The following is a 123,234-nucleotide window of genomic DNA, read 5'->3' on the forward strand; positions in this document are numbered from 1 at the left end:
TCAATTCTTTATCCACTTGTTTTCATGGCTAAATGAAATTTCTTTATTTATTGTTAGTCCCATATTTACATTTAGCAAAAACTGCTTTTGTTCTCTAAAACATAACATCTGTTTTAGCAATGGAGTTATTCGTGATAATCGCCAGAAGTAAATTTCTAAAACTCCCCCAGTTCTACATTTCTAACCCTTCACATGTACCAGTTTGGTCACCACCCAAAAGTAAACTTTTCCAGGAAGCAAAATAAACATATTTCTACTGTGAAAGAGTGGAGGGGGGTGTTGAGAATATCAGCCACATGATGAAATAAGGAGACAGACAGTTTTGCACAGCTTTCATCTAAGCAAATGCCGAAACAAAACAAGAACAAGCACAACCACTAGGCCAGCTCACCTGTCCAGGGAAGCGCAGCCTCGGGGAACACTTTCACAAGCAGCTTCGCTGATTTTGATCCATGGCACTGCCTCACGGGCGGACCTGCCTCTCCCCTTTAAATACACCAGCATCGGTACAGTCACACTGTCAGCTCCGTCCCGTCACCTTCTGTTTGGTGCTAACTGCTGGTCGCTTGGGTGGATGAATCTGGCTGAGCACACAACACTTACACCTGCACAATGAAAATGGACAATCAGAGGGATCGGAAAGAGGCACATGGGGCCACCCTTTTCAGCAGTAACATCATCTTAAAACCACTCTCCTAAAATTCCACGCTTACTTATACATATGGTTACCATGAAAACATAAGCTTTCACACCCCAAGTGCCTGCCTAGAGCAATCTCACCAGGAATCAAATCCATCTCAGAGTGACTGCAGAAAGTATTTCTCCTTATTTTTTCACTCTGCTTTGAGAATAAGTTAAGACCCATCTATCTCCGAACTGGTAAAACTAGAGCATAAAAGAAAAACTGTAAAGGAAGCCACAGCAAGGTCTCAGTAGTCTCCAAAAGCAAAACTCCCACAAAGCTCAAAAGAGAAAAGGGGCTGACAGGTTCCTATCCATTTTCTTGATGGGTTTTATTTTCGTTGTCCTACACTTGTGGGTGTTATACCCATCTCCATCGAAATTAATACACTCTCCTTTATTTTACTGAGTAGGGCACAAAACCACAGACGCCTGCACTGATTTTTTCAGTCTGTTAACACACCCCGGTGGGTTTTGCTCGGACAGGACCACGACAGACACCACAGTCATCATCTGCGGATTCTGTCTGGAGATTTACTTAAACGCCTCCCGGCAAGAGGGGATAAATACCCTGAGACTGTTCATCTGCCTCAAAATAGGCATTACCAACACCTGGCTCCGCCACAGCGCTGAGAAACAGCCAGATAGAACGCGAACTTGGTTTTTTTATAAGAGTGCAAAGCTCCTTTTTTAAAGAAGGAAAGCTCCGCGCCTCAAAACAGGAGCAAGCAAACCCTGGCAAAGGAGAAGAGACCCCGGGGAGCGGCGGGACGCGCTCGGCGACGCGGCGGCTCGGAGCCCCGGGCGCTCAAAGCACCGGCGGCCGCCTCGAGGGACAGGCGCCCGACAGCCGCTCACCCCGCCGACCCTCCCGCTGAGATACAAGGGGGAGCCCCGACCCCGCGTTACCTGGGCACCGCGTCCGCCCGCCAGCAGCACCGCCCCGCTCGGCTCCGGCCGCGCCTCTGCCCCGTCACGTCCGGGCCGCGCTCCGCCCGCCATGCGCAGGCGCGCTGGGCAGCGCTGAGGGGAAAGGCGGGAGGTGGCCGGTTGCGAGGCGAGCGAACCACGAGACGCTTTTCTTGTCGTCTGAGGTGTCTCCTGTTCTCGAAGACTCGGTCACATCGGCCCAAATAGTCGCGTCATTTTTCAGCCAGTCCTCTCAGGAGATTAGGATGCGGCCTGCGGCGCCAAAGTGGAGATTGACGTGCCAAACTTTGACAGATGGATTTAACATCGTTGTGGACAGAGAGGAGTTCCATGAGCGCTACATCAACGAATCAGCCAACAATCTGGAATGGAGAGGAGAAACATGGACTGGTTACATATATATATTTTTTATAATTGTTGACAATTTTACTGTCTCCGTCAAAAAATCCCAGAATGTCAGTGGCTGGAAGGGCCCTGGAAAGCTCATCCAGTGCAATCCCCCCATGGAGCAGGAACACCCAGATGAGGTTACACAGGAAGGTGTCCAGGCGGGCTGGAATGTCTGCAGAGGAGGAGACTCCACAACCTCCCTGGGCAGCCTGGGCCAGGCTCTGACACCCTCACCCCCAACAAGTTGCTTCTCCTCTTTCAGTGGAACCTCCTGTGTTCCAGTTTGCACCCATTGCCCCTTGTCCTCTCACTGGTTGTCACCCAGAAGAGCCTGGCTCCATCCTCCTGACACTCCCCCTTTCCATATTGATCCCCAGTCACCCCTCAGTCTCCTCTTGTCCAGAGCCCCAGCTCCCTCAGCCTTTCCTCACACAGGAGATGCTCTCTACAGTGGCTTTTGTTGCTTTTATTCATTATATGAATATTCACACCATATCTCAATCTCCGTATAAATTGCCTGGTGTTCTTCATGTTTGATTCCTCCAGCTATTCCAGCATTTTAGACTCTTGTGGTGGCATTAAAACAGCACAATAGCACCTTTAACCACGTGTCAATTCTGCAAATAAGGGGCCTGTAACCTTGTTCTTTAGTGTTTTTCTGTGATGCTCCCATGTCTTCTGTAGTATTTTTATTTGCTCATAAGGACAACTACATTCCTTCAGCACTAAGGGAGTAAGATACTTCAACATTATAAAGCTTTTGGAAACTTATGAATTTCCATTCACACCTCTATTTTCTGCCAGGCAGTTTTACACTGGAATACAGAACAGAGTAAAATACAAAGGAAAATAGGAAGATTAATGTCTGTATTACCATTTATGGGGATGATAGCAAGCATCCTCTGTTTGCTGGCTTCACAGGTTTTTTTCCTTTCTGTGGCCCTGTAGAGTCACTGAGCTTTTTTATTGCCTGAGAACTGTTTTCTTCTGTGTTTATTCATGCTCAGAAGGGTACTGTCTTGTCACAACTATAGCCATTACCTTATTAAAGGACAGGTAAAATAGACCTGTAAATTATAAACAGAAAGTTCAACTCACAGTGATCTTTGGTTTCATTCTGATTAATAAAAATACAACTGACCAGTTAGCCCTCCAAGGCATAGTTTACAGCATTTTTATAAACTCCCAAATCACAGTGTTTTACAAGCAAACTGCAGAGTATTAGCCCTGGGTTCGTTTTGTCTTTTTTTACATTACTTAAAAAATGACAGAAGAATTGTAGTGATCCACCACAATAACAATAACAATCAAGGCAGCAGTTGCTATGAGTGAAGACTATGTATTCATACAGATCTTTCCATACACATAAAGTTCTAAAATTATCTGTACCTGTTCGCGCCAACAGTGTAAAGCCATCAACATCCAGGCATTTCCCTTCTGAACAACCTTTTCTCTCCCTTAAATTATATTTTAGTACAAAGGATACATTTTGTAGCATTAGAAATTAGTTGTTTGGTTTTTTTTTTTACAAACTGAAATGTTTCCGATATGGATTTTACAACGTGGCAAAGCTTCCTGCATTCTCAGTTCATTAGCTTCCACCTATGGACTAAAAAATCGTAAGGGCCTTTAGCCTCTTGCGGACTTTTAAGCAGGCGGTTTGCCTTTGAACACCAAGAGCACCTTGTGCACTGCCAAGCCATGGCGGTGTTCACCATCTTTTCCACACGGGGGCCACCGTTCCCTGCACTGAGCTGAGGGGCTGCGTGTAAAATAACGCACAACTTGGCGGGACGCGCCTGTTGACTCCCGGACAGAGGCCCCTATAGGCCGGGACAGCTCAGGCCGCGGGGCCGGGCACAGCACCCGCCCCCTGCGCGTCCCGCCCCGGCGGGGGCCGGCCCGGGGACAGCGGGGACAACGGGGACAGCAAAGGCAGCGAGGGGAGCTCGGCATGGCGCAGTACACGAGTGCCTCCACGGCTCTGGCCGTTATCCGGCTCCGCAACCCGCCGGTCAACGCGCTGAGGTAACGGCGGGCGCGGGCGCTTGCCTCCGCGCGTGCCCTCCCTTGGGGAGCGGGGTGGCGGGTTCTCCCAGTTCTTTCCTTTTTACCTCATTTCCCCGCCCTCGTCGCCCGTGTGAGGCTCCTCCCTGTCCCGGGGCTGCTGCCCGCTAAGGGCGTCTGCCCAGGGACTTGTCTCAACACCAGCCTTTGCAAAAAAACTGGCCGTTTTTTCCCCATAACTTCTGCTTCTAGTGGGTATTTTTCACAGGAGAGGTGTTAGGCTCATCAATCTGTCATCTCTCCTAGAAGCTGTTTACAAACTTGGCATATTTCTCATCACCTTCCAGCAGGAGAGCGCTTAGCAGTTCAGCGGTTTCACCTTGCAGTTCTGTCGGAGCAGAAAAATGAGCTTTTCTGCCCAGGTTTGCTGCTGGTGCAGCTGCCCGCTCCCCAGTTTGTGTGCGGCAAGTCCCTGCGCTATCCGTATTGAGGGCAAAGGGCTTTGGCGACCAGCCATGGTTCAGCAAGAGAAGTTGGCACTGCAGCTCGGCCATTTGGAGCAAAGGCCATTCATTTGCCTTTTAAAAATTGTAAGAAATCCACCTCTAAATGCTGATCTTGGTCAAGAAAGACCCCAGGCGATCTCAGACACAAGCTAGTGAAAGACAAAGCCAAATGTCAGTCTGTAGGAGCCCATGAATTTTTAGGTTTACGTGTGTTTTGAAAAGGACGTATGTGCTTTTTGGCTTTACCTTATTTGTTATAAGGTGTGTATTTTAGTTATTTTAGTTCTGAGTACCACATAGGCCCTTTTTAAGCAGCTGGAGTTAAAGACCTGTAAGAGTGACCATAGTGTCTATTCAGTGTATATTCACAAGCCAAAAAAATCCACTGCAATTATGTTCACATTCTAGAGCAGAAAATTTGTTAAAAAGAAGCTGAAAGGGACAAGTAAGAGCATGAACAGGAAATAGAACCTGCTGCTGTTCTGTGGCAAGGCACAGCAGGAGCTGGCAATGCTCACTTTTGTTGCAACACGTTTAAAAGTGGAACAAGATCATTTTGACATGCCCAGATAATTATAATGATAAACTTGGAGTGAGTGGATGAGTTTAGATGAAGTAGACATGTAGGACTCCCAGAACTGCAGGGTGCAAGACACCCCTTGGACCTCCTGTGCCCAAGACCAGCCTACAAAAACTTCCAGGCTGTGCCCATAGTAAACTTTTCATCCTTACCATGAATAGTACAAAATACAGAGCTAAAGATAAGTGCTTAAGGAACCTTAACTGTGTCTCTCTTGAGAAGGCCTTGAGAAAACCCGAAGTTCCCTTTGAACAGCCATCTGGTTTGGGTTGGTGTTCCAGCCAGCCTGGCACTGTGCAATTGCACCAGGAGCACTGTTGGCACAAGGGACGGGGTATGAGCGTGTGGGGAAGGATGGGGGCCTGCACAGCACAGGTTTAAATCAGTTAAGCTGCCATGAAACTTCAGCTTGAGACATGCCTGTGATCTTTGATTGCATGTCAGGGTAATACCTGTTTTAGTAGGGATCAGCGATCATCTCATACTTGCCATGGGGTAGTTTTTAGCTCACATCTGGCTATAGGTAGGAAAGGTAGAACGCACTCTGATCCCTGTGTGTTCCTTCTGCATGTTTTATGTATCGGACCATAGGGGAGCAGGTTTGTGATTGCTGTTGGAAATGTTTGACTACGTTGGTGACAGCAGGCAGTCAGAGTTACAGGCAGGAGCCATCTCCTGCGATCCTGAAAATTTCATTTCACAGCAGGCACAGATGCTTTTTAAAAGGCTGGTAGGTTTTTTCCTGCTCTGCTCCAGCCCCTCCCCATTCTATGTGGCAGCTCCCAGGCCATCGCCCTGGCCATTAGCACTTTAGAAGCTACTGGTGGGTAGGAATTCGCTTTTTTGTGTCTGACACCAGGCACTGCTGTGCAAGTGCCTCCCAGGCAGCGGTTTCCTGAGGAATACACGCCAACTTGTGAGCCTGGTAGCAAATTTGGCTCCCCCACACAGACTCCCCTTCAAGCTCATCTTTCTCTCTACCAGCAGAGGTGGCCTGTGCCCAATTTGATTTTTTTTTTCCTGGTTTGCAGAAGTTTAGTATTCAGAGATCTACATTTGTGAGGCCATAGCATAGAGAGAAGGGATTGAGATATGCAAAAAACTGGGAAGTTTTGGGAAACAGACAGACAAGACCTACTATAGAAAGAACCAGCCATACCTTATTAGCAGAGTGGCAGGGTGCTGGCACTGAAAATTAAAAAGAATGTGGAAGAGTATTTCAGCATTTGAGTTGACAAACACTGAAAAGCTCCAGGGATGCCAGGGTAGGGGAGTGTAGGTATGGGATTATATAAAGTATAACAGTGTAACAGTCATGGTTAGAAAAGGCTCTCCCTGGCTGCTAGGATTGGCCCTCTGACTCCCAGTCAGCGTAATGATCAGAAAATGTTGAAGGAGATTAGAGAGGCTGCAATTTTGGATAGGAAGTGATGGGACAGCAATTACTGCAGAGCTGGGTCTGACACTGAGGCAAGAGAGAGCAGACCATGGAAATCGAGCACACTAGTACGCAATTTCAACAAAGGAGTCAGGTAAATACCCAGCAGTTAGTTCAAACAGAAGCGCTGTCTAGAAGGCAAGCAGCGTGTAGGCTGGATTTGTGTTGTTTGGGGTTTTTTTAAGTTTGTTCTAAACCCAGGTGAGCTGTTCAGCCAGCAAGTGATCCAGTAAAAGCCCTGCATGGCTTGATGAAAAAGCTAAGATGACTGAGTTCGATTTTCTTAAGAACTGGAAATCTTACTGAAATGAGGAGAAGAAAGACATTTCAGGAGAGATGTAAACTGGAGATTAAGACCAAGTACATCAAGGCATGCAAAAACTCTTTACATAAAAAAATATAACCCAGGACAAGCTTACAAGATGCTGAGCTCAAAACTGGCATTTACAGCTGAGGGAAGGGATCCTTACCTTTGATTGTTCCCTGAAATCATCAGCTTGGTATGCTGGGGCAGCCCAGAAAACATTGGGTACCATCAAGATGTATGTTGAAAAAGGAGCAGAGGGCATCTTTTTTCTGCAATGTAAAACATCTTAATTGTTGTGTGTGTTTCTGGATTTTGCATTTGTGGAAGGATATAGGGATGATCCAGAAGGGGGCAACCAAAATAACCAAAGGGACGGCACACTGCCTTAAGAAAGCAGAACGAAAAAGCTGAGTGTCATCACTTTGGAGAGGAAGAGGCTGTGGGAGATTAAGATCAAGGTTTACAAAATCATAAAGAAAGTAAATAAATTGAAGGCATAACCCTTTACCAAATCCTGCAGCTGAACTGGGGGCATTTGATTAAACCAGTCAGAGATTGTTTTAAAACAGATAATACAGAGCTTGCTGCTACAGGAGCCTGTGGAGTCAGATGGATCAGCGGAATCAGAAAGGGATTAATAGGCAGCAGATGTGTAAGTGATGCTAAAAAGAACGTGTGTAGATGTACATAGCAACATCCCCAATGCGGTGATTGTGGATGCGAGGGGAAGTGCAAGGGGAAAGGACCAGACCTGCATGTTTTCCTTAAACAGCATTTTCCACTGCTGGATTCAAGTCTCACTTCCTTAAAGGTGACCAAATTAATTTTCAGGGTTCCCTTAATTTTCTTTTTTTTTTTTTTTTAATGAAGGAAATTCGCATTCAAAAACCCTAACTAAAATCTGAGATTATTAAGGTAAATAAAATCTTGTTCCAAATCCAGCACATCATCACTGCAATGAGTTTTATGCAAACCAGAAGTAACCCTGTGTGGTCACCCACAAGAATATTCTCTTGCCCTGGTGTGCACGTGTTCTTTAACAGCACCTGTTCTGTGCTTCAAACCTGTAACACTGAATCATCATTTTCTTGCAGTCAAAATAGTACTCGTGGTGGAGCTGACTACATAGCCTGGGATTAAATGTTGATTGGAGTGCATAAAGTGAATTTTTGCATTGTTACTGTTAAATGAATGACACTGTCACAATAATCAAATACTTATGCAGATTATGGTGACTCTTTGTTTCTTTAATGCTCTAGCTGTTTGAAGTTGTGATACTCTTGAGTATTTGTATAGTTTTACTGTCACACATTTTATTATGATCCCCTCATTGAAAATTACATCTCTTAGTACCAGTTATAATATGTGAGTTACAAAGCAAGGCAGCCTCTGTGTTGGACTGTAACATATCCTGAGGCAAATATACTATTCTGTCTTAGGAGAAAAAGAACCTGCAAGAAGTCTGATGTTTCTTCTGTTCCCCCCCCTCCACCAAAAAAATTCCCACTGGGAAAAAAAAAAACATATGGAGGAAGAAGAAATATTTATGCAAGTACAAGGTCAAGTTATTCTCTGGCAAAAACAGTTCTGTTGAGTTAGTACAGGTCAGGTAGGTATTGAACTGTTATTTCATGGCAGCATCGATGACTAATTTTTCTTCCAGTAGGAATATGTTGTTGTAAGTGCTAAGGGCTTCTAACTAATTTCCTACATAAAATCCTGAACCTTTGCCTTTGATGCAGACAAACATTTTATGCAAGTGTTTTGCATCTGCTGATCATGTGCCAGCAGCACAGAAATGCTTCGATTGCTTCTTGTCTGTTCCCAAGAAAACTGTGCCATTTTTCTACACAATATTTTCAAATAAGTAACTCAACATTTGTTTGGAGTCCTGGTATGTATTTTTCCCCTCTCTTTGCACCTTGGTTTGTAAAGTGTAATGACATTTCATAATGGTTTTCCCTTTAATCTTCCAGCCACTAGGTAAATTCAGTATTTCTGTGGCCTGGCTCTCCACTGATGCAAAAACAGCCCCTGGAGAGCAGCAAACATGAGGTGCAGCTGTAGGTCCTACTCAAATAGCAGTAGCCACAGCACTTGATATTCCAAAGGGAGGGAGATAAAACCCAAATTTTTAATATGCATTTTTTCCTACATAATATGAAACCACTTACTAAAATTGGAAAGGCTTTCATATTCTGCTACATGGGACTAGATGCACTGGAAGGACCTTTACTGAGTCACCTAATAGTTTTTCTTTGTCATGGCCAAATTATTCTCTTTTTAAGTTTCAGCTTTCAGAACCATTACTAATGTCAAACTTGAGAGTTGTCTTTGATGTCTGGATGAGGCAATTGGTACATAACCGGCTGTTATTTCTCAAAAAAATAACGCTTCTCAGTCCCTGGTTGTCAGGTCTCTGGGCTCACACTGATTCTTCTGTTTAACACCACCTTATCCAGGCAGCACCTGATCCTGGAGGCCCCAGAACAGCCCTAATTAATAGACTTTGCTAATAGCTCCTCTTAATTTTTGCCTTTGAAGGAGGAATATGCAGAGGTTGGCTGGCAGGGCTTCACACCGCTGGCTTACAGCAAATTTTTTGGGCTTCCCAGGTTTTCCTTTCCAGCCTATGCATTTCCACTTCAACACTGCCAGCTGCTGCCTTATATAAATGTCATCACCCACCCTGGACACACCTAGAAGCACTACACACTTATATACTTGCAAGTGGGTGTATATGAATGTATTTTAGTATCTAAATTATTTATACACACAGTTTGTGTTAATATTTCTATTAATAAAGTGTTAACGCTTCTATTTATACCTACCATCTTCCTTATTGTCACCATCTTCTAAAACAGACTATACGCTCCATGTCCATCGATACACATACATACGTATATAAATCAGCTTCTAAGCTTCAAATGTGAAGTGGGCATGCAGTCAGGTCAGATTTTTGAAATATCTGATGTGTAAAAATACCATTTATATTTTAACTGTTGCATTTTTAAATTCTTCATTACTTCATTGCTGACCACATTTACTTCTTGTCCCACACATATTTAAATCTGGACCTATATACAGGTGAAAGCATTTCTAGTTGTCAGCACAACGCCAACCCTATGTCAGGTGTTTGAAAGATAGTTTTTTATCCCTGGAGCTCTTTTTCCCTTTTAAAAAGTTCTTAGCTTGTCAGCGGTTTAGCATTAATTACTTTTAAATTATGCTAAACTGTTTTCCTGAAAATCTAAATGTTTAATTCATAAAGACATTTTCAAAAGAACATTTCTCTGTGCTGCTTGCTTTGGAAACAGCAATGTCATAGCCGCAAGAAAACTCACCAGCAAGGGAATGACAGGTCAGTAGCTATAACCTTGTTGGATTTTGGCGCTTGCCCTTGAAGTGAGAGGGAGACTAAGGAAAGGATTAAACCAGAGAGGCTGTGGCAGAAGGCACATAGAGGAGAGACCTGCTTGGATTCATTGCTCATTTTCACTGGGATGCTTGATGTTTATAACACAGACCTCACAAAGGGTGACATAGTCAATTGTTACTCACTCAATCTCTAATTTATTTCAGTTTGCCAGTTCTCCAGGCATTAGAAAATGAACTGAAGAGAGCAGATGCTGATCCATCAGTGAAAGCCGTTATGATTTGTGGTGAAAATGGGAAATTCAGTGCAGGTAAGACATCTTTCATCAAACAGCCCAAGAAAAAGGGGAAACTCTCCACCCACTATGGCTGAAGATTCTCTGCCTCATAACACTGGTGATAAGTGTCCTGATTTGGCTGGAAATGCCCACAAGCTTTTTCTATTTTGCTGTGCCACAATTGACATGGGACACGTGACAACTTAGATTGTCCAGGCCAGAAATAATGTGGTATATTCATGCTGATAGGAGAAGCAGCTGCTCATCTCCCTAACATACTGGTGGCTCCTTACTCTCCATAGCTTTGTTTATATAAAATCTCTGGACTGTCAACTGGTCCAGTGTATGGAAGGTACCTGGAATGGAGCAGCGGTGAATAACGGATCTTCTCCCATTGTAGAAACCTGGGAAGCTGGGAATGTCTTTGGAGCTCTGCATTGGTTGTTAGTAGTAACTTGCACTTAACTATTCCAGACTCAACTTTTTTTTAATTAAAACACAGATGTCTGCAAATTTCTGTAGTAAATGCACAGTCATTACAGCTACTATATATTTTTGTACTTAGCCTTCCTGTGAGCTCTCTGAAAAGGCTCAAGGAGCCAGGGTTTCTTGAAGGTGGTCCCAAAAGGGGCTGATTCCTGTTAACCACTCTCCTGCCAGCAGCACACTCTGCAAGGACTCCATCATCTGTGAGCAGCTACGTTTAATGGCACAGAGGGAAGAATCTTTCCAGTCACTGCCTTGCCCACTAATTCCTCTTAATCCATTTGTGCTGACTCAGGAGCTGACATTCGAGGATTTTCGTCTCTGAAGACACGTGGAATTTCCTTGGGCCCCTTCGTCTCTCTCATAGAAAGGTGTGAGAAGCCGGTGGTGGCTGCTATTGAAGGCATCGCCTTGGGAGGAGGCCTAGAGCTGGCACTTGGCTGTCACTATAGGGTTGCACATGTGAAGGTAAGGCACGCTGTGAGCTGGAGAGGCTGCTGAAGGCATCAGGAGCCACGTACATATGGCCATGGACAGGGTGGGAGGCGTTCCTGGAGAGCAGCAGGACTGCACACCTTTCCTGGGATCATCTCCCCAGAGGAGCAGAGCTTTATAGCTACAGGATACAAATCTGTGTGCTCAGACATTCTTCATCTACTACATAACCCCTGACATGCTTTCATAAGTCTTACTAAATAACTAATTTCCATCATTTCTAAATATAAAATTGATTTGTGACTAGTAGAATCAGGTGGCTGCATAGAAACTTCAGTAACCAAGTGTTAATTTGCCCTAGGTCTCAGTAGTCAATACCTGTATTCCGGTATAGGTGGCTGTATCTTACTGGCTCATGCGGCGTGACTTTTTCTTATTTTTTTTTCCCTCAGCCCTATGAATTTTGCATTTCTTTCTGCTGGTGGCCTAGTTTCAATAGGCAGTTGAAACTCAGCTAGCATCAAGCATTTACAGTTTGATTCTCCAAGAGCCCTGGTTCCTCAGGGAGCACTCTGACCAAAAGACAGCTTTACAGGTCTTTGAAGGAGTGATCTGGTTTTTACCTGAAGCCTCTTCTTCAAGATTTGGAAATGCTGAACTGTCTTTTAGCAGTACCTGGTCTTCTTATAGAGACTCGTGACTGACAGGGCCATCCCCTCGCTGTGTAAATCACTGTTTTTCCATGATCCAGTGTGGGTTTCTGTAACAGCATAAATCTACAGCATAATCTACATCACCCTATGTGCCACCTCAGGGGGGTGCCTTAAGTAGTGATCTTAAAGGGACTCCAGATCTCTTAAGAGCTCAATGGAAAATGCATAAACTGTATTTTTTTTAAATAAGGCAACAAAATCTGGATAGATTAAGACGGGACACATCCCACCCCCTTCCTGCTGTGCCTGGCTTCTCTGGCATAACCCTACTAAATGTCAAGTGTACCAAGAGCCATTTGAAAGAAGATTATGGAAGAACTAGTATGCAAGTGGTACTAGTTTTCCTTCGCTAAATTTCCAAGAATTGGAGTAGGGAGGTAACAGTTAGGTCACAGCACACCCTCCAGCATTTGGTAACAACTGCTTGAAGGCATCAGTTACACATGTCCAGGGGACGTGTGCTAGCACACATACATCCACCAAAAGATGATGTTGTTCCTTTTTGTTTGTCCACACATTCTTAAAATCGTTAAAACGATTCTTAAAATCGTTGAGTGAGCTTTTGTCTTAAATCCCTTATGCAGCAAAAAAACAAGGATGAAGTTTCTATGTAGAAATTTTGAGGCTTCCTAGAGGAGCAATGTGTGAATCAGGTCTGCTTGTCTTTCCTCTCTTCTGCTCAGCTTGTAATTATCACTCTTTCTAATCAGAGATGTTTTACTTCATTTTAGGCACGGCTGGGTTTGCCAGAGGTCGCTATTGGGCTACTTCCAGGTGGTGAAGGCACTCAGCGCCTGCCCAGACTGATTGGGGTACCAGCTGCTCTGGATATTATCACTACAGGTAAAGCACTGTGCCTTGGCCTTGCTCTATGTATAAAAATATGACATGGAGTCACACAACCAGCTTGGCCTAAGAAATATTAATTTATTTTACCAATGTAGCTGTTTGGGTTGAAATTCAGCTTGCTTCCACTAATAATGGGCTAAGAAAGGGATATGCATTCTTCTGAGGCAGGTAGTTAGTAACGCGTTTGATTTACCTGATGATGAGCGTGTCTCAGATTTGAAGCCAGCTACACACAAGTATCTGGTCAGGTAGAAAATAATGAAATTGCCCATCATGCCTCACTGTAGTCACCTTATTTTTCTTTTAATCACAGGAAGACACATTCCAGCCACTGAAGCACTGAAGCTGGGCTTGGTTGATGAAGTTGTGAAAGAAGACACGATTGAGGCAGCAATTCGCTTGGCAAACAAAGTGATTGGTGAGGAAAGAATTATAGCAATGCCAAGAAATAATTGGTGATGTTTCAGGGCTGGAGAGAGTCAGAACAAAGCCCACCAGTTTGTTCCCATTTATATGCTCCATTCATTAGGCTTTGGCATCCATATAAGATAGAATTAATTGCAGAATTTGTTTTCTGTTGTCTGAAAAACTCAGATGCTGGAGAGCTGCAGAAATTCAAGCGAGGATTTGGAGAACAAATACATATCAAGTCCTTCTGCTTCTTAATTATATATCCAAACTCACACGTTCCTCTGGTCTGCTGTATTCCACTGATTCGGGGGAGTGTGTGCTCCTTCCATATATACTTTTGGATCACAGCTGGTATTGCATGTGTTCTGGTTGAACCATCAAAAATGGCTCATCAAAAATAACTTTTTCTCTCTAATGAAGGGGCTGGCACATCCTCAGCCCAGCTTAATGATCCATGAGCCTGTGAGTGACTCTGTCCCTCATCCTTCAGCTGCTATGTAAGAAAATGGCCTGTGGGGATGGGGAGAGGTTTTTTCCTGACCTTAGAAATAATAAAATCAAATTCACTGGAGTTAGGAAGAGGAACGTTCCTTGCGCAGCACGACAAGCATCACCTTGAGAGAAAACAGGATATTTTCCCACTGTGAACCTCCTTGTACCTTTGGAAACAGACCACTAACTTCCATCAGGAGCTCTGTGATGACAACATGCATGCAAGGAAGGAAAAATCCCTTTCTGCTTTGATCCCATGGCCTTCCTAGGCAGTGCTTTTCCAAGCTGGGGTGCTGCTTTTACTCCTGCAGTTCTCTTCACTACAAACAAGGCACCTTCTCCTCTGTAAGAGCGTTTCTTCTGTGCAAGAAGTTGAAGCAGCCTAAGCTTTGTCCTAGATGACCATGCACAATGTTTTTAAGATAGTTCAATGAAAGGGCTATTCTTAAAACATCAGTGTCTTGCATACTTCCCTATAGCTTGAAATTTACCAGATAGGTGCAAAAGGGTATTTTTGGCAAGGTTTTCTGTAAGAGATGCTTTTCCTTCTCACTGAATTCATCCTACAGTATTTTGGGGCTTCATTTGTTAATGCAGAATTGATGACATAAACAGTCCTCTTTTCTCCTATATGTGATCAGACTATTTAAATATAATTCATTAGAAAGATGGGTGATTTACTTCACTATTGCTTCTGAAAAAAAAACCCAAAGATACTTTGGTTCACTGATTTTGTCTGTTTTGTATGAGGATTCTGTTTCTCCATCTGTTGAGAGAGCAGTGAAATATTATAACTCTTCTGGGCAAATTAACCCAAACAGCAGTGATGTACCCTCTGGGCCTCTGAATGATGCCCTGCAGAAGATCTGTACCAATATCGATGGCAGCAGCAGTGTATCATAAAATGATTAATAGCTACATTGCTAGAACTGGCAAGCCAGCAAGCATTCTGGATTTCAACAAATGTTATGTGAAGTTGTGTGAAATTTAGATATTTATATGCTGGTTTCTTCTGTGGCAGACATTTTACAGTGATTGACAGCTCTGAAAGTCAGCTTGACCTTGGAGGAGAACTTCGTAAATGAATCATTGAGCACACTATTCCTCAGTGGAACTTGCTTTCTGCAACTTATGCCTGCTGCCACTACTGGCAAATTCCTCTTCCATAGCTTCATTTTCTTTGGAAATTGTCACTACCAAGAAAAAAGTATCTTGAGAACTGTATAAGCATACAGAGATCCTTGATGGATATTCAGCAGGTAACCTGTCCCAGACTTATTCATTATTAGTGGTAGATATTCTGTCTGTTCATTGCTGGGTTGAGTTACCCCAGTAAACGTGAGTAATGTCTTTGATGGTGTTTCACATTGCACTATATGCCAACTCCAACAGGACTTCAAAAATGCTTTCAGGCTCATTCCAACAGCTTTACTGGCATTTACAGGTTGTGCTTTGACAGTGAAAATACTGGCAAGTCAGCTAATCTTTATTTCACTCCTGCCTGGAAAATTTCTCATTAGACTCCGCAGAAGACCATGAAAAGTTTTGATGCACCATTTAGCCTCAGGCTACCTGGTAATTTTAAATAATGGTTTACCCAGAGACCATGTGTTCCTTTTGCGCCATTCCTGGCTTTGGCCTCTGCCTAAAGTTATTGTAATTCTCCTGCCGTACAAAGGCAAACCAGCACTTTTATTTCTGTACATCAAGCACTAACTCAGAGATGCAGAAGAAATGACAGTCCTGCATAGCAGGTCTGGATTTTGTTCCCATTGAGTTCTGTTTTCAGCCAACGTTTTTCAGATAATCTTAACAAAACTGGAGGCAGAATTGCACCAAAAAATGCTGTCACAGAAGTCCACTATCTTTGTATGGCATCACAGAATCACAGAATGTTAGGGATTGGAAGGGACCTCAAAAGATCATCTAGTCCAATCCCCTTGCCGGAGCAGGAACATCTGGTTTCTGATAAGATTTTAAAAAACAAACCTGAGGCTAACAATTGCCAGCTTCTTACAGAGGAGTTTGGCTAAATAACTAGTTTGGTCACTGCTGGACTTTCTATTCTTGGGAAGGCTGTATTGTAAGATAAGTCTCAAAGAATCAATCCAGAAATTGTTTTCTTCTGGAGCTTTCTCAGCACTGGAGCTGCAGTATCTCATGGCAAGAGGTCAGTCTCAAATGACTTGCCTTACTTAAGCAATGGTCCTTAATTATTGTTTGAATATGCAGTTGCCAGGGCTACCTTTATGGTGGGTATATTGGGAAAGCATCTTCATCCATACATTTTTATGGAATATTCCTGACAAAGATCACCTTCACATGGAGTTATGAAACAATCCTGAATAAGTGGTTGTAGGAATATGCAGACAATTACTGATTCCAAGTTAAGTTTTTCATTGAAAAACAGTGGTTATATGTTGCAGATCACAAGTGAGCATATGTTTTGGCCTTCTTCAGACAAACTGGCAAAAGAAAATTTCACTTTTGAAGGCGTTTTTTAGAAGAAATAAGGAGCTAAATCCTTGGAGACAAGGAGGATGTTCTTTGATCAAGAATGCTGATAATCATTGCACTAATTCAAAGCTGCATTACATCATTTGTCCACCTGATGGCATCACAAAATTGAAAAATGGGTGTAACTGCTTGTGGCAGGCTGTAGCCTGCAGTGTTTATTGCCCTCCTCTTGCTGGCCTGCCATACTCTTCCTCAGCTCAAGGAGAAAACAGCTGGGAAGATGTACAGTACAAAGACATTTTAATCTCTCTCCAAGGCTCATGATTCTGGCCAGCATCTTATTTAGGCAGAAGGTCCAGCACAGAGCCCCTGTGACACAACCAGGGTTTGTGAAAGCTCTGACATAAGCTGCACTTTGTCTCTCACAGGCCTGAGACCACCACAAGCCTGAGGAGCAGGGGTCTGGTTTCAGCCTTGTTTTTCAGAAATTCAGCAGCAGTTCAGTGCACCAGGAAGAACATGGGGCTAGCTCTGCTTCTTGCATGTGGAGTCTTCTAACATCCTAAGCCTTTACAACTCTGGGGTGATTATTTTTCTTTAAATAGCACAATATTTGATATTGCATGCTTGCATGTTGCTTTTGCTGATACAAGTTTTATAGCCTTGATCTGTCCTTTGTGCCACCTGGACTACAAACTGTAGTAAAACAAAGCAGATATCTGTGCTCACTCCTGTGCATGGACGACACTTTTCCCTGCAGCACTGACATGTGATGCTGTTTGTCATGTTCCTGCAGCTTTGATTTCAGAAATCAAGCTGCAGGTGTCCCACACCAGTCTCTTCTCAGGTTTGGATTCAAATAATGTTTTCCTGTTCATAAATATGCCCCTGGTTCTTATTAGCATTGCAGAAGCAAAGATACTGCATGAAGATGCTGTAGAAATACATAGCAAAATATAATTTAGCTTACAACTAAATGAGAGTTTTATTACAGGACACTGAGGAGAGTTACTTTTCTTTTTCTCTCTGAGGAACTGTCTCACACCCCCATCAGTATTTGCACTTACGAGTACTATTTCCTATCTGAAGACCACACTTAAAGGCTCACATCATCATTCCTTTTCTCCAGTCCTTTCCACAGAGATGTCATATGAAGCCCCTTGATCTGCCTGATCTTAACTGGCCTTCCAGCCATCAGATCTGTTTTCTGGGACAAGCCTGAGGTTTCTTTTCTAGTGATGAAATGAAGCCCACTGTTTAAGTCCTAAATAAAAGACTGTAGATAAAGAACATTTCTGGGTTAAACACATACATTTAGGGGAAAAACAAAAGATTCCAAAATATAGGAACATTTTTTCTGACTAAATCCTGCAATACAGATACAAACTATATTCACTGTCAGTGTGAAAACATTTTTATGAACTCTGGTTACAAGGGAAGCTACTTACACAGTGAGTGTTCATCTTTTTGTGCTCTCTAAAAAGCCTTAATTAAAAAGCCTGAGCTCTGAAGACCATGTTGGAATATTAAGGGAATACATCCCAAATTTCTAGTCTTGTTCCTCCATGGTCTTTCCTGAGGCAAAGCTGCCATTAAGAGCACAGAAACAGCCTGAGTATGGGCAGATCAGAGGTCTCCCAGCAGGCACCCAGGTCTGTACTTCTGAAGAGGATGGAGAGGATTTTGGCATCTGAAATGTAACTAACTTCTCTCAATTAAAATCCTTTCTAGGTATCACCATGGCAACCTCTGTCTGTAATGAGCCTCATGTATTTGTGTGGCTGCTTGATTCACCCCTTCCTGACACAGAAGCATGAACTCTCCCTTGTTATTCATTTGCTCCCCAACTCCTGCTGTGTGAGCTGTCCTCTTGGTTAGTCCCAAAGTGAATAGAAGGACTCCTGCTGTCAGGGAAGAACTGAAGTCAGGGTTTATTTCCCAGTCTCTCTTATAAATGCCTGGGTCAGGACCCTGGCTGGGATGTATCTGGCTGGCAAAGTCAGTTGGGCACTGAGTACTAAACAATACTGGAGGAAAACGTTAGTACTGGAGCTTATAGAAAGAGCCATATGAATGTGGCAGCTGGGTCTGTGGTGTAAGAGAGCTGGAGAAGGCAAGGCAGTCTGTGTAGCTGAGAAAAGGAAGGAAATAATTACTTCTCTGAAACAGCAATCTTGCTTTTTTGAAGTCTGAGAAGGGTCTTGAAAAATCGTAATTGTCAGAAGAAGCAGAGAGCTGAAGAGTAACATCAGACGGTTCTAGACCCAGATCGCTGTGCTGTGCGAGCCTTCATGCAGTGAGCTTAGGAGGAAAAGAGGCAGACTGCATTCCCAGTCTATGGAGAAAGGGGTGAAAATCTGTACTCTCGCAGATGTGGATGCTTTGTTCTGTAACTCTATTTTTCTACCCCCAGGCCAGCCACTGGAACCTCGCAGGCTCAGCCTGAGGCCAGTTCCAAAACTGCCCAACATGGAAGCATTTCTCAGTGAGGCTCTTGTAAAGCTGAAGAAACAGGCCCGCGGGTACCTGGCTCCAGAGCTGTGCTTCCAAGCAGTCAGAGCTGCCACAGAGCTGCCCTTTGCAGATGGAGTTCGGAAGGAGCGAGAGCTGTTTAACGTCCTGCTGACATCAGGCCAGGCCCAAGCGCTGCAGTATGCTTTCTTCGCAGAGAGAGCTGTGCATAAGTGGACAACACCCCATGGAGCTTCATGGCAAAACGCTTCCCCTCAGCCCATCCACAAAGCGGCCGTGATAGGTAAGGGAATGAAAAAAACCTGTTCTGTTTGCTGACTGCGCGGTGATCAGCAGAGCTGCAGGGGTGTGAGATGAGCGTCATCAGGCTTTGTTCATGGCAGAAGGCGGAAGTGGGATTCCCTGGCAGTCATTTGCCACAGTCACCGGTACCCATCACAGGCACAAACACATCACACCCACAGGTGACAGGCAAGAAGTTGTCATTGCATCACTAAGCTCAAACCAAGTCAGATGGCAACCCACATCCCACTAGATTGTTACCTGATGCCACCTCTTTCTTGAAAAGAATAGCTTTTACTTCAGTAACAGCTTCATCTGTGGACCATATCAGTCTGTTGCCTTTTAAATACTGCTGAGTCCTGGCTTTGTTCAATGTTATACACAGTTTTGCATGAAATTCTCCTCCTCCTGGTTTAGTTCTGTACTGCAAGTGCATGTGCACAGAGTCACTCAGGGATATATTAATACAAAAATGTTTTGACAGCTGTATTTTAAGAAGATTTTATCTCACTGGGATCCACTCCTGCCATTTTGTAGCCCAGCAAGATAATGCCTTCATTAATTTTTTATAAGAGCAATTTAAATAAAACCTTTGATGCACTGCTGAGATTTAAAAAAAAACCCCACAACTATCTCTCAGCTCTGCCTGTTGATAGTAGCTCTGAAAAATGGTTAGGCAATTAATGGAGCACTTGGAAAACATCCATTCTGTTTCAGAGAAAGCTCACCAAATCAACACTGCTTTTGCCTGGGTACTTCTCAGGCCTCATTTCAGGCCATGGAAACAGTTTTTGTGGAAGTTCTCTTCTCTTCATTAGATGCCATGCCATACTTCTAATGAAAACACTTTTTAAACATTGATCCACAGACCTCATGGGGAGGATCCATGGCTGTTATAGTGTTCAAGTAAAGGGGCATGAATTATTGCCAAGGTTAACCTGTGATGGAAGAGCACAGTACTTTGGACACCTGCAATCCCAGATGGATCAGTCCTGCAACGTGTGCTTTGGCAGGATGGATTTGTGTTGACATTTTGTAGGAATGATCAGGTGACTAGAACGGACATTCTTTGCTCCATACTAATAAATCATGCTGGAATGATACATTTGCAAGGTCCCAGTTGCAATGACAGTTTAGCCAGAAGGGCTGTTTCAATCTGAGCTGCTTGTTGTGATGCTGTAACTGAGCTAGAGGGAATTCTAAGCACAAATGCAATCTATTTGAAAGATTCTAGTAGAAGCATAATCTGTATCTTATTTCCAAACTGAACGGGCTGGGCTACATAGCCCATCCGCTGGGTTAAGTATTTGTATCCCATCTCCAGACAGGTTTCCAAATTCTGGTCTCAGATTGTCCCAACCTCTACCCCTAAGTTTCAGTGGTTATCGTAGCTGGTTACAGACAATGCTGAAGTTAACCCATACTTTTTGCAGAATAAATGAACTCAGTGCTTAGATATTTTTGCTACAAAACATGATCTGTCACACTGCTGTCATGATTCTAAACTTCCCCTAATTTTTCAATACTTCTTAAAGCATACATAGCCAAAGTGGGAACAGTATTCTAGGAGAAATTACACTAAAACCAGGTCCTTGCTCCTACTTAGTGTGTTCCAGGTAATGACCAACTTTCATATTAGCCATGTTCAACACATCCTGTAAATTATCTACTAGCAGAAAACAACTGCACCTCATGGATGGGGAGCCAGTGGAAATAACACCTCCAGCAGGGACAGAACCACCAAATTTTTGAGGCTGCAAAGGACCTCTAAATGTCACCTTCTCCAAGCCCCCTGCTCAGACATGCCAACCTATAGGCAGGTCTCCAAGACCATGTCCAGACAGCTTTTGAGTATCTCCAATGATGGAGACACTGCAACCTCTCTGAACAACCTGTGCAGTGCTCAGTTACCTCCACAATAAAAAAGTAGTGTTGCTTTATGTTCAAACGCCGCCTCCCATATTTCAGTTTGTACCTGTTGCCTCTGGTCCTGTCACCAGGAGCCAGTGAGATGAGTTGGGCTCCATCTTCTTTATAGCATCCCCTCAGGTATTTATGTACATTGACGAGACCCCCCAAACCTTCTCTAGGCTAGAATCACAGCTCTCTCAGCCTTTCCTCATATGAGACACACTCCAGTCCCTTCATTATCTTAGTGACCCCTTTGCACTTACCCTTGCTGAACTTCGGGAAGTTCCTACCGACCCATTTCTCTCTCTGGATGGCAGCACAACCCATTGCTGTATGAATTATTCACAGTAGCTGAGCAAGGTGAGCAGGACGGACTCGGAGATCATGGCCAGGATCTGCTTCAAGTGCAGATGATCAAGCCAAGTCCACATGATGATGGAAGGTCCCAGATAAAGTTGGGAAGCCAGTCCGCAGGCTGAGGTCTGGATCAAGGGGTCCATAGCTTGGCATAGTCACAGTGAGACACCAAAACTCCTCCAGCAGAGCTTAGGAAAAGGCTGAAAGCCCAGGCCTGAGCTTAAATAGGGCTCTGAGGCCTGTGGGCAGAGTGTGTGGGTAGAGGGCCCAGGTGGAGCTGGTCAGGGTCGTTAAAGCTAATCAGGGCCTTGACACTTGCCAAGATTCCTAATGCCTTTTCTGAATTGCTGTTTCTCTCCATACAGCCTCCACAGCCCACAAATACAGCCTGTTTTGTTTGTGCTAGTTGTTCAGGTTATACTTCATTTGATAAGTGACATCTCCTATTTTGGAGGTTATTAATCACCTCCTTTTAACTCTGAATCCCACACCACATTAAGTGTCACTGCTTTCAATCACTTCTTTCTGCCACCCCACTGTGCTTTTTCTCCTTCCTCTGGAAGGTTTCTCTTCTATTTTTCCTTTTGATATCAGTGAAATTGCAAATCCCTTAGAGACAGGCATAGAACGTGCCAACACAGTTGTATTTTTCCTTTCAGGCTGCTGTAACAAAAAAGTCATTCTCCAGCCAGTACCATGCTGTACAGTGTCTCATAATTTCACATTCTTGATTTTAAGTACATTCTTGCAGCGCCAGAAATCAAAATCTTAGGGATGGTCTTTGAGGGACTGACGCCTTTTAAAACAGCGCTGCTCATCCATGTAAGTGTTGAGTCTGCCTGGGTGATCCAGGGTCTCTCTGTTTTCACTGCAGAGAGGAGGGCAGTCAGAGCAAGACGTTGCATCCATTCTTGGTGGTCAGAAATCATGCTGACTCCATTTTCCAACACACACTAAAACCACATTGCATTATGCTGTAACACTTTTTCCATAGGCACAGAGGACCTTTAGGGTATGGGAGCAGTGCCACGAATGCTGGGGAGCCTTGCTTTGTGGCTCCCCTGTCTGCCCAGTATTAGCAGGAGCTTGTTGGAGGGAGCTGGCACATCGCTTGCTGACCATGTCTTAATGTAGATTCAGCATCAAGGATGATCTATCGTTTTTGTGGGCATGTTTGATAGATTTCCAATGACCTGGCCACTGTTCCTGTGCAGTGCTGCCTTCCCCTCTACCGCCTTTGTCTACAGTTTGCTCGCTGGAAGACTGAGAAGCAGGTTCTGAACTCTCAGCTCCCATCTCTTTCCACTTTCTCTGGCTCTGTATCACCCAGAATTGTTTCTTCTCTGTTCCTTCTGCAGTCTTCCCATAGCTTGCCTTGATTATCACATTATTTCTGCTTCAAATTAATACCCTGAAACAGAGAAAGCAGCAGCTCCAGTCTGCAGCAGTCCGCCACCACCAATTGCTCATTGTTGTTTTTAAAAGGAAAACTGGAACGGTCTTTGCATATTTTTACCAATCTGTAAAGTATTCTTTCTTTTGCCCAGCATTTTAAAGTCTAAATATTCATTATAGTCCAGAATATTTTAGACTGATCTGTATTTCTCTAGTGTATGTGACTGTACATGAGTTGCTTTGTACGTATTTCAAGTTCATTTGTTTTGAAATTTGTTTTTAAAGTCCTTCAATTAATTTTGCATGATTTTTCATATTCTAAGTACCTCATGTGACAGATCAATAATTAACAGTCATTATTCACTCAGCTTGCCCAGCAAATGGATTTGTCATATCCATATTTGGCCTGAAATTACATGGGTTCAAGTGTAGTTTTATTTATATGTCAAAGCTACATTTCACAACAGAAGAGCAGAAGCAAAATGGCTAGAAACTGTTCTTTTTCCTAAAGCAGATTTCAGCTGTCTTTTGAAAGATGTGCCTTGGGCATGAAAGATGGTGACACAGCTCTGAAAACTGTCCCCTGCGTGGAAGATAAGAATATAGGGTTTTTTTTTTCATGGTTTGGTGGAATTGAGAGCACTATTGAAGAAGAAACAACCATATGTAGAAATTCTGGAGTAGTTCTTGGGTGTGTTTTGGTCCCTGTGATCTGAGCTGGGCATGAAACATTTCCCTTGCTCTCTCTTCTACAGCTTTACACATAAGGCCCAATGATTCCCTACCATTTTCTTCTGCCTTAATATATTCTTTGCCAAGATCACTCGGCTTTATACAGTTGAGAAGGGGAGTCCTCAGAAATGCTTCTCTCCTTGCTAGATAGCCAAAGCTCTCCTTAGTTTTGTAGCCCAGTTTTAGAATATATTTCCAGGGGAGTCATGCTGTGCAAGCTCTAATGTAACAAAACCCTTGGGGCTTTCATTACTCTCTCTGCCAGCTTCATTAAGCATCATTTCATACAGGCCACTGAAGAGTTCTATAGGAAGTTGAGAGACAGCTTTTCTAGGTCAGAAACAAGCTTGGGAAGCTCATCTCTTATCTATAAGCTTATTCCCATGGCCTAGAAAGTGGAGTACTACAAGCACATATGCCTGTCTATCATGGAGTGGCTGAAACATGGATGGGAGTACTCATACTACATGTGGACAGAAGCAAACTGAAGAATCAGCTGGCACCACTGCAGAACTTCCCGGGAAAAGAAGGCTGGAGAACCTCTGCTCATGGAAGAGATTTTGATTTAGGAAGAAGCAGCATGTTAATATTGCAAGAGAACTGCTAAGGTTTCAGTTGTGAGACTGAACAGGAGTTAATGAGGCCCAGGATTTGTGCCTGCATCCAAGCCCAGGAGTACTAAGCACAGTGTTTGCATTTGGGGTTTTTTCAGTCGGCAAACCGTGGACACTGAAATACTAAGACGTGATTCATGTCATTCTAGTTTTCTTTTCAAATTAGTTTTTAGCAGTACTTGATTATGAAGTAGCAAATCTAATTTCCTAGAAAGGAACTCCAGCCTTTGCTTGGGAGTGTAATGGTTTATAAGCTGGCTGCCAGATAGCGATGTCTGTAAAGTCTATCTTCTTGGGGCTAAGCAGGGAATGTTTTAAGTGTCTTGTGTGTACACATGCTGAGGGTGGACAGACCTGAACCATGGGTGTGGAGCTTGCAGGAAAACATGCTACCTTGTTTGACCTTGATTGTTTAAGTTGTTTAACTGATGACATAATTTCAGCTCTTCTTCACAAAGCTGCTTTAGACAAATTTTTTAATCCCCATGTTTCTCTTCATTTGCTTAGCTGACTTTCATTTGTAAACCTGGGATTAAAAAAATCATTTTTACAGAATTGTAACAAACATGTATTTTGTCTAGCTGTTGCTTTATTTAGGATATTAATAATCCTCCCATTCAGATGCTTCGCACTTTTAAAGCTGGTTAAATTGTGCTAGCCTTCTCTTACTAGTTTGTATTAAATTAGTCTGAAAAGCCTCCATCATGGGCGAGCAGGATAAGTAGTGTGGGCCATGTATCACAGGGAAATGTAAGCATGCAGCTTCCTTTAACGTAAGAGAGGGCAGGGCTGGTGGAAGGGCTCAGAAGAAGAGAAGGGATCAAGCTGTAATCTCTACACTGGCATTCCCGGGAGTATGAACTGGTAGTAGCACATACAGACCTTGGAGAAAACAAAAATGCAGCTGGAATAGATGCTCAGTTACAGGAATTCTAGGAAAGCGCTTTAACTGTGTGGTTGGACGAGGATGGCTGTGTATTCCAGAATTTGGGGAAGTTAGGAATAGCCTTTTTTGGAGGGCTTGAGAGAGTTCCCAGTGGGCAGGGATGCAAACAGCAAGCAAAAGGCTACTGATGTTCCAGAGTGATTAAAAAGGAGATAGAAGACGTTTAAATCTGGATTAAGAATGCTGTGTTGGTTCCATCCTGTTTGACCTGGAGATGAGACATACAAGGTATTAGAGACAAAGTTAGGGATCACTGTCAAAGATGGTTTTGTTTGCATTTTGATTCTGTCAAAGATTATGCAGTGAAATTGCGAGGGAGAAGAGGAAGGGGACATAGAGGAAGCTTGGAAGGAGGGAGAAACTAATTGAGCTTTGCTGGTTTTAAAATCTCTGGTTGCAGTTTGTTTGCTTACACTAATATTCTTTTGTGCCTGCCCATAAAGGACCATCTTACAGGCACTGCGAGGCACTGGCATCCTCAGGGTGAAGCTTGCTTGTGAAACTGCCTGCTAGAAGCTGGGAACAGGGCTGGAGATGAAACTCCAATCTCCTGACTTTGATCCCAGGTTCTGACTCTTTGATGCTGGTTTCCACAGGTATAAAACTTTGCAGGGAGAAAACATTAATCACGTGGTCTGCACACACTGCAGTCATTCCCACTGCTATTTTGTAAGCCTGAGAGGATGTTAACTTGCCTTTATGCTCATTTAGGCTCACTGAAAGAGAGAGTTCACCTTTTTTTCCCCAGTCTTCAATTATTTTTTTCTGTCTGTGCACCACTCATTTTGCATAGGCTTCCACTTTTTATCCTGGAGATACAAAGGAAATGCTACCGTCAGGCGATTAACTGTAACGTTTTTCTATTCATAGTCTCTGATTCTGTCTCTCTTTTACTCCTAGGGCTGGGAACAATGGGCCGCGGCATTGTGACTTCTCTGGTTAAGGCCAACATACCTGTGGTAGCCCTGGAGCAGAATTTGGAGTATCTGAACATGGGAAGAAAAGCTGTGATGCTCCTTTTGGAACGCGAGGCTAAGAAAATGGAGCAGGGTGCCCAAACCCTGGATTTCCATAACCCTGCATGTCTCCAGTTCACTGTGGACTTTGATGCGTTGCGGGATGTAGATCTGGTGATTGAGGCTGTGTTTGAGAACATGCCGCTAAAGAAGGAAATATTCCAGAAGCTTTCAAGAACCTGCAAGCCAGCAGCTTTTCTGTGTACAAACACATCAGCCCTGAACATCGATGAAATAGCTTCTGCCACAAGCCGCCCACAGCAGGTCATTGGCATGCACTTCTTCTCCCCTGCTCACATGATGAGGTTGTTAGAAATAATCTATGGCTATCACACATCCCCCACCACCATTGCCACTGCTGTGCAGCTAGCCAAAGTGCTGAAAAAAGTTGGAGTAGTGGTCGGGAATTGTTTTGGGTTTGCTGGGAATCGAATGATGTTGCCGTATGTCGAACAGGCAGTTTTCCTTTTAGAGGAAGGCAGCAGACCAGAAGCAGTAGATCAGGTTCTCGAAGATTTTGGGTTTAAGCTAGGACCTTTCCGAATGTCCGATCTTGCTGGGCTGGATGTGGGCTGGAGGTCTCGGAAGGGCCGGGGCCTCACTGGGGACTCTGTACCTCCAGGAACACCTGCCCGCCAACGGCATGGCCATCGCTACAGCCCTCTGCCTGATCTGCTGTGTGAGAACGGCAGGTTTGGCCAGAAAACTGGAAAAGGCTGGTACCAGTACGAGAAGGCTGGGGGCAGGACAGCCAAGCCAGATCCTTGGCTGCACAATCTTCTGACCCAGTACAGAGACACCCATCATATCAAGACCCGCTTTATAGACCAGGAGGAAATCCTGGAGCGGTGTTTGTTTTCCCTCATCAATGAAGGGTTTGACATCCTAGCGGAGGGAATAGCATCAGACCCAGAACACCTGGATGTGATTTATATCAATGGCTATGGGTGGCCACAGCACAGGGGTGGCCCCATGTTCTACGCTTCCACCGTTGGGCTCCCTCGCGTTCTGGCTAAACTGCAGAAATACTCTGAGGCTCACCCTGATGTTCCCGCGCTACGACCCAGCACCTTTCTGAAAAAGCTGGTGGCTGTGGGGAACCCACCCCTCAAAGAGTGGATGTCCTACCTCAGCCATCCAAGCAACAAACTGTGATTTCATTATGCCTGCAATATACATTCAGTGGAGGCTGATCTCCTGAAACAGGTGCCATAATTGCACTGTCTTTTCCAATCAAAACCAGAGTGCTACAGGCTTGTAAACAATGTCACTGACCTTCATGGGCCTTTGCAGACAATAACTTTGGCTGCTGATTGATCTCAGTTCACCTCTTGCTGCAGGTAACCTCTGCTATCACCCACCCTTCCTTCTCACTGCCAGCCTCACGCGCCTGCCTTGCATATTGCTGTGTGAAGGTCCACAAAGTAAATCAGTGTAGAAGACAAGAGAGAGACAGCCACAATTCACTCGAGACCAGCTGGATCTACCAGATCCTGCCCTAAATCTGTTCCCAGTTTGTTCAGGTCTTCGCTGTGTACCCTTCCTCCACTAGATTCCGTTGCTCTCCCAAGACACCCAGCTGGAGCCTGATCCCGCTGCTGGGGGAGAGGTGGCACCAGGGGCACCTTTCAGACGTGAAGTCAAATTAATTGGAGAGAGCAGGTTTGGGCAGAGAGCAAGGGGCAGGGCTGGTCCTGTCCCCACTCCCTGCTGCAGAGGAGATTCAAATAAATGATAGAAAAGCCACACATACATTGGCCTGACTAACCTGCCCTGTGGCATTGGCTCACAACTGGCCTTTTGCAGCCAGACTCTGTCCTCTGTTCCAGTTATCCCCACCCAGCTTTGTCCAGGCAGAAACATCTTCCGGCATCTCTTAAGCATGGATTTGTGTTGCCATCACTGCCCTGTTTCTTGCCTGCCAACAGCTGCCGGGTCTTGGGGCTCAGCATGCTCTAATTGAGCAGACTGAAACCTGGCCTGGCACTTTCTGGGTTTTCACTTGGGCAGAGGGCACACTGAGAAGTGCACAGCGGAGGTGAGAAGGTCGCTGCAGGCAGGCAGAGGAGCAGCAGGTCTCTGGCAGAGAGCAGAGCAGGGGGAGACTGAGCCAAACTTGCCCCAGACATGATGCTTTGGGACAAAGGCTCCCATTTCTCGTATCTAGTGAATGTATCTTCCAGTCCAGTGTGGGGAACAGGTTGGTCTGGGTTTCCTTCTCGGGATGATTGTCACTGGATGTCTAACTTTTGCTGTTTATTTTAATAAAACTGCTTGGATTATCTAATGAGAGATTACATGGTATCAATGGAAAAAAAGAAGAAGGAAAACATGCTTGTTCTTTTTTTATACATACCTCCATTGCTTTGCTACATGGTAGAATTAGATAATTCCCCTGTTTGTGGAGGGGTTTGTGTTTGAAAAGGCTGCATGCGACTTTTTTTCTAAATATATCTCGTTTTGCTCTTTATCTACCCTGCCCTTCAGCAGGCCAGGGTGTAAAACTGAAGGCAAGAAACCCTTCAGAAGTCACAAGCCAACCCAAGTGCCTGGTTCCAGGGAGGATTTTTCTCCAGGACCAAAGAGCTCACTCTAGGCCCAGCAAACTGCTGCTGCTTCCCCCGAATCCTTGTGTGCCACAGCTGGGAGCCATCCAGGGTTTGCTCGAAGGTGAAGAGCTGCTTCCACGCGAGCAGACTCCACGTGACGTGTTACACAACAGCTGGTGCTGGCGGCTGTCATGTCATCCGCGGGACAGCTCTGGACACGACGCACTGCCCGGGATAACATCCCCTCTCCTGTGCCGCATGCTGTGGTGTTCACCCAACTGGAGATGAGTTGCAGCAGGAGCAGGCTGCCGAGGAGAGGCCATGCCCTTCCTCTGCCGGAGAGATGCTGGTCTCAGGATACTGAGACCCACCAGCTTCTACCCTGTAGCCAAAATGCCTCTTCTCACCTGCAGCACTTCTGTGCTGACGCATTCGATGCACCCCTTCCCTCACGGAAATTACTGAGCACGGAGGCTGTTCACACTAGGAATGTCTCTCCCGACAGACGTTCATTTGTAAATTCCTATCGACCAAAGCAGCACAGCATTGATCTGCCTGTTTCACGTCCCAGACGGCCATTGGTGACGTTGCTGCCACTGTGATGTTGCGTTGGCAGCTCCAGGAGGGCAGGCGCGATGCTCCCCACGGCCAGCTGAGTGTGTGGGAGTCCCTTAGTCCCTTCCCCTCGGCTGCTCCGCTCCCGGCAGGAGAGAGCTCATCAAAGGGCAACTGCGGCTCCCCGGTCCTCAGCCCCGCGGGGCAGCCCGTGCTCGGCAGCCTGATTCGAAGCCCGCGGTGTCTGCTGACGCGCAGTCTAATCAGAAACCACCAGCCCATTCTGTGAGCCACTTTGCTCGGTTGTTGAAGTAACAGTCTTGCAAAGTCCCTGATCAACTCAAATACGCAGTGATATCAGAAATATGCTCCTGAGTGAAATGTTGCTTCATTTACCAGGGAGAGAACATGTCCCTATGCAGAGGAGACCTTGATAACCACTTAGTACAGGATTAGTTTTCCCACCTGTCTTTTTAAAGCAGCTAACTATTTTCACTCAGTGAGAAAACACCTGTTAAAAGTGTTTTCCGAGTAAAACCATCCCAACTGGTCAGGAGTGTCCCCAGCTCTACTCACTTGTTGCCAGCCTGACCATTCTAAGCGGTGTGAGCATGAGCTGAGGTTGTGCAGTTCTCCAGCACAGTGACACACGTTGCAAGCTGGCTCTAGTCCATCCTTAATCCTTGGGCCCTGCTTCTACTTTCATGTGAGTGCCTGGCTGCAGATCTACACTTTCTGCACAGCAGGCACGCTTGCTTTCAGTGCTGAGGATATTCAGTTTCAGCCCTCTGAGTACCCATGGTCGCTCACATGCAGCTGCAGAATTGTTAGATGTCTTTAATTAAATCGGTGAACTCTGCCAGTGCAGCAGATGCCTCCATTAACTGCTCAGCCACAGGCATTTTGCAAAACAGTAAAGAATGGGAGTGCACCAAAGGAGAGCATTGCTTTAGCTTTGATCAGCATCCCCTGCAGCACTGGGCCTTCAGAGGGAGGCAAAAAGCTCCCTGCCCTATGACATGCCAAGAAGCGCTGTCCTGAAGTGCTTGTCCGAATTGGACACGGCACTTGAGTCTTGTCAGAAGCACCTACATAAATTTCTGTAAGCCATAGTTCACTTTATTTCTTTATAACAGAAAGTGCCTTTGCAGCCCAGGCTGGGTGTGAGAGCAGCTCTGGAGGTGAAGCAGCGGTGGAGAGGAAAGGCTTCGTGCCAGCAGGTAGAAGAGGCAGTTCTTGGGCCGTGGTCTCATGGGAGCTGAGCTGTGTCCCCTAGTGCTGCTGGTGGGCTCCAGGGAATAAGAGGACAACGGGACAGTGTCAAACAAACACCTGATTTTGCAGTCAGTTTCTCCTCTGCTTGCAAATAGCTGAGCAAGATCCTGAATGTTTGTAGATTTCTGTGGCTTTTCAGCAAAACAAAGGCAGGTAAACCTTGAGGAGTGATTCAGAAAACTCACTTTCCATTGAGGCATTTAAAATCTAGAGGCCTGTGAAGCTCCCTCAGTCCTTATGAACAGTGCTGTGGAAGGCTCAAAGGCCCCTGCTCGCTGCAGCTGGGCACACATCTCCTGCCCAGTTAAGCTGAGTTTAACAGGTCCCATCCCCAAGGTGCAGCCAGGCTCAGGCTTCAGTCCAGAAGGGACCAGCAGGACCATTTTGTGTGGCCTCCACCGGAACATGGGCCAGAGGCTTCTCCCAACAAGCCCCGTGCTGTCCGGCAGGTTAAATCCTACAGCACTTCTGACAAAGAGCTATGGGGTTTGTACAAAGGTAAGTGACTATGAAAATGACCTGTTTGATCTCTGTTCTAACAGAAAGCTGACTTCTTAGTACTCTCTTGGTACTGAGCAGAGGGGCAATAAAAACAAAACTGACTTTCAAGCATGGCAGGGAAACAAACCCATCGCTACACTTAGGAAAACAAATAATGTAGCCAGATAAATCCAAACTTTAATTTTGGCCTAAAGATGCGACTGTTGGAAAATAACAATATACATTCATGTCATTATTAACCAAAGTGATATCTACTGATTATTTTACATAATGGAAGACCAAGTTTATCAGTGTTTTTTAAACCACTGCATGCTTAGAAATAAATGGTTTTCCTGATTAGATGACCTAAGCAGCATGAAGTATGCAATGCGTATAAACTGGAACACAGGAGGTTTCATTTAAATTTGAGAAGAAACTTGTTCCTGGTGAGGGTGGCAGAGCCTGGCCCAGGCTGCCCAGGGAGGTTGTGGAGTCTCCTTCTGTGCAGACATTGCAACCCGCCTGGACACCTTCCTGTGTAACCTCATCTGGGTGTTCCTGCTCCATGGGGGGATTGCACTGGATGAGCTTTCCAGGTCCCTTCCAGCCCCTGACATTCTGGGATTCTGTGATGAAGAATAAACCGCAAAACAAGAACTGTGTGTACCACAGGTCATGTGTGCAAACAGCTCAGTCTCCTGCTCCATTGACTCTGGGTGTCCACCTGTCTTACAGAACAGCCGAGAGCCGCACACCCGGAGCATCCAACGTCATTTGTATCTGATGATGGAATGGAGCCTGCGTGCCTCTTCTCACACTCCTTGGAGGCTGCCGATCCAGGGTGCCTGGATCCCGTTTCACAAGCGCGGTGTGGTCCAAAGTTGTGCACACCCACTCGCGGCCGGGGCGAGAGGAGGATGCTCGGGGAGCTGGCTAGCCCGGGGTGCTGGCACCATCCCTGCTGGGCGCCAGCCTGGCTTTGCTGCCGCTGCCGCTACAAGATGCCTTTGCAAATCAGTTGAAGCTCATCCCGGGTCAACATTGGGGGCAGGCGTTCAGGTGCCACACAGCCCAGCAGTGACCCGAGCCCCGTCCCGGGCGGGCGGTGCCGAAGGGGCGGGGAGGAGCCGGCGGGGCGGGCGGCCGGGCCCTGCCCGCGGCGCTGCCCCCCGCGGCGCTGGGCGGGCGGGCGGTCCCCGCTGCGGCTCGGCGCCTTCTCCTCCTCCTTCTCCTCCTCCTCCTCCACATCCTCCTCCTCCTCCTCCTGGCCGCTGCGGCGCGGGGGCTGCGGGCGGAGCGGCGGCGCCATGAGCGGGGCGGCGGCGGCGAAGAGCGAGAAGCTGGACGAGGCTCAGGCGCTGGCCCGCAGCTGCGCGGGCAGACCCGACTTCCAGCCCTGCGACGGGCTCTCGCTCTGCGCCACCCACAGCCACGGCCGCTGCTTCCGCCTGCACTGGTGCTGCCACCTGGGATGGTGCCACTGTGAGTGAGCGAGCGAGCGAGCGAGCGCGCGGCCCCAACGGTCCCAACGGTTCTAACGGTCCCCGCGCGCCGCCTCAGCGGCCCGTCCCGCCGCGCAGCCCGCCCGAGCCGGGACCCCGAAGTTGGGTGCGTGTCCCCGGCGGGGCGGGGCGGGGACAGTCGCCTCCAGGCAGCGCCCGGAGCCGGGCGGCGAGCGGAGGGTAAGCGGGCTGTGGCGCCGGCTGCTGCCGCAGGCGCCTGTGCCTCCCCGGGGAGCGTGCACCGGCTACTTCGGGCTCGGCTCTCATTATCTTCTGTAATTTTTACAGTCTCTTGAGTAGCAAGTAACTGCTTTTATATATATATGTATAGCAGATAGTTACCATTTCAAATCCAGCGTTGATCCAACTCTTGAAAAGGTGCCCGGCGACTTTAGCATGCGATATATCGATGTGTGTAATCATGGAGGCAGGGGTTGAACGGCGGATGTCCAAACAGAGTTTGATGAATAATTAATCACATGTAGCCTGGAAGAGCAGGCTTGTCGAGCGGCGTGCGGGTACGAGGTCGGGACGCGGTGGTGGAGTGATGTGCTGAGGTTGTGTTGTATTTTGGAGATCTTAGCACCTGGATGGTTGGGGTTGAAGTTGGACCCTTACATGAGGCTTGCTTGGTGCTGCTGGAGGTGTCCCTTGACTCCTGACATGCTCCTTTTAAGTCACCATCTCTCCTTGTCATTCAATCTCCTGTGTGTATTCCCTTGTTGAGCATATTTTTTGTGAATTTTGCTTAGTGGGGAAAGGGCCTGCCTAAAAAGCCACCTTTCATTTGGATGAGAGCCTCTGTTTGAATTAAGTGAACATTCTAGGAATTTTGCCTCGACTGGGGGTTCATTTGAAACCAGCTCAGAACAACATTGTTTTTCTGTCTGTGCCCTGAAGTCAGTACTGTGTGGTGGCACAACTCGCTGTGTGACAAGGTGCCACGGTCACCTGCTGCACAGAACAGGGATGTCTCAGTGGCATTTCATCGATGACACAAAGATCCTCAAGTTATGACCTAGGTATACTCTTCCAAAATTCCTCAGGTCTCAGTTATTTGTGGTCGCCATTGAGATATAAGCTCAAAGTGGGGTCGATAAACTGGAGATGTTACCTGAAATCCATGGGGATGGTCCTGGGAGGGGGAAGTCAAATGCAGAGCTGGGAACACCTGGAGAAGTGACATTGTGGAGGAGGATCTGGGGGTTCAGACGGATCGCAAACCGAGTGTGCATCGGCAGTACGAGGCCTGTATGGAGGAAAATCCCAAACCAGAACCCGAGCCTTCGCTTGGGGATGAATTAACAGGAGCATTGCAAGCGTGCGATTTAATTAGTCTCTTCAGCTCAGTGCTGATGAAGCCAGGCTGATGGGCTTAGTTCTGAGCATTGCACTTGACAAAGCTGTCAGAGAATTGGGGAGGTTCTGCAGGAGATCACAGCGATCAGCTTAGAAAATATGATTTCCGATGGGCTGCAAAAGCAAAGGGGTTGCTTGTGCTGTAAAGGATTGATGGAGGGAGGGGAGATGAGCTCTGCAAAGTGTAAGGGCAGCTTTGCAAAGAGTGCTGTGTCCTTCTCAACACAGATTTGGAAGGTAGCCAGTTGTCACCTGTAGCAGGGAGAGTTTAGGATTGGATATTAGAAAGCATTTTACCTAGGAAGAGAAATGAAGCAAGGGAACAGACTGGTTAAGGAGGTGAGGAACCATGGTCCTCAAAGGCTGTTAAGGAAGGCTTAGACTGGTGTCTCTTGGGAGTTACACGGAGCTGATTCCCTCTTGGAACGACGACTTGAGACCCCATCCAACACTTTGCTTCCCTGTGGCAATCATCAAATTAAAAAATAATTACAGCCTTTGCAAGAAGTACAGGCTTCCTTCTTAATTCCTCCTTTATGGCTAAGGAAACTTTGAGATACAATTGCCCCATGAAACTATGATTTTCAATGATGGCAGTCACATACCTCATTTTCTTGTTTAATCTTCTGAAAGCCACGAGGAAGTGCGCTCTCTTCTTGCCCCCTTATTTCCTAATGCAAATTTCAGAGCTGAGCGTCTCTTTGTGTCTGGCTTCTGCAGAATGAGTTGAGTTGGACTTAAAAGGAGTAAGAATGGGGCCTATAATGGAAAATTGTATAGAGGTCAGAGATGTAATTAAACAGAGTTGGGAGTTCTCTTCCGTAAACGCAGTGCTGTAATACTGACTTGGGAGTCCTCAGAGGGTTCTTGAAAGTGGTTTTCTGTGACTCCTAAGAGCTGTATTGGGGTAGAGGAAGCTCTACATCGATTAAAATGGTCTTTGAAGTATTATTTTCCATCAGTGTCCAAGGTCCTGGAGAATGTCAACTCACTTAAAGTGCACTTGCACTGAAAAATTACAAAAACTCACCACTGCTACAATGAGTAGATTGTCTCCTGGTGTATTCAGGATCACATCTGCTTTCCTCAGTGACAGGAGCAATGTAGTGTTGCAGAGCCACTTGGCTATGGAAGTAATAATTGAGAAAGAACTTAGTCTGAATTCCCCAAAGCCGTTTTTGTTGGCATGCTCTAAAGTGAGCAGTGCTTTAAGTGCTCTCTTTGCCACAGATGTTTCTCTGTCCGTAAAATGGCAACAATAACTGGCAGGCGAGATTGCAGAGGCTCTTTAGTGTGTCCAAACAGCTCTGAGAATCTCAAGTGCTGTGGGTGCCCGTGTGACTTCTGCGTCTGAGCTCAGGAGTTTATTTTGGGTTATTTTCAGTCTGTTTTGCGCCTGGTGAGATGGCAGGTGGTTCTCTGGAGTGCCCCATTAGAGATAAGTGGGTTGAGGCCTCAAACCTTTGCATTCCTGGGGAGAAGTTGTTGGCCCAAGAGCTGTTTTGACTTCAGTCCCATGTTTGTCCCATTACACGTTTTTCCTGCTTGCTCTGTGCCCTTTGCGTCTATCCCTGTGTGCATTTCCCTTGCCAGGGTGACTGCCCCCTCCCTACCTTCCTCCCCTCTGACAGCCTTGTTAGGTTTTGTTTGTTAGGTGCAGGTTTAGAGCCTTAAATGACCTCATTTTCCAAAGTCTGAGAAAACAGGTGCCAGAGACAGGTCTGCAGCAAGGTGCCTGCCTGCCTTTCCTCACCTCTGGATTTCTGCCATGGCTTGGGACTGCACTGATGGTGGATTCACACTTGGGTCTGCACCGATGGTGGATTCACCCTTGGGTTTGCACTGATGCTGCCGTGGTACCTGCTTCTGTCAGAAGGGATCAAATCCTCGGGGTTACATTTGTCCTGACAGCAGGACTTTGACTGCGGTTTACTAATTTTACTTCCTAAGAACTGGCTGAGAGAACGCATCACACTTGGTACAATTACAAGATCGGCTTCCTCCCTGGACAATGCAAAAATAGAGTATTCTATTGGAACTGTGTTATTTTTTTAATCTGAATAGCTTGAATTATGTTAAAACGCTTGCAAAACTCTCAGTGTGTTATGTTGCAGTTATCAAAAATACATTATGAATAATGGTTCCACAATACTGGTTTCGCAACAATTGTATCAATGGATAGTAATTGTGCTACCTTATATTAGGCTTTCTGCGATTATTTTTCTTTTCCCCCAGTTCAGCATCAAAAAGGCAGGCTTTTAGCTACTGAAAGCCTCTTGCATATCTTATATTGAGAAATAAATGCAGCTAATAAATTTCAGCTCTACCACTTTTACGCGATTCCGCTGTTTGGACCATTTACAAGAAGACAAAGGGCGCATGGGCGAAAGCTGCGAGGCCTCCCTGGGGTGGCCAGAAAGGGAAAACAGTTGCTAGGCTCAGACATGGAAAAAGATTGCGGTGGCAGTAGAGGTTTTAAAAAATACAAATGCTCCCCCACCTTTGTGTTTTGCTAAGCAGGGTGTAACACTGGCAGGTATGTTTTGAAATAGGTTCCTGCTCCCTGGTGTGCATCTCCTAATTATGGGACAGTTACACCTTGGTTTAGATCCAGACCTCCAGTTCCTGCATGAGGTCAGGCAGGCTTGGCAAGACACCCAAGAAATTGTCATTCCTTGGCCAAGAGGAGAAAATGGCTTTACATGAAGAGCACGTGTTTTCTGGGTGGTTGTGGGGAGAAGGATTTCTCGGATTTTGGCTGTGCCAGCACATACTCTGGGGACACAGAATCAGAGTGTATTTACCTTGTCTGTCCATCTGTCTGCTGAACAGGGAGAGCAGGGGTCTGTCCATCTGCCTGCTGAACAGGGAGAGCAGGGTTTCTCTCGCTATCAGAGCAATCCCCATCGCTTCTCAGTGTGTCCGTTCAGCTGATGTCTGCATCACACTTTGGGGTCTGTGGTCACTCTGTGCTGGGGCTGAGAGTCCGTTATCCATCTCCCACAGCTGCTGCCAGGAGTGAGGCAGATCAGTATCCTCCCTGCACCTGCGTGTACTCTGAGCAGACCTTTTGCTTCTTTCAGTCCTTATGTGAATACTATTTCTATTTTGTAACATTTTTAAGTAAAAACATGTGTTCTCTGTCCCACACAACTGCTGAAAGCTCTCTGTGGAGGGCAGCCATCGTTATTGCTCTTGCAGAGAGCAAGATGTGGTGGTTTGTGTCACACCGCATCCCCTACCTGTCCTCCAGCAGTGCACACACCCTGGCCCCAGGTGCCAGTGTTTTCCTCCACTGCATAGTGATGTGTGCAGCATTTAGGCAGCTCTGTGCACATAAGGAGCATTTCTGTGGCGCGTCTCCCATCTCTCGAGCGACAGAAGCTATCAGCAGGGGCTCAGGCAATCTTTGAAGCCCGTGTAATTATTCAGACCCCAGTCTGCATGTGGGAGCCGTGAGCAGGGAATTGGCGAGGCGGCCTTTCTTTCCTGTAACAGACAGCTGGTAAGTGAGCTAAAATGGTTGTTGAAGGTATTCAAGAGTGCCGTGACAAAGCTTGGGGGGTGTAAAGAGGAGTTGTGTGGCCTGCCAGCCTGCCATCCCTCCATGTTGGAGAAGCAGCTACAGCCCTGGAGGGGATCCCAAAATAAGCCTTGGGATGCTCTGCAGCATTGCATACCTTGTAAGTCTACCTGGTGGGTTTGTTTCGCGTTGGTTTTCAGTGCCTACCTTTGCCATCATCCAGGAGAGAGCAGAAGGACAGTAGTGTAGCGGTGCTTTCCGTGTATCTCTGCAAAAGGTGATGTAGCCTGGAGCGCACTGCAAGCAGCCAGCCTGGCACCAGGGATGCAACTTGCATTTCCAGCTGTGCTGTTCCGCAGGGCAAAACTACATCCTGATCTTTGAGTCGTTGGATAAACATAAAAAGGGAGTCATAACATGCTTATGTTTTAAATTCTGAGACTGAATATTTGGAGTAGCTTGTACATTTTTCTTTGTGGAAAACTGCCTAAACAGGAATGGAGCAGTGGGTAGGAACTCTGGAGCTCAGTGTTCTCCAAAACCACGGCTTGTCTTGGTGGATAATCATGAATCTTAGGAGAAATAGGCGTTTTTCATTTGCTTTGGTGAAAAGGATTTAAACATCCATCCAGTTTAAGTCTGTGTATCTGGGCAGAATGTTTGTGCACAAGCAAGGCGTTAGGCTGAGCACTGGGCAAGAGCCGCAGAAAGGTGAATTTCTCAGCTTGTAACGGGAAAACACTTTTAATGAGGATTTGCTGCCTGTGGCTGTGCAAGATCTTCTCTTCACCTGTACTTTGAATAGCTATGATATTCAGCTTCATTTCACTAGGCTGTATGCAATGAAGGAAGGAACATCAGCTTAATACATTCTGAAGTGTAACTCTAAGGTAAAACACTTATCTGCCTGCTTTTATGGGTGCACCAATCTGGACCCAAATTGTGTTTTGTTGCTCTGGTGTTAGTTATAATCCGCAAATCACAGTATGAATGTATGGTTAACACTGTGTCTCAGAAAGAGAACCCAGACGTGTAGATTCATCAAACCCTGTGGGAACCTCAGCGTCTTTGAAAGAACCTGCTGGAGTTAATTTTTATATCCTTGCTATAACGCCAAGTTATGTTTAGAAACATGCATGTTCTATTATTATTAACAAAACCCCTGATACCACGTAACAGGAATAGACCCCAGGAAAAGCTTTGAATTCAATTTACTTGCGGTAAGTACGTCTCGTTGTACTAACTCTTCTTGAATAGAAATCACTGCGCTTCTTCCTCCAGAAGTTCTGAGGAAAAGGGGCCTTGTGTACCAAAACACTTTCTGCCAGCCAAAACCTGCCGTGTGTCATGTGTGACTATGAGGCTGTGTTTTGTAATCTGTCCATTCACAAAGAATTATGTCTGCTTGCCCAAAACTCAGTGACCTGCTGGTAAGAGCCTGGGAGAGTTGCAGATAAATGAGAGCTCTGTAGCTGCTTGAAGGGTTAAGCTGCTGTTTCCATGAAGCCAGCTCAGGGCCAGCCTGAAATCACAAGGCTGTGGATGTTTCCTACTGGAAGCAAGTATTTCCAAAGGACAAGTTCATTAATGTTCCATCCCGTCAGCTTTTGGCATGGTTGGTTGTGAATTCAGGAGGGTCTGAACAGCTTTGTAGTGAAGGCTGAGCCCCTGCTCTGCTCAAAGGTCTTCATTCTGCTAAAAGGCTTCCAGCACTTTTCTCACTGCAGATTAACAACTCAAAAATAAAATTTGTACTGGAGTACAGAGCCTGTGGCAAGAGCGTGGCTTCCTTCTGGACTCTGCAGGTGAGAACATCTGTTTGCCAGCTTGAATCTGTGAGCACGCTTTCTGCAAGTTCCTAAATGCAAAAGTGTACGGCTGCAGTGCCTTTGAACGCATCATCCCTACTCTTGTGGTTGCTGATGGATGTTTCTTGTGTCTTAAACTGCAGCCCATAATCATATCCTTGTGTTACGCCATGAGACAACCCGAGTCATGAGATTGTCACCTTCATGGTTTCCATCCGGCAGGTCTGCAGAGCTGACCATGTGCACAGGTTTGTTGGAAGCACCGGCTTTCAGGTGCTTGGCACAGGACCTTGGATTGCCTTGTAGCACCTATGTGCTCATCAAGAATTGGTTTAGGTGCTGCTCCTGTGTGTGCAACCAGCACAGCTGGGCTTGGAGAGAATGGACATCTTGGGGTGTTTTTATGTAATGCCTTTCCATTTAACCAATGCTACCTTACACTTCGTGACTCACTTCAAGCCTTGGTAACTTAGTTTGGTACATTGGCAAGGCTATACCAGGGATTTTTGTTTCTATAAAGGACGAAAAGCAAAGTGCTTTACTTACTAACATTGTAAGATGTTCCAAAATGATAGTTGTGACAGTGTGGGCTTAGCTATTGATGGATGGCACAAGCTTATACTAATGTAAAAAGCTGGTTGACAGTAGATTGGATTCCGGGTAGTGTGTGTATATATTTATCTATATATCTCTCTCTGTACATATAAAGTGATCCCGTTTTAGTATATTGCGGTTTTCATTCCAGTGCCTTCATGAATTTATCTGTCCACAAGATGCAGAGTATGTTTCCATAATGGCTTTGATTCTTCCACTAATCAATTTTTATGTAGTCAGTGATCTCAGAGTTCAAGAAGTGCAGTTGGTGCAATTTAGAGACGTTTTAGCCAATAGTTCAGTATATTCACGTAGATGGAAGTCAAAAACCTACTGGGAAAGTAAAATCTGATTGCTTGGCAACTGGGCCTTGTTTTTAATATACCTTAATTTAGTCAACGTAACAGTTGGAATTTATATATAACCTATGTTGTAAAACAACTTCAACGAGAGGCAGGCATTTGTATTCTTGTTCTCACCGGTGGCCGCAGAGCTTGAGCGCCCACACACATGCTCTCCAAACTGCTTGTTTTGCTGGTGTTCTCGGCTGTTTCATGCTGGGTGGCTGCTGGCGTTGTTTGGAGTTTGGTGCTTTGCTCATCCCGAGCCACATTCCAGGTGTTTGTGCTCACTCACAAGTGCCTTTTGTCCCTGGTGAAAGGCTTGGACACCATCAGTTGTCCTCTGAGGGAAGGGTTGGCACCCATACCTGCACACCTCAGCTCCATGTGGTGACATATTCAGAGCATCAGCAGGGAGAGCAGTCCTTCAGATTCTCCAGAAATGGTTTTGGTGGAGGCTTGTAGTAGAAATATGAAGATTGGTTTGAACGAAGTATGAATGGAAACGTGTAGAGAGGCACCAGAAGAAGCAAGAGGACAAGGGTTAACAGAATGGCCTGCGCTGGTAATAAGGACACTGTTCTCAGCAACAAAGCTGAAGAATGTGCTGTTTGCCAAGCCCAGAAGGCTCACGCTCCAGAAAGGCCACCACACAGATGACTTGTCAGCAGGAGAGCCTGTAGTCTGACAACAGGAAGGGAGCACCACAGGTACCGCACGTCACATATGCCATTGTTTCTCCTGTCAGCCCACCAGGAAAACAGGCTGTAGTCGTCAAGTTGCATCTATTCCAAGCTACAAAACCCAACCTCCCACCTCAGTGGTCCGTCCGGGCTGTCTCCTGTGGGGGCAGAGCGCGAGTCTTTCTTGCATGGTACCCGCCTTTGGAGAGGACTTGCCATTCAAGAACCCATGAGCTGTTCTGCTTATTGCAGAACTCGCAGGAAAACATTCCCTTTGCAAACAGGGTGCCCTCCTGCAGCGTGTACTACGCACCTGGAAGAAGACTGTAGCTTGTCTCTCTAGTGCCTGTGATACTGGGAAATGCCTTATTTTCTTGATAGCTTCTGCCACTGATCTGTGCTTATCCTTCTTTGTTACCATATCAGCACACTAACTGGCTGCTCAAAAATGATGGGATGCTGAAGCTTGAGCAGATGGTGCACAGGGATGGTTCTGTAGAATAAATATTTAGCACTAAGCTGTTTTTTGCTATCTTCTCTACTGAATTTAAACAGATATCTAGTGTAAGTTGGGGATAAAATTTTTCAGCGCAGTTTGCAAAGAGCAGCTGTTCTCTCCTTTGGGGGTGGCTTTGTAAAGGGATGTTGGAAGGCAAATATCCTTGGGTTCAGAGCTCAGGTTGTGATGGGCAGCGCTTAGCCGCTCCGCTCATGGCAAGCTGTGCTTGTACCTGAGACCTTTCGTGCCTGTGCCGCGATGTCTGTGTTCTTATAACCCGGTGTGGGTGCTCCTCATGGGCACTGGAAGAGCTCCTTGCAGAATGCACATGTGGTGGTGTTCATTGCTTTCTTTGGGTGTCCATATTCTGTTCTCTTGCAATGGTTAGTAAGCAAATATAGCCACTTTAAGAGGATTTATGGCTGCATGAAACATTTCTTAAGCCTGCAGCATTATTTTTTCTTTAAGCCTGGTAAATCCCTGTAAGAAATGAGAGGAAAGAGCAGGTATGGTAGAAGGAAGCTCCAGGATCTGTTTTGCATTTAAGAGTTACCTGCTCTTAAGCGGACACGTGCAGAAAACCCTGAAAGGCTTAGACAGCTCACAGCATGTACAATCATAATCACTTTTGTATTCAAAACAGATCAAGACAAAAGAGCATTAAAATACAAATTTGATGAAGAAAAACTTGCTGATTTTCTTTTTCCCCCCTCTTTCATAGTTTCCTGTGAAAAGCTTATGGCTTATCAAGTCAAGGGCTGTCACAGCTGTCTGTCACTGTACAGCAATGAGAGGAACACCTCTCCTTCACACGAGAACTGGCAACTGTACAGAATCACTGCTGGGGGAGCCGCTGGAGAAACACTGCTAGACAGGTTCTTTTCTGTGTGACGGATTTGTTAGTGCTCTGGTGCAGGGGCTTCCACGAGAAGGTGCTGTTTGTAATGATACACTTGGGTTCAGTCAGAGCCCGCTCGTGATTCCTGGTGTTATTTCCAGACTGCCAAGGTCCTGTTGCATGGCTTCTTTTTCTTTGGTGGTGGTGGGTAACTGGTACTCCTTTGCAGAGTTGGCTTGTGTCCTTGGAGTCTCTTTTATGATCACTTACTGTGCCCGTTTGCATTCCCCACACTAAAAATTGCTTTGAACAGTCTCAGTGATTTTTCAAAGTTGTTTGGAAGAAGCGCAGGGCAAAAGTATCCGTTGCATTAAGGTGTTGCATATCTTTATCTACCAGGCTCCGTCAGTGTCGACAAGCATTTTCATTATGCTTCATTATAATCACCTCCCCTTGAGCTTGCACTATAAATCTGACAGTGCCTCAGTGTTCTGAAATACTTTTCCTCTGGTGGCTTATTCCTCATCTAGTGTTCCCAACACAGCCCATGATGTTTTGCTAGATACAGCATGATAGCAATTCCATACAATAGGAAAAGCTGGAAACTGGGTTAGCGGGTTTTTTTTTTCCACATGCACCATCTGCAAACGTATTCTGTGTTTCTCCTGCTATTTGCTCTCGCCCCTCTGTAAAAGCTATTACTGTGGTCTAAGCAAAGTGTAATTTGAAGCTATTACAGTCCTTAGTGAATATTTATAGTCAGGGCAATCTTTGTTTGCAAAGGTTTGTTGTCCCAAGCTGTGCATATAACTGAAGAGAGGAGAAAGGAGGAAAGCCAGAGGCAGTAATTTTGTCTGCGGTTGGAGCCTGCGGGGCTGAAAGGCATCTCAGTATAAGGGCTCAGACCAGTGTTGTGCTTTCAGATGACCCTCCTACTCTGCTGAACCTGAAATAAAGGTGTGGTGAGTACCTCAGACAGGCTTAGGGTGCGGAGTGCCCTTCGGTGGACATCGCCAGATGGTGGGCAGCGAGCTTTACTTCAGTCTGTAAAGGAGGAAAACCTTCCGACTGCCCCGACTCTGCTTTGTCAGCGGTGAAACGCTACCCGGTTCCTTCCCATGCATGGGCTGGGGCCAACAGCAGGCCAGTCTGTTATTGCAGAGCTGCCACCTGTGCCACCCGTCGTCCCAGGGACCCTGGAGAACCAGCCAGGAGTTTGACAGTCGATGCATTGTCCTTGGGCTGCCGTGCCAATCCAGGCAGCAATGTGCTGCTCCAGCTTGTAGCCGTCAGCACCCCCGAGACAGCTTCATTGAGACAGAGAGGGGTGCATCCAGTCCGCCCCTCCTAAACAGGCTTGTCCCTCTGGCCATGCTGCTGAGACTGGAAACGCTTGGTAGTCCTCCCTCCTCTGCTCTGAAGAAAGCCAGTTCTTGGGAGGCTGATCTCCAGGGTTTCCTCATGCAGAGATGTGAAAGGGACTCTGCGTTGTGAACTCTCCTTAGACTAACGCAGAACCCCTCCGAGGTAGTTCTGTCTCCTGTTACACATGCATTATGAATACTTGCTTTGCCTTCGCTCCTTCAAAACTGTGCAGTAATTTAGATTAAATTCACCCAGGTTCTGGTTAAACAGGGTACAGTTATTGCAGGTCTTCACTAACACTGCTGCTGCTTAGACAGTAGACGAGCTGGCGGATTGGAGGGTATAGAAATCTTCCTCCAAGCAGCTGCAGGGGAAAGAATACATATGAAAAAAAACTTTTATGTTTCAGTTTAAAAGTATCTAAGTGTCTTGCATACAAAAAAATATACACAGTATGTATTGCTGACTCGTAAGATCCACAACAATTTCTTATTATTGTCTGAAGTGCATTGCAATTCATGGCATTGTTTTTTTAGGAAAAAAAAAAGACCTTCAAGGTAGCATTTTGAGAGGGTAAAACTTGAGAATTTGTTATGAGAAACCTCACTGCTGAAAGATGGATTTACTATTTTTTATAATATGCCAAGCACGTTAATGAGTGTCAGAGGTAAACTAGAATGCTGGGACAAAGGGAAGCGGAGAATAAAATGTTTAAGCAGCACCTCTGCTTATTTCATGGTTAAGTTGTTTTGTATTAGCCACAGAAATTACTGCTGTGTCTGTTTGGTGAGGATGCATGCAGACTGCTCAATTAGCAACAAAACAGAAAAATGTGACCTCGTGGCTTGCTTCTAAAGCCTTGTCTTTGGTTTTTGTAAGGAGGAGACACCATAATGCAGCTTCCAATCACTAAGCCTCGTAGTTCTGTTAATCAATGCCGCAGACAGACTTTATATATATTATATGGAAGCGTGCATATACTTCCTTGGACACGTTTGGAAGAGTTGTTTTGTAGTTGAGTATTGGCTTTGGTGTGTGCTGATTCTTTGGAGGTTTGTTTTTCAGGTTTTCATAAGGGTCAGCTGAATAGCAAAGAAATGGAAAAAACCCCATCAGTCTATTTAGTTGTGCACAAACAGCTGTCCCTGTGTGATGGGGATCAAAGAAGCGCGGTCTTTACGGATGCTGATGCTTTGCCAGCGCGTAGCAGCAGAAAGTGTAGGTACTGGTACAGGCTTTTGGTTGTGACTAGTTAAGCGTAGCCTACATACCTACTTCCGAAGTCTCTCATTGTCTCGCATTTCATCATATCATCTGTTAGCATATGGCTGTCATGGATAATTGAGACTTTTCACAAAAATAATTTTGGCAGAGCCTCGTTTCACACATTTCCTGTTCAGCACCCAGAAGGGGAACAGGCTCTTGTTTCCCTCGAGCCCTTTTGCCGTGCTGGTGGAACTGCAGAGCCAGAACTGTGACGTCTCTCCATTGCAGCGATTACAGCGCTTAAAAGCTTCCCCAACTTCTGCAAGGGCAGCCCAACTGCTTGCACAGGGTGCCGAGTTGGATTTTTGGACATGCATTCGGCACGTTCAGTATTTTTCCTTCACCAAATTACCGTCTTCCGCGTGGGCAGCGGTGACAAGGGACCCAGGAAACAAGTTGCGATGCAGTGTCTAGTCTGGCATCTGTATTTGCGCAAAACGCTGTAATTTACAGGAGCATTCATCAGGGCAGCTCAATTGCAGGAGTTCTTCAACTGACTTAGTTGGAGTAAATAGGCAATAAATTACATGCTAGCATATTAAAGGAACACATCAGAATAGGTGCTCAAAATACTATTTTGTCATAGGCTTTTGCCAGCTGTTTGAAGTCAGCAAAAATATTGCTGTTTATTTCAGTGGGAGCTCGATCAGACCAAGATGTGTTATAAGAAAACTTGGGGACTCGTGCTTTTGGGATCATTTTCTGTTAAAAAGTCATCCCTGCCAATCCTGCAAGCTGCGGGGGCGGGGAGCGAGCTTATTTTTAAATTTCTGCATTTATTTTTCATAGGATGCCTCACGGCTGCTGAATTTACAGGCATTATGTAGGGTAAGGTGGTGTAAGCCCAGCTTTGTCCGTGATCCAGTCTGACAGTCCCAGCTGTGAGCACCAACACCCCTTAAAAACAGCCCTGATCCATGTTTTGAAACAGAAGCTTCATCTAAAATAAACAAACTTGGCCCTAGAACTAGCTGAAACTTGACCAACCTGTGCCAGAATTCTGAAGAAATGCAGAAATCAGTTCATGTAGAAAATTCTCTGTCATCCGTTGGGCGATTCCCACAGTATCCAGGCAGAGCTTGTCCTTGGAACGTGAGGCAATGGCTGCAGCCACTGTAAGGTCACCCAAAGGGGATCTCAAATCCTCTGTTAACAGAACAGCCGCTCTTTTCTTCTACCCTAAAATTAGCACCAGCAGGGCAGTTTTGAAACACCACATGCTGCTGCAACGGTAAAACAAGCAGCTGAGCTCCCAGGTAACACCTCATCTCCCCCTGCTGCCACTTTTTGGGGAAAAAAGAGTCAAACGGATGAGTCAAAGATTCATCATTCCATGTTTGTGCTGGGAGGTGCCTTGGCTTAAATCCCCTGCTTTCTTCTCCCAGCGTCCCCCAGCCTTCTGCCAGCACGTGGGAGCTATTTTAAGTGGAAAAATATAGTCCTGTTGTGCAGAGCTTTTTATTTTTCTTGATCCTGTTAAAATCTTCACCAGGGGCTTCCCTGGACGCTCCAAATAGAGGTGGCACAAAATTGAGTTGGGAAATTTTTTTCACTAGCATCTAGTTTTTATCATTGGGTGTCAATGGCATGGAATAGGAGCCCACACAGCATCACTCCAAATACATGAAGAAATTCAGCACCGTAGTTTTGGCTAAGGGTGGGCTGTGTTTTGCTTTCCTCAAGCTGAATTTTAGCAGACACTGTTCCAACCAGCAGCACGCTCATCTGTGCAGCTTTGCAAGACACTGTAATTCAACGTTCACTAATTCCAAAGCAGGATTCCTGGAGAAGAGCGGAGGGCAGGAAGCTGTAAGCAGCCGCTGTTAGAGCAGGTTGTGAAGGTAAGAGCTGCCCAGAGAATTTGTGTCAGCAAGATTCAAAAAATGCCTGGGAGACACCATGCCTCAGTGAGTGCCCAAACCGAAATGTCTGTGCTGCTGCGCCAAAGGGCACTGAGCAGTAAGAGCTCTGCTCTGCCTGGGCTTGAAGCATTCCCTTGTTTGATGCTAGCACTTAATTCCTCTGAGTCACAGCCAGTTGAGAAACTACACCACGGTATGTTAAAAAGATGGCAAGCGGAGAGGATGTCTTTGTGTTTTCTGCCATCCAGCCGTAATCAAACAGGAGGGGAAAAAAAGCTCGTTTTATTTTCACTGAGCTTTTCCAGTGGCTCTGTTAATAATAATCATTCCACAGGTAATAGGAAAAGAGTGCTTGATGAGGTATTCAAGGGGAGCTGGTCAAATCTACTCACAACATGCTCTTTTCTCCTGCCGACGTTGCATTGCTCTCAGTCTGGCTGTTTCTCCCGTGGCACGACAGAGGTGGGATTTTCTCTGCAGCGTGTCCAATGCTCGTTCGTCTGTGTTTGCTGTCCTCGCAGTGTGCCTCTCCCACACCCAGCGCTCCCCTGAGCTCTGATTTCGCCTCTGTGCTCTTTGTAGCATTTCCTCTGTTCTCCCCATCCTTCCGCAATGGGGTTTGACATCCCAGTAGAGGAGCACAGCCAACTTGAATGCAAAGCAATCCCCTTCCAATAGCCACCAGTGCAACTGGGGCGGGAAGAGCGCTCCCCAGCGCTGGAGGTTTCCCCAAGTGATGTGCCAGAGCTGGGCTGGCAGAGCCCAGCTGGAGCATGGAGCCTGGATCCTGGGGCTGCTGCAGCCCAGAGCCGGCATCTCGCAGCCCATCCTGTTGCCAGCACTTCTGACAGCACGCTGGGGTACCAGCTGCCACACCACCTGGGATTTGGTGTGGTCAGTGCTTTTCCCACATCTGGGAAGGATTCCCAGGCTGCGCTCGGCCTCTCTGATCAGCAATACATCACTGCTCCAGTTTTCCAAAAGAACAGGTAATTTGGAAGAAGGGCTGCAACTACCTCTGAGCTGCAAACACAGACACGTGGCCGATCTCATCGCAGCACAGCGGGTTCGTTAATGCCGCGAGACTTGGGTGGCTTTCTGCTCCTTACCTGGAGAGCTTCAAGCGTCAAAACAGTCCTGTGCTTTGATACTTGTTCTGCCTTTGCAAAGCAGTATTTGCAGCCTGTGCATCAAAACTCTTCGGAGAGCCCCGTTACTTGCAAGTCTTGTGGAAATTTGTGCTTTCATAGTGTAGGAGCCCCTAGGGAGACATGAATCTTTCAGAGGCTTCATGCAAATAAAATGCAACATTTTACAGTCTTGGGCATAGCCTCAGGTTTCTCAGTTTTTCCTAACAAAGTACTGATTTTCTGCCTTTTTATTTATTTCTTTTAGCAAAGATTTTCAGTTCACACTTGGTTCAGCTCTATATAACCAACATAATCCTATTTTCTTACTACTTAACCAGATAATCAAGATGCCAAAAGCATTTCTATGGCTTGGGAATTCCCTTATTTTCTGCCTTAAAATTCTAATTGAAGCCATGTATGAACCTCTGGTTTATAATACAGAAAAAAACTATTTAGTCCCCAGAAAAAAGAGAACATGGAAACGCATACCAAGAGACTCATTGTAATTTGGAATAATAACAACATAACACAATTGAGATCGTTGTACTAAAGCTGTAAGCTAGAACTGCTTGTGTTCAATGGGAAAAAGTAGTCTCTGAACATCTTTTCAGCGTTCTTTCCCCTAGAAATGGGTGTGAGCAGACTTGCCGTCTGTCCTGCTTCTTAGCTATGGAGCTGTGGCCCTGCAGTTAACGCAGTTACGTCCTACAGATGTCTTTGAAGCAGGACTGGGGTAAGGAAGGTTATGCTTACCTGCGATATTAAGCATCCATAGCAGGAGAGGACTGAGCACCTCGAGGCTGTTGAAAACAGTGGCTGCAAGAAATCACCGGTTATTATTAATAGCCAAGTGCAAGCGTCATATCATCGGCTTTTGTCTACCTTAAAGCTAACGATCTTTAAATGCTACTTCTCTGTTTTCCCCACAGGTAAATATGTCTATCAGCCCATGACACCCGTGGAGCAGCTTCCCAGCACCGAAATACCCGTTCGCCCCCGGGAGTCCACAAACACCATCCAGATCTCCGTTTCGCTCACCGAACACTTTTTGAAGTTTGCGCCTGTCTTCCAGCCCCCTCTGCCTCCCGACTCCCCGCAGTTCTGCACGATCGCAGACCTCTTCATTGACAATTATCGCGTGAAATGCATCAACGGGAAGATGTGCTACGTGCAGAGGCAGCCTCCCCTCCTGACCCACAAGATAAAGCCCGAGGAAGTCGCTGTTCGCAATGCCTTAATCACAAAAGAGAGCAATACACCAAAACCAGATCACTGCTCGTCCCCTTCCAGCTCCGAGGACTCCGGGATCAATGCGGTGGGGGTTCACTATGTGGAGTCGTGTGACGAGGACACGGAGGGGGTGGCCGAGCTAAGCTCAGAAGAAGATTACAGCCCTGATAGCAGCTGGGAACCAGACGAATGCCCACTCTTGTCACCCTCGCAGTGCGAAATGGAGGTGATTGAGACTATAGAAACCACTGTGTGAGCTGACAAGTTGGTATCAGATCAGTCCAGTTCCCACTCAGTAACGTTGCTTTTGTAGTATTTATATTTTCTGTTTTTTTCTGACAATCTCTTTTTTCCAGTGCACTTGATATTTCCGATTCCTCACGGGAGTGCAGTCATGGGACTTGCATACTGGTGAACTAGCAGCAGCCTGAGCAATTTTAACACATTCTCAGCCTGGTCAGATCTCCCACGTCTGCACGTAAGGTAGTGATAAATCTTAAGACTTTTATAGCTGAAATAGGCCCTTTTCTTGGTCTGGGTTCCACCATATACTATTTCTCTTACAAGGATGTGCCATTCAAGATGTTTCCAACTGTCAGGATGTTTGGCCTTCAAAGCACAGAGGGTGAGCTGGTGCAGCACGCCTGCCAGCAGCAAAACCGAGTTGCCCTTACTGTTCCTCAAACAGCCAGGCGAGGCGCGGCGACAAGACGCTCGTTCTGTCTGTCCTTGCGCATTTGTCCTTCCCTTTCTCTAGTGCCGGTGCGGCACTTCCCAAAGGCTGTTGGCACCGCTCTTCCCGCGGGTTGGTATGGCAGGCTAGAGAATGCACAAAGTGCCTCCCACTTTTCTCCAGGCTATGCATCGGGCATCTGCTGAGTTAGGTCAGGCTCTGAAATCTCCTGAGAAGGCGACTGTTGCTCCGGAGGGGGATCATTTGCCGGGATCCAGCTGGCCCCTTTTTTCCATGTGGATCTTAGGAAAGGGGATCTGGCTTTTGCAGCTCAGCAGGAGGGGGAGCAGGCACAGGTGAAGCGTGGCCATCTAACCGATACCACGCTAGACTGGGGTGTAAAATAAGTGAAGGAAGTGACTACCTCCAAACACACAAAAAAATCTGCCCTTGGCTTTGCCTGCTGCTTCCTCCTGTGCTGTTTGGTGCCGGACATGTGCACTCAGGACCAAATGGCCTCACAGCCTGCATTTGCCTGGACAATTCCAAAATGTAAGAAAACAAAAGTTGATCAGCCACACCACTGTGTCGGCAGAGCTTGGGGACAGCGCGGAGGTGCCTGCGGGGGTGGCCCATGGGCTTGGTAGCGCGTGTGCTTGTTAAAATACAGCCCGAGTAATTCTAGGGGAGAGGGGAAGCTTCGGCTCCCGCTGCTTTGCACCCAGTGCCGGAGGGATTCGAGCAGGGGTTTCCTCAAGGAGCGGATAGGAGCGAGCTGTCTCGCTGGTGGCTTGGTCTCAGCCCTGCTTGACAAAACAAAAATGTCATTTCTCAGAAGATTTCAGTCAGCTTGAATCAGTTGGAGTCAGTAATAACTGTGTTTTCAACAGCATTACTGAATTTCTTTGTGTATTTGCCGTTTACGTTTCAGAAGTCATTGGTGAATATAAGGCTGTATAAATGTGTACAGTTTAGTGACTGATACTAGATTATAGTCTATGTTATAGGATGGCTCATCTCTCACTGTATCCTGACAACGTATTACTAATTTTATACACTTTGTAAGCAGTATCTTTAGAAAACGTTTAGGCAACTGTGTGTGTATGTGCACATGCGCGTGTGCTAGGAGTTTACCCTAAATGGTTATAAAGTAATACTGTACTTTTTAGACTAACACTTTCAGACAAAATAATAGGTTTTATAGTTTTGATGACTTACATAAAAAAGTGCAATGCTTGTTAAATGAGGCACTTGGGCCATTGCATGAACAGATACATTCTCACAAAGCACCTGAAAATATACTCTGTTTTTCTGAGGGTATTTAAACAAAGGCCGTAGTAAAGCTAAATAGGATTTATTTATTTTTTAAGGGTAGGGTTGTCTTACTTGGTTAACTAAGGTTTCTAACAATGTTTTAGTGTCTTTTGACCATTCAGACACATTCCATAGGTAGAAGGAAGCATTATGTATAAACCTGCAGCATTTATTCATATTTAGTCGTTCCATTATAATCTAAGTGGAGAGCTGGAAAAGCTCCCTCTCGTGCCTGGCCCACCCGAGCTTTCTCCCCAGAGGTGACTTCTCCTTGCTGGGAGGATGGGGGTGCTGGTAGGTGCCCCTTCCCCAGGGCCTGGTGACAGCGGGACCTTTCCCGAGGCCAGGGTGCCTCAGCAGCTCTGCCTGCAGGTGCCACGCACAGAAAAGGCCATCGGGACCCTCCTACTCCACCAGCTCCCCCCATCTGCAAGCAGGAGCTGCCTCCACCTGCCGTGAACGCAACGACATTGAGTCGGGTGGTAGTTATGACCGAGACTTACCATGAGGTCCTCTGGTCTTGCAGGTTCATATCACTGTCGTCAGGATACGTTCTTTCTTAACTGTAAGTAATTAGCAATATTCACAAGCTGTGAGTGTCTCCTACCCAGGATTTGTTCAAATGTCTTAAGCACAATAAGCTGCCTCTTCCGGCTGTTGTACTTGTAAAAAGTCAGTGGAGCAGGCTGGTGTGGGACAGGGCTAGTTCTGGAAGGCGTTAGAGCAGCCAGCACAGTGGCAGGTTCCTCTCTGTGCTCCATCACGCACCCCAGCTCAGAAACACGCTCCTCACAGAAACACGATCTCTTCTCTTTGCACAAACATGCTGGCATAGACACGCTGTAAGAGACGTGCCCTGGGCTCCCTGCTTCCCTCAGCCAGGGAGAGGTGTGTATATTTCCTCTTTAATAAAATACTAAACAACTGCACTTCTGCTTGTCCTAACTCACTGTTTATTTTCCATACTAGAGTGAAACATTCTGATATCTCCAGCAAAGGAAGGGTCATGTATGGCTTCAGATGGCAGCACCTGAAACACGCACCCAGTGCTAGGCAGAGAAATCTAGTAACCAGCGCTCAGCCCAGCCTCACCTGGGTATGGGCACCTGGTAAGTAGTGGGGCTGGTGGGCAACTTCACAGCCCAGTTCTGTGAAAGAAGAGCTGCCCCTGTTGGAGGACAGCAGGGAAAAGAGCTGCAGCTCAGGCTGATGTCTGTGAAAATGCAGCTGGCTGTAGCCCCTTGACTTACCTCTGAGCAGGTGCGTCTGCAGGCTGGAAACATCTGTCTGGGGCACCGTTTTGTAGCTGTTAGTGGGAAGGCGGTGAGCACACGGGCCGGGCACTGGCACTGCTCCCCAGCCAGCAGCACTGCCCCGTGCTCCTGCATCCAGTGGGAGCTCCACACGGACCAGCCGTGCAGCTCGTGCATTTGTTCTGTGTGTGTGGAAAGCAACACCTGGTGCTCCAAGGAACAGCTGGGACCCTGAGGGAAAGGTGCCTCAAAACACCCAAGTGCTGGTGACAAAGTGACCAAGGGGAAGAGGTGAGATCACCACCACCAGACCAATAAAACACATTGCTCAGGCAGGATCTGGAGTGCACGTCACAAGCCAGAGGTGACAGCACAGAAACACCACAGCTGTGGGAGCAGAGGGGTGAAGGTGCCCTGGGAAGGGATGTGCCCAGCTTGGCACTGCAAAACAGTGCTGAGCAGTGACAAACCTCTCTGGTCACCAGTGCCCATCACACTGATCCTCTCCCTTTGCAGCCCCCAAGGGCACCTTTTGACACCCATCCCTCCCCCCCCACACCCAACCTGGGCACAACAAAAAGAGAGGGGAGGTTTGTGCTTCACCTGCAGTGACAGGAACTATCTTTCTCTACCAGACTTCCGTGGCAATTGTACCAAGAACACAGCAGCACTGCCAGACCAGCAGCCCTGTTACCTGCTCCCCATGTGCACAGTTCACACAGCAAAGTTCAACCAAGGGCCTTTTTAATGAAGTTTGTAGGAACACACCGTGCACAGGTTAGTTTGCTCACACATGTATCGTTCTCTGCATTCTTCAGCCTTTTCCAGGTTTGCCCATTCTGTGCCTCAGATGGCAGGGCTCCTGCCATGAGGCAGTGGGCCAGCCCTTCGCAAAATGAATGCTGTTGCCAGTACTACAATTAAAACTCAAGGGTGGTACCCATCCACAAAGACACAGCGCTGTGAAACGCAGGGACTGGGCACAGGACAGGCCACACTCCTCCAAAGTTACCAGCGCTGCCATGAGCCTCCAGGTCAGTGCAGGCAGCGCGGTGCTGCGCGGTGCTCCGGCACACTTGGTTTTGCCCCCAGAGTTCACAGCTTCCAGCCCAGCTGCCCCACAGCTGCCTCGGTTTAGCAAGAGGCAGCAGCAGAGCTGTGAGATGACCCGCTGCTACAAACCCCGCAGCGAGGCTCAGCACAGCACACAGGGGTCTGGGAAGGGCAGTGGAGGGGGAAAAGTCCAGTGTTGTGATGGAAAGGCTTCCCAGCACCGAGACCTGACACCAGTCGTGGCCTTGCCGCGTTAGTCTTCAGCCAGCGGAGGGGGGGCCAGGTGGAGCTGGAAGTTCTCATTCTGGAACACGCTGCTGGTGGCCGGGTCACCGTGGGAGACGCTGAGCAGTCCGTGCTTTTCACTGCCGGGGCCGCGAGACAGTTCTGTCAGCAGAGCCAGCTGCAAGGCAAAACCCAGACACATCACTGCCCAGCAGCCTGCCTGGAAACACCGATGCAAGGTACAGAAAGATGGGGGGCTCACCTTCTTGCAGCAGTTAGAAAAGCCTTAACACATATCGAGAAAAGGGTATGTTGGTAGGTAATGACCCTATAGGGCTCAGTGCAGGACAACAGTCCCGGACTAAACAACTTTCCAGGTGTCTTTAGGTTGTTGTAAAGTTACATAATTGAAAAACAAACCGAGAAAGAGCTGAAAGTGCCAACAACTGAAGCCAAAAACAGGCAGGAGACACAAGTAAGATGCAAGGAATGGGGAGCTGTGCTCATCTTGGGACAACACGGGGGGCAGGAGGAGGGAGCCCTCTGTGCGATCCTCACCGTGTCTGAAGGGGAGGTTATTTGCAAATCTAAAAACAATCTGAGAAGCCTCACACCGTGGACACTTTACAGGCCCAGCCTCAGTGCCAGAGGCATTTCCATGGTTTCGCTGACAGTGAGTTCCCCAGCCCTGTCAGAGGCAGCAGGGCTGCCTTGTGATGTGGAACAGCCAGCTCTACACGCAGTAAATTGCCAGCGCTAAATGAAACCCAAGAGAAAAGGCAAAGCCCATGCTGCCAGTGCTGATGGCTGGGTTGACAACATGCAAAACACCCTTCACCAATTCAAATCTGAAAGGAAAACAGGTGGTACGTACTCTGGAGGTTCCTCGGTTGAGTCTGCAGAGCTGGTCAAAAGCTTGGATTTGCTGAGGATCCAACAGAGACTCTGAACTTGCCTGATAAAGAGAGGGAGAAGGTTACAGAAACAACACACAACATGTTAAGTTCATATCCACAGAAATTCATCCCTGCTCCTGCCCCTGGAGCAGCCAGTGCACAGCCTGTTCAGAGGGGTTTTTTTAGCCATCTTTCCTCTGGCTTGAAGCCACTCTGTGCACCTTAGGATAGAGATCCACAATGACTTATTGTTGGGGTGTGTAGCTGATAGCAGAGAAATAGTATTAAGTTACCTTTAGGGAAAGAAAAAAAACAATAAAAAGGAGAGGTAGAAAAAGAGAGAAAGAAAAGGGGATGGGAAAGTTCCCCTGCAGGCAGCTGGGAAGAGCAGTAACGGGTCTCTGCGGAGGAGCTGCCTCTCCTGGGCTCTCCCCCAGCATCTCCTGACGCTCTCCCCAGGCTCCCAACACAGCGCCGGCTGCAGCACGCTGTGATCGGGCACAGATCCTGCCTAGTTATTTCAGGGAACAATTACCGTGCCAACGTGTCTCTCCTAAAGTCCTTTTTTTCCCCTAGTAGGATGTCACAGACTAAAAGCTGGGAAATGAGGGGTGAAAACGGTGCGGGGAGACAAGGTGACTCACACATCAGAGGCAGCCGTGTCCCCTGAGACACAGAACACAACAGACACTGCCCAGCAGTGTCAGCGCTCACAGCGTACAAGCAGCTGGGGACAAGGGTAAATGTCACCCCGGCAGTGCCGGGGCAGTTACAGGCTTGCAGGTGAGGGCAAACAGAATTGCGACAAGAGCATTAACACAAGGAGGGCCACATATACACTCCAACTGCTTTAAAAGGCGTCATTTGCATATCCCAGGGAGAGATGACAGGGCATCACAGATTCTTGTAGGTTTGTTCCATTTTATCACATCACAATGTTTCTATTTTGAATGTTTCTGCTCATATTCCAAAGCAAAAGCATCATCAAGAAACCACAACAGGAGCTGGGGAGAACAGCCTCCCTCATGAGCAGCAATCTGGCATCTGTTGTCCCTGGGGATCTATTTTTAAGGGAACATTCAATGTTCATCCTCAAATATTTTCCCCAAAATACATTTCCCAAGGGCTATTAATCCCAAGTGCTAGAGTCCTACCAGTGAGGGCTGGCTGAAGTTGCATTCACTTTAAACCCTCTTTGGCAATGGATCAAGCCCAGCATGAAGAACTAGTATCACTGTCTCCAAGGAGCACGGTCAGCTGGAATTAAGGCCGAACTGCTGGCCCCACCGTGGCCAAGGGGCTTCAGTGTGCTCTGGAGTGGATGGGTAAGGCCTGGGAGGAGGGGGAGTGACATTTTGCCAGAGATCACACTGTCTTAGTCTTTGACTCAATTTTTAACCAGTACCCAAGGGAAAAGGAAAACCCTGCTGGCAACTCTGCATCAAAAATCACCTCAAGTGAGCTGCCTTGAAAGAAAGTTCCCCACCACGGCTTTCCTGAAGCCTGAATCATCCTGTTATTCCCCTGAAAGCACGTGCATCTTACCTTTGAGATGTTTGTTCAACAGTCTGAGAAGAGAGGAATGTCCTGAGTGCAGAACACTTATGCTGGAAGCATGTGCTCTAACTCATTTCGTCCCCCTCCAAGATATTCTTTATATTGTAAATAACTCTTTGCTAACCACCAGTCAAGGGGCCCAATGTCCATATTCCCTGCACGCATGGCATAGGTTTGAACTGGGGGGGTCATGTACCCACAGCTGGCAGGTTACACAGGCACTGCCCAGGGGACACGCGGGTCATTTGCACTTGGGGAACAACAACAACAAGGAAAACCCGCACTCCACAGCCCCTGCAGCCACAGGCACTGAAGGACAAGGAAAACACACTATAATTGGCCTTCCCTCTTCTGCTATCTCTCTGCCACGCGTATGTAACTATCAATCAGACTGTTCTCCAGGCTGATGAGATGAAATATTGCAGGCAATTCTTTCTGTTGTCATGGAAACAACTGCTGTCAGGCTTTTTCCTTTTTTAACCATGTCACTAAAGGCATGTTCATTGAAGAGCTACGAGGATGCTCTGAGTCCAGCGTCAGCACTGGGGTATCAGTGGAATCCACTCAGCTCCCTTGCTCACCGCGCAGCACAGCTCCTGCCTCCAGTGCTGCTGCAGGGCCAGCAAGCTGCTGATTATTACTATTATTATTATTATCATTGTTATTATTATTATTATCAGTACGAAGCAGTTCAGTACCTCCAAGCCATTTCCAGCCAAATCCTTACACCCCTTCAGAAAGGCCTCAGAAGAGACGCAATTTACTCCCTTGAGGATCTGGGCCAGCAAGAAGAAAGGTTCCTTTTTGTTTTACAGTTCTCATAGATCTCACCACTATAATGCTAATCTCTGTTGCACATTTTGCCTGCACATATTCCACCCCCTCTGGTAGTCACCACACAGCCCTCCTAAGCCTGCAATTATCTTTAATTTAGCAGCTACAAAATCCATCATCAGCGAGTGCCTAAGCGCAGCAGATCATACAGCAGTTGTAAGCAGAGGCACCGTTAATAGTCACACCAAGAGATCTAAGTGCTGCCGTTCCTTCCACAAAATGTGTTGCCACATCAATTAGAGCATCGGGGCACCATTTACCCCAGGGGGCTGCTCCATAACATGGGGCAGATGCAGCCAGAAGTCCTGGGGAAGGTTTGGGGATTCCTAGGAACAAAACCAACACCCACCTCCCTCATTTACGGAGCTGAATCCACAGGCAATGGACACCAAGTCCACCTTCTGCCATCCCCGCCTTGCAGCTGGACACTTATTTCACCATGGCTTGAGTAGCCTTACAAAAAGGTGCTCAAACTCTTGGGATGCCACGGCAGCCGGAAGCACTAGGGCAGGCAGGAGGCAAATTGTCTGTGAATAAACAGACGCACTGTCACCAAAGCCCACCGCAGAGCAGCCTTCCCCGCGCGCCGCTCCGGCGGGAGCAGTCTGTCACACCTGCTCTGTTCTCCCGTCTGTCCAGGAGCAGGACGGGGAAGGCAGGTGTCTCTTATTTCCAGCTGAACCTCAGGAGCAAACCTCCCACTCACGGCGAGAGACAGGACAGGCTGATTTGTGCTGTAATAGACTCGCTGTGGCTGCAACCGACACACTGCGGTGTCAGAGAGAGGAGGAAGGAGCCCTGCTTGTATTAAATATCTGAACACACACGGGCACACGTCCCTTCTCTGCTAGCAGCTCACACTTACACTTGGACATCCACTCATGCCTTTTGCCAAAGGAGCTGTAACACTGTCCAGGATTAATTAGATAAACACAAAACCCCACATACCCTCACTGGACACTATGGCCCACCAGATGAGACACTTATTTATAACATATCGGGCTTCGAGGGAAGCATGGCAACACGGATTCAACATTACATAAAGGTGATGCACAACAGGCCTGTATCAGGCTGACCTCAGTTCAGTGCCTGAACCCCTCGTGTCATGCATGAGGGCAAATAATTCATTTTCTGACATGAGCTAAGGAGGCTCTGTGGTTGGTTCAAGAGGTGTAGTGTTCTATCAGTGGTAGAACTCTGGGGAAAGAACAGGAAGGTAAAGACACGTAGAAGATGGAAGAATTACTACTTGTTGTAAGAAAGATTAGTGACATGCCAGCAGCTTTTTGATAACACAACCCCAAATCTTACAGGAAACACAAGCAGATGCCTCTGCTATCTGTCCCCTTCACAGCTCCTGGCACCTCTGCAGCAATGTCCTACTGCTGGTTAAGGGAGAACTTTATAACGTGCCTAAGAACAACTCTGGTCCTGGGAGCTCAGCTGCAGCCGCCCAAGCCTATCTATGCTCAATTTGCATATAAACCAAAAAAACTTACTGTTTTCATAGTGCAACACGAGGGTAAAAGGGATGGAGAGGGAGGCGGGACATGGGAACAGTAATTTTCCATTTCAGGGGTCTCCCAGGGAGAGATGCTCACCTGCCAGCTGCATTTCTGACAGTTGCCCTCCAGAGCAGCCAGTAACGCCCTCAGCCGCAGCAAACACCACTGAACCAGCCCTAACTCCCTCATACCCTCCCATCTAGGGACTGCAAACTGAACCAAAACATCGGCTTCTCCTTAATTTTCTCCCCTCCTTCAGAGGAACATCAAAAGGAAGGTCGTTCACCTACACCCTTCTTAACCCTCTGGCCTTTTGGTAATTTCTCAGCTTGGCAGGATTACAAACCAGGGCAGGGAGCAGCAATTGCCGCTCCAGCAGCAGCAGCAAGCACGGGCAGCCCTTCCCCAGCGAGGGAAAGTCACACTCTTTTTCCTGCCTGTGCTCCAGGGCAGATCTGCAAACACAGACTGAAAGCTTGCAGTTTCACAGTGATGACATACGTCACGAGCTGTGCCGGTTCCTCGGAGAACAGATACACGACAGCCAAGCACTGCTACGCATAACCATCGGCAGCGGGGACTGATGCAGCGTGTGGGGTATCAACAGGTTGCAGCAGCCCAGCATCTGTCACCGTATTTAAACAAGCCTGTTCTACAGATCCTCCTAGATATGTTTTATTAAACGGGAGGAAGTTTTCATTAAACTGTCAGAATAGTTTCTTTGAAATTGAGATGTAAAGTAAAGCAAAGAATACCCACAGACACTCTTCCACCTTCTCTCTTAGGCAGGACACTGCGTTCCCCGGGTGATCCCGGAGCACAGGGCAGCCCGTCTCACCACCTTTGCATTGGGCAGCCTGCAGTCAGCTGTCTTGCTTCGTGTTGGCCTCTCTGGGGCCCAGAGTGCAAGACTTTGGATTGTCAGCAATAAAGAAAACTTCTGCCAGGCTACAGACGGCTAGAAATGAAGGCCAGGGGAAACAACTACAATTCAGTCTGATTTTCTCAAAAAAAACCCCAACAAAACAAACTAACCACTCCCCCAGTATGAAAAGTCCAAGAAAAGAGTCTATTTAAAAGCTGCTACAGGATAATTATGGTTTTGAAATTAACCTCTTTAAAGATGTATTTTATTTCCAGTTTTAACTTTGGTGTCAGTTCTGTAGCTACTAGTTAAGACTCCTGCTCTCAGTTTTCTTACAAAATCACTTTTGTTTTCAATACATTACAAGAAATCTTAAAACACAGATGTTCTGCTGATGAGAAGCCAACGGTACAAAATGTCTCCAGCTCCTTCCTCACATGGGTTTCCTACACATGGTTGAAGAAGTTAAGGAATCTACCACCAAAACCAACTCTGAAACTAAAGCACTGGGCTTTTTCTCAGTTAATACCCACGTGGCATTAATCTCTGCAGAGAACACACCATCTTCTAAGTGTATAAAATGATAATTACCTGCCCAGTGTCATTTTGGGGAAAAAAACCCATCATGGCTAGATATTTTCAAAGTTATAAAGCCCTTGGGAAATTTTGATATTGCTGTGAGTCAAGCTAATAACTGATGGTCACCATTACACTGGAAACAGTACAATTGGCTCTGTCTACTGATTGATGGAGGTCATGTAACATCTGTCTAGCACTAAAGTAAGTATTGGTGAAAAAAATGCCCTAAACCTTCATTCTTACCCACCAGAAAGCACACAGACATGCTGCAGAGGGACGTGTAACATCACAGCTCCATGAAACCGTACGGTATCGACACCGCACAGGAGGATGTTGGTCAATAAGCTCCAGGTTGGATGGAAGGCCGTGTCGCAACGAGGGACACTGGTGACAGGCTGCAGGACAGAGCTCAAAGGTAGAGTCTGACAAACCGGATTAACTACGATCACATTCATTGTCCGTCCTGGTGTGACTTGATAGGATTAAACTCCTGAATAAAACATATTTGCCATCTGGACAGCTCTAACAGCGGTGCCCTTAGAACTCGGGCGCATTCTCAAACATGAAATAACCAGAGCACGTCAGCTTAGGGCTTCATGGTGTTTTCTGCAGAGCTTATGGCCCAAGAGCCATGACTCTTCCTCTCCCTGATCCCTAATATGCAGGCTGGCAGAATGAACGGGAAACACAAACTAGCTCACTGTAACAAGGCAAATTAGTTTTGGAGATCAATGACTAAGATATCACGACTGTTTCAGTTATGTATTTAGGCAGAAGTCCAGCTACTGTGCGTTCACCTGATAGGCCTCCGTTAACTTCAAACACCACAATGCAAAAAAACACTGGAAGTTTTAAATGGGATTAAAAAGCCACCACAAACACACACACTTTCATTTAACACTCATTTCTGGTAGGATACAAGGTAAAGAGGACACAAAGATGATCAGCTTAGACTCAGAATATTACCCTTGGGAAGACAAGCAAGGTTTAGGGGCTAACACAGAAAGCACAAACCAGAGGAAAAGCCCCTTTGCCCTTCCCTTGCTATTCCCCTTTGCTGGGCCAGGATGTCTCAAGCCCTCAACACAGCAAAGCTCCGCTTAACTAAGTGCTATCACCACATTCAATGACAGTTCAGTGCTGGCTTGTGGCATTTCTCCACCTCCCCCAGTTTCAAGGCAATTGCTGCAGAAGTCATGCATGCAAAGCAGGGACAGAGCAAACACTGTCTGTTGGGCTGTCGTTTCAGATCCAAGCCTCAACAACACGGCAAAATTCAAACTGACAGTCTTTGTTGCAGCAGAACAGAGTTGGTACTATGAAATGCACTCCAGATGCTCAGTGGCATTTACCAGTATGAATCTATTCCTAATTCAAGGCTTGCTAAGGAAATAAATACCTAAATTGAAGATTTCACTATGGAAAAAAGCCAAAACAACACACATTAGGTTTTGCAGAGACAGACTAAGCTTTCAGGGTGTTCAAAGTGATTGCAAAGCAATCCTCGCCCCTCAGATCTATGTGCAAAGTGCCCCCAAAGCTTCAGAGCTGGCTCCTCGGGGTCTGGGAAGGCAGGGCTGGAAGCACAGCTGTGTTACCGTAACATCCCGCTGGGATTGTCTGCACAAACACCGGCTGCTGAAGGAAGAGCAGACTGACCAACACAGACCTCTGGGTCTGCCCAGTGACAGCAGAGTTGAGAGGGAACGCAGAGGAGCCCGTCACCAGAGAACTGCAGCACCAAAAGGCTGAATAAACCTTGTGAGAAACAGAAATGAATGTGTTCCATGCCCGGGCTGGCACCAGTGACCGGTAAGCATTGCTATCTTGCACCCAGGCTGAGAAGGACCCTTGGGAACACATGGTTGTGGAGGAATCCTGCGAGTCTCCCCTTGCCCGCACCTCCTCTCCAGCATCGTACACCACCCACCAGGCCACTGCAGAACGTGCATCTTGCACACCTCAATTCTGCACAGACCAGGGTTGCGTCAAACCGAGTGTGGGGAGCTGTTTTCATGTTTAACTCTCTGCTTAGATGTACTTGAGGCTATGGGAGAGTGAACCCCGCCATAGGCACCAGCCTGTCCCAGCAAGCGCTCCCGGTGACCCTCCTGGCTTCTGCCTTTGGCTCCACCACACACGTTGCTCTCCCAGCGTTCCATAACTGCTGCCTCGCCACACAAATCGTTACTTCGCAGGGTTAATTAACACTACTGAGCAGCAATTGCTAAGCAAACAAACTTCCTGGCAGAGCTAGAGATTTTGCAGTCTTTCGCCAAGTCTAAATATATTCAGCTTTTAAAAGATCTGACTGTGCAACAGTTTAATCACATGTTAGTGCAACAGTTAAATATTATAATTTAAATATATGAGGAACATCAAACTTGGAGAGGATCTGGGGCATCAGGAGGAGGTGGGGGCTCTGAGGAGCAGGAGGCAACGGCTTCTCTGCCAGGAGCACAAGGGACAGCAGGGAATGGATATTTGCTGCTAGATGATCCGTGCTGGAACCCCTTTTCTGCCCCATCCCGTCCCTCCACATCTCCATTTAAGCCTCAAGTCCCAGCCAGCCCCTCGCTTCTACAGACGGATCAGTTAAATCCAGGGAAGCATCTTCTCCTCCCTGCCTTGATCACTGCCATGTCACCTGCAGCATTTTCCACTTCATCCTACCATGGGGTAAGTCCAGGGGAGGCACAGGGGTTCTCTGACTGACCAGCCCATGAGAAATCCAGTGATAGCCAAGTTATAAGTCACTTTAATGTCACTTTTAGTACTTAATTTTGCCTTAAGCTTTAAAGTTACACCTTGTCTGTTGCACCCATTTGCACACATTCCTTTGGAGCAGAAGTGTAGAGGGTAAAACACGGGGTGCTTAACTTCACAGCCACTATCCTTATTTCACTACAGCAGGACGGAACACAAAATGACGAGCGCTTGTAAGCAGACTATTTGGACCACAGTTGATTTACAATCTCCTGGGAAAACTTGTCTTTCTGTCACCGTATAAGAAACTAACACAATTTGACTGCAAAGACTGCATTGCGCTGCATACACTCCTCAGAGATTAGTTTCCCCCAGGTCTCCCTTCAAGCAGGAAGCTTCTTTTTTTGTTAATACAGAGGCTGATGGAAGTTGACTAATGCTGTTAGCTATCTTTGATGGGAATTGATTTGGCAGAAATTGAGATAATCTGCTAGAGGAAAACTAAAGTACTACTATAAAAACATACTCCATTGAATTACTTTAGTTTCCGAAGTGGAAAAACGTTGCTTTGCATGCATCTGCGTGGACAAATGCACAAAGTACCTTGAGGCATTTAGGAACAAACCCTCATCGGTGACCATTTCCGCTGGAACACAGGGCAGCGGACTCAGCTCCCCTGGTGCAATATCCCAAAAAGACACCCCGACAAGCCTCCTGCCATTTTTGCTTACAACACCATGCCAGGGAAGGGACAGTGGTGTGCATATTGACACTGCACTTCTGTTTGAATCGTGGTTGGTGAAACTTCTTGCACACAAATACTGACAATAAATACAAACTAATTATCTGTCCTTTCACCCCAGTCTAGCTGCAGCGGTCTTGTTCACATGCAAGCTTCTTTAAGCATTTTGCAAGCACTTAGCGAGTCCAGTCAAATTCCCATTTCTTGCACAGCTCTGTATACCCACCCCCAAACACAACATGTCTAGTTAGCTGCAGATACCGATCATGCGCTTGTCTGGAAGCAAAGACAGACATGAGAACAAAGCCATGAAGTCTGTACACACTGCTCAAAGTTTACTCAAAGAGAAACCCCCCCACAACCCATACCTGTGCCAAGGATGCTCCGCTGCCTTTCTTCAGCGCTGACAAGTTCTCGCTCAGTTTTCCTCCCTTGTTACTGGAGTTGCATTTATAGCACATCCACCTCATCAGGCCTTTGGTTACCGTCCCACACTCTTTGCTCAGCAGACACAGCGAATGGTACAAGTGGCCACAGCTGTAAAGAGAAGAATTCTGCTGACAGCTCTGTGCTTTGGAGGAACAAACTCTGTGCTCAATGGAAAACAAGGCTGCTTGTCTGTAAATACAGCACTACCCTCACACCTTCACATGCTCCTGTAGTATTTCTGGACTTCCAAAAATAACAATAGATGCCCATTTTCAGATGTTACAGATCATAACACTAAGGTAATAAGGATTTTGTCTTGTTTTACAGCCACCTAGTCACAGACAGGAAAATCGGAGATGCCCACAAAGTGCGTAGTCAGGGCTGCAACAGATCCCAGATGTGCAAACACAGGCAAGTGAACCCAGGGCGCTGCAATTGCACAGAGTGCAATTGGGAGAGATGACAGACAAACTGACAGCATGCTGAACATTTCTCCCAGCACTGCCATGTGATTTCCAGCTGAGACAGAGACACTGCATGTAAGGAGGGCTGCTCTGGTTACCCAGCTGTTTTACAGCACTGGGGAACAGGGACACACACAATTACTGTGTAGTCAGAGACCAGCAGCTCTTTCTTTTTCTTTCCTTGTAAAACTACTAACGTGATCACAGCCATAACGCTTAACTTTACCTGAAAACAATGATTTCATCAGCAGTTTCTTGCCGTCTTTTGTACTGCTGTAGACAAATGCAGCAGTAATCCTGCTTTGGGGTAAGCCCTCTAGTGACAGAAGCTCTGAGGTTACACAGGGACCAGTGCAGATCGTGGTTTAAGAGATTCGTAGTCGTCTCTAAAAGGGTCTGTGTGGAAGAAAATATACAGAATAACTAGGTCATTTTGTCATCTCCACACTGCGGAAACTCCATACTGATCAATTCTTCACAACAAGCAGCTTAGCAGATTACTGAGAGCAAAACCAACCCAACAAAATTGCTTCTCTTTATATGTTTTCTAGCCACTGCTCTCAAAATACTTATCCTTTTATGACATGTTAATGGAGGCAATACCTTTTCACTCTTAAATAGATCAGTGCTTTATTGATTTTTGTCAAAGAGCATGAAGAGAGACATGGTAGGCTCATTTTGTCATCTTCCCTACCAGACCCTCCCTTTTTTTTCTCCTCTACCTGCTAAGCTACTGCTTACATCCTCCATTTTAGTAGAAACATGCTGATAAAAATCAAAGCTCAAATGCGCTATCACAATTAAAATATGACAAAAAAACCAGTGAAATTCTCATCTGCTGGTTCTTCGCAACGGAGGTTTCTCTTTCTGAAGAGCCAAAAGCAAAATACCCTTAGTTTTTAGTGGTCAGTGCTTCTTTCAGTAACATCAGGTACCAGGTGTGAGTGCTCTGCTCCGTAGCAGTAACTCACAAAAGGCTGCAGAGGTTGCAGTGGTTCACATCTGGCCCAGTCCAGCTGTGACGTGCAGCCTGTACCAGACAGGCGAACCCACGCTGCTCAGAGCAGACCCTGCCCAAGAGCCCAGAGATAACGGCTCTTTGTGTTCAGCCCTCTACAGTCAAGCTATTTCCCATTTTATTTCTAAATTGGACGCTGCCAGGCTGGCAGCACCATATGGTACCAAGGCAGAACGAGAGAGGGAGAATTGGGAGGAAGACTACGCCTTCTGGTTTGGGGAAAAGGAGTTTTAGAAAACTGTTGAAGTTTGGAGATTTGAGAGCGGACAGAGAAAGGCAGGAGTGAGACAAAGCTGAAATCCCATCAGGTGACATAGGGAGCACAGCATTACCACTGGGAAGTGGCAAAACAGCCTCATTTGAAAAGCTCTTATGTAAAACCGCATAAAAAGACAAAACATATTGGTTTTGTGCCTCTGAATCCCTAACTGCAGGATGAGCTGGAGAAAAAGCAGATGTTTATCCTTCCAGTACATTTAACATAGAACTGAACTACAGAGGCGTTCACCATGTACCTGTCAGTCCCTTCACTTGCAGTCTCTCTGTGAGCAACACAAACTCATTCCCCTTCTCCCAGTCACAAAAATATAATCACTTGCAGGTCCATTTACTTTCCTCTGCAGAGAGAAATGGCAAATGAGACCGAGCAGGAGGCCGGACAGCCAAAAGTAATCCCTGTGTACAGCAGCGGAGAGAACAGAAATGCATGCGACTTACTTGTTCATAGTTAAAAGTATCCAGCATTCCCAGGACAAGTCCTTGAATTTCTCCGAGTTTCCCTTTTCCATAAACTGGATCCTGTATGAAGAAATGAAAAGCTGCAACTGAATCACAGGATATGAACATTCTGTTGGTTTTGTTGTTGCTTTTTCTTCCAGATTGACATTGTAAATAGAAGTTATGACTCCAGACTTAAAGATGCTGTTCGTGCACAAGGACAGAAGGATAATCCAATGTTTTGATGTGCAAACTGGTGATTGGCAAAATCAATACTGATTCATGTGCTTGGGTCAAACAACTTCAGATGTGGCCTTGGAAACTTCATCCAGGAGATGCAAGAGCTGACTGGAGAAACGCACCAGGGGAAATAGTCTTTGTATAGCACACAAATCCCAGGGACTGACAGATAGACATGGAACTGGACCTGGAAATAAAGCATTTTGCCCTGCTGGGAGGCAGGGGAGAGATATGGGGGGGGAACTGCTGGAAGCCGAGAGGAGCTGACTGGTGGAATGGGTAACACATAGGCAAAGAATAGAGACAGGCTGGCATGGTGTAAAAAGGAGATTAACCTAGAGAGTGGGAAAATGATGGAGGCACAATGGAAACTGGAACAGAAGGAGCTGAATGAACACACTCTAGATGAGAAGAATGAGAAAAGGGGTAGGAGCAGGGCCGATTCCATGCTGGGACTGAGCGAGAGAGAAAATGATAATGAAGAGTGGAAAAGTAAGTTGACAAAGGTGAATAAAGCATCATGGAAGCTACGCTGCAAGACACCTAGAGAAATCACCAAAACAGCTACAGAAACCAAGGCAATTTTTGAACAACAGTCTTCAGAGGAAATGTGACAGGCAGGAACGCCAATGTTCCAGCCTAAATAAAAACAGCACTGAGTAATAGCGCTTGAGTCAAAACCAGCCGTAGGTTTGGAATATACAGAAGAGCTCGACATGCTGCAGAGGCTGCTTTTTCACTAGGTGAACAGTATGCCTCAAACAGCACTCAGTTTTCTTTCTGCGTGCATAATTTAAAAGCAACGGCATAGAAAGTACACTGCACTGAGTCACCGTATGAAATATGGAGGGCACCGGGGAACTCGGGACTTCCAACACCGCACGTACGTGATCCATAACACAGAGCAAGTTATTTTTGTATCCGCCAGATACTTTTCTAAAGCACTCAAGTATATGGCCAAGGACATGCAAACTGTACAGATGTGACCATTTACACATAGCAACCCAACCTTCCCAAGCTGCCGCGAGAGACTTTCAAAGCACCTTGTTTCTTGTCTTCATAGAGTTAGAGGAGGAAGAGGAGATATGAAGAGGAGAAGAGCCACCTACAGCTTTGCAGAGGAGGAATGTGAGTCTGAGGGCCAGCTTTCAGTTGCTCAGTCTTTCTCAAGTCACACTTGAACTCTTAAAGAAAATGCCGGATAGGAATAGAACTGACTTTTCTCCAAAGAGGAGCCACAAGTCTAGAGAACCTTACACAGAGCCTGGCAAGCAAGTGCAAGCAGGGAAGTGAGTATGATCATTCCAAGACTGGGAATGATCCCAGCTGAAGTTGCAGCTATCTACCTGCCTGTGGTGTGAAATCCAGAGCTGTACCTTCACTTTTCCAGCAAGTTATGCTGCTTTCTTCTAATTTGCTGGTTTCAGCCCTCACAAAATTTACAGTCACAGGAGCCTTGCGAGATGAATTACTTTTCCAGAGGAATATGTTTCATTAATTCCATCTTACAGAATCTGTCTCCGTTTGGAATTTACACATGCTCCAGATGCCCTGCATGGGATGGCACATCACTCATGGTCGGTTGCACGGAGCCAGGAGCCGATCACAGCTCCTGTTTCCAGGCTGGTATTTCCCTGAGGACATGGTAGAGCAAACCCAACCCCACTGCCCAGTGCCGCTGCCAACCAAGGGCCCAGGAGAGCTGGCATGTATCCAGATGCAAGCCAGATGTGCTCACACAGCCTTTTGGCCAGTTCCGTCTCTTCCATTTCCAGTTTCTTCCCAGCTCCAGGAAACAGCACTTTCTTTGCTACCAGCACTCTCAGAACCGTGCTAATAAATACGCTGTGATCTCTGAAAATGCTGTCGCAGCTTGTCCCATCTGCCACAGGCCAGAACAATTATTGCACATAAAACAAATTCCAGCCTTGACCTTTAGGATGGAAAGAAAAAACAAACAAACCAAACCCAGGCAGACCCCTAAAGTAGGTGTGGAAAACATTCAAGCAAAGGCTTTCTGTGTCTTTCTGCTTCCACACTGCAGCAGTTTTTAGAGACTCCTTTCCCCACTTTGGGGTTTCTACACGTAGATTTTAAATTTCTGGCTTTTCCAGGTCTCCATTTTGTTGGAGGCATCAGCTGCATCTACGTACCAACCATTTATGAAGGATTACAGCTTTGTAAGGGAATTAACAGTCAACCTTTCAGCCCTCTTGAGACACCATTCACATCCTGAATGACACAGAATTCTTCTCAGTGCTCAAGAGGATTCCTCTAGTATCTCTCCTACCATGGTTATTTCAGACTTCCTATTTAATAAATAACTTTACAAAACCATTAAGGATGAGCAAGAGCATAAATATATCAATCGTTATTTTTGTACAACTTCAATTATAGGAAGTTGAGTCGATCTGCTGCAATAGGCAGATGCTGGGAGCCTGTTTGCTGTGAAAGCCACAGAATCTGGCCCAGAGCCCTTTGCAAGGTGCCCTTTAGCAAATCATTTTGGTTGCAACGTTAACATTTGCATAAGGTATAACCTGTAAGCACTTAAGCCCAGAAGAGGAAGAAAAACAGTCCTCTAAAATTGGAATACTCTAATTCCTTTTCAGAAAAGGCAAGATAATCTACCTCAGTTTATTGATGTCATCCACCTTACTAAAAAAAATCCCAGTTAATTCCTGGGCAGCTGTTGTACCCACTGCAGCTCCAGTACCTCTGTGCTCTGCCGCCAAGACTTTATCTCTGTCAGAACAGCTTTTGAAGGCACGTTCAGACAAGCACCATTTGCAGTTCTGGGTTTTACAGAAATATTTGGAGGGCTTGGGAATGGCTCTTTGTTCCCCAGGGCCCAGGAGAGCTGCTTTCAGAATTTACTTATGGTCATGGTTAAACTGGCACGTCAATGACATTTTGAACAAGGCCCTACACACTGCCCAGAGCCAAGACAGAACAGTTTGGCAGCAGGGTACAGAATTTCACATGGCTTCAAAGAGCTACGACACAGCTTTGCAAAAGGAATACCCACCCGGCACTAACAAAAGAGACCTTTCCAGCTCAGAAAGCTGTTGAGATAGCACATTCAGGGAAAACACCATGTACACACGTTGTGTTGTGATTCTTCCATGCAGGGCACTTAAAACATCGTTCCCAGAGAATCCAAGGGAGGTAAAGATCCAGTGCTCCCTGCGGTCAAGCACAGGGAGAGCTTATTCCCTGATCCCGACTGCAGCAAGGGTTCAGAACACTCAGCGTTTGAGCTGGGTGCGCAGTGAGACATACTCACCATTCCCAACATCATCTGCCCAGCTGAATTCAACACAATGTTCTCCCAAGGGCCAAGCTGTGTGCCCAACTAAAACCCAAATAAAACCTCCTGTGTGCACCCGGTGCGAGCCCCGAAGCAACAGCTGAACACAGACACATAAGCTAAAGTGACCCAGAGCAATGCAGTCCCAGAAATCCAGAAATAGAGGTGAATGTGAATGGAAATGTGAGGTTTTAAGCATAGGAATAAAGGGTTAAAAGAACGTAATGAATGCCTTGGTAACAAAGGCCACTGTTCCCAGCTGTAAATCCGAGGAGCACTGGAGGCAGCAGACTGGTAGGAGCCCAGGGCAGAGGAGCGCCAGTGGAAGAGCCTACTAGGAGGAAGATGACAAGTTTGCAGAGTAACACACACCATTTTTCTGTTAGCCCAACAGTAAAGCAGACTGCAGACGTGTGTTTCAAACCTGGGCTCCAAACAAGGGAAAACAGAATGTGCGGCAATCTGGCCTAGGATTTATAGAAGCTTAAGTGAGATGCTGAGGCAAAAATCCACCTTATAACAGCCCGCAGCTTCTAAAGAACATAACTAAGCTGTCTTCATCCATCAGAGGAACCCCAGAGATGCGGTGAAGGGCTGACACCCTCTCTACTGCCCACAGATGATCCCGGTCTGATCACTCATTCCCATATATCTTAGGCATTTGCAAATACATAAGTGCGAGTGAGAGAATGAAATCTATAAAATAATAAGTGTTAAGAGGCAAAGTCAACTTATTGAGATATTCTGTAAATACATACCACCTTCTCTTCCATAGGATCCTCTAACGAGCTTTATAACACTATTTTCCTTACACCTGTTTCTGAGCGACAAGGTATCAAGTATTACTCTTATTTTATGAAGTTCTGATACTAATGTTCTTTACCTAGAATTCAGTCCTTGCCTTTGAATGCATTTTAAGAAGTCATCTTGTCTCTCCATTTTTTGCTCTAGTTGTCAGACTGAATTTGTAAGGCTGACCAGGGAAAGGGAATGAGCAGGAGCAATTTCCCCCGACTCCAAACCCAGCGATCAGAGTTGCTCATGCTGCTTTAAATAATGCCTTGCACATTTCTGTACCCGGTACAAGAACTTCACCTGATGCGCCACAAGCATCCCCCTCTGCAATCACACCAACCATTTCACGGCACCACTGACAAATACATCTCACTCCTCTGTTGCCTGCAGGACATGAACGTCAGCCTCTAGAAAAGGGTTTTTCTGTTTCTGCTGAAAGAGGCTGTAAGAACAGAAATGGGATGACATATTTGAAGAGCGAACAAGAATGTCTCTGCTTCCCAAGGGAGAACCGTGACACTTCCCAGCTGCATTATCTTCACAGCGGTGGCTGCTTTGGCTCTTGCCCCATTCTGCTAATTCTCAGCTACAGATTCCCACCCGCCTCACCACTTCTTCATTCACAGCTTCTGTATCTTTTTCTGCCTACATTAAACATCAAAGCCTGATAGGAAACTCTATCTAATGCTCCAGGTAAAACCAGGTAAAATAAGTTATTGAAGAGTCATTAAGTTTGCTCGACACTTTCTACCTTTGATAAAATCATATTTCATTTGATCACACTTTCTATCTGCTTTTTTACAACACATTTCACTGTCATGATTTTTTCCAAAATCCAAGATTGTGCATAATATTCAGATCAAACTAATAGGTTTCTGGAGGTGTGAGTTCACCCCATGAAGCCTGTAAGCCCTTTTCTACTTTTTCTTCTCTCATCTGGAACAGAAACCCTGAAGAATAATTCAGCGCTCTCTCAGCCCTTCAATCATTCCACTCCACAACGCAATTTCTCTAATCCATTTTCTGCATTTCTCAAGGTTTGCTATGAAATCCCAACCTTGTATTTTGTAAATTAACAAATCGTATCCACTTGAGATCCCTCAGCCCAAAATCCTGTTTTGAAATCAGCTCTTCTACGAGATCTTTGCTGCTCACTGAAATAATATATTGCACCGTCAATGAAAATGGTCCAGTTGTGATCGCTTTCTCCAAAGCCTACAAACTTTGCTGTAGTGTTTTCACTCTCCAACCCAGAGCCTTAGTTAAATGGCTTTCACCAAGATTTGAAAAATTCATAGTGGCTTTGCCTCTAAACTGCTAAGTTTCAGTTCAAAGTAATTGCAGCTTTTGAGATAATATTGTGTTTGGTTTATGTTCCCCTAGGTCTATGTGTTCCCACATCTCCTCAGAGCATCAAGTCTCCCAGGTTTTTCTGTCAGCTTTTCCAACTTATATCTCACCAGCTGAACTTTTACTGAATTACTCTGAACTAGACAATTAACCGATCTCTAATGACCTGCAAATTGCTGTTCTCCATAAGTGAGTGGCACAGCTTGGCAAAAGCTGCTCCTCGGCAGGAACTCACCTGTAGAATTCTCTGCAGGATTGAAGGAAGAGCGATAAATGCAGCCATGTTGTTCAGCACTTGCATTGTCAAACTCTTCAAAGCTGAAATACCAAACATACAAGCCACCAGCAGCTCATTAGGATTTACAGAGTAAAGAGAGATCAATCTTACAAATGAAGAGAGTTTTATTTCTAGTGTGAAAACAGCTTTTATATTTTTTCTTCTGCACATTTTGCACTAAGCACACACAGTTTGTTGTATATTTAAAAGTTTTTGATATCACGATGGCTCCGTTCCCCTCCCACACCCTACCTACAGTAAACGTTCACATTTGGAGACTGACTTGGTATCACTGTAATTTGCTTTTCCTCCTGCTACCAAAACCCGATGTGGATACCTTGTCCATGTTACAGTCCCACAGACTATAACTTCCTAGTCTTAACCTTTGCGCCAAACTCGTTCCTAGATCCCAAATACCCCAAAATAAGAGCCAATTTTCAAATATCCATAGAACCAGCAATTCAGTTGCTTTGTGGGGATAATTAGCTTGTTAGAGCAGTTTGGGAAGTATGCACATTAGGAATGAAAACAAAAGAGTTATGTAGGATGCAGGTGCATTATCCTCTCACCATGTCTGGTATTGCTCTACTTTCCTGCAGGCTAGCTCCTAAAAATTGATTTTTTTTCTGAATTTAGAGGAAAAGATGAGTTGGGGGAAGAGAGGTGATTTATAGTTTTGGGTTACTGATCTCTGCAAGGTCCAGATGTAGCTAACGGTCTCTGGAAAGACAGAAATAAGAGGGAGGACAGACAGCATGATCACCACCATGCTTACTTGCAATACGGTTTGATCTTCTGATGGCTGCAGCCTAATGAATGCCCAGCCTAAGCTTGGTCCTACAGCCACTGCAGCTCAGATTGACTGCAGGAACAGCAGATTTAGGAACTGAGTAACAAAACTGCTTTTCTTCTATTCATTCAGTAGAGGAGGAAAGCCAGCACACTGATTTTTATTAATATCTGGGGTCACAGAGGCCAAAATACTTACATTCGGAGTATCGACACTGCGAGGAACCAGATAATTTCTGTGGGGACATCATAGCCTCCAGCAGCGGAAACCAGAGGGCCTGAAATAATTGAATGTAAGGAAAAAATCAGTAAGAACATGGCAGTACTAAAAATGAGCTGTGGACAACGTCAGAGTCCATTTCCAAAGCCTCACTTCCACATTCTGAAGAACAGAACTACATTTCTCATGACTGCAGTGGAACAGAAATGGAAGAGACTTTGTTTCTTTGAGTCTGAAACCCGAACCACTGCAAAAAGAACACAAGGCAGGGGAGGGAAAAAAAGACCTCTTGAGATCAGTATCCAAAGATGGGAAAAGGAAGAACCATGTAAGCACCATGTAAAGACAAAGCTTCAAGAGATGCAGAGGCCTTTGTTGATTTTAGTGAGACATTTCTTATTACCTTACCTCTCGCTCTTGCTGGTCTAAATTGTGTGAATGTCTCTGGCAAAGGGCAATTGTTTTCATTAAGATATCTTCAATGTCTTCTAGCAAGGGGAGCTCAGCCAAGCCTAAGTTTTGGGGGAAGAGAACAAATGTGAATTATAAAAACCATTAGATACGTTAACTCCCAATCATTCCGCAAAATAAAATCACGCTGTTCATCTAAAATCTGTTCACTACAGTGAGCAACTACATTATAAAGACAAGTCCAGATTTTTGGCACTTTTCCTGAATAGCACAATAAATCTGGCATATAAAACATTTAGCATAATCAAATAAGGAAGATCTTAGCTGTGGTTTAGGATGCAATTATGTAACAAACACGGGTACTGCATTTAATTAGCTGCCCATGAGGCCCTGGGCTAGTGAACAGTGCACCTGTGCATATATTCATTTTCTGTAGGCAGAACAGTGCCCTGAGAAGTTTGCTTCAACAACAAGCTACTTGCAGATGTTTCTCATCACTGTTCATATATAATGGCTGCTAAAGCTCAGTAAGGAGCTTGAATGGATTCAGACATCGGAACCGTGTCTGGGAAGGCAGCACAAGTACCGGTCACAAGCAAAAAAGCCAACAGGGCAGCTGACCACACACACACAAAACCCATCCATCACAGCTTGTTTTACACCTCTAGAAAGATCACAGTACCACAGTACAGAAGTGTCATCAGAATAACTACCACGGCCATGTGAATAGAAATTAAAAAGTCCCTGCAATACCTAGAAACCCAAAATAGGATCTCATTATGCCAGGTGTCAGGCATATGCACTTCACATTTTTGTGTTTCTCTCTTTTTAACAGAAAATGGAATTTAATTCGATAACTCTTACTTTCATCATCTTGCGTGAGCATCAGCAGCTTGCTCTGCAATCGCTGAAACGAGAGAGAACTCACAACAGTAAACCTGCCGAATCTTGACAGACACGGTTTTACATGGTATGGTTACAAAGGCTCACCCTCATTTGCTTCCCCAGTATATCTAAAGTAGCATAAATATCTTTCCAAATATGGAAAGTGGAAGCTGAAAGATGATTTTTTGATTAAGAAAGACAAATTTCAGCATCTATTATCTACTAGATGTTTGAAGACATGCCAGAAAAATATATTGATGTGCCGAGTCTGCAGACAACGCAATGTATTGTTACTTGACAGAAGGTAAATGCTTCCATGGATTCTAGTGAGCAACAAATTGAGAAGCAATGACAATATCAGACCTGAACACAGGCCATCGTGCTGGTGGCACATCATGCCATGCTGGCACGGCCAAAATGCACACTCAGGATGGCTGTGTACCGTACCTCCAGCATAACCAAGAATGCACTGTGGATGTCTCCCTTCTTCTCCAGTAAATAGGAGGAAGCTTCATGGAGCTGATGCTTCTGGGTTATCTGAGTTAAAAGAAAGAAAAAGGTGAGTGTCTATTTTAAGGAACGCGCCAGTGTTTGTTTACTCCGCCAGACAATGCCGACCAGATGGTCAGAAAGGATTGAGTCTCCATGTGCCCACAGGCACGTCACCCAAGCTGAGCACTCATACTTCCCCGCCCTACCGGTTACACTGCCTTTTAATTCTCAACTTGCATTACTGCCACCATTAGCATTAAAATGTATTTTTTTTTAATCTATAAATAAAGATCAAGGACAGACCATTGTTAAAATTTCCATAAAGGGAAGAAATGGTTGCTCTCCCAGCTCTGGTCAAATTTGGGCAGCGTTGCTTTCCAAAAACCCCAGGCCCATGGTTTCATATACCTTCAACATATTAATGAACATCAACACAGCCAGGCTCTATTCTGCAGTTACCTGATAGCTTCAGAGCACTAACGGCCTTTTTCTTATTAGCCCTGAGACTAAACTCAGAATCAGCATATTACCCACAGCCAACCACACCGCAAGAGAGCAGTTTAGCAGCCCAAGGGGACCAACGGTGTTAAAAATGGATTGGAAAAGTATCCAGGAACTAATGCACAACCGAGGCTAAAGCACTTTTACAGCACTTTAAAGCGCTAGGAGCGGATCTGAATGTTTCCCCTGTCCTTACACGTCTTTCCTACCTGGATGGTTTCTTCCAGTCTGCAGCATTCCAGAACTTTAAGCGTCTCCAAAACCTGGTCTGGGCTGTACTGACACAGCAGCTCAATGAACTGCTCGGTGATGCAGGGTGGTAAGTGTATCAGGTCTTGGTTAATGCCTTCTCTGGAATAAAAAACGCCACAGGAGACTCAAGTCAAATTCTAGCTCAGGAGTTTGGCTGGAAAGAAGAACTTCCTATTCAATTGCGTGTTGTCTTTTTATCTTCAATACCGAAGCAAAAAAAATATCTTGTTTTAAGAGAAAAATTATGTTGTTTCTGCCAGTTACTGGTGAAGGTCTATTAGCAGACATTTCATTTGTTCCACAACATATTCTACTGATGCCTCCATATAAACTAGACTATCAGAGACCCCTGTGAATAACGACACCAGCACGGACACATCTTCAACAATTCCATGGCAAAGAGGCGCAAAGAACTCACCTGATTTCTTCAATGAAACCTTATGCTCTCTGAGTCATCTTTTTACACGCTGATTTTCATTTTGTCCTATACACCTTCTCTGCATGCATTTGAAGAAATATTTTGTTGCTTTTTGCTTATTGTTTCTGAAATATTTTGGCCTCCTTTACCACATTTTAATGTTTGACTGGTTTATGCTGATCTTATTTTTGAAAAGAGCAGAGTGAAGCAAGAGATTTCCAAGAGTTAGGATGGAAAGGACGGTACTTTCCTAGAGACACTTATCCACCTGCAGCCCTTCAAAAGGAGCAGCAGTCACCACCGCTGCTGGTTAAAAGCCACGTGGCAGTTCTAGGGCTGGTGCATCATGCAGAGAAACAACAGCAGTTTATCCTGTCTAGAAAACCTGCTCTGAAGGTCCTGCTGATAAAGAAAACACATCAAGGTACGTATTTAGTTTTGTTACTTTTCTGAACAGAAATTCCTCATCAGGAGAAGATGTGTTGATGTGCAAACCCTACAGCCATGGGATGGAGAAGGTCTGATATACAATATGATCCTATATTTCCTGTGAGCTGCAATAGCTAACGGGATTATTACCATCCAAGAAAGGCCAGGAGAATGTTGTGGCCCTAGCAAGGCAAGAGCAGCTTACTGCAATTACAGTGTCAATCACTTGATTATAAAAGATATTTGCCTAGAAATTAAAGCCTCACAGAGATACTGATCACAGCATCCAAAGTGTGGACACAGCTGTACAAAACATCAAATAAAGAATGGGCTTTCGAAGGACCCAACAAGAACCCTAAATTGTGGCTCCTATAAATTTTCCAGTGCCTGTAAGGGAGAGAGTGTTCTACGCTTTTTGGGACAAGATCAAAATAAAGCAGCACTTTCTATCGCAAATGATCTACCAAAATGCGAAAAATGGCAAATCATGCACTTTCAGTATGAGAACAACCTTCTAGTCTGGAAATACCTGTGACACCTGGTCCTCACAACTTCGTGAGCAAGCTGACCTTTGCCTTAACCATTTCACTCAAGAAACGCAGAGAAAAGAGAAGGGGAAGCTAGATTTTGATAATGTTACAAACTAAGCGACAGCCTTGAGACGTGTGGGTCCTGCTCAGCTCAATGCGATTACGTTCAATATACCCACACCAAACATCTCCCTGGCCGTTCTCGACATGCTCTGTCCTAAAAAAGAACAGATAATCACTGGTTTCTCACAAAACCTGGTGCAAATGAGGGGTGTCATGGATAGCTGGTCAGTTAGAAGAGCCATTGGAACAGAAACTGAACGCTTAGGTATCTGTTAATGTATTTATAGACCCAGAACACTGGCTAAATAATATTGTTGGTATAATACACAAACATAGTGCAAACAGAGATGCTTCACTGAGTTGTTTTTTTAGAGGAAAAAATCTTGAAGTGTTTAAAATGGAAATGTAGCAAAGGCTGTGATTAATGAGCTGAGCAATACACAGTACAGTCTCTGTTTTCTGTGACTGCTTATAAGATACAAACATACAGACATTTGGCTTTAATTTCCCCAGGCAATTTCTGTTAACCCTGTTTCCTCCCTTCCCCCTTCCACCTTCTTTAAAATAAATCTCTAGCTAAATTAAACGGGCCAAATTAATCCCTAATGCAATTCCACCAACTAGGATAGTTATAGTAGCACGATGAGTCTTGTCCCCATATGATCAAGCAATCATTCGTATTTGAGACATTAAAAGCTCATTTACTGCTCTAAGAGTCTTTATTTTAATAAGACTTTTGCTCAAAAAAGCATATAAACACATTTAGATTGACTGAAAAGAGATGTTTTCGGAAGAACCTAATGACTATTTTATGTGTAGATACACTACAAAGTACAGGTTATGCCTCGCATGGCAGGATTTCTCCCTCTCTTCCTCCCTCTCTCAGGACACAGTTCAGCTCATTTCAATGGGTCTCAGAAGCCGACAACCCCCCAGCACTGAAACAGACCACAGGCCTTGGGTGTCATTAAAAATAAAGCCCCCACCAGCACTATGATCTCTACAGAAGAATTCTTGCCAACAACATAGTTCAACAACAGGCTAAACCTCGGGCTTCCAGACCTTCTGATTTACAATCAGTCACTGCCACACGTGAATCCAAAGTATTTAGTGGGTATCATTTTGGTTTTCTGTGTAACTGTCTCACTTATTGAACATTCTGGCAACTACAATCCAGTCAGGATGCGCTTTATCTGCGTTACTGGGGTGCTGAGCATCTTACTGCCATTCCTAAACCTCCCTAAGACACACGTGGTGCTACCAAACATCTGCCTTGGAGGGAAAAGCAGAGCTTTTTTCAAAGGTCACATCCACAAAGTTGCTTCCTATTGCTGGTTTGAACACATCACGTGTTGCTTTTGATTAGAAAGTAACTACAGGAGGAATGGTTGTGTTTAGTTCTAATTATGGTAGAGTTAAATTAGGTACGTTTATTACTCAGAGATTATGGGAGCCACGCTATGCATAAGATTAAAATCCAGGTTAATTACTACCTTCAGTGGGTCTCGCTTGCTGTGAGTGATATCGCAGCATAAACAAAGTCCTACTTAACATCCAGCTGGGTATCATTTCTGCTTAACTATTCAATTTTTTAAAAATATATTCATTTATTAACTAAAATAAAAATATTCTAACTTCTTTCCTATAAAACCCAACCAAGATATTTTCTTGGCAAAGTTCTGAATTTATTCTGACTTCTAAGAAAACAGCGGGGGTGGCAGTTAACACTTTGCACACAAACATGGCTGTAAAACTCAGGAAATAACAAAATGTGTCTCTTTTTTAATTTGCATCCTAACAAAACACAAAATTAAGTCCAGGTTCTAGTTTCCAAAGCATGCTTTTGATGCCACTCAACAAGAACTGAAACATTGGCTTTTTAATTTAGATAATATTAACTTTTCCTACTACTGCTCCTCATAAAGCATAATTAATTTGTAGTTAATTAGCAAAACAAGATCTCTCCTTCAATTGCATTAACAATTGCTTGAAGGCAATTGGAGCTGTGTGTATGTAAATGTCTTACAAAGTAAATAAATAAAATCAAGGCCTTGTAGCATCTGAAACTTATTCAGCAGGAAAAGAACACTCAGTGCTGAAATACTGCAAACACAGGAGCAGATGGAACAAATAGTTAAAGAGAAGTTTGCAGTGAAACACGGCAGCAATTCTGAAATAAGATAGAAATGAAAAACACCGATAGACCAAAACGCTTTTCTATTTATGTTCAACTTGGTCAAGTCATCGATGGGTGGGCTGGGAACAGAAATGACCGTTTTGGTGACAGGGTAACAACCATTTCCCAGCCTCCTCCAAGCAGCTGTGACAGCGCCACCCGGCAAGGGCTCTGCTGAGGATGCTCCCCACAACTCTGATTTCTGGGCTGTCCTCCTCGACTTGGAGCAGTTTGAAGAGCAAGCCACCTTTTCTAAGCCCTGATCTTGGCTGTAGACTCTCTATTGATAAGCTGTTTCAAAGGAATTTATTTTAACCCATGTTTTCAAGCTGTCATTTGTAAATGGTCCAGTTTTCTTACATACCTGGGATCAAGGAGACTCCTCAGAAACTGGAAGAGTAAGAACTGGTCCTGTACAACAGGAGGAGACACAGTATTACTGTTTTAAATAATGTGCTTTAAAGCCAGTGATTCCTGATCTATAGCTGTTGAAGAAAATACTGTTGAGGGCTGGTGTCGGCTGAAGAAGCTGGTTGAGGCATTTGTCTCACATAAATACTCAGGATACATTTATTGACAACAGCTCTGTCTGATCTGTGAGTGCAAGCTGAATTCCAAACTGAAAACTGCATTAGTAACGCAACCAGCACCTCAGAGATCATACATTTTTATGGCCAGAACTCTACAAACAGGCCAAATAATTTAAACGTAGCAGTTCCTGCAGCTGAGTAGCTGCCAAGCTATTTCTCTTGCAGTTATGACACAGCGACAACTGACCGTGACTCTCAGCAATCATTCCTCGCACGAACGGCCACCCCAGCCTAAGGAAGCACTATGAAGGCTGAGGCTGTACCTGTAGGTTTGTGATGATGTTCTCGATCTGCTCGCTGAAGTGAATCGCGACCAAGTCAGCTGCTTTACATGGGCTCAGCAACAGCAGCTCCTTTGGAAAGGGAAACACAACACAAATTAGTACTTCTCATTTCACAGGCAAGATATAATCAAGTATAATCGAGTCTGTTCATATTGTAACTGCACCTTTGCCTAGATGAAAGCTGTAAAATAATGAATACTATCACACGAGAAGTGACTTTAAAAAAAAATTGGAAGGGTAGTTTGTAAAAAGGTGTTTTTAAAAATTGATGATCTTGCTTCACAACAGGCTTTGTAAGAATGCAAAATTCACACCAACAAGACGGTATCTCCGTCCTAAGGTGAGGAAATCATTCCTCAGGTTTTCTGACAGCTGCCTTTACCCCCTGCCAACAAGACATCACTAGTGCCAGCTAGGAGCCAGCAGACAGCGTTAAGGAATAGACTGCCTTAGCTCAGTCAAATGGAAACAGCGTTTAACTGGCTTGAACTGAACCGGAGGTTTAAAAGCAGGTTTCCTGTAACTGTTAGCTGTAACTGATACCTTCCTAGATGTGAAAAAAACCTTAAACAGTTTCTTTATTGTAAAAAAAGGAAGAAAAAAAAATCTTTAGACACCTATGAGTTTGCCTCCTGTCACGCTTGATCTAAGAGGCTTCATATCATACAACTTTATACAACCCAGAACATGGGGTTTTTGCTCCTAGTGCTTCCAGAGAAGAGTCTGACAACTCCACATTTTAATATTTACCATTTTAATTCTTCTGAATGCCTGAGAGCAGGATTAATACAATGGAAAAGAAGAAAAGCCCTTGGTAACCAGTAAGCTGCTAAGCCACATTGTACATACAAGTCCCGGGAGACAAAAGATGCCAAAAGGAAAGGGGGCGTTCATCTCGGTGACAGCATCCCAGAGAGCTGACCGACCCAACCCATCATCCACCCAGCAGCTTTGGAGGCAGCTGCAAAAAGCACAGGTAGAATCACCTGCCCATTATCTACAGGGCTGATGGAACGGTGCAAGAAACCCTGGTTTTAAAGATGGCCACAAACAAGTTGTTTGCCAGCTTCAGAACAGTACACAGCTCTGACCAGCTGGGCACTGTATGATAAATAAGAAATGGCTCCAGACAGAGAAAAGAAACTCTTCAATATGAAAAGCTGGCAGTCTAAGCTTATGACAGGCTTACTAAAACTGGTACGACAGTGAGAAACATCATGACACGTCTGATTTGTCCTGAGACACCCAAGCAAGGAACAATTGTAAAGGCCTTGGGCTGAACAGAGCCAGCAAGGAGACCGATCTGTGATTCAACAGAGACACAAAGTAAGGTTTACAGAGGGAGGCTGGCCCACTCCTAACGCCAAACCATTTGGGCTGTATATACCAGTACAAGCAGAAACAAGGGATGCAGGAGGAAAATGAAGCAGACACAGCAGACAGCAGTTTGCTCAGCTTGGAAAGCCCAGCGCGGAACCACGGTTGCTCGGTAAGGCAGTAATGAGCCATTCCTGCTCAGCCACCAATTCCCAGGGGCTCAGAAAGCACATCTGGAGCGTAGGCGTGAGCTCAGCCAGCTGCACAGCAGCTGCATTCACAGCACTTCCTTGTGCCCTGTCTTTTGAATCATTTTGGTCCATTTTCTCATCAATCACGCACTACTTGCAGATGCTGGTAGAGACTATTTTAAAGTATTCTGTATCTTTCAGATGTACCTAGTCTTTTTTTGCCCATTTTGCATGATAGACACTTCTATGGCTGTTTTCTGCTAAGTAGTCTGGGCATGTGCATGACTGCTTGTTTTATAGACAGTTATTTTCCTGGCTTATCTCCAGATCACCCTGGAGGGGACTGACACCACCTCTGAGGAACAAGAGATACTATGGATTTCCCACGCCTACTAACTGGACAATTACTTCAGATACATCTCCATCCCCTGAAGCAAAGAGAAATTGAAGAGATGGGAAAAAATATTAGCTAGAGAAGTCTAGCAACAGTCTGTGTCTTGCAGGAGAAGCCATGACCCCATCTTCTCACAGGTTAGAAATGCCAGGGTGCCAAGGCTGAATGCTATTACTGTTGTAAGATGAAAAACATGATGCCACAGACTGTGAGGTCAGTGATGTCCTGACCTTGCTGCTGCTGCTGCACTCTCAGGAGATGAAGGACTTGCTAATGGCTCCTTCCTGCTACACAGCACTCACCAGCCATCACCCCTGACAAGGTCTCCTCACCCAAGGAGCAATAATCGAAACCAGGAAACCAAGGAGGCCAGCCTGAATCTAAGAGATGCACTTATATTAACATATGAGACTATTGAATCTGAAAATCAGAACTTTCTAAACAGTTGTGACTCAACATCATGATGTTTCTGCTTACAGAACAGCACTGGGCAGATCCAACAGGATCCACAGGTTTAGGATACGCTGTACCTCTATATGTTCCAAAGCTTTCTGCCACACCGACTGCTTTTCTTCAGCACTGTAGCCCGGCATGGACAGGATGTTGTGAATATAGTTGAAAACTTCTTCCTGTAAGGCATAAAACCATAAATGGTATAGTATGTTCTGCAGTGCCGCTAACAGCATTAGATATTGCTACGGGAATTTTGTTTGCACTTCAAACAGTCTTAGGATGACCTCAGGACTAGTCGCCTCTTAGCAAGTCAGGATAAGTTATCTGCAGGTGAGATTATATATCCCTGAAGAGCTTCTGAGGAACTGCCAGGGGAAAAAAAAAGCCAAGAGGGATGGAATTGATGGTAAATGTGTTAAGCACTGAGGTCAAAGAGAATTGTTCCTCCACTATTAGAAATGTCCCCTCTTGCTCTCAGGGAAAAAGGCAAGGACACCACTCTTGAGCTGGGGGCACAGGCAGAGAAAAGAGTGCTCAGGGGGTCCATTCTCCCAGCATATTCCTGAACTCCTCTTCCCCACCAGCTTCTCCCCTACATTCTCCTGCACTGTCCTCAGCTCTGGTGCTCTCCTGTAACATATTTTTTGACTGTCCCACTATCACAGCCTATTTCTTCCGACTCCTTGACCCACACCACTTTCAGCACACCGGTTTCACAAGGAGCTCGTGAGATGAAATTTGCCACTCTCATCCTAACTTCTGTTGGCGGTAGGGAAGAGAATACCTCAAAAACCGTGGCAGATACACAACTTATTCACATGCAGGAGGTAAATGCAAAGAGATAAGTAAGGGCAGAGAAACTGTCCAGGGGAAGAAAAGAGGGGACTGATGGCAGAAACAATCAAGTATTGCAGTTAGCTACATTTGCCATAAATCCCACCTTGCACTCAGGTTTTATGTATTAGCATTGCTTAAAGTTAAAAAGAAACCAAAAACTCTGAAGTAGTTAAAAAAAATAAGCTCCTCTCCAACACGCACACAAACAAAAAGTCTCGACTATAACTAAGAAAACTCAACTGTAAAGGGGAACAATTTTTAAGCTAGAGAACTACAATGAAAAAGCTGGGCAGGACGGGCTGCGCTGCTGTGAGGAAGAAAAGGGCCAGGAACACCAGATCTACTCACCTTTCTCACAGGATCACGCAGGTAACAGCCAATTATCTTGTCGTAGCGAAGCTGCCGTTCATACATGAACTCGCAAATCTGATAGCTAAAATGAAAGATACCTTCCACATTAGGAATAAGTCAGCAGGATACAAGTAGGTAGCTCAGACCCAGCGCACTTTGGCAGCACTTAAAAGAAAATCCAGCATGTGTTACAAAAAGCTTTTGGGAATGTCTTACATTGAGGTTTTCAGCACACAGGCTGTGTGACTCCAGTTTACATACGTCATTTAGTATCAGCCCATCAACCTGCCTCTTTTTGGGAAAGTTATCATATAGAACAGAGAAAAACAGAGTTACTAAGGTGAGAGGCAAAGGACAGAGGACAAAAGTCCTTAAGGAACTCAGGTTTCATAGCTGCTGTTCTTCACAGATCATCTTCCTTCTTTCTGTAACACGCTCAGCTCTAACCTAGGCCAATCCGCAATACTAGTTAGAAGAAATAAACTGAACATGACTCAGTGTGTTATGACACAGCTTCCTACCTTCAGATTTTGGTAAACATCTTAAATATTTTGAGACTTGAAATAAAAACTTGCAACTAAGGCTAAATAAATGAAAAGTCTGCTAAATAACATTACACAAGTGTTTGAGCTCTGATGGAAGTGGCTCTGGCAATCAAACGCTCTGAAGCAGGGAGAAAAAAATACATTTATTGAGTCTGAAAAATTTGGTTGAGTAACTCCTCCTACGACACATAAGAAAACAGAAATAGCATACCCCACCACTGCACTCCTGTCCTTTGTAGTACAGTGGATTAATTCACATAACATCCCAATTCAAGACTTGGATGGAGATGCCCCTCCCTGGCTGACTCTGCTCAGGCATGACAGACTCTTTCCAGAAGCAGAAAGCATCAAAAGGAGATGGTAGAGATTTTTATCCTTTCCAGACGCTGTATTTGTCTCTCCTACTCAGTTCTAAAACAAGCACCATGGGGGTGGCTCCAGACCCCTTCATGCTTTTAAATCCACCTGTGGGTCTCACCCCAACGAGTCATCTCCATCTGTCAGTGCAGAGCGTTCAAATATACAACTACACCTTTGAACAAAGCCTGGGCTCTGGGATGGGAAATGCCAAAACTCATCAAGCCCCACAGCATTTCATGCTGAAGGGTTTCCACAGCTCTACCTCCTGTCAACGATGCTTTTGGTAAGAACACTCAGTAGAAAAAAAGACAGAAAGACTGGGACTAACTATGAACATATTAAGTGACGCATATGTGAACACACAGGGAAAATAATTCCAAGCACAGCTGCAAAGTAAGAACAAGAAATGTGGAGGAAAAAAGCTTTGGAAGACACTTAAAGCAGTATTTATACATTGTACACAGCAACTTACAATTCTGCTTTTTCTGCCATTTGGATAAGACGGCTCTCTTCAAACTGTACTATCCCTCCTGCCTGCAGCAATTCTAGAAGGACCTGCAGATAATGAAGACCAGTTATTTATATTGCAGCAGGAGCTGGACAGCCAGTGCCATTAGAAGCACACTGCTCCTGCTCCATTGAACTTCATATTTGCTTAATTTACAGACTTTTTTAATTGATTGTCCATTAACTATGAAATTCACGTGCTTTTCCTGTCTCTGTTCCTACTGCTGTCAAACCTCTCCTGTGGGCAATGCTGGGCTGGGACCCTCCTTCCCTCCTGCTCTGGAAGCACTGCCCCATTCTGCCATTGCCAGGTGACCATTCCTAGGCCAGGCCATATCAGCATATGACCTTCAGCCAGCACACGTTCCCAGAGAGCCCAAACTCTGCTCCACAGCCTGGTCATCCCCAGTGCTTAAAGAAATGCTCCCTGGAACGCCGTTACCTGTTGCCTCTCTGAGTGGCGGGAGTCATCGTCCGGACTGCACAGAAACTCGAGGACCTGCGTGAAGGTGCAGAGGTTAGCACGAGTTAGGCCTAACCTCATGCTTAGCATAAACCTGACCAGCAGACTGCGAGCACCAGTAACCACAACAGCAATAAGAACACAACAGCGCAAACTGAATGTACTACTCCTCTGTGAGGTACTCTCTACTTGGTCTTGTAACTAAGTACTGGAATAACCAAGAACTGCTGAAAGACTCTGGGGAGGGAAACCTGTGATTCTGCTCCAGGATCTAGAACCCAGGGAATACAGAAGAACTCGGGGACCCCAGGACTCTGCCTTGCACTACACACCAAACAGCTGGAACCGCTACACTGACCCTTCCGACTTCTGTCCTGGACTGTGCCATCTCTCCCAGAAAAAACAGGAAATAATTTAATTCATAACATTTAATATATCTGTAATTAAACTGTTTAACCCAAATGCATTTAGCCTCCACAGAGTTCTATGGTCTTAAATTATGACAAAGGACGTATATTTTCTAACTTGTTTTTTATTAGTGTTCATATATCCACCTTCCATCGAAGTACAACTGCTGTGGCCATTGAGGCCTCTTCCTCAGTCCCAGGAATTTCTGGGACTTAAACTGGGATATAAACATAATGCACGCAAGCTTCAGGCAGGTATTGGTGCATATCAGCCTGTTTCAAAGACCAGAGGAGAATGGTGGCCACAGGAACTACAAATTCCCCACTACATATATGAGCTCTAGAATCTCGCTAGTGTAATTTTAATTGCCACCCCTTATTTGCTTACCATGGCATCTCCACATGTACAAGTGACAACAGGCCCACCAAAATGCTCATTGGGGCTTAAACAGCTTGTTCCTGCCCTTTGCTTTCCCTCTCCTAACACACCAGTGACCACAGAGATCCATGAGGAGGAGCAGCGGCTGTTCCATCTCCTCGGACCTGACCCTATTTCTCATGCAGTTTCATCAGACAAGCTGAAATACGGAGCTCACTGTGCTCCTGTGTTCTCTCCTACTCCACTTTGAAAGCATAGCAAAGTCCCAGCAAGATGCTGCCTGTTTTATAATGCACCAGTTCCTTCCAGAATTGCTTCAACCTGCAGCACTAGCCGCACTTTCTGCAGTGCTGCATCGTGTTTGGGATGTTTTCCCACCCCCAAAAAGGAACACTCGCCTGGTCGAAAAGCGTCCTGTTCACAAACAAGGTGTTGTTGGGCTTGGCGAGCTGACGGGCGAGGAAGGTGAAGAGACAGCCCACCTGTGACGGGGTGAAGTCAGAATTCTCTACCATGACCTGGGAAGCAACAGAGAGAAAAGGGAAAAATGAAACCACACGTGACGGATTGCACAGCTGCCTTCGGGAAGGCAGTCAGGACATCAACACGAAATCCCTGCGCAGCCATCGGGTCTTGTCACACCTCAGACATGACACACTCTCCTGGTGCTTGTCCATCCCAAAGCTCAGAAGATAAGTCACCTTCCACAGCACTTAACTGTGACACTTGATGACACAGACAGTGGACGTGTCCTTGCTACATCACCTCTGTCCTAAAGGTGAAGAGATGCAACCTCTCTGATGTATTTTTCCTGTATATCTGCTGGGAAATATTCTCGCACGTCCCCAATTTTTGGATGTGAAGGGGCTCAAACCCCGTATTTATCTCCATCTCTGTAATCTGTGCTGATCACTGGACATGTAACAGAGTTTCTAAGCAGAAAAATGTTGTCATTTGAAGATAAAATTAATAATTATAGAAGAAAAAAAATACATTGGATTTCAAGGCGCAGGCATTCACCACTTCAATTGTGGTATGCAGAAGAACTGATCAAATGACTAAGAAAGGACTGTAGATTTGGGGAAAAGTTTCTTGTCTCACATTAAATTAGCTGTTAGTCTATGAATATTTTGAGAAACTTGTGGCTGTGTTGACTTGACTTGAAACTACAGAAAAATGGAATATCAAAGGGTCGTTACAAAAGGGATTTGAAACCTGAGAAGTGCTTGTCACCTGTCTGGCATATAAAAAAACATGAGCGTGATGTGTCCTGACTTGGTGTCTTATGCTTCTAAAAAAAACCTGAAACACTAAAGGGAAGTGAAATGCCCCTGTTTGGAGGGTCCCCTCTAGGAGCAGCGGGTTGAGCTGGCAGGACATCCATCAGCTGAGCAGCTCGGCCAGCTAACACCTGAGAATTGCTCCAGCAAAGCCAACACACGGAGCATCTCGCAGTTCTTAACCCCATTCAGTCCAAGCACTGCAGATACAATCGATTCCTTAAGTGACCTAGCGTCCCAGCTCCCCAGGAGATACTGATGGTTTTCTTACACAAGGGGAGGCAGACAGGTAAGACACATTAAGGAATCAAGTAGAGCTCTGCTTGAAACATCAGCTAATGCTATTGTTCTTTTTTACCTTCATTTTGTTTACAAAGGCTGTTTCCTACAGGAGCCTACTCAGAACGGTGTTAGCTAATAGCATTAAAAATACTACTCGCTAAAACAACAGGAGTGCTTTATTAATTTTGGCTTTGTTTTCCACAATCTGGGTCCTTATCAGTCCAGTGAAGGTGAAAATATTGTACCTCTGAAACACAGCAGCATTACAGAAGCTGTAGGCCAACCACGTCGACTTTCTAAAAGACAATATATTTGGCAAAGTTTAGATTTACATTAGCCAAACATCTGTGTTGACTAAACTATGTTAAAAGCACAGCTATTTCCTAAGTGTTTTTTTTCTGCCAGTGATAAATCTAAATAAAAAGCTCCAAGATCTTTTTTTAATTTTATCCAAGAAGAGAGCGGATTCCAGAGCAAGGGACTGACAGTCCAACTGTTGGCCTGCAGGTGCATTCAGTCCTGCAGCACTTCTCAGGACCACCCTTCCTTTCCCCTGGAGAGCCAGGCTGAACCCTGTTGCACTGGACGTTCGCTCAGCCACCAGCAGCACAGGGCTGGCAACAGCTCCATCCGCTCCCCGCGGTGCCGCAGGAACACAGCTGCACTGTGCCACCTCCTGCCAGCACCAGCTAAGGACACAAAGCAGCACATTCTCAGCCCGCAGAGGGCTAGGGAACACCCTCACAGCCATGCCCGCTCGGAGGCTCACGCTCTGGAGTCGACGGTGGCAGCACCGTCACCCAATTCACCCGCTGCTGCCCTTGCTCTCATCTATCAACAACAACAGTGACAGGGAAACACTACTTATGATACGTTTATACAGAAACAGCTTCCAAGTGGAGTTGGTCATTATTAATGCCGACAGCTTTGCAGGGGAAAGCAAACAGCATTTGGCAGCGGCAGCTTTTAATGAGAGCCTTCATTGTTAAGGAGCACAATCTGCAGACAACGAGTGATTTCTAGAGCACCAGGCTGATAACTCTGACGTTCCTCTTCTCTGCCATTGACTAAAGATAGGTCTGTCATTCTGTGCACGTTACAGCCCAAGTGCAGCAGTTACAGATACAGGGAGAAGGGTTTTATCAGAAAAGCGTTGGCACCTCACCAGGCACAGGATCCCTGGGACCTTTTTTTCTCCTCAGAAGGAATCAGGGAGTGGAATCAATGAGAAGCTGGTAAAAAGAAACTTAAAGGTGCAGAGAGGAGAAATCTGACAACAAAGTACAACCCAGGGGAAATCAGAGACGGGAAAGGAGACCTCTCTGTCACCTTATTTAATGTGCATGAAGCATCACTTCTGAATATCCAACTGACAGCCTTGGCTGAGGTGAATCCAGCTGCAGCCCACTGCCTCCTCAGAGGTGTCAGCCAGGGCAGGGCTGCAAGCACCACAGCCAAATTACAGCTTTTACTGCACAGCATTGTATAGAATCAGATGTAAACACAGAGGTGAATTTTTAGGCACACTCACTTTCAGAAGTATGTCCACAATTCTCTGCTGATATTCCACGGCTTGCTTGTCATTCTTGAAGTCTTCAAAAGTCTGCATGAGGCAAAACGCCGACACCTTGAGAAGAATGCTCTCCACTGCCAACCCCAGCAATGCAAGCAAACGTAAAAAAGCGGCCACTTCACAAAGCTGACAACGCTTTTACATCCTTTCTGTCTATATCACATAAGCAGCAGGTTCCAAAATACAATTTCCTCTTTTGTAACTACCAAAATGGTTCTTACATATTCAGGTAAAAATAACAAGTCCAGTTAGTAGACAGGAAATTCAATAAATTTGGAAAGGAAGAAAGATGAATCTTTATACAGGAGAAAGATGTAGGTACTAAAACACTCTGCACAAATACATTATTCTTGGTTTATCTGTGCTTTAAAGATGGCCCCTGTTACCATAATGTTATGTTCATCAATTTATACTCAAGGACCTAAAAAACTATTATGATCTTCTGTGATATCTTATGGAGCACACATCAAAACTGCTCCTACATCAAACCAGTAACTACGAGTTTAGCTAAAGAACAAACTTTTAAGTAGGAATCTTACAGATCACGCAACCATGACACGGATGATGGAAGAACAAACATGGCATTTTCCTCTTGGAGATGAGCGATCTCTTACCAGAGCAAGAACATTAAGGAATTCCCGAGTATCAAAGTGCAGCAAGGTACGAACATAAGGGTAGACCTCCTCATCCACAGATCCCTCAGCAGAATGCAGCCGGATGAGAAACTCAAAGACCTGCAATGAAAATCCAAACAAACACAGCAGATTTTCTATGGATTCCAGATAACTGACCACACAAGCACAGGGGAAAGCAGCTCCTCCATATCCAGGGCACAGCTCTGCTCCTTGGCAGCACTTCCCCACGTTCTCTTATTTGCTCCTTTTCCGAGTTAATTTTCCTGTCACCACAGTGGCAGTGAAGCCAGGACGAGTTAGCAGCTTAACTTCAGACCCAAAACCTTCCCCGTTGGCCTCCTTGAACCTGATACCCATGCCTGCCAGCAAGGAACTCTTGAAACAAAACCAAAAAACCCCAAACTGTAGCTGGAGTAGATTCAAGCATCCAAACAGAACGGTGTTACTTGCGCCAGCACCCTGGAGGGGTTTAGAAGATGTGCAGAAGAGGTTCTTAGGGACACGGTTTAGTGACAATGTTAGGCTAACACTTGGACTCAATGATCTTGAGGGTCTTTTCCTAAAATGATTCTATTTCATTCTTTAAAGAATGATTTGGTATTTACGGTGCTATATGCTCAATATCACAAGGATGTAGTTATCAAATTGATAATAGTTTTCTGTCAGAAATCCACAAAATAAGACATACGCAGCTTCTTCTAAAAACCTCACGTGGGAAAGCTTCCTGCCTAAAGGTTGCTCACCTGGTTTTTAACCAAAGGTACGAGATCCTCAGGAATATCGCCCAGCGGATACGCACGGCCTGCCAGGCAGCAGCTATAGATGAGGACAGGAAAGGCATTTTTAATACATCCTGACACTGAACAGATTGAGGAGCACAGTTCGTTTTTTGAGTTAGTTTTCAGGATGCTCTTAAAACAAGTCCAATTGATTTTGTAAATCACAAAAGCAAGCACTACAGACAGCACTGCTGTTTGCACACAATAAGCCAACGCACTGCATAAATTTGCATTTGAGGTATGCCATTCCACAGCAGAAAACCAACGGGGAGACTCAGTATTTCTCACAAAAATCCTTACGCTTACATTTTAGGAAGCAGGAGTATAAGATGATGCCATTATAGCGAGTTAAAAATCTGGTGCCACCACTAGGCAACACCTCAGACACTTTCTAAAGGACTTACCTTATATATACGAGCAGCTTGTTGCCCATTACCACCTGCTCATCTACAAAACAAAAGTTATGTGTCACGTTTTCTTCACAAGACAACATAGAGAGATGCAATTATTTTTCCCAGCTGTTAGCAAAACATCTCATCTGACAAGCACGCAGAGTTCTACACACAGTAAATTGAACAGCATTACACACAGTAAATAGTACTTGAGCACTTTTTTGTTCTCTATTTCCTTTTTGCATCCCTCTGTTGGAAGTGACTAGAGAGACTGAAAACATCAAATATGAAAACTAGAAACCCTTAAAGGGACAGAATTCTATACCTGTGAGAGACTTCCCAGCATTCAGTGGAGGAGCAATGACTTTGAACAGCTTCTGTAACAAGAAAGAAGACAGCGCTCAAGCAGCTGGAAAAGCTCCAAGCAAAGAATCGGCATGGTTTTAAAGCAGAGATCGCCATCTTCCCCATAGAAGCTCTGCCTTCTCACCACATCTTACGATTAAAAAGCACAGAGGACATCAGATGCGGCACAGGATGCTCCTTCCAGCTGATGTTATGACATATGAAAACCAAACCCCTCCATTCAATCAGATCTAACCCTAAGCAGAGAGGTCACACTAAAAAAAAAGCAACATTTGCTATTCCCAGAAGTAAATCAGATCATAACCCCAAGCCCTGTTCAATCAATCCCTATCAAATGAGAGTACAAACGCTAACAATCGGGCAGTTTAAGACTTTCACACTCAACGGACTCAGGTCTGAATTTTTGCACTACTGAGAAAACACCAGAAATGTTTCTGTAATTAAACATTTTGATGCTACAGCTACAGGCTTTGAGAGAACTGCTATATTGGGCACATCAGGTAAGTTCACCCTTTGTTTCCATTACTCTTTAATACACACTACTATACCATTATGTCAGCAGAGGAGGAACAGTATGAAGGAAAGAAAGTGTGAGGTGTTCACAGAACCTCTCCCACCTACACCCCGTTAATCCCACTGTGCAGAAAGCTGATGCTTTCTCAGCTTGTCATGGCACACGGGCCAGGCTCAGCACCAGCAACAAAGCTGTTAGCCCACAGTTTTGCAACGCAAACTCCATAAGCCATCGTGTTATTCTCTTCTGCTCCTTTTGTTTTATATATGTTTATTTTTTAACATGACTAAATTTCCTGCTCTAACGTTGCAGAGCACGGCCACCTCAGCAGGGAACTTCGTGCTCTAAAGCACAGTAATCACAAATTACTTTTCTCCTTTACTGCCTCTAGTCAAACTGCATATATCGTACATGATTTCTCCCTTGAAATGAAAAAGAAGAATATACACACAGTGAATGAGAAGATAATGCATTGGGTTTGAAACGCTGTTTCTCAGAAAGACTGTGTGCTGAGCACACAAATAACTCGCTGCACCGAGCAGCTTTCCCACCTCCATGGGGCTAATGAAGTCATTCATCCCACTGTTGTAGACGTAGATCATGGCATCATAGAGGTGTTTTTCCCAGCACAGAAGAACCACCTGCACAGCAAACAAAGCACAATGTAGATACAGAGCTGCTCTTAGCGCAGTTTTCTCAAATACAATCTCTGTCCTTGCATCATCCAGTGGTATGATTTAAAGCAGAATGAGAATTTCCACTTGCAGAACCAGTCTCTGGAAGGACCCCAAAGGAAGGATCCAGCTTATTGCTCGCATAGCAAGCATGGAATCTCACTGTCTAGATGTCTACATTCATAACCTGCATGAGGCAAAATACTTCTTCAGAACCCTTGATTGCCCTGGTTTGCCTTTTGGTTGGGTTAGTGAATCATTTTGTCAAGTTCCCAAACATTCCCTTGGAATGGAAAGTCATGCTGTGGCAATAGAAACCGGCGAAGGAAAACAGGGCAGCCCAGCAGGAACACGTCCTCACTCCGCTGACTGTGTCACGCAGGAGCAAACACCCGCGCAGGCAGGCTGGCAGGCACCAAGCTGACAAACGCAGCTCCTGCAGCCTGTGGTGTGAGGCACGGAACTCAAACCAGGAAAGACTGGCTGCGAACAGCACACTAAACAAGAAGTTTGCATCAGCAACTAGGGGATGCTGTCGTTTATTCAGAGGAGCTCAGTACAACGGCTCACCTGCTGTATGTCTAAGCTGGTGATATCCATATGCACAATGCAGGCTTCCAAGTTTTCCAACCTGTTCTTGTCTTGGAAATGAAGCAGCAAGTCTTTCATCACTTGAGGTGTGATTCCCATCAGCTTATCGCTTAAGATATATGGCTCCAAGCACTCCAGAAATATGCCTTTAGCTACAGAATTCTCACTCATTTTATCATATATCTGGTTAAATAACAGATCCCTAGAAGGAAAGAAGTGTTTATTTATCAAATAATCTACTTAAAATCTCATTACTTCTTTCTGAAGGCTTCAAATTAAACTCCGTTTTCTCTGTATTTCTCAAACTCAGGAGCTGAATGCCCTGCTCAGCTCCTATACTGATGCAAGTTACAGGCAGCTACACAGAATAAATCAGCTATGGATGTTGCAGAAAAAAACCCTGCCGTTAGAGGGGAAATGATGACAGAGGATATCAAGGCAGCTTCTTTCTTAAGGGGATGCTGTGGGGAAAACAGTCTGAAGCAAACTTTTGTCCCTCAGCACATCAATGAAAATTGAAGACATACTTTGAGTATTGAGTACCCTGACTTTAGTATCAGTTTTTAAGGATTCCTCTAAACTATGCTGTGATATATATGACATGACGATGCTGTGATATATATAACATGAGGATGATGTGATACGATTCCTCTAAACCACGAGATATTACAAGAGGCAGCACTAAGGGCTACATGGTTGGTGGTCTGCTTCGGGAGACGGGCTCGAAAACTCAGACTTACGTGCGCTGGAGTAAGAGACAGTAATCAACGATGACAGGCACCACGTCCTGCGGGAGAAACGTAAAAAAAGCTGTAGGGACTGGCAAAAATCCCACCAGATAGCACATAGTAAAGCCAGGTCAATACAGAGCAGAATCAATAAGTGATCTGAATCAGCTGGTAGCTGGCACAGTTACAGGTTTTCCATGTATGCTGGTTCATACAGAGAAAAACTCTAGTCACACATTTTTGCAGCAAACTAAAGTCTGATTAAAAATGTCCAAAGATTTATACAAGAGGGTCCTTTGGAGCGCCATACCTGAAAATGTTGCTCCATAACCTGGATTTTTCCTTGGTCAGGACACTTCTTCAAAGTCCGATCAGCGTAGTGGAGAAGGATTTCAACCATCTGAATTTACAATAAACAAGAAAATTAATTCCAATCCTACACTGGAGGTGCCAAGACGATGGCGTGACATGGGACAGAAGGGTACTGAAAGCCTACACTAACTTTAACTGACCAAGAAACCGGGCTGCCAGTCTGCCAGCAAATTTTCAGCCAGATTAACACATCCTGAAGCACAAGGCTCATCTGGGCCATGTTTGTACCCAAAGGGTAAGTTATAGTAACTTAAACAGCAAAAATAAAATAAACAGGAAGAAAAAAGTACAGCTGAATAATTATTGCAATAATTGTGTATGTTAAACATACCCTCCCCAGAAAAAGGTTCCTATAACAACTGGACCCTCCTAAGAGGTAGCAAGTTACATACTGATGAACGCTTGCCAACCAAAGGTCAGGAAACTCTGGAGATACCTCCAAAAGGTTTCTCTCTACTGTGAGGAGACCAGAGATCTCAAGACCTGGATAATGTCATATTTTGATTTGCTAATGCTGCAGATTTTATCCCCATCTTTACCCAAAAGGTATTTCCAAATCTCTTCTAAAGTCCTGCTCACAGTCTTAGCAAGAGCAGCACATATACGTGCTCTAGAGTTGGCTGGATTAAGCTCTGGAGGACAGAAGCCATTCCTTCCAGGAACACAGTCAGTGTCACATCAGCGTACGTGAAAATCCAGTGAGGAAGAAAGCAGTGACTCACTCTGTCCGCAATGACCGCTCTGCGCTTGCTGGAGTCCCCAGACAGGCCTAGAGACAACGAGGGGAGAAAGAAATAACGGAGCTTTTCTCAGCTAAGCTGCCAGTGGAAACAGAAACATCCCACAGTTCAGATGCTAACACCACCACCCTTGAGCTGCAGAGGTCAAGGTATCTAAATACACACTTTGCTGTTCTACTTCTAGCCCACTCTTCTTCTGAAGAGCTTATTCTCCCAATGTAAAGACTGTCCCAGCACAGGAATGGCAAGAACAGATCTCAACGCTGCTTAACACTGAGAGAACAATTAATGCAGAGCTGTCAAAGACTGTGGACATGAGGCTGATTGCTGGAGGATGCCTTGGTGGAAAGAGGCTGAATTAACTGCACCATAAGGGGAAAAAAATTCTTAAATATCAACTCAAAAAGACAGTAATACTTTGAAAACTGAAAAGTATCTGCTTAATTGCATTATATCCATGCATTAAAATGAGTCATGTACTAACAATTTCACAGCAGGAGGATCTTACCCTGAGAACTTGAGTCTCATCTATCAAAAGCACTAGAAGTTATTTGTTGAAAAGTCAATATGTCCAGTACAAATAAGACCATTCAAGCATCAGTTTCTGGCATAATTAACATGTTTACCATTACAAGCTAAGTGCTCACAAAGCATCCTCCTTCATAGGAAAATGATGCCAAAACCCAGCAGTTCTTCAGTGACGTGTATAGTCAGAGGAGACCTGAATGGAAGTACCTGCTCGGCAGAGCTGACGGAGCATCACACTCAAAATTACCCACAGGTCATGCGTGACCTTCAGGAATACTTTAGCAAGCTAGATAATCAACACCCGGGTCTACATCCTACTTTCTCCAATTTAATTATCTCTTATATTTTTTTTTCCTGAAAAAGTTATTCCTATACATGCACAGGTTTAAAACCTTCCCTAATAGCTTCAATTAGAAAAAAACAAACAAACAAACCACCAAACTTACCTACTACGGCCTTTGCTTTACCTTCATAAAAAGACCAGGCTAGCGCCAGCGCATCAGTGAGACGCTCTTGTTTCAGAAGGTGGTCAACTCTCTAAAATCACAAGTAATAGTGAACCTTAGAGTTACAGAAAAGATGATCCTCTCCCATTTAAGACCAGTATTTCCCAGTAGCGGGTCATGATCCCCAAAAACAAGGAGACAGGAAACCTCTGAAGCTCTTGACATATCGCAGTGAAGGACAGTATCTCAAAAAGATTCTCTTGTATGTACATTTTCTGCTGGACACTTAAAAAAGACTAAGAGATGCCAGGCACCAGTACATCAAGTCCCCGGGGGCTACGTTTTAGGTCAGATGCTTGATAGACAGAGACCCACAGCATCAGTGTCTGCAATCACAAAGAAATAAAGTTTTCCATTCCCCATCCTTGCCTCATCGCTTGGAGCACAACAAAAAATTCCGCTGTGTTTTCAGCATGCAGACGTGCTCATCCTACCCTGCGTTTTCTCCTGAGCTCACAGTCCACAAGGACTGGAGTAGATCACAAGTATTTTCTCCTTGAAGGAATTATTAGCACACAAGGTCGAGCACCGCTAGTCTTGATATGTTACGTCAAAATATTGAAGTACTATTTGAGAGAAGCAAGATTCTGATTGTCAGACCAATGTTCTGTAGTACAACAAGATCTAACTCACAGCTTCATACTCAATTGTAACTTGAGTAAGTCCCCTACAACAGAGGTGCTGGCAGCACAACAGAAACCATGTGGTCATTTAGGAGGAGGATGGCTCAGAGCATGTAAGTTGTAACTGAATTCTAGGAAAACCAGCACATGAAATCCTCGGTCAAAGCAAGACTTTTCATTAACAGTTTACTAAACCAAAGTCAGTAGTGAACAGCTGGAGGGAAAACTAGCAGAGGAAAGTGATCCTCGTAACTAAAAGCAGCAACTGTATGGAAGTTCAATAGAGCTGAACTGTTCACATTTTATTCAAGGTCCTGATACACTGTCATGTGGAGGAGCTTATAATCATGCATGAGCCATAAAGTAGTTAAGAGGAAAAATGGTCAGTCACTGCTTAAAGGAGATATGTGAGACTGGAAAGAGATTATATTGAAGTTCCTTGAAGCCCCCTTCTACATAAGGATTTGGTAAGTTAACTTGGCATAAGCTGAGCTTACTACTGAAGTTTGCTGATGAACAACTGTCACTATACGATGCAAGACAGCAGGCCAGAAAGACAGACACGACAGGATTGCCCCTAAAGCAGGATAATAGAGGCACAATGCAATCCAATGGTACAAGCAGGAGTTTGGTTCTGGGGCACTGGTGAATCTCCAGAGTGCCACAGGCCACCGATGTCACGTAGCCAAAGGGACAGCAAAACGAGACCGAAGGGTGCACAAGGAATGATGTATCTAGAGCAGACAGTGAAGAGCAGGTGACGTTGTGCATGGCATAACTTAAAACCCAGAGTAAAATGTGCCAAAATATTTACCCATGTTCAAGAAACTGAGCACAAAGGAGGTGCAGAGATCAGCGACCACGAAAAAAGAAAGGAATGGGAAGGTAATCTGACAAGAGGATGACGAAAGAGCTTTGCTTCGCCTTGCAAAACTAAGTCGGAGAGAGAACGCACATACTCTGAATAAACACACTGTGAAGCAATGATCCAGAAAGGGAAAACTGCTGTTTAACTCAAGTGAAAAGAACACCCGAACAAACCGACATAAATAGATCGCTAAGAACTCTAGTGTGGAAATTGATACGGTTTCAGCTGTCAGAGAAACAATGTTCCAAAAAAACAAAAAAAAGATCTTCCACTAATAGAAACAGGGATGTAAAATCCAATGAACTTTCTAGGTAGGATGTGATGGATTTCATGATGCAGCTCCAGCCGTAGCTGGAAAAAGAAATAGAGTGAAGCAGATTTCCTTCTACTGTCCACTTATCTGGCAGACAGAAGCTGATATGTTGCAAGGCGTTATGTCTCGCGTGGCAGAACAAGGTCTCCATTCGGCCCACAAGTTCATGCAAGCAGGAGCCCGCAGTGTCCCGCCATGGAAAGCAGCGTGCCTGCGGTGCTGGCCGTGTGGAAAATCTGGGATCCCGAACACAGAACACGCTTCACAAATGCTCCCTCCCTCCTCTTATTTTTAAGGCATTCGAACCTATGAAGCTGTACAGTTTTCCTCTCAACGTACCTCTCTCCAGCTTCTCAATGTCATGATGTGAACAGACTAGAAAAGAAGAAAAAAAAAGTGATTTACTTACAGTTGCTCATGCAGCCTGTGGTATCCCACAGACCCACCCGAGCATGCTGGTAAAGGTGAGGATAAGTAAAGCTACCCTCAAGCTTGGCATGGCAGGAATAAACTGGGCGATTGTATTTAACAGAAAACATCACTTACATGGCCTTACAACCCATCTGCTCCAAGATACCATCCCTCACTTCATCCCCTGCCTCCACATGCCAGCCCACAGGCCAGCTCTCTTTGCCTTTCCACAGACAGCCTGCACTGCAGGACAGGAACAGTGAACAGCATATTCCTTTTATCATCCTATGCAACAGTCTAGTTTTTTCTGCTGCTTTATTTTCTTCTGTTTACTCACTAGCACATTTAGGACAGAGAAATTGAAGGTTAGGACAGAGCAGATGTCAGTAAAATAATGCTAAGTCCACCCTGAAGCAGCACGAATGAGGATACTGTGAAACTATCACAGTGCTTTACTTAGCCCATGCCTTGGCTAAAACCAAGTTACTGCACATTTCTTTAGTCCCATGGCATAAGTGCACGAAGAACCAATCCTTGATTCACATCTCCATCAAATAAAAGAATTGCCCTTCTCCAGAAGATGAGCTACCATCAACAGCGGATGCCCTGTATTTTCATTAAAAACTCCCCACGTTTACCTTAGTTCCAAGGTAGAAGATCTGACCACCACAGCTGCTGATGGACTGATAACAAGCTTTCTCTCCAACCAACGCCTACAGGGAGAAAAATCACATGTAAGCAAAACCACTTTTTGTTTTTGTAACATTTCTCAAGAAATATATGTACTCTTGAACTTTAGAGACGCTTTGTAACTCAGAAATCAAAACGAGGATTGGGAGATAAGAACACAGATTGCTGGGCTGTAGTAAGTCAAAAAGCTGGGAATGCAGCTCAAAGCGCTACTGAGCTCTGGCTGCCCCGCAAACACGACGCGGTCGTAAGGAACAGTGCTCGGTGTCTATCCTCACACACAAAAATAGTTATGGGTGCTCTTTCCTTGCCAGCTGCAAAAGAGGAAAAAGTAGGAAGCACAATGTTTGAAGTGCTGCAATTTCCACTAGTATGGATGGTTTTGGATTTTTACTTCAAACAAGAAAGAAGTGTAGTACCTACAAGCATAATTCTCTCTATCCCTGCGTGACAATCTATGAGACAAGGGCAGGGAATGCATGTACAGCACAGGCACTGCTACAACAGAGTATGTGCAGCATACAAAGGAGAAAACCCTCTAGGAATCTCTTGAAGAATAAAGCACAGCAAGTTTTCTCCTGAACAGGGTGTTCCAATGTTTGGTAACTTAAGTGCAGCTCCTGAAAACATCAATGCACCAGAGGAAATATCAAGTGTCTGCTGGCCACATCAACACCATGTATGATTTCTGAGATGCTTCAAAAGGCTTTTCCCAGGTTTCTGCTTGGGGCATATCTGAAGCAGAGGCAGTGAAGAGCAGCAGGGCACTCGTTCCTACCAGGGCTTCGCTGACATTGCCTCCTGTCGCCAGCGATTTGAAATGGCTGCTGTTGTAGACAAGCTGAACTTCTGAGATCTCGATGGTCTCCAGCTCCTCCTGTGTCTGACGATCTATCACATGCAGCTTCTCCACGCTGTCCAGAAGCACTGCTGTCCGGGAGTTTATCCACTGGAAAGGGAACAAACAGCAGTTTTCAGCAATGCACACACAATTAGAGGCCAAATGAACAGGCTCTGACCATTTCCCCAAGTAGCAAGACTGGAAGTTCTAGCATGGCTCGTAGCCTTGTTATACACGGTCACTTCACAACAGCACCCACGCGTAACTGCAAAGGCAAAGACAGCGAGGCTCCTTCTGGAGTACCAGCTTTAACACTGAGAAAAATTAAAGGAACCTTCTTCTCAGAAAACAGCTGTAGACAAATGAACAATCCACCAGAACTCTTGTGCTCTGGGTGCGCTATTTGTGCTCTAGCACACTTACCATCCAAAGGTCTCAAACCAAGAATACTACGACACCTGTTTTCAAATCCCTTTGCAGGTCAGTGTGGCATCAGGAAGCATTAAAAAGGGGAACAGTACATCTGAGTTTAACTCACAGCCTGTCATTCATATTCTGTGGCTTCTACTTTTATACTTTCCTATTTTACTCACTGTATTCTGTAGCTGTGTTTTAGAGTTGAACAACCTTTGTTAAAGCATCAAACAATTACAGTGCCTTAGCAAGCACTCAAACGTGGAAACACTAGAATTTTACTGAGGCAATTACACAGAGTTTGCACTATTTTTAGTGAGAATACAGAATAAAAATCTTTCTTGCCAGATTCTCTCTGGCTCTTGAAAATGTTTCCTCAACAAGGCTACTCCTCCTCCCCAAGAAAAGGCAGTATTGTTGCCTCCGTGCTATTAATTTTTTATCCTTTAGCTACTACTTGCTACTTCACTCATGCTGGTTTTCCACAAAGTCCCAAGTTGAAGGACATTTTCAGTTAGCTGCAGATAAACAGTCACTTCTTATGCTACATTAGTAAAGCCTATAGTATAGAACTAAGAGCTACTGAGATACACTGACAAGAAAACTAATGAAAAAAAATTAAAATGAACTGTTTTACAATATTAAGACTTACAGTAAAGTTGATGAGGTCATAGTGCAGATGAAGCTGCCTCTGCTTAGTGACGTGTATTGCACCTGTATCATCTCTCTTGACCTAAAAGAGAAACCAGACAAGGCTGAATCAAACCCAAAGACTTTATGGGCTCAATATCTCTGTTCCTGGAGGCCATCAACCCAGCCCCAGGAGCCTGGAGCTCCCCTCAGGCAACGCTGAGCAGACAAGCGTAACATCTCACTTTCAAAAGCCCTCATGAGTTGTATATCACAAACAAGCTGGCCCTTTGTGTGCTCATGGGATTGTCCCTCCTTGCTCCAGCTCCTGTGTTACAGAAGGCAATTCGGTTTCTAAAAGGGGTGCAAACCTCCAGCATTCGCACAGAGAGTGCCAAACGACTGACTCTCACTCACTGACTCCCGACGGGCTTAGCGATACTGGATTGAAGGGAGATGCTGCATGGCAACTCCCAGTCAAGGGTTCTCTCTTGTCCTGTGCAGGAACTACTGTATTTTCCACTCGTAAAAGTCAGAACTGTGGAACGCTAATGTGGAACTGGCTTAATTCATCACCATTAAAAAACAAACAAAAAACAATCTGCAGAAAAAATAAGGGTTTTTTAACATTTTGACAATTCGAAGTACAGCAAGAGGGACATGAATTCAGCAAAGCTGGGAAACAAACGTAGTGCTCCAAAGCCAAATCCCAGATTTTCTGAAGCCCAGGCACTACTCCCATATGTCGAAACCAGATAGGAAATAATCTTCAAACAACCATATCAGCACATATCTGCATGTCTAAACGGGACGAGCAGCATGCCCTGAAGTCACACGCCAGCAGGACCTGAAAGCTGTTGTCTCCTAGTGGTTTATAAAATTATTTTCCAGAGTCAAAATAAAACGGTATCTCAAATTCATGTGATCTCCCTGAAAACAATCCACATTCTTCTAAATCCAGCAGGAATGAGATAAGCTGCAAATAAACACTTGTAGAATAAAGCTCATGCCTCCAGGTTGTCAGGGAAGGGCACCGCTGCTTGCTGAAGAGCAATGACCAACAGGTTTGCTTTCCTGAGCTGGCTGCAAGCTGCAGGCATCTCCAGCACCCACAGATATCACACTGTCACTGAGACAGAGGCTCAGTCCACTCAATATGTGAATAAGACACGACTACCTGAAAAGCAGCATCAAATATTCAAGGCTTACCAGAAGAAAATGCACAACATCTCCTCGACAAAACGCAAGCATGGGGTTCACCGAGTTCTGTACAGCCACAAAGTGCCAGGCCAGAAGGGGGACACTAGAAGGGTCCATCTGTCGGACAGAAAGCACAGGCGGTATTTACGGTCTGCGAGGCAGAACCTCACTCTTCCAAGACACACACGGTTCGTCAGCTGCTCCTCGCTGACTCTGCCGTGTACACACGCAGGCTGCAAAGCAATGTCCTGGGCTGCTGACACCTGAGCAGTGGCTTGTGCTCCTTGGTCCAATCACAGGGTTTAGGGGCAACGTGTGTCTCTTGGCAAAGCAGTGAGCCAGTCAGAACAAAACCTGTGTCCCAGCTGCTTGCTGCAGATCCAGTCGCACATGGATTGATGGAATATGACCAACCCACAGCTTGCCAGCAGCCTTGTGTCTCCGTTCTCCCAACCTAACATATCCCACATCTTCCCCCAGCTGCTTTTCCAAGAGGAATTATACCAGCGACTAGCAAAAGTGAATAATCAAGAGTTTAGAAGACTGTTTAGTGCTCTAATCCCGCTTTATTTCTGTCCCCACAATTAAAGGTTCTATTGTATGGTTCTGCAAAGCAATGGCCCCAGTCCAAGGAGACTGCAGCCATAAGCAGGTCAATGTCCCATCTGTGGGAACATGGAGGCTGCAGCAGAGAAAACAAGAAGTTGAGAGGCTCCCGTGTTCCTCCCTTCCTACTTATTGGAAAAATTCAGCATTTTCACACAGTTACAGCTGAAAGCAGCCTTTGCATCCCCTCCCTGCCCACAGTCCGCACACAGATCAACATCACCACCGCAATTCCACAATGCAGAGTTTACCACATGCTGATAAAGCAGTGACATCAAACACCTGGTCCTAATCCATCCCCTTCACCCCAGGAATTGTTCGTAGCCATAATCCAAAAAGCAACTGTTTGGCTTCATTACTCACACGACCGTAGGGAAAGGTCATCCACACTTTCAGAGATGGCTTCAGGCCAATAACCAGTATCTTCAAGAAAAAGAAAACAAAGAAGGCAAAATAAAACCTCTGAGTATATAGCAGAAAACCTCTCCTTTGTGATTTCCCACACAAAGCCTCCTGCAAGCAGCACCTTACCTTTGTTAGGGAGGCCATGGCCAGCAGTGAATACTGGGTGATAGGATGGTCTCTCAGCTCAACTTTGGCATGTAATGGTTCAATACAGCAAACCTCCCCCTTCGAGCCACTGAAGAGACAGCGGGATTCACATGTCCTCACTCCCATAACTCTCCTGCAAAGAAGAGAAATCAGCTTGGTGGCCAGTTATCAAGAAGAGATAAGCCTCATGAAACCTCATGAAATCTCAAGAGTGATCCTTCATAAATATTGTTTTTAAAAAGTGTTTTATGCAGCTGCAGGGATCAGTTTCAGTGTGTCACTTGAAGCAGCCCCATACAGCTGCTCAGACACAGACAAGAATTCCCTAAGATCTTATTTAACAGTAAAGTGTTGGAAATTCCTGGATGTGATCAGACTGCCAAACAGCATCTTGCTTCAGCTGTGAAATGACACTGCAGCCCTAAATTCAACATTCAGACAGTAGCTTTATTGCTTCCAAGGGTTTTTTTGCTTAGGTTTTAAAACCTATGACCCAGCATTAGTTTCTTGTACTTTCTACATTTAGAGTTATCGTCTTACTTAAATGACAGTTCAAATACGGAGCCTCCGCTGTCGTTGCAAATTGCAAGCGTCGGGTCATCTGTAAACTGAGCAGATAATTAGATTAGAAGTGGCACTAAGAAATAAACTGCAAAAAAAGAAGTACAAGTATTGTCCCTATCAGAAACATACCTTTAACATACAGAGTTGAGACAATTACTGGCTTTTTATGTAAGAAATGTAAGGTTTAGCGTTTCACCATGGCCCCTCCAGCATTATTGCTAGGCTGGGTCACCCAAGCGCTGCAGTGCCCCACCAGACCCACCACACCAGTTCCGGGTGGGCCTGGGATGTCTCAGCAAGGGCCAGGACAGCAGAAAACAGACATGCGAGTTTCTGTGTGTGATGACAACACTATGCTGAACAAGAAGCCATAGATGATTTCTCTTTCAAAGCAAACACCCCCAAGTTATTTGGAAAACTGCTGAGAGAAGCTACTTTCTACACTTCAAACTCTTGCATTTAAAGTTGGCAAGTCACGTATCCAGTTCAAACCACCACAAGTTTTAGAGAAATGTATTCTAGCAACTAACTGTTCGTTTTGGCAGCAGAGAGAGAAGTTGTAACAAACAACTGTTGTTTGTTATACCACAACTCACAGCTGATATTATTTCAGCTTTCAAAATACTCAGTTTATTTTTTAAATAGAATTTCTGCTCATTTTTTCCGCCTCTGGATGCTATTGCCAAATAGCTCCTAGGTAGCTGCTCTCCACTGTAAATCAAAAATTACTACACAGGGAAAAACAACGCATCTGACTGAAAACAAGTGTGTTTTAAAGAAAAAACATGCAGCAGTACAAACCAAACAAGGAGTACATGCAGTGTTTGTTACCTTGATGTGCAAAATGGCTGTTCCCGGCGGGTGGGCGTCTGTTATTGATCGCAGCAGCTTCCCGCTGGCCAGATCCCACATGGTGATCTGCAAGCAGAACACACTTACTGCCAAGGGTTTCTCTCCATCACCTCATGTGTTAGTACATCAGACAACGTCTATATTCCCCATATCATCCTCAGTGAGTAGGGTCTTCGTATCAAAGAAAAATGATCTGAAAAAGCACTTCAATGCCTTTCTCTTGCATACAATCAGGGGAGAGTTGAATAATCTCTGCTAATGCCCATCAGCAAAACCCAAGCATGTCCACAGCTACCTTGTCACTCTGCTCGTCCTGTGTTTGCTCAGCGTGACAGGTCAGGTAGGAGTTTGCAGCTTGGCTTGCGCTTGGACATCAAATTCAGACCATTTCCCAGCTAAGAAGCAGGAAGTCTTAAACTATTTAGGGCATAGCTGAGGACTATTTAGCCCAGAAGAGCCGACATTACACATTGAATTGAACTTTTTGTTGGAAATTCTATTTTATATGGTTCCATATGTCATCAATCAAAGCTTTGTAGACCAGATGTTTCAGAACTTCTGCTCCAAAATATTTTATCTGAGTATTGTTTAAAACGGGCCGCTGCTCTGCATGGATCAAGTCTGTATTTCCACAAGGTCTGGAGCAGTCTGGCATTTGGCCCTGTCACAGGTACTGGACTGTATTTCATCTGGAATGAAGCTGAAAGCCAAAGGAGCAAAGGAAAATGAAATTAAAAAGAAAAACAAAGCAGCCTTCTTAGTATTCCACAGACCTCTAAATTTTACCAAGTTAACTTCTATCCATTTTGGTTTAGTTTTAGTCTTTAACTTCTGTTCAGGAATGGCTTTCTCTGTGCAGAAAACAGCATGAAACCAGAACAGCAGGCTCGACCCCTTTCTCCTCCACGTTGTAGAAACTATGCTGCTTCCATTGTACAACACAAGTAAAATATCGGTTAAAATGAACTTGGATAATTTCAAGCTATCATCAGTAAAAACTAGCTTTAATTACAAAGAACAGCTCTCACAAAGTGGCCTAGAAAGATGAAGCTGATCGTCATGCTGCGTCCATTGCACATTTCAGTTTATTAAGAGTGGGACTTATGTCACAGGCAGCCACGATTAACCGAATGCTTCACTATATTGTGGCACTGGCCCATGGCAGCCCAGGGCATTACCTGTCCCTTGGCAAAGCCGCACAGGAGCCTGGAGCAGTCGTTGTTGATGCTGAGAGCAGAGATGGCCCCATACTGGGCACCCACAGCAGTGCTGCCCAGACACAGCCGCAGAGCCTGGTTTTGATCTAGAGCACAACCATTAGTAAGAAATTAAAGGGAATGAAAGAGCCATGACTCAAATTAACATCATGCAGTCATTCACATATACAATTCACCTGGCGTACATTAACAATTCGCAGGCTAAAGTTCTTAAAACAAGAGTTTACAAGATAAGGATACGTGTTAGTGCAGAGATAGTGGGACATTGTCTTGCAGGGAAAGATAAAAACTGTTTTTCCAAGTAGAAAACAGGCACAGGGAATATGGGAATGCAGAGGTATTACAAAGTGAAGAAGAAACTGCTAGAAAAAACAAAGCAATATCTATTTTTCCTTTTACTGTTCTGCTTAACTTGTAGCAAGGAAGATGACAGAAAATTGACTCTATTTCATGAGCATTATACAGGGTGTTTCAAAAAAGAAGGACTGCATTTCAAATCAGTGTATTTCATTATGGCAATGTGTTAGAATTACACAAAAACTACAAATGGTTTAATGAGTTATCAAGTTTTCGTAACCTTTTTATAAATGCTCTGTGTTTCCTCCACAACACTGAGATGATGGCTGAATTTGTCCCAAACGCCTCTCAAAGGCAGTTGATGGTTGCAGAGATATAATGATTTCAAATTGGGTCCATCTTTTGGAAACACCTCGTGCTTCTTTACGTTGATTTGAATATCAACTACAAATCCCCAACAGGGCCCTCTGGTAAGTGTAATTTTATGGAACTTAGTTTTGCTGCTAAAGGCCAGGAGGTGCAGGGAAAATGAACCGGCTTTTCCCGTCTCTCTCCAGTTTTGTCCTGCTTTTGAGTGCGGGAGAAAGAAACGATGCTGTGTGAGGACTGTTGGAATGAAGCCTGGAGAGCTGAAATACATCAGCAGCACCACAGGACAGGAATAAACACTAGCAAGAAGTATACCTGAACTCATGGATTACCCTCTACAGCACTGTTTAGGGTGAAGAGAAAAAGGCTAGAGCCAAGTTCAAATATTTTCCACTCTGTTCTATGTTCTCTAGCATCTACCTCACTAAATTTGTCTGCTGGAGTAGCCCAAAAGAAAGTAAAAAATGTGTTTTCCTGCAAAATCTGGATAGTGGTAGCAGAGAGGGAGGGATAGAGAGGGTGTTACAAACACCACTTGTTCTGCACACCAAATGAGACAAGGCCTAGGAGAGACTGAAAGGCCACGCTCTGTCTTGCAAATGTGCAAGGCAAGGCTCAGCTAGGATGGAATGTCGGGTTTGATCTAAAACAGGATGACAGTCGTGGTCAGGAGGACACCGTATGTTACGGGTGCTCAGAGACACCAGGATTCTTGCGAACGTTGAGCTCTGCTCTCGAAATCTGCGTGAGGAGAAGAGGAAGGTGCCTTTGGTTGACCAAATCAATGAAAATCATCATCTTTCCTTCAGATGAGCAGCAGCCCAGGCAGTTCTGGGCAAGGCTGCCTGTCCTGCTCTGCTGTGCCTGCCTCTTCGTTTTTTTTCCAAATTAACGTGCCTTTGTTTAAGATAAAACCATCTGGAAGCCAAGGAGAACATGAGGGTTCAAACTGGCTGAACCTACGTGTACAGAAGCAGCTCTGAAAGCTCTGGCAGTCACACAAGTCACTGTTTAAATAGATATTGAAATGTTAGAAGCCTTGACACTGGTGTTTAACCAAACAAAGGATGTACACAATTCAAGTGACAATACTGTGAATGGCTGCCATCATTCAACAGCCAAGAGGAAAGTGGAGCCAAAACTACTTCGGTATCACCATAGAGAGAAATTACTATTGACTGTGTCGAAGAAAAGAAGAAAAATAATGGAAGATTTCTATGGAAGCTCTGAGAACACAGAGCTATAGCTGGAAAACAAGTTCCCCAGAGACATATTCTCCCAATGGTGTCCTTCAAGAAATAATTCCTGTTCCAGAGATCTGGAAACAAAAAGGCCATCTGCTAACCATAGAAGTATGTTTTAAAATCAGGCGAATACTGCAGTTCTTGCTACTGAAGGAAAATTGCATCCTGTTTCTTCCACTTCAGTTTAAACCTGTCGGTAAGTGAATCAATAACCTGCCTCCTGTAAGACGTGTAAAAGGAGAATCTCTCACAGCTTTCTCCAAAAAGGGCAGCAGCTTCAGAACCGCTGCTTTCAATCCAGCTGTACATCTTTACGAACTTGCAAATCCATTTGCCACTTCCTTCACTCACAATGTCAATTCAAACCAAACAAGACCCCTGTTCCTCCCCACAATTAAATGCTTTATGTGACTCAAGATATTCCTTTCTGAGACAGAATTGCCTATGGTTTTCCAGGGGTGCATTTTTAGAGTTGAGAAATGATCACTTCCAAAGCCAGAGAAACCCAGGGCAGTTCATCTCCAGACAGTCAAAAGAGAGCACACAAGGAGGAGAAAACCAGAGAAACTAACTACAACTAGAGAAAACTAACTACAAATACGACAGATGGAATTGCTTCCAAAGCAAGATGAAAATCAATGAGCTCCTATTAACCAACTAGTAGAGTAATAAAAATGCATAAAAGCGAAAGGTTATAAAAGCCTTCCTGATTATTTTCCAGATTAATATTATCAGCTTTGAATTAAGGTACATTTAGGATTAAGCATAAAAAGCTTTGTCTAAATGCTTGAAACAATGATGCCTATCAATTGTCCAAAAATATTTTTAATTGTGTAACTCACATAAAGCAATTCTTCATCTGAAAAATTTCTAGTAGTAGCTCTGTGTGTTGCTTTCAACAAGCAGCGCAGGCAGCAGCGTTACCCGCTGGCTCGTTACCGCTTTTTGCTTGTCTGGCATCCTAAATCCTGGCACAGGCAGCATGCAAACCGGGCGACAGGAGCTGGTCATGCAGGGGACGCGCACAGGGCAGCGCTACTGTACCTTTGCCTTTGCAGTCCGCACAGAAAGGGCCCGAAGAGGAAGGAAAAAGCCAGAAATCAATATAAAAGGAGCGAAGTAATCGACAACATATATGTGATAATCTTCAGAGACAGAGGGAACCTTCTGGTTTTGCTGATAGTGTTTCCTTTTGTGAACATTTCCCCTTTGGATTTATTGAACTGAGAGGACGCTGTGGCAGCGAGTGTTTTAAAACCAGGTGGTTAAAGCGTATGGTATCACTGAAGAAAAATGAGTTTATATAAGAAATTTGGACTTCATCATCCTGAAGAAAAAAAAGAAAAATCTGAGAGGAAATAGAACTGTTCACAGCGACTTAACTGATTTCAACAGTTATCACCAGCCAGTCAAGCAGCTCCCCATTAACTTCAAAAAACATCCAAAGATAAGAGTCCCCAAAAATCAAGTTTTACTGCTGTCTTCAGGTACTTACACTACCCGTTCTCTCAAGGTATCATGCTACTCCCACAGCTCGACAAAGACTCTGGGCACTAACCATAGGCTTTACAGCCCCAGAAAATAATAAATGGTCCAACAATAATCCAAACTTCTGAAAGAAAAAATCTTCTTTGTTAATTGTTATGGGCTTGCTGGGAGAGCACTTCTGCACTCCAATCCTGAAGAGAAGTCACGGCACACAGCATAAGTGTTCATTTGCACAATGCTCACAACTCCAATAACGTTTCAGGGATAATTTGGCAAAAGGATGGCTCATATTTACATTAAAATAAAAAAATATCCCCTAAGCAAGCACAGTGCTAGAAACACCCTAAGGGTCCTATTCCCAAGGCACAGAAAACTGTCACTTTTAACAGAGCAAACAGAAGATAAACTACCTGAAAGAATGGTAAAAAAGGAGAGTACCAAGCTCTTCTCAGTATTGTCAGATCACGTAACAAACACCAGGAACGGCAGATGAGGAGGTTTAGATGGGCGTTAGGGATGTTTTATCCCCTAGAGCAGGTCAGCGCAGGAGCGTGTCCCCGCACGTTCCATCCATAAGAGTCTTTCAAGGCTTGGCAAGACACCGCCAGGGCTGACCCAACCCTGTTATTGGTGACACCAAACAGAGTGTGACCACAGGTCCCCAGGCACCCCTTCCGCAACACTTACAGAGTGTCAGAGCTGGCATCTGATTCACAAGAAAAATATTGCTTCTCAAAGATGAGACGTGATGTGAACTGTCCTGTGATAATTCAAGAGCCAACAGCAGCATTCAGAAAAGCAGAATGAAAGCTGCGCCCAAGTCTTCCTTAAAAAGGACAGACGAGTCAAGAAGGACGGGCAGACTCACATGAATGAATTAGTTACATAGGCAAATATATTAAAGAAAAAATAAAGGGTTAAAAAAATTGCTAGTGACACAAAAGTATTCAGATAAATTTGAACGTCAGCAACATTCAAGCAGAAAATGGACCTACATTTTTGGAGGGGAAAAAAGGTGATTTTACATTGTACAGTATAAACCACACCCAGAGTTTACCAAACTTCAGGGAGCGAGTCTCACCCTAATGCACATATCTAGTAGAAAAACGTTTTCATTTTAAAAGTAGAGAAATTGATCGGTCTATAGACATAAATTGCTGGTTTAAATTTCAGAATAAAACCAGGTCAGAACACCAATCCTCTCTCTATGCACACGAGGACTTCTACAGCCATATCCCATGAGGATTTCTCTTTGCAGACAGATCTGAGAGCACTGGGGCGAACACCCAAGGTTTAGTTATGGAGCTGAAAGAGTCGAGCAGAGAACAGAGGTGTCTGGGAAGCATTTGTGCCCATATCTGATGCAAAGTTGGATGACACACCTTTAAATTACAGAACAGACTCATAGAGCAACTTCGGTGGCAAGGGAGCTATGGAGGTCTCTGGCTCAGTCCTGCTGCTCCAAGAAAAGTCAATGAGATCAGTTTGCTCAGAATCATTTTAGTTGGAAGAGCCCCTTTGAATCATCAAGTCCAACCATAACCGAACTCTAGCACTAAACCATGTCCCTAAGAACCTCATCTAAATGCCTTTTAAACCCCTCCAGGGATGGCGACTCAACCCTGCTGAGTTTTGAATACCCACAAGGAAGGAGAAGCCTGAAACTCTCTCAGCTCTTCTCTAACACTTCAGTGTCCTCATGCTGAAAAATTTCATCAGAGCTTCCCATGTTGCACCTTGGGCCCACTGCCTCTTATCTAACACCATGGACCTTTGAGAAGGGTCTAAGTCTCCTTTACACCCTTCCCTGAGGTAGAAGAAAGCAACATGATGTTTCCTTAGCCACAAAAACTACAGACTGCACAGCCTTGCAAAGACCATGGCCAAACAACAGTAAATGTGCTGGTTCAAACCGAAGAAAACTTTGCTTAAACGCGCCTGCTTTGAGAAAAACAAACCAATGTTATGAAATAAATCAACTAAAATACCACAGGGTACTGAGCACCTCAGACATTCGGTGGTCCAGCCTCTTAAGCGGGACTTGATGCAGAAATAATCACAAAGGTAACAACGACCCTTCCCCTTTGCGCGCTGACACAGTCGTAGAGCCCCTTCTGCAGCGTGAAATGCTGAAAATAATAGCTCATGACACCTGTAGAGAACAGCTTCTTGTTTAACAGCTTACTGACCTCAGAGTGTCTGCAGACAGAGAGAGGAACGGGGTAAAAATGTGTTCCACTGGAGATATTGGAGACGTCCACACACTAGGCAAATTTAAAAAAACCCACGAAGATCAACTACTAAAAGGTCAATATGATCATGGGTTGACTGTAGCAGATTAAAAGTTATTTACATTTAGATCAAGCACATCCTGTAATTATTTCAATACTGAATTAAGCAAATGTCAAATAGTTTAACTTCTAAATACCCAGGAAGGTGAATTCTTACACTGTCAGTCTTTCCCATCCTTCTGTCGGACCCTGACCCCAATAACTTTTAGTCTCTCGGATAATTTCAGCCAACTTTGAAAGGAAAGCAAAGAAGATCAGGAAATTTCTAAAACCGTTCAGCTTTTGGTGCTGTATACACAAAAGGCGCAAAAACTCAATGAGTACAGGATCGATTCAAGGGCTGTTCCCACCCAGCTGGTCAAGCTGGATAGAGGTACCAGCTCAGAAACTTGAGGAAAGTTTGATGATAAAAGGAAGAAAAGAATGATGGAATAAAGAGACACGGAGGTGACTGGTCACAGGTCAGGGAAGGGCAAACCTATGACGCAAACCGGCCATGGGGCAGAAGTTCCACTTCCCAAAGAACACATTTTAATTTCCCTAATGCTGACAGCTAATTATGTCATGGGGGAGAAGCCTATTACTGTATGAGATGATCGTTGTATATTGGTTCTGGTTTCTTCCACATGAAAACAGACTAATTCATATTTAAACATAGAAAAGGCTCTTCAGACAGAGCTAAATTTCTTGATATCGATGTCCCAGTCCACAACAAAGCGGAAGCAATATGTGAACAAGGACAACCGAAGTGTTACTTGTGCTTTATTTTGTTACTGAAAGGATATCACATTTAGCACAAACAAAATATATTAGAAGAAATCCGCCCTGCAGTTCTAATTCTAGCTGGGTTGTTTTGTTTTTTTCTTCTCTGTGTTTGGTTTGAAAAATCATTAAAATGTAAAGCACTCAAAGCTTTATTTTCGACTTACCAAATATCAGTGCTAAGCCATGGGAAGTCCCCACTGCTATCAGATTCGATGCTGCCTGAAAGTCATGCAGAAAGATTGAGAGCAGAAGAAATGTCAATCACAAATTCATTGCTTCAACTCTCACTGCACTCATGCAAAATTTGCCAAAATGCGAAGATTTAGAAGGTTATAGATAACTTCACTTTCTAAGTGAAAGCTATATAAGTATTACATCTGAATGACTATTACAGAGACTTTTTTCAAATCCAGAGGGCTGAAATTTCTGCTCTGTTCAGTCAGCCTCAATCATTTGGCACAGTCGCTCCAAGGTTTTATAGTACTTGTAAACCTGCACCCAATTAAATAAAACTTAATAGAAATCACATAGTGCTCTAGATATACTAACGTTCTTCTGCTTTTTATTTCTCAGCAAGTTTATTCCTAGTAATTCTTCAGGTTAAAAAAAAATAGGTGCTTTAATGTCTGGAGGATGTAAGTAGAGGTTTTTGTCCTACATGCACATCAGTCACAGCGTGTTTCCAGTTTTGCTGCACAATCTCAGATATGCCAACAGGTTTCTTTCCTGTTTCTTTTTAAACAAAAAGTATAATTTCTAATGGCATGTTTCTGTCTAGTCAAAGCAACCAAGCACATCTTGAGCTTTTTTGTAAAACATTCAAACTCATTTCAGAAAGCAGAACAAATATTTGCTCTGTTTCACCTCCTTAATATGTTTCTCTTCTCCTTTAACTATAGGCAGCTTCACTTCTGACATATTTTAATTAGCATGCTTAACTTCAAGAAGTTTAATGCAAACTGCTAAGCAGGAGTATCTTTCAAACAGACTTTTAGTGAGCTTTTATATTTTAAGGTGATATCTCAGTTTCAACAGAGCCATAGACATTTGGAACTCATCACTTTATGAGCACTTCAGTTTGTTTCTTTACAAAAATTTTAGGAGTCAAAGCAACAACTGGCAGAGAAGAAACAGGGAAATTCAGTGTGTACAACACACGAACACTGATTTGATGAGGTTAGGTGCTCAACTAACAATTCCTGGTGATGACATAAAAAACTGGAAAGTATGGGGCTTGATTAGAAAGGTTGAACTCTGCCCCGGGAATCTGGTTCCTTTAGGCTGCTTCTCCCACCCCTCAGATTTGAAAATTCTTAGTGAGGGTAAGAAGGAAAATGCATTTATCAGCTCTTTTAAATTGCCACTTTAACAAACTTGCGTGAAAACTGACTATACAGTATTGCAGAATAGTCGGAGTACTCACGATGGCGGTGGGCAAGCCAGCATCCACTTTGTCCTAGAAAAACAGGACAAGTCGTGAGAGGCACAGAACTCCCAGCTCCATATGTGTCTCTCATCATCAGAACTACAACATGCAGAAAAGTCAATACAAGTCGCATTTTAATAGTCACACCAGAGCAGCCTGTGCTGAGGGAACTAGAAATACCCAGAAGGGATGAGGAAGTGCCCAGAAATGGAGAGCAAGCAGAATTGCCTGTAATTCCACATAAAACTCACTACGTTCTTCTCAAAACCATCTAATCTTAATAACAATGTTCTGTGTACACAGCACAAACACCTAATGCAAAGCTACATCCCTCTCAAGCACATCTTATCAGTTTGCCATCGAAGCGGCTCACCCAGACTGCTGCCAAGGGGTTACTAGTTAGTAGTGTATGTACCAAACACATCAGTATTATCCAGAGTTAACAGTAGGGGGAAGGAGGATAGCTGACACACACCCCTCACCAGAACAGGTTCAGAGTTTTCTTAATGGATGCAATTAGGAGAAAAAGACACTTACTGCTGCAGAGACAATTTGGGCAGAAATTCCTTTCAGAAGTGAGAGCCGTATAACTGAGCCATGGAGTGACAGAGGATCTGGGAGTCTTTTCTTCCTAAGGAAATAAGAAACAAACCAGATGCATTAGAGCAGAATAAAAGGTTGGGACTTTGCCTAACCCATGGCCGAACCAGCAGGTAAATTCCGCATGCGCTCGTAACTCGTGCAGTTTCCATTCTTACTCTTGGTGCCTAACATGCACAGAATGAAACGGATACGAGATTATTAGCAAAGTCTGCTGCACACCACTGTGCCTGCACGAAGTTTGGTTTTAACGCGCCTCCCAGGGAAAAAATAGTTCTTCAAACGAACTGTCTGTTTCAAGACCTGTCTGCCAAACTTAGAATTTATTAACAAAACCTCAAAACAACACTTTTACTCTTTAAATCATCTTCCAGCAAGACAGGAAGTTTCAGCCTTTAAAGGTAAATGTCTCAGGCAAATACACAACTGGAACAGGCTCATTAGCAGAATACAGACCCCTAGGAAAAAATGCATGTGTGCTTAAAGAGTAACATTCAATTAAAACACAGCTGATCTGATACAACAGGTTCAGTGCCCCTTTTTACGGAGAAAATGTCTTTAAAAAGTAATTAGCGTACAGTTATTTCTAAAGAGCGTTAGTGTAATGTAGCACACAGAGCAGAGGGAAAATCCCCAGGAAAGTTCCAATGTTGTTGCCAGCACACACCACCAGAAAGCCAAATTTCCAACACTAACAGGGAAATATTCGGTTCTTCTCTCTTCAGAGTCGCAGAATTAAGTAGCTCACACATAGGCTGAAGAAAGTTGTTATTAATAGCTTATATTATGGCTAAGGACCCATCAACATGGCAACTACTTCACCCAAAGATGACAATAACATTTGAAGGTTTTTCTGCCCACTATGTACTGGAAAAGCCACTCCAGGTAACAGTTCCCTTAATATAAACCACCTTACTTGAAAAATAAGGGATAACAAGTCAGTTCACTACAAACCATCACACTTGGTGTGCTTCTGTCCTATGGAATCACTCATGCAACAACCACAACTTCTTATGGCAGGTAAAAAGGCCATAGGAGTGACTCGGGATGCAGGATCAGGTCATCATTTGAGTAATTAATGAGACAAGTCAGCAGTATTATAGCTAATTAGCACATTCCAGGTTGCTTTTAAATGTCCAGATTAGCATTCCATTCACAGGAGTGACAGCAGTTCACTTGCCTTTTAAAAATAACCACTGGCTGCTTGCGGACTCTGGAAATCACCAGACATACCTTTGAAAGATTTTCTTTAAAGTCATCATGGTTCAGCATTTTAAAAATCCCACTAAAATCCAGAGAAATTTAAATACTCCATCTCCCATAAAATGCATTTATTGCTCAAACAGCTTAGCCCTCAGTGCAAAAACAAATCCCATTTTTGCCTGCTTGATCCTGCAGGAACAACACTGTTCTGTCAAAAGCGGCTTCACCAGAGTCCCTGCAGCATCCCCTGGGACTTCAGCACTAGGATGTAACAGCAGGGGACAAGAATCCACATGTGGAATTAAACAATTCCTACCCAAGTAACAGACAACCTGTGTGCTCACAGCAAAGCTCAGGGAGGAGGCACCTTAAGAAGTTTTGACTGCTTTTAGCTTTGGATCGCCCTTCTTACTACTCCAAAAAGATAATTTGTTTTTAATGGATATAAACTGCTTTTAAAATCACTGAACCTCTCAGGCTATGAGCCCTGCAGTACCTTTTCAGGTGTGTCCGGTCTCCGCTGTCAGAGCTTGCTACGGAAGATGTGTCATAGGAGTGTGTATCCGTGTTATCAATGTTCAAGAGAAAGGGATCCTCCAAAATGAAAGACTCTTCTTCATCATCAGTCTGAAGGAAGAGAATCGCCACAGCTTACTTAACATTCAAAACACACAACACCTCAACTGAAACATCAGGAAAACAGCAGCGATTAAGCAGAAAAATCAAGAAATCAAGAAAATCCACAACTTAAGAACTACACAGAATTCTCTGCATTTATTTCTAGTTAAAAAAACGTTGTTTGCTGACCCTGACCTTTAATGGACTTCAAGTGACCAAATCCACAATTGAACTCACTTAAATTTGATGGAAAACCTTTACATTTCAGTTGCAGATATTTTGATTGAACAAGCAAAATTCCACATTCCACACTGTACATCAATTCACCAACTGAGCATGTGCTTTGTCAGCTTTTAGTGCCAGGAAATGATGGAGTTATACAATTGTATTTCCCAAGAAAAACGCAATATGAGAATAGCCAAAGAAATAAGTGCTGCCTCATCCGAGCCCCTCTGTGTATTGGAGCTGGTTGCACACCTGATGGGCCACTCACCTCATTTAAGATGCTCTCCAGTGTTGGAGGGGTATCAACTTGAGGAATGTCAAATTCTTTGTCATCAATCTGTACACCAGAAAGAACAGACTGAGTTTAGGTTGCCCGCTCCACCTCCCAAACTTTTTCCTAACTAAAGAGAAAATAAAAACCAGCTACGCATGCACTCCTTCCAACACCCATATATACTACAATTTCTCCTATTCAAAATGCATTCTCTGCAATTGAGCACTGCAAGCCAGAACAAGAAGTATTTAGTAACAAAAATAAGACAGTTCTCTGACCTTTGCCCACATCCGAAATTTCAAATGTTATTTTTTTTTAGAAAGTGTTTCTAAGATTACTACCAATGTGATACTGCCTTTTTAATACACAAGGGCATCAACACACAAGACTTTTTTTCTGTTTACTGATGGGAAACCCCCCCAATCGTCTTAAAAGTAAAGACGCTTTTATCTGGGACTCGCAGGACCGAGCACGCAGCTGTGCTCCAGCGGGAAGCTGCCCCAGCACCTGTGCCCGCCCACCCACGGAACTGCGGCTGCTCCGCCCCTTCCCACGGACTGAAACCCGGCTGACTACAGCGCCTACCAAGGCCTGGCACGGCGCCTTACAGGGCGCAGCATTATTTTAAACTCTGGACTACCTGCTCCTCTAGCAATCCGACAGGACGAGCCCGGCCGTGACCTGCTTTTTGCCCACCAGCAAGGACTGACACGGGTGGGTTTTTAGGGAAAGGTTAAACACGGTGAGAGTCACCCGTGGGAGCCGCTTGCGGGGCACCGGCTGGACAAACGCCACCGACCGGGCACCGCCGGGTCCTGGGCCGCCCCACCGACCCTTCCCGAGGTGTCCCGGCCGGCACAGACCCCGCAGGGCGCCCCGTCCCTCCCCGCCGCACTGGGCCGCTCCCCCGGCGGGCAGGGAGCCGCGCCCGGCGCTGGCCACGCACCAGCTCGCTGCGGGAGTCCAGCTCGCGGTCGAGCTCCGCCACGCTCAGCCGGTGCGCGGGGGGCTCCGGGCACGGCTCGGGCTCCGCTCCCGGCTCCGGCGCCGCCTCCATCGTCGCGCTGCGGGGCGGCAGCCGCAACAGGCCGGCACAGCCGGGACTCGAACCCGCGGCCTCCGACGGCAGCGGCCCCGCGCAGGCGCAGCCCGGCCAACCCCGCCCCGCGCCGGCCTTAAAGGGGCCGCGGCGCCCGGCGTTACCGGGAGGGACGGACACGGCGGTGCTGCCGTACGAAATACTTTTATTTACTGGAAAATCACGCGTCTGCTCCACACGGACGGCGGGGAAAGCGGGCCCGACGGGTGCGTTAGCCTCCGAGAGGGAGAAAAGAGAAAAAAATCAGGAATAGGTAAAGAAAGGAGGGATAGAGATCAACATGCATCCAGCCCTTCCAGCCCCACTGTGCCTTAGCTAATGCCAAGTGAGTTCTGCTACACTTCCCAGCATTTTAGGGCCCCAGTCTGCAGCTGCACCACAACAAAGCCCAAAGTGTCACTGTAGGTTAGAAATTGGGTAAGACATAAAAGCCTTTGGGAATAATGTGGCTTATTTTAGACAAGGCAAGAGGTGCTGTAACAAGATTTGGTGCCTGAGTGTTTGTGTTTTCTTTTAAAAACCACCTGGAAAAGTTGAGCAGCATTTGCAGCTAGTTCAGTATTTCAGTTATTCAAGACAGAAGAAAGCAATGTGGGATTTCTATGAGCCCTCACCCATCTAGGAGGCAAGGGGAGAGATCAGTACTGACCACTGCAAAATAAAATGTGTTAGAAGGAAACAAATACTTACAGCTTAATGGCATCAGACACCCAAGCTCCCCTTGTCTCTTATTTGTGCCTACATACATCATGGTGACACTACCCTGTGTGCTGATCTGTCAGTGGGGGCAGAGCCCACATTGTGCCCATATGGAGGAATGACCCCTCTGGTGCCCGTGTAGCAACAGCAGCAGCCGAATCGTCATTTTGGTTTCCAGCTGAATTAAAGTCACATACTGAGGGTACAAAGAGCATCCCACAGCTGTGCCTGCCTTACCTGCTCAGCCTTCCCGTTGTTCTGCCCGAAGAGCAGCCCTATGTCTCTCCTCTCTGGAGAAAGCTCCGTCTTGTACCTGCAACAGCACGCGGATGAGCAGGGAACACCCTCTGTTTCATCTTACCCTTCCCTGGTGCAACCTGAGGACATTTTTTTCTTTCAAATTTTTTTGCTAGTGATAGGACAAGAGGAAAAGGCCTCACCAGACTGCACAATCACCGAAAGGCAGATTGATTGATGACTCAGTGACATGCAGAGTACAGGCAGCAGGTGCCTGGAGCTGCAAATTATTGAGGAAGATGAGCAGAGCTCCAGGATGGACTCCAGGCAGAATGACTCCAGCTACTGAATCAGCCACACCAAGAAACAAAAATGACTAAGATTGCACCACAGCCTGAGGAATGCCATCACAGAGACCTGCTAGAGATCTTGGAATCAGAAGGTGACCAGGAAGGTATGTTGAAGGAATAAAGTAAACACTTGTGGTGGGTGACCAGGTCAAGAAAAACCACATTAGAGCTTCTCGTTCATCCTGCAGAGCTGGATGATATGTACTACTTTTCCCCTTGTCAAGAGGACAGAGGTTTTGAAAAACACAACCACCCTTTCCAGCTTCCTCCATCTAGGGAGGCTCCACAGGCTTGTGGACACCCAAGTGGCACATTAACCACACTTCAGAGTCAGTCCAGACAAAAGGACAGGATTTTTGCAAGGAAGTAACTGCTTAGGGCTATGCTGGCACTAGGGAGCTGGACCTTTTTTCTGACATTCACATCTACAAGTGTTTAAGGATTTAGTGGCTGATTACCACCATGCGCTCTCCTCCATGCTCTAAAACCTTCCTTTCCACCGCCAGCTGTTCCAGGATGGTCTTCTGCAGCAACGGTGCGTTCACTCCTCGTACAACAGCCACTAATTCTCCTCCCTGAAAGGTGTGAAAAGAACATCAGTCAGTAAGTGCTCAAGTGGTGCCCTCTGGGCTCTGGAAATCACCACATCACACATGATATTATGTACCAGGCCCTACTTCATTCATACCTTAATCTCTCAGGTTTTTTGTTTGTTGGTTTTGTTCTTTAATAAAACAAAATTGCTTTATTCTGTTTCTTGGTGGTAGGGCAGAAGGTATTTAAATGTAAACTCTGGCTGTATATTCTTGTCTATGCAGCACTTCATCACCAATAGATACCAGACACAGAGCAAATAAATTTGTGCTGTCTCACATGAAAGAATTAAGTATCCCTCAAAAAGGACAGTTGTTCCCACCAGCAAGTCATGTTTATTGCTATGCAACTACTATAAAAATAGTTTCACTCACTGCAAAAAACAGAAAGATAGGCTCGCATTTCCCTCTGTATTTTTCCAGAGCATCGATGGAATCAACTTCAGCCTAAAAGGAATGTCAAAAAAACCGTGTGTTTCTAGAAAAGCATTTCTATGTTGGAGGAACACACATGAACCTGAAATCAGGAGGCTGCAAGGAGGGCCGAGCAGGGGCCTCCACCAGCAACCTCACTGCCCACGGCTCTGTCAGCAACCCAGAGCTGCCCTTCAGCCAGGAAAGGCATTTAACCACAGAATCACAGCATGCCTGAGGTAGGGAGGGACTTCCGAAGGGCTCTAGTCCAAGATCCTGCCCAAAGCAGGGCTAGTCCCAGTGTTACAGGACGCTGTGTTCGTTTTGAGCATCTCCAGTGCCCCACAGCCTCTCTGGGAACTCGTCTCAGTGTCCAGTCACTATGCTGAATACTTTTCCCTCCTATCTACTTGGATTTTTCCCTGCTGCAATTGGATCCTGTTGTCTGTTGTTCTTTTGCTGTGTAGCACTGGGAGATGTCTCTGTCTTCTCTGTTAATCCCCTACTGGAGACCTGTCGCTTCGTCCTCTCCAGGGTGAACAAACCCAGCTCCTTCAGACTCTCCCTGTACATCAGGACTCATATGTCAATGATTCTGTCTAGTGCTACTTGCTTAAGCAGAAATCTGAAAAGTATAGTACAGTTGAAGCCTGAAAATTCTTAAAATATGGGTTCTTAGTGATGTAACCAAGTGTCTGTATTTGGCAGGCTGGAACTCCTGGGCTGTTATTTTGGCTGAATATTGGAAAGATCAATGCCTTTAGCCTTTAGTTACCTGCCAATGCTAAGCAGTGCCAAATCAGATCTTACCACAGCAAAATGCAGGAGATCACTGCCAACTTCATTCCTTAATTTTCGGAAAAGATCCACTACTGTTTTGCATGGACCACACCAGGCTTGAAACACATCAACAACTGCAAGCAGGAAAATGAGTAAGAATTAGGTCAAAATGGGCCAGTTTAGACATAGACCAACAGGTTGGTTTCTGCACTTTCCCGCTTCGCAGCGTCATCATTTGGAAGGGGACTGCACAAGGGTGGTACGGCGACAAGAAGAGTCTTGAGAACCTCTGAGGACTGAGGTCTCCTCCTCAGTGACCTCTGCAGCACCACCCCGGGGAAGGAGATTTGCCTCATGTCCAACCCGAACATCCTGAGCTGCAGCTCCCATAGGTCTGTCTGGAGTGTGGAAAGACTCCTGGTGAGCACTAGAAGGGCTCTGGGTTCAGTAGTAATTGATTCCTAACAGTACTGGTGCCCTTTAAACACAACAAAAGCCATTTATTATGTTGACCAAACCCTTACCAATGAGTCCTTTGAGACACAGCATTTCTTCCCACAGCTCCTGGCTATTGATGTTAATCTGTGTGAAAATGTAAAAACACAGTGAAAGCAACATTAAGATACCACCTGGTTGGCTTATTGGATTAGAGACCTAAATTGTCTCACAGGAACCAAGGAAAGGCAGATGGAAAGCCTAGGAGCATCCAGACAAGAGCCTTTTAGTTGCTCCCCCTTTTTGTGGCAACTATTTGAGCAGTCTGGCTGCTTGGGGACCCCAGTTTGCAGAAAGACTCAGAGTTGTCCTGGGGAGTGGCTGGGGAGATGGTCCCCTGCCTCTTCTAGGGGATCAGCATCACAGCTGACCGGCCAGAGCCCTGGCTGAGCCTCCAGGCTGTGCTGTGTATGGCACAAGAGGGAAGGTCTATGAAACAACCACACAACCTCAGGATTTCCCTGGCAACACAAGCCCTTGTGCAGCCACGCAGCCAGATCTGTGGGCAAGGAAGGGCTCCAGATGCTCCTCCTGTGCCTTGGTTTACCACGTAGCGCTGCAGCTGTGTGTACCAGGAAGAGCAGCGGAGATGAGGGACCCCGAGCTCCCAACCTCAGCGCCGCTGTGGCAGCAGAAACACAAAGAGCTACTTTGCTTTCACTTAAATGGAAGTCTGCCACATTTTAATGCAGGCTAGCAGCCAAAACAGTGAAGAGCCGCCGGTGATAACTGGCCGGCTCTCTGCAGGCTGCCAGGATCGCAGCATGGACACGCAGGAGAGTCACACAGCCAGGGACACCCACCACGTCCCTGCTCAGAGCACCAAAAGCAGCAGCAAGGCGGCATCTGGGCTGACCCGCAGCACTGGGTGCTGCTCCAACATGCAGCTCAAGCACACATCCTCCTTTCCTCACACCTATTTCATATCCAGGCCTCATCACATTGATAAACCAGATCATTCACCACCAGCAGTTTCTCACCATGCCTGCATATGGGCTATATTTTGTTAGGATCATAAAATCATAGAATCATTTAAGTTGGGAAAGACCTCAAAGATCATCTGGTCCAACTGTTAACACTGCCAAGTCCACCTCTAAATCACATCCCTAAGCACCTCATCTACACATCTTTCAGATGCCAGCAGAGGATGGTGACTCCAGCACTGCCCTGGGCAGCCTGTTCCAGTGCCCCACAGCCCTTTGGGGAAGAAATTGTTCCCCACATCCAACCTCAACCTCCCCTGGCGCAACTTGAGGCCGTTTCCTCTGCTCCTGGCGCTTGTTCCTGGGGAGCAGAGCCCGACACCCCTGGCTCCAAGCTCCTTTCAGGCAGTTCAGAGATCAGAAGGTCTCCCCTCAGCTCCTGTTCTCCAGCTGAACCCCCCGGGTCCCTCAGCCGCTCCCATCACACTTGTGCTCCAAGATGTTTCAATCTTGATAAATCAAGTAGTAAATACACAGCTTTCCTGATGCCAGCACACTAGCGGATGGTCTGAGCCCAGCATATCCTACCTGAATCACCAGCTGCTACATAAAGGCTCGCAAAACATAGTGAACAGCAGAGAGCATAGAAAGATCTGGATTGGAAGGGACCTGCGGACTCCTTAGTCTAATTCCCTGCTTAAAGCTCAGTGTTTAGTCAGGTTGCTCAGGGATTTACCCAGTTGAGGATGCTCTAGACAATTCCATACATTGCGCCATGTACTATATTACCCCACACTTCCAATACTGTTGTTGAAATGGAAAAAAAAAAATATCTTTAGAATCTTCCCCATCTTACAGGAATTGCCACCTAGTATGTACTTCAAAAAAACACAACATGTTTTCCTAAAAAAGAAGCTTCTTAAGAAAGGTTAAAATCTGGTTTTGTTCATCCTGAACAATAAGGATTCCTAATTACTTTCTCAGCTGGTATCATTAATCTTAACGACATTTAGTCTACACTGGAAGACAGTAAGTCACAATAAGGCCAGCTATTTTACAATGATTAATGCCAACATTCATTAAAGGACCCTTGAAACTGCAAAGTCAAGGTTTTCAAGGGTGGAAATTCCAGTGCAAA

At 45.2% G+C, this 123,234-nt stretch overlaps 3 protein-coding genes and 1 long non-coding RNA gene across 9 annotated transcripts; 3 read left to right on the top strand and 1 right to left on the bottom strand.

Annotated features, from left to right (window-relative positions):
- Positions 1-3,909: 3,909 nt before the first annotated feature.
- EHHADH (enoyl-CoA hydratase and 3-hydroxyacyl CoA dehydrogenase) lies at positions 3,910-28,341 on the top strand. Its single transcript, XM_080349868.1, has 7 exons — positions 3,910-4,029; positions 10,422-10,525; positions 11,274-11,446; positions 12,858-12,969; positions 13,289-13,393; positions 18,749-19,090; positions 25,945-28,341. The coding sequence occupies exons 1-7, from the start codon at positions 3,956-3,958 to the stop codon at positions 27,213-27,215; spliced, it is 2,181 nt and encodes a 726-aa protein (XP_080205994.1). The 5' UTR covers positions 3,910-3,955; the 3' UTR covers positions 27,216-28,341.
- A 3,885-nt stretch (positions 28,342-32,226) lies between these two features.
- LOC308043781 (UPF0524 protein C3orf70) lies at positions 32,227-49,175 on the top strand (the record flags this gene model as incomplete). The annotated part of the gene is made up of 2 exons (XM_080350080.1): positions 32,227-32,401; positions 48,619-49,175. 2 exons carry the CDS (start codon positions 32,227-32,229, stop codon positions 49,173-49,175), a joined length of 732 nt encoding a protein of 243 aa, XP_080206206.1.
- Positions 49,176-52,901: 3,726 nt separating this feature from the next.
- VPS8 (VPS8 subunit of CORVET complex) lies at positions 52,902-119,441 on the bottom strand. Of its 5 annotated transcripts, XM_080349440.1 has the most exons (47): positions 119,350-119,441; positions 118,542-118,617; positions 117,759-117,821; positions 116,501-116,569; positions 115,886-116,016; positions 114,124-114,217; positions 113,584-113,616; positions 112,325-112,379; positions 105,668-105,792; positions 104,469-104,555; positions 103,614-103,681; positions 103,053-103,206; positions 102,885-102,944; positions 101,925-102,032; positions 100,738-100,818; positions 99,609-99,779; positions 98,779-98,853; positions 98,069-98,104; positions 95,866-95,956; positions 94,874-94,920; positions 94,090-94,179; positions 93,792-93,838; positions 93,031-93,253; positions 92,338-92,427; positions 91,232-91,283; positions 90,919-90,961; positions 90,479-90,551; positions 89,715-89,834; positions 89,059-89,130; positions 86,364-86,483; positions 85,159-85,215; positions 84,682-84,764; positions 83,302-83,386; positions 82,194-82,292; positions 79,741-79,830; positions 79,252-79,298; positions 75,229-75,370; positions 74,474-74,563; positions 74,006-74,048; positions 73,139-73,242; positions 72,710-72,788; positions 71,680-71,762; positions 65,750-65,830; positions 64,241-64,410; positions 63,490-63,658; positions 54,312-54,392; positions 52,902-53,615 (listed from the first exon to the last, which is right to left on the bottom strand). In XM_080349440.1, the coding sequence occupies exons 1-47, from the start codon at positions 119,367-119,369 to the stop codon at positions 53,466-53,468; spliced, it is 4,227 nt and encodes a 1,408-aa protein (XP_080205566.1). In that variant the 5' UTR covers positions 119,370-119,441; the 3' UTR covers positions 52,902-53,465. The 5 variants fall into 5 exon arrangements, with proteins under 5 accessions (XP_080205566.1, XP_080205567.1, XP_080205569.1 ...); XM_080349441.1 differs by lacking the exons at positions 117,759-117,821; positions 118,542-118,617; positions 119,350-119,441 and adding an exon at positions 117,453-117,635; XM_080349442.1 differs by lacking the exons at positions 52,902-53,615; positions 54,312-54,392; positions 63,490-63,658 and adding an exon at positions 65,548-65,649 and having other exon boundaries at positions 64,287-64,410.
- Positions 117,039-119,505, top strand: LOC308043633. 2 transcript variants are annotated; one of them, XR_013922525.1, is made up of 3 exons: positions 117,039-117,220; positions 118,718-118,995; positions 119,398-119,505. It is a non-coding gene; the product is annotated as an uncharacterized lncRNA (long non-coding RNA). The 2 variants fall into 2 exon arrangements; XR_013922526.1 differs by lacking the exon at positions 117,039-117,220 and adding an exon at positions 117,700-117,858.
- The last annotated feature ends 3,729 nt before the right edge of the window (positions 119,506-123,234 follow it).

This window comes from Nesoenas mayeri (genome assembly GCF_963082525.1).
Source record: "Nesoenas mayeri genome assembly, chromosome: 9".
Lineage (NCBI taxonomy): Eukaryota > Metazoa > Chordata > Aves > Columbiformes > Columbidae > Nesoenas > Nesoenas mayeri.

Excerpts from the sequence above, each read along its gene's own strand:
- VPS8 (XM_080349440.1), bottom strand. The coding sequence starts at position 119,369 with ATGGAGGAGAGCGCATGGTG. Across the intron at positions 117,822-118,541 it reads ACAACGGGAAGGCTGAGCAG|GCTAACGCACCCGTCGGGCC; the intron begins GTAAGGCAGGCA and ends TCCCTCTCGGAG. Across the intron at positions 83,387-84,681 it reads ATGGCAGAAAAAGCAGAATT|CTATCAGATTTGCGAGTTCA; the intron begins GTAAGTTGCTGT and ends CTTTCATTTTAG.
- EHHADH (XM_080349868.1), top strand. The coding sequence starts at position 3,956 with ATGGCGCAGTACACGAGTGCCTCCACGGCTCTGGCCGTTATCCGGCTC. Across the intron at positions 10,526-11,273 it reads AAATGGGAAATTCAGTGCAG|GAGCTGACATTCGAGGATTT; the intron begins GTAAGACATCTT and ends GTGCTGACTCAG. Across the intron at positions 12,970-13,288 it reads TCTGGATATTATCACTACAG|GAAGACACATTCCAGCCACT; the intron begins GTAAAGCACTGT and ends TTTTAATCACAG.